Below are 107,773 nucleotides of genomic sequence, written 5' to 3'. Positions count from 1 at the left end.
GAAAAATTTTGAACAGATTATAGTTGAAAATTTCCCCAACATGGAGAAGGAAATAGTCAATCAAGTCCAAGAGGCACAAAGAGTCCCATATAGGATAAACCCAAGGAGAAACACACCAAGACATATACTAATCAAACTAGCAAAGACTAATCACAAAGAAAGAATATTAAAAGCAGCAAGGGAGAAGCAACAAGTAACATACAAGGGAAACCCCATACACTTAACAGCTGATCTTCCAGCAGAAACTCTGCAGACCAGAAGGAAATGGCAAGTCTACAACCAAGGTTACTGTACCTGGCAAGGATCTCATTCAAAATTGATGAAGAAATAAAAAGCTTTTCAGGCAAGCAAAAGTTAAGAGAATTCAGTACCACCAAACCAACTCTACAGCAAATGTTAAAGGGACTTATATTGTCAAGAAATACAAGAGAAGAAAAAAGATCTATAAAATCAACCCCAAACAATTCAGAAAATGGCAATAGGAATATATATATATATCACTAATTATTTTAAATGTAAATGGATTAAATGCTCCAACCAAAAAAACACAGAATGGCTGAATGGATACAAAAATAAGACCCATATATATGCTGTCTACAAGAAACACACTTCAGACCTCAAGACACATATAGACTGAAAGTGAGAGGATGGAAAAATATATTCCATGCAAATTGGAAGCAAAAGAAAGCTGGAGTAGCAATCCTCATATCAGACAAAATAGACCTTAAAATAAAGAAGATTGCAAGAGATAAGGAAGGACACTACATGATAATCAAGGGATCAATCCAATAGGAAGAGATAACAATTGTAAATATCTATGCACCCAATATAGGAGCACCTCAATACATAAGAGAAACACTAACAGACATAAAAGGAGAAATTGACATTAACACAATAATAGTAGGAGACTTTAACACCCCACTCACACTAATGGCCAGATCATCAAAACAGAAAATTAATAAGGAAACACAAGTCTTAAATGGTACATTAGGGGAGATGGATCTCATTGATATCTTCAGGACATTCCATCCAAATGCAGAAGAATACACCTTCTTCTCGAGTGCACATGGAACATTCTCCAGGATAGACCACATCTTGGGTCACAAATCAAACCTCAGTAAATTGAAGAAACTTGAAATCGTATCAAGCTGCTTCTCCAACCACAACCCTGTGAGACTAGATATCAATTACAAGAAAAAAACTGTAAGAAACACAAACACATGGAGGTTAAACAATACTTTTCTAAATAACCAACAGGTGACTGAAGAAACCAAAAGGAAAGTAAAAATATTTCTAGAAACAAATGACAATGAAAATATGACAACTCAAAACCTGTGGGATGCAGCAAAAGCAGTCCTAAGAGGGAAGTTTATAACAATACAAAGAAACAAGAAAAACACCGAATAGACAACCTAACTTTACACCTAAAACAATTGGAAAAAGAAGAACAAAAGATCCCGAAATTAGTAGAAAGAAAGAAATCATAAAGATCCGAGCAGAAATAAAAAGAAATGAAAGAAACAATAGTAAAGATGAGAAAACTAAAAACTGGTTCTTTGAGAAGATAAACAAATTTGACAAACCTTTAGCCAGACTCATCAAGAAAAAAAGAGAAGAATCAACAAAATTAGAAATGAAAAAGTAGAGGTTACAACAGACAATGCAGAAATACAAAGGATTATAAGAGACTATTATGAGCAACTATGTGTCAATAAAATGGATAACCTGGGAGAAATGGACAGATTCTTAGAAAAGTTCAATCTTCCAAGACTAAACCAGGAAGAAACAGAAATTATGAACAATTGAAATTTAAGCTGTGATCAAAAATCTCCCCAAAAACAAAAGCCCAGGACCAGATGGCTTCACGGGAGAATTCTGTCAAACATTTAGAGAAGAATTAATGCCTCTCCTTCTAAAACTCTTTCAAACAAATGGCAGAGGAAGGAACACTTCCAAACTCATTCTATGAGGCCACCATCACCCTGATACCAAAACCAAAGACAACACACAAAAAAGAAAACTACAGGTCAATATCACTGATGAACATAGATGCAAAAATCCTCAAGAAAATTTTAGCAAACAGAATTCAGCAACACATGAAAAAGCTCATACACCATGATCAAGTTGGGTTTATTCCAGGAATGCAAGGATTCTTCAATATATGCAAATCAATCAATGTGATAGACCATATTAAAAAATTGAAAGATAAAAACCATATGACAGCTCAATAGATGCAGAAAAAGCCTTGACAAAATTCAGCACCCATTTATGATTAAAACTCTTCAAAAAATGGGCATAGAAGGAATCTTCCTCAACATAGTAAACATCATATAAAATAAGCCTACAGCAAACATTATTCTCAATGGTGAAAAACTGAAAGCATCCCCCCTAAGATCAGGAACAAGACAAGGGTGTCCACTTTCACCACTATTATTCAACAGTTTTGGAAGTCCTAGCTAGAGCAATCAGAAAAGAAAAAGAAGTAAAAGGAATCCAGATGGAAAAAGAAGTAAAGCTCTTACTGCTTGCGGTTGACATGATACTCTAAATAGAAAACCCTAAAGATAGTATCAGAAAATTACTAGATAGAGCTAATCAGTGAATTTAGCAAAGTCACAGGATACAAAATCAATACACAGAAATCACTTGCATTTCTATACACTAACAATGAAAAATCAGAAAGAGAAATTAAGGAACCAATCCCATTCACCATTGCAACAAAAAGAATTAAATATCTAGGAATAAACCTACCTATGGGGACAAAAGAGCCATACACAGAAAATTATAAGACAATAATGGAAGAAATCAAAGACGACATAAACAGATGGAGAGATATTCCATGTTCCTGGGTAGGAAGAATCAATATTATGAAAATGAGTATACTACCAAATGCAATCTACAGATTCAATATGCTCTCTGTCAAATTACCAATGGCATTTTTCAAAGAACTAGAACAAAAACTTTCACAATTCATATGGAAACACAAAAGACACCGAATAGCCAAAGCAGTCTTGAGAAAGAAGAATGGAGCTGGAAGAATCAACCTTCCTGACTTCAGGTTATACTACAAAGCTACAGTCGTCAAGTCGTCAAGACAGTATGGTACTGGCACAGAAACAGAAATATAGACCAATAGAACAAGATAGAAAGCCCAGAAATAAACCCATGCACCTATGGGTACCTTATTTTTGACAAAGGAGGCAAGAATATACAATGGGGCAAAGACAGCCTCTTCAATAAATGGTGCTGGGAAAACTGGACAGCTACATGTAAAAGAATGAAATTAGAACACTTCCTAACACCATACACAGAAATAAACTCAAAATAGATTAAAGATCTAAATGTAAGACCAGAAACGATAAAACTCTTAAGAAGAAAACACAGGCAGGACACTTGATGACATAAAGCAAGATCCTCTATGACCCACCTTCTAGAGTAACAGAAATAAAAACAAAAGTAAACAAATGGGACCTGATTAAACTTAAAAGCTTTTGCACAGCAAAGGAAACTATAAGCAAGGTGAAAAGACAACCCTCAGAATTGGAGAAAATAATAGCAAATGAAACAACTGGCAAAGGATTAATCTCCAAAACATACAAGCAGCTCATACAACTCAATGCCAGAAAAACAACCCAATCAAAAAGTGGGGGAAAAAAAAATCAGACATTTCTCCAAAGAAGATATACAGATGACTAACAAACACATGAAGAGATGCTCAACATTGCTCATTATTAGAGAAATGCATATCAAAACTACAGTGAGATACCACCTCACACCAGTCAGACTGGCCCTCATCAAAAAGTCTACAAACAAAAAATGCTGGAGAGGGTGTGGAGAAAAGGGAACACTCTTGCACTGTTGGTGGGAATGTAAATTGATAAAGCCACTATGGAAGGTGGTATGGAGATTCCTTAAAAAACTAGGAATAAAACCACCATAGGAGCCAGCAATTCCACTCGTAGGCATATACCCTGAGGAAACCAAAATTGAAAAAGACACAGGTATCCCATTGTTCATTGCAGCACTACTTATAATAGCTAGAACATGGAAGCAAGCTAGATGTCCATCAACAGATGAATGGATAAAGAAGTTGTGGTACATATACATAATGGAATATTACTCACCCATACAAGTGAATGCATTTGAGTCAGTTCTGATGAGGTGGATGAATCTAGAACCTATTTTACAGAGTGAAGTGAGTTCATAAAGAGAAAGATAAATATTGTATTTTAACACATATATACGGAATCTAGAAGAATGGTACTGAAAAACTTATTTACAGGGCAGCAAAGGAGAAACAGATAATTTTTTTTTAAAAGCCTCATCAGAGCTGAATCACTTTGCTGTACACTTGAAACTAACACAACATTGTAAATCAATTGTATCTCAATAAAATTTAGATATACATACATACACACATAACCTCATCACTACAACACTAACATGAACATGCATGAAATTATCAAAGTACCAACTACATCAGTCTGACACTTTGCACCTAAGCCAAGCCACCAGCATCTCTGGACCAGTGCCATAGGCTCCTGACAGGTCACTTATGTTCTTGCTCCTCTGTAATCTACTCTCCACAGAGCAGTCTGAGTAAGCTTTTGCAATTATTAATGTACATCAGATCACATCACTGTCCTGCTCAAATCATTCAGTGCCCATCACACTCAGGAGAGAATCCTGAGTGTTGTCTTGCTCACTTTGCTGCAGCCACACTAGCCTCCTTGCTTTTCCTCCTCACACTTGCTACTTCCCCAGCTGGGAAAGCCTTTTACATCGATCTCACCTCCTCACTTATCTGGGACCCATCTTAAGTAGCTCCTCAGAGCTCACGCCTCACCACCTTACACAGCATGGCCTTCTCCCTTCCCATCACTTTCTTTCCCTTGTCCCGCTTTACTTTTCTCATGACACGTCAATGCTCCTGATATTATGGGTTTTTGTTTTGTTTTTGCTATACCACATGGCATGTGGGATCTTAATTCCCTGATCAGGGATGGAACCTGGGTCCCCTGCAGTGCAAGCATGAAGTCTTAACCACCAGACTTGCAGGGAAGTTTCCAGACGTTATGTACATATCTGTTTATTTTTTATTTACTACTCCCATTAGCCGTGAGGTTTTAAACTACACATTTTCTTTACTGCTGGATTCCTAGTTCTTTAAACATTGCATGCATGTGAGCTGAGTTGCTTCAGTCGTGATGGACTCTTTCCTACACCAAGGACTGTAGCCTGCCAGGCTCCTCTCTCCATGGGATTCTCCAGGCAAGAATACTGGAGTGGGTTGCCATGCCCTCCTCCAGGGGATCTTCCTGACCCAGGGATTGAACCCACATCTCCTGCATCTCCCGCATTGCAGGCCGATTGTTTCCCGCTGAGCCACCAGGGAAGCCCCTTTCAACATTAAGATCTCCACATTTTTATGCATTGATTGAGTGAAGTTACTTAACCTCTCTAATCCCCAGTTTTCTAATCTGAAAAATGGGGACAATATTTACCACAGTTATTATAGATGTTAAAAACAGATGAAATAATGTATTTGAACAATAGAGCATAATAAATGCTCACTAAGCATAGTCTTTGTTTCTCACTTTTTAAAAATTTTGCCACTAATTAATTTGCGACATATTGTTATGCTTAAAATAAAGGAAATAATCTGCTTATTATATTTCCAAAAGTCATGCAGTTTTAATGAGACTGTCCTTACTTTTAAAAGTTAGTTAGCATTATACATTTTTTAATGTGCACGTGCTGTATTTTAAAATATTTAGGGAATTCCCTGGAGGTCCAGTGGTTAGGACAGTGCTTTCACTGCCGTGGCCTGGGTTCAATCCCTAGTCAGGGAACTGAGATCCCACAAGTCTCACAGCATAGTCAAAAAAAAAAATTTAGCATCTGTGTCAGAGAATAGATTTTGGCCTGTGTGTTCTTAATGCATTGAAATAAACAGTGTCATATCAGTTTCATACTGAATCTTAATTATAATGTTCTGTTTATGGCAGATAAGCCTCTCATAATTACATAAAATGCCAGAAACAACAGGAGGCAGAACAAAATACATTATAGGAACTAGAAAAGCTAAGAAATAGGGATGAAAAGTTGGGGGAAAAGTTATGTGACAGAAGCATGTAATGATATAGAATTTAATTTTAATATTTATCAAATTGTGAATACAAAATTTCCAAAAATCTAAATAGTGCAGAAATATATATGAAATAGAAAGTGAAAATCCACTGAAATACACTCTTTCCAAAAATAATCATTATTTGCAACCTGTTTTATATTCTTCTTTTCTCTGTCCTGACATGCATATGTGTATATCTCTTTTATCAAAAATGGTATTGGATTATATATACTCTTCTGCACTTAGCAGTATATCCTGCCATGTCCGTGTACACGACTTCTTCCAGTTCCTCAAAGATGCCAAACTTTGCTTAGCTCACAACCTTCCATACAATCCTGGAATGTTCTTTCCCATACTTTGCAAAGCTAATTCCTTGTTTCTCTTTAATTCTCTGCATAAATGTCATTTCCTTGGATAGATTTTTCTAGATCAATTTATAGAGTCCTTCCCACTACACAATATTTATTTTCCTTGGAGCAGTTACCACAGTTTGTATGTTTGTTTACTTTTTTTTTTTTTGGCCTACTTTTTTTCTCTAAATTGAGTCTTACAAGGACAGGGAATAAACCTGTTTTGTTCATTACTATATATTCAGTGCCTTGCACAATGCCAGGCATGTAGTGAGCTCTCAATAAATATATTGAAATAAACATGTAAGTAACACACTGAAAAAAAAAGTGTATTTGTTCTTTCATTTCCTATTCATGATGGATAGAGCATTGTTTTCTCTTTTTCTTCACTTCTTTATTTATTCTTAGTTAAGAAACAATACCATACAGTTGGCCTTTGAACATCATGAGCTTGAACTGTGCAGGTCCACTTATAAATGGATTCTTTTTTTCAGTAAAGGCATACTACAGTTCTTGCATGGTATACAGTTGGCTAAATCTGTGGATGTGGATGCAGAAGCCAACTGTAAAGTTATACACAGATTTTCAATAGCCCAAGAGTTAGTGCCCCTAGCTCCCTACATTTTTCAATTGTACTTGTCTGGATTCCCACCTAGGATTTGTTTTAATCAGATATGGTAAGGTGACAGACACAAGGACAACTGCTTTTGAAAGACAAGTTTATGATTTACAGTTTTCAAGAGAAGGCAGCATGCCACACCATGCAGGGCCACATGGGGAAGCACCAGAGTCAGTCTGGGGGCAGAAGGAGTGAAAGAGAAAGCGTAGCCCAGAGACTTTATTCTGGTTTCTGCAGGAACAAATGGGTGAGACAGTGTACAAAAGTCTGAGTAAATTTGGGATTTGATAGAATAGTTTTGGCAGGCTCTGCTCTATAGGGGTGGTCTCTAACTTTCCAGTACCTAGCCTGGGGGTGATTTGGAGCAGGGGAAATCTTGGCTTCATATATGAGAAATAAAGGAGGATTTGGAGGATATAGGTTTTGGATTGGATGGTTTCCAGAGGAAAGGCACATTCACAAGGGAAGTTGTTTGCTAGCTCTAGGATAATTTCTAGAGATCAAAGCCCTGGGAAGGAAATCCTCCCCTCCATCAGTAAGGCCACCAAGATAGCAAAGCATCATAAAATATGCACAATAAAAACCATGATTAATACATTTCTAACCTAATTTAGATATTATGACTGTTCATTTCCCAATTAAAATTTCCAGATGAAAGATATAAACCACATCTGTGTGTGTGAATTTTTGTAAAGTTTAATGCAAGAAGATGGGCAGAGCCTGAAATTTGGAGTTAAGAAGCTGAGTTTATGCACTGACTCTTCCCGTTTCCAGTTGGATGCTCTTAGCCAATTCATTTAACCTCCCTGAACACCAAGTTCATCATCACTAAAGCAGGGATGACAGTAATATTTACCAGATGAGTTTATTGGGAGAAATAGCTTAATCTAAAAGTGATTATATTCGTCAAAGTGTTTTATAACTGCAAGGCACCACATAATGTTTAAGTTTCACTCTTAATGCCTTATACTGCAGGGACATTTTTCAGAATAAGAATTAAGGTTTTTTGTTGCTGTTGTAGTTGTAGAAATGTTCAAAGGTGTGATTAGAGAGGAAACACTAAAAATTCATTAAGGAAAAGAATAAAAATTCACTGTCTAGTTATTACACAGAATGAAATTTTGGATTTAAAGGATACTTTCCACTGATGTACTTCAAACAGCTTTGAAACGTTTATTTATTTTCATAATATTTTTTTTTAATTTTCATAATATTTTGAAGTCAGTTAGGTTAAAGTTGTCATCATTTACTCTCTGAAAGGGAAATAAACACAGAACAAGTTATATAACGGCTGTCAATTTTGCCATTTATTGCTTAGACTAGTGTGGCACTGCTCCCTACAGAAAACAAGCACCTTCTTTTGCTGGAATCAGCTAAGGTTTGGTTCTGGTGGCGGTTTAGTCGCTAAGTCATGTCTGATTCTTTGCAACCCCATGGACTGTAGCCTGCCAGGCTCCTCTGTCCATGGGATTCTCCAGGCAGGAATACTGAAGTGGGTTGCCATTTCCTTCTCCAGGGGATCTTCCCAATCCAGGGATTGAACCCGGGTCCCTCTGGCAGGCAGATTCTTTACTGACTGAGCCACCAGGGAAGCATTGAAGGTTTGGTTTTATCAAAATGCTTGCTGAATCAAGCAACTGAAAGAGAAAGTCATTGAATAATCGCTAGAAAATCATTTCTGGCAAATATACCACATCAAGTGCCTCTAAGATAGAGACATTGGTTTCACTTAAGGACATTAAAAATCTGTGCCCTTTCCTGAGGTCCCAGAGGTACCATTTTTGTCTCTTCTGGGCCATTCTTCCCTCTGCTTCCATCTTGTCTTCACCTTCCTTTTCTCCCTAAAATTTCAGGTGATTTAAGACTAAATCCCAGGACTAAATCCAAAGCACCTTTCTTGGCTTGCAGGATCTTTATTTTTGGACTCTGAAACACCTTCCCCTGCTGCCAACTGCCTTTACATTTAAGCCTCATTAAATTTTCTGACAGTCAGACTCAAGCTAGGCCTTTTCACTGCCCTACCATGACACTCAACATTAATCCACCTAAAAAAAAAATATGGGGAGGTTGAAGAAAGAAAGAGAAGGCTCCACTTGTGTTTTGGAGGATTTTTTGTTTGGTTGGTTGGTTGGGTCTTTGTTTTTGGGGTTTTTTTTTTTTGCCACAATGCATGGCTCCTGGGATTTTAGCTTCCCAGCCAGGAATTGAACCTGGGTCCTCCATAATAGGTGTGTGGATTCCTAACCACTGGACCACTAGGGAATTCTCTACATGTATTAATACAGTTGTTGCTCAGAATCCACGGGGTTCCAGCACCCTCTTGAATACCAAAACCTGTGGATTCTCACCTCTCTTCTATAAAATGGTGTAATATTTCCATATAACCTATGTGCATCCTTCTGTATACTTTAAATCATGTCTAGATTACTTATAATACCTAATGCAATGTAAATGCTATGTAAATAGTTGTAAAGACAGTGTAAATGCTATGAAATAGCTACTAGAGCACAGCAAACTCAAGTTTTGCTTTTTAAAACTTTATATATATATATAAAATCTATAGTTGGTTGAATCTGTGGATGCAGAACCTGAAGATATGGAGGTTCAACTGTCTCTACTAAGAGCTTACATACAGCAAGCACTGTATATATGGGTTTGCTGTACATACCCAATTTGTACAACAAACCCATGAAGTAGGTATTATTATACTCCATTTTGCTGATGAGGATACACATTTTAGTAGGATTAAGTACCTGTCTAAGGTCATACTGCTAGTAAGTGGCAGGATTAGCTTTGGAACTGAAGTCCACCTGTGAGATACTTACTCTGGCCTCTTCCGTGCTGACCCTCTCCACCCACTATTGTCATCAGTGTTCTTCTTCAGATTCTGCTCAGCCTCTTCTTCCTTTGGGCTTCACAGCCTCCCCCGGACTCTCACAGTAGTCTGTTTATCATCCTCTAATTATACTTCTGTGTGCTGTGCTCAGTCACTTCAGTTGTGTCCAACTCTTTGCAGCACCATGGACTGCAGCCTGCCGAGTTCCTCCGTCCCTGGGATTTTCCTGGTAAGAATACTGGAGCGGGTTGCCGTGCCTTCCTCCAGGGCATCTTCCTGGCCCAGGGATCAAATCCGTGTCTCCTGCAATGCAGGTGGATTCTTTACCTGCTGAGCCATTGGGAAAGCCCCTCTAATAATACTTAGCAGGTATTTGCTTTTAATTAATATATAATTCACACAAAATTCATCTGTTTAAAGCATATAACAAAGTGTATGTTCACAATGTCATGTAATCATCACTACTCTTTAATTCCAGGACATTTTCATCACCCCAGAAGAAATTTCAAGACCATTAAGCAATCATTCCCCAACCCCCATTTCCTCCAACTTCTGGCAACCATTAATCTGCTTTCTGTCTGTATAGATTGGTCTATTCTGGACATTTAACATAAATGGAATCATAGAACATGTAGCCTTTTGTGTCTGACCTCATTTTTCTTAGCTTAATGTTTTCAAGGTTTATCCGCATTGTCAGGTGTTTCAGTATTTCATTCCTTTTTATTGTTGTTGTTTAATTGTAAATTACGTCAGACTCTTTTGCAACTATTTTAGGGAAGTACCACATTTTGTTTATCCGTTCTTCAACTATAATGGACATTTGGCCTGGTTTCACTATTTAGCTACTATGAATAACGCTTATATGAACATTTGTGAACTAGTTTTTGTGTAGACATATGTTTTCATGGTTATAATCAAGTTCTCTTGGTTATATAACTAGCCAAGGACTTGCCGGATCTTATGGTAACTTTATGTTTAACATCTTGAGAAAATGTCAAGCTGTTTTCCAAAGTAGTTGCACTTCTTTGCATTCCCACCAGCAATGTATGAGGGTGCCAATTTCTGCACATTCTCTCCAACACTTGTTATCGTCTGTCTTTTGATTACCATCAACCTAGTAAGTATGAGGTGATTGAGCTGCATTTCCTAATGACTAATAGTAAATATTTTTCATGGTTTTATGGCCATTTTTATGTCTTCTTTGCAGAAATGTCTATTTAAATTCTTTGCTCACAAAGAGAAACTGAGTTGTCTTTTTTAGTTGTAAGAGTTACTTACATACCTGAACGTGTGTGTGGTCGTATCTGACTCTTTGCAACGCGATGGACCACCAGGCTCCTCTGTTCATGGAATTTTCCAGGCAAGAATACTGGAGCGGGTTGTTATTTCCTACTCCAGGAGATCTTCCCCAGCCAGGGGTCAAACCCACATCTCTTGAGTCTCCTGCATTAGCAGGCAGATTCTTTACCACTGCACCACTTTATCAGACATCTGATTTGCAAATATCTCCCATTCTGTGGGAAGACTTTTCACTTTCTGGATGTATCCTTAGAAATACCAGCATTTTAAATTTTGATGAAGTTCAATTTACCTTTTCTTTTGCTAGTTGTAGTTTTGGTGACAATCTAAGAATCCATTACCTAATCTTAAGTCACAAAGATTTACTACTGTGTTTCTTTCTAAGAGTTTTATAATTTTAGTTCTTATACTTAAATCTTTGATCTCTTTTGAGCTAAGTTTTCAAAATGGTTTAGATACTTCGTTCTTTCATGTACGGATATTCAATTTTTTCAGCATCATCTGTTAAAACAAATTAACTCCAACCCCCTGCCCCCCAAAACTATTATTTTCCCCACTGAGTTGTCTTGGTCCTTAACATGTGTGGGGTTTTGTTTGGTTTTTGGTTTACACTTTCTAAATTTTTATTTTGAAATAAAATAGATTCACAGGAAGTCGAAGAGATGACAGAGAATGTGTGTTTTTAAGTAAATATTGACACATATTTGTTAAGGTGAGCTCCTTGAGGGCTAGATTTTTTGCATTCCTACCTGCATGTCTCAGAGGGGACCATGACATAGTAAACCCTCAACAAACATGTTCAATGAATGAAAAGCTGATTTGAGAATCCTACTGTCAACTTCCAAATACCAAGCGCCATAGACTTTGTTAGGTGCTGGGAAAGTTTTATATCAATTCATGATGTCACAGTCTAGTAAGTTTTTCAGGGGTCCCAGAAGTTTCCTAGAGGTCCTAGAATCTTACAGTCCTAGCCTGGAATGGGACTCGGAGATCATGAAGTGAAGTGAAAGTCGCTCAGTCATGTCGACTCTTTGCGATCCCATGGACTATACAGTCCATGGAATTCTGTATAGAGATCATGAATGCTCTCATTTTCCGTTTTCCACGAAATGCAGAGCTTAAAAGACTACAAGGCCTGTGGCCTATCTCATGTTAATTTTCCAGAGGATCCCAGGTCTCTTTGAAATTACATTATGACTTTACAACTTAACAAAGGATTTTTTTCAGTTAGTCCTCGATAAAGCATTTTTTCAGTTAGGCCTTGATAAAGTCCTCTCCCAATGAAAGACAACGACTTCTGTTTCATACCACTCTTATCTTCTCAGATAACTGCTATCAGAGATTTAAAAAAAATTTTTTTTCCACCCTAGCTGGGCATAATCACTCCTTTCTCTGAATTCTATAGCTATTATTTGCTCTTCCACAAATTAGCAATTTGTTTTGTACTGCCCTATTGCTTTGGATTTTTATGTAATCTTGAATTGTTATTTGTCACAGGTTTACGTGTGAACTTCCTAAGGAGAGTACCCTAGCTAGAGCCAGGGGCAAAATTTTCATTTACATTTATTATATGATATTTAGAGCTTTGTACCTAGTGGACATGCATGCAATGGATGTTTCCTGATATGATTTGTGTTTTTATATAATTCATTTTTAAAATAAGAAGCTATTAGGTTTAAAATTTCATTCTGTTTTTCCCTAGAGGCTCAGGGTGAGAGGCTCAAAGTGGTAAGTACCCTCTCTCCTTTGGACAATTGCTAGTGACCCTCTATTTGTTTTTATAAAGGAATGGAGATATCAGAGAACTAATAATTAGTACACATACATATTTCAGGGCTTCCCTGGTGGCTCAGACAGTAAAGAATCTGCCTGCAACAAAGGAGACCTGGGTTCAATCCCTGGGTCAGGAAGATTCTATGGAGAAAGGAATGGCTACCCACTCCAATATCCTTGCCTGGAGAATTCTATGGACAGATGAGCCTGGCAGGCTACAGTCCATGGGATCACAAAGAGTTGGACATGCCTGAGTGACTAGCTTTCACTTTCAAGGTACATATTTAACTATTTTTTAATATTACTATTGAAAGTTTTAAAATCCTGCTAAAAGGATAAAGAAGATTTGTAGATTTCTTCTGAGAACCCAGTAAATTAAGCTATCCCTCAAGGGAACTTTGAGTTGTAGTTTTTAAATCACTGAGTCAGCAAGTAGAGAAAGAGGGACTTCGCTGGAGCTCCAGTGGTTAAGGCTTCCACTGCCGGGGGCACAGGCTTCAATCCTTGGTGGGCGGACTAAAATCCTGTGCCTCATGCAGCATGGCCAAAAATAAAAGGAGGAAGAAAAAGAAAAAAAAAAAAAGAGAGAGTAGAGAAAGAGATCCTGTTTATTTTATCACAAGCTTGCTTTCCAGTTACTAGGTAGAGGAAGAAGATGCAATAATCTAGCCTCATGTTGAACAGTGTTGCAGAACATAACCATCTCACCTGGAATTGTTTAACAGAGGTAAAACAGAAAAGGTGGCTGAACAGAAGAGTTAGTATGTCTTGATAGGATATTCAGTGCATGGTCTTGCACCTACTAGAAGGCAGTGAGCCTGTTAATGGATTCTAATAAGAACAGATTATGTGTAGATTATAGTGATTCTCTAATAACAATGAATCCAGAAAGCATTTTAGCATGTGATTAGATCATGGAAAACAAAGAGAAAAGAAATCAAAACTAAGAATTTTGTGAAGTTAATTTTCTTTTCCTCCTGGGCCAGAAACCAATCCTTGTTTCAAATTCATGGTATGCTAAAGAATGGAAAGCATTGAAACAATGATACAAATCATTGCCATTTCAGTACTTTGGACTTCATTTGTAAAATGAGGCTTAAATTTTTCCCCGCTCTTCAAGCTGCCCTCAGGGGGACCAGCAGCATCAGACATTTTAAATCAGAATCTGCATTTTAACAAAACCCCTGGCCTAATTTTTATGTTTATCAGAGTTTGAGAAGCCAAAGTAACTCCCAGTTAGTTAATTCTACCATCCCATGATTCTTGTTGGGAGTTTCCACGTTGGTAAAAGGCAACTCACTTTCTTAGGAGTCCTTTTTGACTTGAGTAAACAGATTGCTCAGCAAGTTGAACTAACTTTTCAGGTCATAGCTTTAACAAGGCGAAGCTGAAATAAAGACTTGCTCTGCTTGTTTGGTGTCATCAGCTTCCTTCCTCTGACACTAAGGTTAATCTTAGTATCTAAGTGGACATAAATCAACAGAAAATTATTTCAGTATAATTTAATATTTGTGGAATACCAACAATTTTCTCAGTGCCAAAAAGAACTTAGGTAAGATTCCTGCTCTTGAGGCACCTAGGCAAGATGGTCACTTTGTTTCAAAAGTCTGTGATCTTATTTTCTTGGGCTTAAAAATCACTGTGGATGGTGATTGCAGCCATGAAATTAAAGCTCCTTGGAAGAAAAGCTATGACAAACCTAGACAGCATATTAAAAAGCAGAGACATCGCTTTGCCAACAAAGGTCTATCTAGTCAAAGCTATGGTTTTTTCAGTAGTGATGTACGGATGTGAGAGTTGGACCATAAAAAAGGCTGAGTGCTGAAGAACTGATGCTTTCAAACTGTGGTGCTGGAGAAGACTCTAGAGAATCCCTTGGACAGCGTGGAGATAAAACCAGTCAATCCTAAAGGAAATCAACTCTGAATATTCACTGAAAGGACTGATGCTGAAGCTGAAGCTTGAAGCTCTGATACTTTGTCCACCTGATGTGAAGAGCCAGCTCATTGGAAAAGACCCTGATGCTGGGAAAGATTGAGAGCAGGAGGAGATGAGGTTGACAGAGGATGAGATGGTTTGAATGCATCACTGACTCAATGGACATGAGTCTGAGCAAACTGCAGGAGATAGTAAAGGACAGAGAAGCCTGGAGTGCTGCAGTCCTTGGGGTCACAAAGAATCGGATACGACTGACTGACTGAAGAATAACATGGGTTGATTCATAATTTGTTATTATCCAGGACGGGAAGCCATACCAATTCAGTAAAATACCTCATGCCTAAGTCTCAGGGTGATAAGCACAGTGTGAAGGTAAGCTACCAGGCAGCTTTATCCTGAAGTGCTGTTCCCTTTGATGTTGTGCATGTGATTAAGCAGCCCAAAATCATTACAGGCTATGAGTTCTGCTTTTTCCCTTGATTTCTCTGTGGCCCAAAATAGGATGTGGTTTAATTCAAGGTCAGCAGAAATTCGATATGAAAAGATTTGAGTCCAGTGGGAAATAGGTGGAGGTGGTAGAGAAAATGAGCTAGTCCTCCATGAGAGGGGAGAGGGGTTGGCAGCCTTGTAGGGGAGAGGAATTTACTCCTGAGACTGTGAGACAGAACTCGGTTATTGAAGGAAGCCAGTGTTGGGGTGCTGAGCTGCTGGAGTGGGAAGAATTTATTAGATAAATTTACATTTTCAATTGGAAATGCCATCCACAAAAACAGGTTTGCCTTTTCAAATTGGAGGGTAGCTTACATGTAATGGTTTGTTATTGTTAGGGACAGCATACTTGGTATGCCAACATCATTAAACTGATACTTCTAAAAGAAGGCTGTATGTTTTTGCTGTTGTTAAAGTTTTTTTTCCAGTGTTTATTTGATTGCGCCAAGTCTTAGTCGCAGCATGTGGGATCTAGTTCCCTGACCAGGGATTGAACCTGGATCCCCTGCATTCGAAGCACAGAACTCTAGCCACTGAACCACCAGAGAAGTCCCAAAAGTTTGTGTTTATTTTTTGGGATGGAGGCTCTTTCAGCCTGTCACTTACTAGTCAACTTTGTGCTGTTCAGTCAAGCCAGACAGAAGTGGATTCTTCTGGTTCCTGAAGAAGACGAGGGAGAACTCAAGAGCTGTTACAATCATTCTTTGTCATTTACTGGTGCAGTTTCCCATTTTGCGTTGTTCTTCTCTTCATTGGTACATGTCCTGATATCCTATCTGGATTGTAACTTTCTTAAAAAGAAGGAGAGAGCATAGTGCCTGCACCAGTAAACCCATGGGAGTTAATTGTGTTGAGATTTCTCAGACCTCTTTGGCTATTCAGTAACTTTCATTAAGTACATGTTTGGTTTTATCTCATTTATTCATTTATTTTGCTGACTCCTCTGCTTCATGGGACTCTCCATTGATAGTTCATTAAAGCAAAGCCATTTTATTTCAGGCAAAACAAATTAAGGCTCAGATTGTTATATGTCATTATCTGTAGTGTGGGAGTGAAACTGGGGAAGTGCAGTGGAAATAAGTGTATGTGGCTGGAGTGAAGGGAGTACCTAGATAAAGCAGGCGATGTCAATGGGGCAGTGAGAGGGCATAAGAGAAAGAAAGGCGAAGGGAGTCATGGGGGTATTGTTTGCTGTCTATGCTAACTCAATAAAGTTAATTAACAGAATACAAACTAAACTCTCTCACTAACTTCAGCTGTCAGGACTCCAGTCAGGAGTTTGGGTCATGACTTCTGCTCTTCAAGGTTAAGTAAAAAAAATTTTTTTTCATTTATTTTTATTAGTTGGAGGCTAATTACTTTACAATATTATAGTGGTTTTTGCCATACATTGACATGAATCAGCCACGGATTTACATGTGTTCCCCATCCTGATCCCCCCTCCCACCTCCCTCCCCATCTGATCCCTCTGGGTCTTCCCAGTGCACTAGCCCTGAGCACTTGTCTCATGCATCCAACCTGGGCTGGTGATCTGTTTCACCCTTGATAGTATACTTGTTTCAATGCTATTCTCTCAGAATATCCCACCCTTGCCTTCTCCCACAGAGTCCAAAAGCCTGTTCTGTACATCTGTGTCTCTTTCAGTAAAACAATTAATGTGATACTATTAGGACACAATTACATAGGACCTGTGTCTGTCATTTATTCCTTCAGCAGGTTATTTCTGCACATATGGACAAGCATTCTGATAATGACAAAATGAGAGAATGTTGGACAAAAATATTTTAAATCCCTTAAGCTGATGGATTTGAGCATTAATTTTTTTTCAATTAAAGTAATTGTAGTAAGCCAAAAGTAGGTATCATTCAGCTCATTCAGCCCAATATTTATCTCCACAGGTCATAAAGTCTGTCCAAATGGTCAGGACTTGCAGTTTAAACACTTTTCTCTCCTTTTAGTGACATTATCACATACTTAGTAAAACCACTAAAGAATGGTAAGTTAAGGGAGGCAGGTTTTCAAAACTGCAAGTGTTAATAAGCACCATTTTAAGTGCTGGGTTGGCCAAAAAGTTCGTTCCCAACAAACTTTTTGGCCGACTCAATACAACAGAAAGAAAAAGGACTGTCAGAGGCTTTTTCAGAACGTCTACCACTGACTTTCCATTTTGGATCGTATGATTCTCAGTTCAGAAACAGAAATCAAAGATCCAGCAGCAGGATTTATCACCTGACATAAAGAACATGGCAAACAAATTTTCATAGTTGATTTTGGCTTCAGAGCACACTGGTGGGGCTGGTTGAGATTGAATAGGAGTCTGTTCTCTGTGTCTGCATCTCCACTGCTGCCTTTCAAATAGGCTCATCAGTACCATCTTTCTAGATTCCACATGCCTGCGTTAATATACAATATTTGTCTTTCTCTTTCTGACTTACTTCAACCTGTATAGAATAATTGAATAGGATAGAGAATAATGTAATATGGAAGCATATACATTACCATATTTAAATAGATGTCAAGTGGGAACTTGCTGTGACGCAGGGAGCTGAACCCAGGGCTCTGTGACAACCTAGAGGGTGGGAGGGGGTTCAGGAGGGAGGGGGCATATGTATACCTGTGTTTGATTCATGTTGCTACATGGCAGAGGCCAACACAATATTGTAAAACGATTATCCTCCAATTAAAAAAAAAGATTGAATATAAAGGTCTACCTATTCTAATTAGACATTTTCTTACTAGCTCAATCTAGTAGATTGGAAGCCAAATTTTCCTAAAGATATGATTAATGTGATGCTAGGTTCCTTTTAAACCCTTTTACAGAGTCCCATTTTCTTTAAACTAAAGAGATAGTGTCTCATATTCTGTTACTAAAAATGACATAATCTCTACACCCTGATCATCCCATATGTTTAACTGTGTGCGCTTTATCTAATTTTAATTACATCAAATTGACTTTAAAAGTTAACGTCAGAGCACTTCCAGAATGGACCCATGAGTAGCTAGCTCTCTTATATTCTCTCCAATGAAACAACCCTAACTGGTAGAATTATAAATAAAAAAACAACCATTGGATCAGACTGTGAAACAATTTTTTGCCCCAAGGCATTGTCAAAAACACAGGAGTAATCAGTTGCCAATTAGTGGAGGCTAACATCTGTGAGATAAACCCCAGCCAAAAGCTTGATAAGGAGTTGAGGAGAAGAGACAGTCAAAGAGAATCAGACTGAAATCACTGTCATCCCCCAGGGGAAGGACCAGGAGTCGGGGTAACAGTGTGCATGCCAAAGCTACACCCTCTGAGGAGAGACACTGGAGGCTGCCCACTGTGGAGGAAGCAGACTCTAGTGACCTAGTCTGGCCAACTCAAAAATAAACAAGCAAGCCATCACAGCCAGCCAAGGAGCCGGTTTGGATCAGTCTTCAGAGTTGCCACAGTGGAAAGGTACAGTTTGCAACAGCAACAAAAAGAACATGAGACATACAAGAAACAGGCAATGGGACCCATACACACTGAAACAGTCTTTGAAAGGACATGGATATAAGACATAGCAGACAAGGACTTCAAAGCAGCAGTTATAAATACATTTGAAAAACTAAAAGGGGTCTTCCTTGGTGGCTCGGTTGTAAAGAATCCACCTGCCAAGACAGGGGACACAGGTTTGATCCCTGGTCTGGGAAGATCCCACAGGTCTCAGGACAACTAAGCCCATGAACCACAACTAGTAAGCCTGCACTCTAGAGCCCACGAGTCTACTTGACTGCTGAGCTCAGGCACCACAACTACTGAAGACCATGCGCTTAGAGCCTGTGCTTCGCAACAAGAGAAGCCACTGCAATGTGAAGCCCGAACACTGCAACTAGAGAAAGCCTGCATACAGTAATAAACACCCAACACAGCCAGAAAAAAATAAAAAAAAAAAACTGAAGGAAACCATGCTTACGAGTAGATTCAAAATTCTTCAACAAAATATTAGCAAACTGAATCTAGCAACATAGAATATAAAAAGGATATGTCATAACCAAGAGGGATTTTTCCCAGGAATGCAAGATTGACTTACATCCAAAAATTAGTGTAACGTATCACATCAATAGAATAAAGCACAAAACTACATGGTAATCTCAATAGACACAGAATAAGCACTAAATAAAACCCAACACCTTCATAATAAAAATAGGCAAAAAACTAAGAATAGAGTGAAACTTCCTTAACCTGATACAGGGCATCTACAAAAAAATCCAGAGCAATAATCACATCTAATGGTGAAAGACTGAAAACTATCCACAGAAGACTGAGAATAAGACAAGAATGTTCACATACTTCTCTTTATTCAACATAATACAATAGCTTCTAGCTAATGCAATCAGACATGAAAAATAAAAGATATACAGATTGGAAAGGAAGACATAAGTCTATTTGTATTCTAAAATAGCATAATCTTGTACAAGGGAAATTCTAGGGAAGTCATCAAAATACTATTAGAACTAATGAATGAATGCAGCAATCCAACCCAGGATTCAGATATATACTAAATCGATTGTATTTCTATACACTAGCAATGAATAATAAAAATAGTATTAGGATGGGAATGTAAGTTGGCAAAGCTACTATGAACAACAGTCGATGTTAACAATGTTTTAATGATGTTAAAAAATGCTGATGTAGGCTTCCCTGGTGGTTGGTCTAGTGGTTAAGAATCTGCCTACCAATGCAGAGCACACGGTTTAATCCCTGGTCCAGGAAGATCCCACATACAGAGGGAGCAACTAAGAGCCAGAGCCACTCCTCTGCACCCAGAGCCACTGCTCTGAAGCAAGAGAAGCCACAGCAGTGAAAAGCCATCACACCTCAGCGAGGAGTAGCCCCTGCTTGCTGCAAGTAGAGAAAGCCCCCATGCAGCAACAAAGACCCAGTGCAGCCATAAATAAATAAATGATGATGCATGGCTAGTTGGATGGCTTGACTGATTGGCTAAATATTCATTGTGCACCTGTTCCATGCAAGGGCAATATACAAGGGCCAAGATATGCGGGCAGCAGAAGGAAGAAAAGTCAAGTCTTCCATCATACCTTCTTACTGAGTTTCTTCATTACATTTATTATTACATTTGTTACATATATTATACTACATTCTTTCCATAAAAGACGCTATACTGAGCCCTTAATCAAATTCTTTCCCCAAAAAGTACTGTATAATTGAGATGATTTATGCAATTGGAAGGAGAATTCAGCAGAGAAGAAAGTCTAGACTGTGACGAATCCCAATCATTTCCAATGTCCTCGGATGCCCAAGGTGGATTCAGGATTTGCACGCCAAAGTCTCCTGGGGCACCAGCGGGAGACAGACAGCGAGAAGGCGGGGCTCTATACATGTAAGGAACCTCAAGTCCCAGAATTCCACGGGGACTCCAAATCCCAGAAACCCGCACTCCAAATCTTCTCCGCGTCCCCAGTCGGCTGACCGCGGACGCGACCAAGTTAGGAAACTGGGGTGAGATGCCGCAGCACTTGTCTTCAACCATGTTCGTAGGGAGGGCTTTTTACAGAAGTATAGTAATTTGAACCTTCACGTTCTCTCAGTTACAGCTCCCACAAAAGGCCCCCTGCCAGGGAATCTGATATGATGTTCAGCACCACCATCCCCCATCCTCCCTCCCCTTTGCCTTGCTCCCGTAAGAATGGTTCAGCCGGACACTGAGGCTCCTTGATTTGGATCGATGGTTGCACCCGCCCTCCCCCGGAATGTGGGCCTTTAGAGCGAGCGAGGTGGGAGGGGCGGAGGCGGGAGGCGTGCAGGGCCCGGGCGGCTGTAGAGGCAGAGTCGGCCGCCGGCGGTGGGAGGAGCCGTGCGGTTCCGGCTGCCCAGGCGAGGCGACCCTTGGGTCCGCGCCGCGGGCGGGGACGACAGGTAGGCGAAAGGGCAGCCACGGCTCCGCGAGAGGCTCCAGCTGCGGAGTCCCCTGCGGCGCCCGGCGCGCCCCCCGCACCCTCGGCCTCCTGCGAGGCGGGGGAGTAAGGAGATGCCGACCCAGAGAGACAGCAGTACCATGTCTCACCCGACCGCAGGCGGCGGCATTGGGGACCATTCTCACCAGGTCCGGGTGAAAGCCTACTACCGCGGGTGAGTGCCCTGCGGTGGGGGTGGCAGGGGTGGGGAAAGACCAGCTCGGCTTGGCCTGGAGGAGGGGCGAATGTGGGGCTGGAGATGTGGGAGGAATGGTTTGGGCGGGCTAGTCGGGGGGACTCGGGATGAATGACCGAGTGGTCGGGGGAGGAACATCGAGCACCCCCATCCAGGGGTGGTGCAGGGCGCCCTGGAACCGCACGGCTGAGAATCCTGAGTAGGGTCCAGGGGAGGAGCCTTGGAGTAAGTAGGTCCCCCTGGTGGGTTTGAGAGACTTGCCTACTAAGATTTACAAAGAGCTGTACGTCTTTTAAGTCTCGATAGTATTAGGGGTTGAGAGTTGATTCTGAGCGATGCCTTAGTTAACTAAGTTTACTATTAGGTTTAAAAGACAGGATTGCTTCCGTTATGCTGACCCTTTTGATTACCAGCAGGCCTATAGCCTCTGGTTTTCTAAGTCAGATTTGTCTTGATGGTATAGAAGAGTTCCCGACATGTATCAGGAATATGATCAGGCTGCCAATATGTTAGAGGTAGAGGTTATATTTGAGTAAAGTTGATGTGTTTTCAGGGATATGCATTAGGTACTTAGGTCTCGCCTGGGTTAGGTTGTATATGTGTAAATTAAAATTCGTGAACTCTTCTTTGTCAGGGTTGCTTTAAGTCTTGTCCGATAGGGTGAGATACTGCAAGAAGAGAAGAGGGTGTGCGTAGGCAGTTTTAAAATCTGTGCTCTTTACTCATGTTATCACCTAAGTTACAACTACTGTGGTTACCAAAAATAACCCAGTCCTAAAATCACAGTATTAAATCATATTCCGCAATCAGTAATCTGAAGTGTCCCCCTTCCCTTGAATTCAGTTGCGGTGTGAATTTTTTTTGAGATAATTACATTTGGGAACATTAGAAAGGTGAACTGTTAGTGTGAGCATAAAGGTTTGAAACTGAGGGCTAACAGAAAACCCAACCTCTGTGGCCTGTCTTACTGCTTGTTCAAGCAGAAGTAGATTGCTTTTAAAAAAAACTCAAGCACTAGGAGGTTTGAAACTGCAGTGCATACTTTTACATTCCTGAGAGGATCAGTGAAGATAGCAAACTTTCAAAATGCCTCCCTTGTTTTGATTTCAAAGAAAATATAAGCTCCTATGTGTCTTACTGATTTAACAAAAGGATTCATTATTTTATTTGCTGCAGTGAAGCCTTGGACTCTCTGTTTATTAGCTTGACTGTATTCAGGAGTAGTTAAAGGAGTTATTTTGGACAGTAACAGTGGTTTTGCTTAAATTGATCAAGGAAGTCTTGATTTGAAAACAATAGCTCTGTACTTTGCACTGGAAAAAAAATGCTTTGTTTCCTTTATCTTATCTTTAATTTAACAGATGAGATATTTCACTTTAGAATCTGCTCTCTTTTATAAAGTTGACAGCCTGTGAGTTGTTAGGTACAGAGAATAAAGTATAGTACATTTTCTTTTTTTATAGTGTCTGATTACTGACAGTTTTAAAAAGCTAGATTTACACACACACACAGTAGGAACGGGCAAATTGTTCAAAAATATAAAATGAAAAGTGTTCCCCATCCAGTCCTCCCAACCTCAAGAGTTAACTACTATTGATAGTTCATTTCTTGTTCTTCTGGAGATTGTCTTTATTTCTTACTTTAAAATTTCATACTTCTGTTTTGTGATTTATCAACTTTAGATGGTATCTAGTGATTCCTTCCTCTGAAAGATGAGAAACTGGGTGCACCCTGTACTTTGCTTCCTTGCTCCCCTATGCCTCTCAATTTTTTATTGTTAAACTGTTATTTTTAGTTCACCAGTTTACTTTTCTGACTCTCGACTTAGCAAATTTAGGTAGTTTTCAATGATTCCAACTATGAAACATGAAAATAGTGCTTCTTCCTTTTTTCTCCCATTTTTATTAGTTTGACAATTGCAAGTAGGCCTCGTGCTTAATTACTCAGTTGTGTTGGACTCTGCGACCTCGTGGATAGTAGCGCACCAGACTCTTCTGTCCATGGAATTTTCCAGGCAAGAATACTGGTTGCCATTTCCCTCTCCAGGGGATCTTTCCTACCCAGGGATCGAACCAGTGACTCCTGCCTTGATAGGCTGATGTTTTACCACTGATACCATACAGACCCAAATAGGCCTCACAAGTATATAAATTAAAAATGTTGTAAGCTTCTCCTTTGCAAAGAAATCTAAGTCTGCTATACTTTAGAATGTAGGTACTGCTCCAATTATTTTTTAAAAAAGGAGGATAAGGACTTATAACACTACTAATGCTTGACTGAAATGTCTCCAAGACATTCAGTTTAACTTTTTTTTTGCTTATTTTTAAAAACCTATGAATTTTGATTAGTAGTGAATCAACCTCTTGCCATTTAGTACCTTTATTCAATGAAAGCTTTCTAATAGTGCCTTCATTTCAAGCCTCATTTGAAGACAACATCAGTGTTCCAAATTGTTCCAATTTCTGACCTCTGAAATTAGATCTGTTAAGATTATATGTTTATTAACAATAGCCCAAACTGATGGTTATGATATTGTGTAGTCAGCTGCTCATTACTACAGATGAAACTAAAATGAGTCACCAATGAGGATAGTTAATAAACAGGTTGGCCGTCTAGAACACCTGCCTAATTTTTAAATAGAAAATTCTTCCCTTACTATCAAGAAATGTGAGGACAATCTGCATTTGAAAAAGTTTCTTTTCTTTCACATCATCAGAACGGCTGTTATGGGAGAGTTTTTCCCTTATCCCCTTCTAACAATATTTCTTTCCAGTGAACGTTGAAATCTTGGAATAGCCAGAATTTTTTAGTGAATGAATTGCTGCCCCTTTCAACGATGTTGAGTGTTCTAATGTTGTTAAATTTGTTCTTTGTGCAACTGTGCTGTCTCCCTAGATATAAAAGATATTTAATTAGCCCTTTTCTAGTTTTTAAGCAGAAGACTAATAGCCCTGAGAATGTGAGTTTATTGGATACCACCTAAGAGTGCCTGTCCCCTGGCCTGTACTCCTCTTTACTTACGACATGAGCTTGTCACTGAGTAGCCTGCCTTTCTTCAATCATTACCTACTCGTGTTAGTTTGGAGGAGGAGAAACAGGTTTTGTGGGTTAGTGGTTGAGTGCCATTGTGTGTGCTATCCTTATATAAAGTTACTGGATATTACGGGGTAGAATTTAACAAGGAAATATCTGGACTACTCATTTCCTTCCATAATAAACATAAGAGAAATTTTGCAAAAAGCTTTGTAAACCACCGCTGTTGAGCAGTTATGAATCCAGAGGATCCTTTCATTACACGGCTACAAACAAAATGGGATGAGCTCCTTACATATTTGGAAAGTATAGCTGGTTCAGTGACGAAGTATGCAGGATTTTCTCACTGTGGACAAGTCTTGGCAAGACGTGTTTTTAAAAGTATTACAAAACAATTTTAGAGATATACTTCCAGTATGGGTTCTAAGGAAATAAGAATGATATCTTGAGTTGAAAGTTAGGGGAAGGTCGGTTATTGGTCCTAGACTGTCTGGCCCAGCACCTAAGCAGAGGCAGCAGATCCATAGCTTCACCAGAGAGAGAGAAAGGACATGGTGGCCTGTTGCCAAACCCAAAACAACCCTCTCAGAAATTTGGATTGGATGATGTGGAGATAAATTGCTTGTCAGCAGCGAGGACTGAAGCGGAAGAGTTACCAGGGAGGCTGGTGGGGCCAGGATCGCCATGTGCAAGCTGAAGGGCTGAGGAAACGAGAAAAAAAAAAGCAATGTTTCTTGATAGCTTTCTAATATAGCTCCTCGACCTCTTTCTAAGATTACTTGAGTGTTTGTTTCTTTCATGGTTCAAATGAGCCTAATTAAAACAATGATTTTAGAAAACCCAATCTGGTTTAGGATTTCACATTTTACCAAAGTGTTTCAACTCAGTTTAATAAATACTGTTGAACAAGCACTCTAAGCCAGGTACGTGGTACCAGGGTGGTCACAGAGGATGTTGAGGTGGGTATAAGGCTCTGCCCTTGAGGAACCAAGAGACTTGTAGGAGGAAAGACTTTATAAAGTTCATAAAGTGGGTGTGTGTGTGTGTGTGTGTGGGTGTGTGTGTGTACACGGATGGCTCTTGGGGAGGAGTTTGGGTTGCGGGAAGCCCTCCTAGAGGATGCAGTGTTTGAGGCTATTAAAGGGTAATTTGTTTGTCTGCTGGACCACAGTGTTGGGTGGGAGGTCATTCCAGGCATTGCACAGCTGCATGATATGCTCGGGGAGTTAAGATGGGTTTAGTTGTTAGTCCCATAGTCATTCCTCATTAGGACATAAAGTGTATAGTCGGCACTGATAAGAAGTGAGCTAGTAAGAAGGTTACAGGCACTGGATAAGGAAGACTCAAATATCATACTTTGGACTCCAGACTGTTTCTCATTGGTGAAGATTTTAAGTAAGGGATGTACGATTTAGATTTTTATTTTAGAAAGATCACTCTTGGAACCAGTATTGTAGATGAATGAGCAATGGATGACTTTATCTGGAGGCTTTGGAAGGAGTCCAGGTGAGAGATTCTGAGATGGAAAAGAGGATGTGGATTCAGGGGTGATTTCAGGGGGTAGAATCATTATGAATTAGAGAGTGATTGCTTGTGGAGAAGAGAGAGGGTCTGAGTCTGACTTGGATTTCTCATTTGGAGAGACTAGGGAATAGGGAAAGAAGAGATTTATTAGGGAAGGTAATTAATCCCCTGAAACAAGTAATCAAAATTTGCTTTGGGGGCATCCAGGTGGAAATGTCCAGAAGCAACTGAACAGCTGTTTCTGTGTCCCCAGCACTGTTCTTGACGGACAGCTAACCTAGGTAGGAACACGGCCGAGAACAATGATAGGAACAAAAATGCCACCACCAGCCTAATACAGATCATAAAAACAAGGCATCAAAGTTAATTTTTAAAATACAGAAATATATAAAGTAGAAAGAAAGTGAAGTCGCTCAGTCGTGTCTGACTCTTTGCGACCCCATGGACTGCAGCCTGCCAGGCTCCTATGTCCATGGGATTTTCCAGGCAAGAGTACTGGAGTGGGCTGCCATTCCCTTCTCCGGGGGATCTTCCCGACCCAGGGATTGAACCCGGGTCTCCCGCGTTGCAGGCAGCAGACGCTTTACCATCTGAGCCACCAGGGAAGTAGAAAGTAGAAAGTTCCCCCATAACCTCTCACCCATACTTCCTAGGCGGGGCATTGTTAACAGTTGGGGATGTTCTACGTATCAATATATTATATATATACATATACACACACGTTTATTTTTCCCTATAAATGTATTCGTATGTTTACATGTGTTTCTTTGAGTTTTTTTCATTCATGATCATTTTTCCATGTCAGGATAGACAGATAAACAGGTAGATACATATAGATAGAGCAATCTGCCTCTTTCTGTATAATTGGCACATAGTGTTGCATACTATTGTTATACCATAATTTATATAATCTTTTTTCTGGTTGATGAATTTTCATTAAATTGCTCTGTCAAGTCATGTTGAAGGAATATCCTAATATTTAATGTATATTCTTGCATGGTCGAAGATATGCCTATTTTAAAACTTGATATTGTCCTCCAAAAATATATCAATTGACATTCCCAATAACAGTGTACAGATAAAATGATTTTCCTTATGATTCCATTACATCTTATCAGTCTTTTAAATTCTTGCAAATGCAATTGGCAAAAAATGCTAACTTTTTTTTTAAACAATGTTGAGAGGTAGATATCATTTCTATTTTACGGATGATAATACTGAGGCTTAGTAAACCACAATACAAAGTCTAGTCTTACCCTTCAGAGAAGTTTCCCTTTGCCCTGTTAGTATATTGATGGGCCTTTTGGAGATTACTTTTTCTTTATTGTCAAATTCATATTTCATAGTTCTTTTTGAGTCAGTTTTCTATCTCCTTGACTGTTAAAATATAGATGTTACCTTATGGATTTTTATATTAATGATTAATTTGAGGGATGATACTTTGAGATTATACAGATATTTCCTCACCACCTTTCACCCAGTGGTGTTACATCCATGGATAATTGTGCCTAAATCTGTTATATTGGTGAACACAAGTAAAAATTTTTTTCTGATTCTGCTATATTTAGGAAAAAAGCTTATGTTGAAATAGCAAAAGGATTGAATATGGTTCTTTTTCAGGTTTTTTTTTTGTGTTTTTTTTTTTAAGCAGTTAGTCCTAAGTAAAAGCTTTAGATTCTTTGTTTTAGAACATAGGAACATAATGAATGCTTAAAACTGTTTGACTGGTGAAGCACAGTTAAAAATGCTTTTTTTTTTTCTTTTTTAAATTCAGCTAAAACTATATCTAAATTTACCATTTTGGGCATCTTTGTGGTAAAGCAGACTGTATTGTTGAAGACCAGTGGTAAGCTATTTTATGCCAACACTGAAGTTAAAACCAGGAAAAAAAGTCTTCCATGGATAATTTGTTTTGTACCTTAGAAGTAATATCTTTATTTTGCAGTTTATTTTCAGTTTGGTACTATAATAAGGATCTGGTGATTGTGGGATATATGAACCTGGTGCTTACCCAATTACTTAGAGGGGTATTTATAAAAAAAAGTCCCTTAAAGGTTTTAGTTCCTGGAACTTAAGGAGTGGCAGTTGATAAAGCCTGACTGCTTCACTGAGTCTCTTTAGGATGTATCTACTTATGATTTCTAAAGGATTTTTAAAGCATGTTTTAAAAATATTTGCACATTCTGGTCAATATTTTACAGCTCTTGAAAAATCAAGTTTCTGAAAAATCTCTATTTACAAATATGCTTCCATAGTGTTAATTTTAACTATGAGTGGACCTTAATAAGAAACTCATATTTTGATGACATCTGATCATACTAATTTCTTCTCCTTGCTTTCAAAGAGATAACGTCACACTTGTTCATTGCCAGAGAAGTTCAGCGGAAGCCTTCTCTTCTGATTTAGTTCTAGAATATATTCTCCCAATCCTCACCCCCTCATACTAGTAACCTTGGGGGGTAATTTGAAAGAAAGATTGCTTTAAGGTAAGCAAGTTGCCTTTTAATGTCACTAGAGGAAGGAACTATTTTCTGCTTTAATTTTCTTTTTAAAATACAAATTTTAAAAATAATTAGAACAATAATTTTATTTATGTATAACAATAATTTAAAATTTGTTTTATATTTTATTTATATTTATTTTATTATAAAGTAACATGTCATAAAATCATACCTTTACATGGTAGAAAAATTAATAATAATCTATGCCATTCAGAAGGGTTTCAATATTTACAAAGTACCTCTTCTTTCTATCTCTTGTCTCCTCCTAATCCCCCGTTCCACCACCAAGATTTAACTACTATTAAAATTTTGCTTTCTTTTTATTATATCTGTTGACCAGTATGTAAGATAAGGAATTTAGCACTTCTTCATTGCCTCCTCTCCTCACAATTTTTAGTTTTTCTTGTGGTTACATTTAAAACTTAAATAATATGCCTGCTTCTGCTTTTTCTTTTATGTATAATTATAGTAAAACGTTTTAAATTGATTTTAAATTGACTATCTTAACCATTTTTAAGTGTACAGTTGAGTAGTGTTAACTATATTCACATTGTTATGTGACCAATCTCCAGAACTTTTTCATTTTGCAAAACTGAAGTTACATATTAACAACTCTTCCATCCTCCTGCAACCCCCAACTCCTGGCAACTACTATTCTATTTTCTGTTTCTATGAATTTGACTCCTCTAGATACTTCATACACATGGAGTCATGCAGTATTTGTCTTTTGGCGACTGGCTTATTTCACCTTCAAGATTCATTCATATTGTAGCATGTATGAGAATTTACTTTCTTCTTAAGGCTGAATAATACTTCTCTGTGTTTGTATATCACATTTAGTTTATGTATTCATCTGTCAGTGAACATTTGGGTTGCCTCCACCTTTTGGCCATTGTGAATAATGCTGCTATGAATGTGGGTCTACAAATATGTATTGGATTCCCTGCTTTCAGTTCTTTTGGATAGTGGAATTGCTGGATCATATGGAAATACTTTTTTAAATTTTTTGAGGAACATCCATACTGGTTTCTATAGCTGCTGCACCGTTTTACATTCCCACCAATAGTACACAGGGCAACAGCTTCTCCACATCTTTGATTACACTTGTTATTCTAGGTTTTTGATAGTAGCCATCCTGATGGATGTGAGGTGACATTTTATTGTGTTTTTTTTCTATTGGTGTGTAGTTGATTTACAATGTAGTTTGTTGTGTTAATTTCTGCCCTATCGTTATGGTTTTGATTTGCATTTTTCTGATAATTAGTGATGATAAACATTTTTCTTAAGCTTGTTAGCCACTTCTATATACTTTTTGGAGAAGTGTCTGTTCAAATCGTTTGACTATTTTTAAATTCAGTTGTTGTTTTTTTTCTCTTGTTCTCTGCTTTTATATTTAATTATTAGTTTTAGATAAGAGTGTTGACTTCCTATTAGGAAAGACGTTTCTGAATTTATACTTCCTCTTGTCTTGATTGTTTTTGTTAATTTTTACATTGTAAAGGTTTATAACATTATTCTGTTCTTTAACTCATATTTTTTAAAGCAGTTTTTAAAAAGCACTTATAATGAATGCTTATGTAAGTGTGATGCACTTGAAAAACAAAGAAGTGTGGTTAGATGTTTAGAGAAGGAAAAGTAATTTTGTGTCAGTAAAACTTCTCTCTTTAAAGGGTTCCAGTTAACTTTAATTTTGGGGGCTGGTATGTTTTCTCCATCAATTTTGTCTCATCTGTTTTCAATCATCTAGGATTTTTTCATGCTTTCTGGTCTGCTGTTGATGCCGTTTTTTGTTTTCTAAGACTTTGATAAACTTGTCATATTCAATTTTCTGTCATTTCAGTGGGCCCTTAGAATGAAAGGGGCTTCCCTGGTAGCTCAGACAGTAAATAATCTGCCTACACTGCGGAAGACCTGGGTTCAGTCCCTGGGTCGAGAAGATCCCCTGGAAAAGGGAATGGCAAACCATTCCTATGTTCTTGCCTGGAGCATTCCATGAAGAGAGAAGCCTGGTGGGCCACAGTCCATGGGGTCACAAACAGTTGGACACGACTGAGAAACTTAACTCTTTCACTCAGAAAGGATATAGATGCTTGTTCCCTCCACCGTATTAAACAATCTGTGTGTTGTCTTTAGAAAGCTGGATTATTTTCATCTAATAAGGTTCCACTTTTATTTAAAGTGTTACGTGAATACACAAAGTTTTAAAAGCTGTTGAACACATTAAGGGTATGCTATGTGCTAGGTTGGTCTTCCCTGGTGTGTCAGTGGTAAATAATCCGCCTGCCAGTGCAGGAGATGCAAATTCGACCCCTGGGTTGGGAGGATCCCTTGGAGAAGGAAATGGCAACCAGTCCAGTATTTTTCCCTGGGAAATCCCAGGACTTGTAGGCTGCAGTCCATGGGATCACAAAAGAGCCAGACACAGCTTAGCGACTAAACAACAAACAATATGCTAGGCACTATTCTAAGTATTACAAGTGTGAATTCACTTGACACATTAAATCCTTAAAATACCATAGGAGATAATATTATTCTCATTTTATAGGTGAGGAAATTGAACCAATAGAGAAGTCAAATAATTCACTTAAGACCATACAGCTGGTAAGTGATAGAGCCTGGATTCAAAACCAAACATACTGGCTTTAGCTCTCATGTCTTAACCATTATACTATGGCTACCTCGAATATGTCATCCCTCCTTTGTGGAATGCTTTTTATTTTACATTTCCTCGTGTTTTTTTTTAGAGTCCAACATATGACACCTCCGTTCACTCAACATGTATTAATTGAGCATCCATTCTTGGCCAGATGTTGTTTTAGATATTGGTGATACAGTGATGAGCAAAACAAAATGCTTGCTCTCATGGATTTTACATTTAGTTGGGGGAATATGTATAATTTTTATGTGCTGGCAATGTATTTTCTCTGAAAAATAAAAAAAAAATTAGTTTCACGTACTAAATTGTACAGGCTCCTCTGTCTATGGGGATTTTCCCCTCAAGAATACTAGAGTGGGTTACTGTTTCCTCCTCCAGGGGATCTTCCCAACCTAGGGATCAAACCCAGGTCTCCCACATTGCAGGTGACTTCTTTACCATCTGAGCCACCTGGGAAGCCCATGTACTAAATTAGCCTCATTAAATCTCTGAAACAAGGATTATAGTCTCTATTAGCCAGTCTCTTAGAAGTGAGATTGACTTATTGTACCCATTATGCTTTTGTCACAACATAACATCTAATGGTAGCTATGCCTTGGATGGATCCTGTTGTGAGAGGTGGTATCGCAGATGAGCATTCAGGTGGTTTTTTTCAGGAGTACTTTTGGGGTTGATAGCTATGGAAGATAAAGGGAGGGAAGGAAGCAAGCTTAGGTAGGAAAATATCAAGATGCTGTGACGTCTCAACAGAAACCTTAGCTCACCCTCCGGGGAGTTCTAAAGATGAATTGGCACTTCATAGCTTTTGCAAGTCACATGTAGGACCTTTATACTGAATTGGCCATTGGTTGTGGGCTGGCCAGGAAGGGGCTTTGACTATAGATGAGGAGTCGAATCTCTGAAAGAGGTTGAAGATTGGGGATGTCTGCTGGTAGCATCGGAGAAGGCAATGGCACCCCACTCCAGTACCCTTGCCTGGAAAATCCCATGGATGGAGGAGCCTGGTGGGCTGCAGTCCATGGGGTCGCACAGAGTCGAACGCGACTGAAGCGACTTAGCAGCAGCAGCTGGTAGCGTTCCCGGCAGCTGGTATGACAGGTGCTCTATTGCTAATGGGGAATTCTGAAGGTGGGGTGGAGAGGGGAATGGTCAGATCACAGTATCCAAAAGTGTTATTAGGAGATGTGGATTTGAATTAATTTTCTGTTTCCTAACTGTGAAACTCTGGCAAATATTCCTTTGTGCTTTGCTTTTTAAATGTGTAAAATAAGATTAGTTTGACAGTTATTATGAAAATCATATAACCTGTTTGTTCAAACACCTGAAACATACTAAAGAATCTGTATATGTTTATAGGCTAAGGAAACATAAACACTGGTATTTCCTTGTCAGTTCAGTTCAGTTCAGTTCAGTCGCTCAGTCGTGTCCGACTCTGTGACTCCATGGACTGCAGCCCGCCAGGCCTCCCTGTCCATCGCCAACTCCCAGAGTTTACTCAAACTCATGTCCATTGAGTCGGTGATGCCATCCAACCATCTTGTCCTCTGTCATCCCCTTCTCCTCCTGCCTTCAATCTTTCCCAGCATCAGGGTCTTTTCAAATGAGTCAGTTCTTCGCATCAGGTGGCCAAAGTATTGGAGTTTTCAGCTTCAGCATCATACTTCCAATCAGTATTCAGGACTGATTTCCTTTAGGATGGACTGATTGGATCTCCTTGCAGTCCGAGGCACTCTGAAGAGTCTTCTCCAACACCACAGTTCAAAAGCATCAATTCTTCAGTGCTCAGCCTTCTTTATAGTCTAATTCTCACATCCATACGTGACCACTGGAAAAACCATAGCTTTGACTAGGTGGACCTTTGTTGTCAAAGTAATGTCTCTGCTTTTTAATACACTGTCTAGGTTGGTCATAACTTTTCTTCCAAGGAGCAAGCATCTTTTAATTTCATGGGTGCAGTCACCATCTGCAGTGATTTTAGAGCCCAAGAAAATAAAGTCTGTCACTCTTTCCACTGTTTCCCCATCTATTTGCCATGAAGTGATGGGACCAGATGCCATGATCTTAGTTTTCTGAATGTTGAGCTTTAAGCCAACTTTTTCACTCTCCTCTTTCACTTTCATCAAGTGGCTCTTTAGTTCTTCTTTGCTGTCGAGAGTACACTTTTTAGATGATGGATGTCTCCTAGAAAATACTGCTTCTACATTCAGTTGAGAAATATTTGAGTCCCTATTGTGTATATAAAATAGTTATGTGAATATATTAAAGAGTCAAGAATTTTTTATCTTCCAGTTTATAATTTAGCTAAGGATATGTGTATATAATTAATTGAATAACAAAAAATGGAGCATAAGATACAGCTTGGGCAGGTTTAGAAGTATAGACCATTGGGCTTATGAGGTTGAAAAAGATTTAATGGAAGTTGATGTTGAAGAAAAAAGGTAGTGTTGAAGAAAAATTTCCACCTCCCTCCTTAAACTGAGGAAGTGACAGGATTAAAACTTGGATCATCAAAGTCTTATATATGGGGGTTGTGAGTACAGATGTCTATAATAGAGTGTTTGTGCTGGAAATGGTGGGATCACGTTGAGAATAGAAATTGGAACCAGCCTATCGAGAGTATTAAATACCACAAAGAGAACTGAAATTACAGATTTAGGAGATACTTACATAGAGTTAATAGATAAAACACTAAAAGTGAATTAGGTTTCAGAAAGAGAAAGAGAAGGAATATGAGAGAAGGTGTGAAGAATGTCTTATGATTGAAGACAGAGGAGACTTAATAAGTGTTCAGAATGGTAGAAAGGGAGACAGGGAAGCAGACTGTTACGAAGGCCAAGGCAAGCGAGTTCTAAGAGGCAGGGGCATGAAACCATGATATGCTTAGGAAGAGAATCATTTTCAAGAAAAGGCCATTCACTTTCCATGTGTGGCTCTCTGCTAAGCTTCTGTAGAGCCTCTGAAGACTGGAGTTTTAACTTTTTTTTGCAGATGACTGACAATTTTAATACCTACCTTCTTACTCCACACTCTGTGTTTCAACTACCCGTGGCAGTTCACACAGTCCCTAACACATTTCCTTCCTTTCTTCAACAGCTACTTATCGAATACCCATTCTGTGCTAGACATTGTATCGGCCACTAGGAATAGAATGAACAAAATTCCTGCTTTCATCAAGCTTACATCTTAGCTGGGGCAGATGGTGGACTCTAAACTTTGGTTTATCTGTCCAGTGGTAGGTCAGAGGGGCAGCAAGGGCCAGTTCCTACAGGGCCTTGTGGACCCTGCTGGGGACTTTGGGTTTCCCTTTCCTTTTGGGAAAGGCATTTGGAGAGTTTAAAGCAAAGGAAAGACATGAACGACATTAATTTTGTAAAACCCTTGTGACAGAGCCTGGTACATGGAGATCGCTGTGTATTTGTTGAATTAGTCACTGGGTCTATTTGACTTTCCTTGGAAGGGATGACTGTGGCTGGCTACTCCGTGGGGATTAGATCACAGTGAGTCTTCTCATGGTTCCTTGGAGGAAAACCCAGTCTTTTGTTCTAAAACATTTTGTTGTGTTTTTGAGGCTTGTAGTAAATAGCTGCTCGGTGGATTTATTTAGATGTTATGACTTATAGTAATATGAAAATAAATGCACATTTATGTCTATTCCTTTGTTTTGGGGGTGTCTACCTTATAATATGAATTATATTTTAAAGCCAGCTTTGAGGATTGGGTTGCTAATCTGGGTGGTTAGTCTGTGGAAGTTAAGGCTGAGGACGAGGACGTGACAGATCCTTATTAAATTTTTGAAGGGCCATCTCTTTGATGAAGATAGACTTCTAGGGGAGGGGAGATTAGCGATTAGAGACTGTAAGTTATTTCAGTTAAGTATAATCCAGAAGCTGACCAATAATAGAGCTACTTGTCTGTGGAGTATAGTTCTCACAAGAGAGTGATCTGATAACTAGCATTAAAGCAAAAGTGGACCTCCTATTTGTTAAAGCAGGTAGGATGGGCTTCTTGAATGAGGAGGGGAGATTAAATTACGGTTTCTCACAAAACCACTGTGTTTATTTTTAAGCATTATTAAGTATTGGTGTTTTATTTTTTTACAGAGATAGTTTACTGGAAGTGACACGTGTTGATGCCCACACAGAATCTCTGAAGTCCATCAACTCATCAGGCATTATTAGTCACTCTCTAACTTAAAACTCCTTTTTCTTTTTCAGGGATATCATGATAACACATTTTGAACCTTCAATATCCTTCGAGGGTCTTTGTAATGAGGTTCGAGACATGTGTTCTTTTGACAACGAACAACTGTTCACCATGAAATGGATAGATGAGGAAGGTGAGTGGCAAAGAGGGGGCTGCCTGTGTGAGCGTTTGATTTCAGATGCCATTCTGTCAATGGTTTTTAAAGTGTAGTAAACATTCTAATTAATATAAGGAGGGAAAGGTATGTTAGAAATTTGATGCCATTCTTATTTTCCCTCAAGCATTTTAGAGTATCAGAGAGGCGCTTCCCTGGCAGCTCAGTAATAAAGAATCCAAGTGCCAAGTGTTCCTCATCCTGGAAGACCCCCCATGCCACTGAGCAACTAAGCCTGTTCACCCCAACTGTTTGAGCCTGTGTTCTAGTGCCCATGAGCTGCAATTGCTGAAGCCCACACACCCTAGAGCCCGTGCTCCGCAACAGGAGAAGCCACCGCAAAGAGAAGCCATCACTCCACAACTAGAGAGTGTAGCCCCTACTTGCTGCAACTAAAGAAAAGCTGGCACAGTAACATGGACTCAGCACAGCCAAAATTAATTAGTTAATTAATTAATTAAATAAAAAAGTGATTTTGACAACCATTATTTCAAAGGTGGTGGCAGAAAATTTTTTTTTTTTTATGTTATTTGGGTGTACAGAGTCTTAGTTGAGGCATGTGGCATCTTTAGTTGCTGCTTGCGATCTCTTGGGTGCAGCATGTGGGATGTAGTTCCCTGAGCAGGGGTCGAACTTGGGCCCCCTGCATTGGGAGCTGAGTCTTAACCACAGGACCACCAGGGAAGTCCTGGAAACTTTAGTGACTTGTACACAGAAAGCATTTATTTTATATCTGCGTGCTGAGAAGGGATACTGTTTATCCTCAAACTCCACAGGGAGATGAACTTACGAAAAACAAGTGTGACAGTCAAACCTGAATGCATAGGAGTCTCAGAATAAGAAAGAAACAGCATTCACATATACCTGAAATATCTGCAAAGTTTGAACTAAACCTCTAACAGAGTAAAAGCTTTTGAAGGGGAGTAGGTGAGGGGAGAACCAGAAAGAAATAGAGAAAAAAGGAAATATAAGATATAAAAAGGCATGAAGGTATGAAGAACATGGTGTGTGGGGAAGGGCAATAATTCACTAAGTTGAAAGAATGGGGAGGCCTCCTCCTCTTGGTCCCATTATTGAACTTGAGTTGGAAGAGGCAAGTCTGGTTTCCAAGTGAAAGTGAAAGCATTAGTCACACTCAGTCATGTCTGACTCTTTGCGACCTCATGGACTGTAGCCTGCCAGGCTCCTCTGTCTGTGGGATTCTCCAGGCAAGAATACTGGAGTGAGTTGCCATTCCCTTCTCCAGGGGATCTTCCCGACCCAGGGCTCGAACCTGGGTCTCCTGCATTGCAGGTGGATTCTTTACCGTTTGAGCCACCAGGGAACAGAGGTAAAACCACCACCAGGTCACCCCCAGCTGGCCACCACCAGAAGGAGGGGGGCTGTGATCCAGAGGAACCAGCACAGCGGAGAACTCTGCACTGAAACTACAGATGATAGTTTATGAGAACATTTTGAGAAATGGGGCACACTGACAGATCGAGCAGTGATGAGAAACGCCCAAACAAAACATTCTAGGACGTTTAGCCTTACGACTTAAGTCGTAATACATTCCATTCAATACATTCCATTGAAGAGGTGGATGTGGCAATGAGTGCAGAACCACATGAAGTTGCTGGGTGTTTGGTGAAACCAGAGAGCTGTTTCTGGAGGATTCTGTAAAGCCTAATGCCCTTTTAAAAGCAAAGAAAATTTTTGTTGGTAGTATTAAAGAAGATACAGAAGAATATGAGCGACTGCTTTGAAAAATATGGCATGATTGAAACTATAGAAGTTATGGAAGACAGGTAGAGTGGAGAAAAGAGAGGATTTGCTTTTGTCACTTTTAAAAAATATGTATTTACTTATTTATTTGACTGCATCGGGCCTTAGTTGCGGCATGGGGGATCTTTCACTGCGGTGCACAGACTCTAGTTGAGGCGTGTGAGCTCGGTAGTTGGAGTGTGCAGGCTTAGCTGCTTCCTGGCATGTGGGATCTTAGTTCCTGACCAGGGATCAAACCTGTGTGTCCTGTATTGCAAGGTGGATCCTTAACCACGGGACCAGCAGGGAAGTCCCTGCTTTTGTAACTTTTGACGATCATGATACAGTTGATAAAATTGGTGTTCAGAAATACCACACTATTAATGGGTGAACTGTGACATGAAAAAGGCCCTTCCTAAACAAGAAAAGCAACCTGTGGATCACAGAGGTCGTGGAGGTGGATCTGGCAACTTTGTGGGTTGTGATGGAAACTTTGGAGGTGGTGGAGAGTTTTTGTATTTAATGTGTTGACCAGAAGCCATGGAGGCCTAGTTATACTAATACTCCTTTTTAAAATATAGCTCCCCCTGCCAGCAAATAATTAAAATACTACTCAATTGCTATTCAGATCAAATGCTGATTATTCATAAGGGCTATTATTGCTGCCCCAAAAGGGCTTTTTTAAAAGTTGAGATTTTATGTTAATTCACTTAAAAAAAATAACTTCTGAGGGAGAGATGCTTAAGATAAAGCTAGTTTCTAAATTATTTTTTAAATCAGTTAATTTTCAAAGTTAAGGATGGGGAGTGCTAAGGAACTTGGGCTAGATCCTTGCTACTTGAAGTACAGTCTGTGGTACTTAATAGAAAAGGGGGCTCTCCAGCCCTATCACTGAATCAGAATCTACATTTTAACGGGATCTACAGGTGAGCTGCATGAATGTTACAGTTTGAGAAGCGTAGGACTAGATTCCAGAAGGCTTTGCAGACCACATTAGCCTTTATTTTACATAATGGAATGTCACTAAAGTATAGTTGAAAGATGCCTGAATATGCTAGTTTTGTGTAATGGTTCTCAATTAATTGTAATACCCATGGAATTTGATCTTAAGGAATGTCATTTTAATATTTAATTCAATATTTGGGGCTGGCTATTTCTGTATTCACTGATATGAAGAGCCCTGAAAAGATATTTTTCTAGCTTCAAGCTATGGATAAACTGAAGCCCATTCTCACTTTTTAAGACATTTTTTTAAAGTTTCTCTGAAGTAATCCATGTTTACTGTTTGGGGGCGGGGGGGAAGTAGTAGAGATGATTATGAAATTTAAAAAAATCTTCTGTTTGCCCTTTATCCTCTCTCTTCCCTCACCAGTCCTGGTCCTAAGGGAGGAAACCACAGCCTAGTGCATATCATTCTAGATATATCCTATGCATATGTAAATATTCTTATTTCTATACATCACTAATAAACAGCTTATTTCACACAAAAAGAAATATATGCAAGCCAGTGAACTTTTATAATGAGTAGTGGACATTGTTTCATTTCAGTATGCATCTATTTGTGTCATTATCTTTTTTATAACCCTGTAAAATATTCCATATTGTAGATATTTCATGATTTATTTAATCTTTGATTGATGGACATTGGACTGTTTCGAGATTTTGGCTACTATATAATGAACATTTTTATATGTAAATCTCTTCTGTTGTATGGGACTCTCTCAGTAGCAAATGCACACAGTATGCACATTGTAAATTTTGGTAGCTAGTGACAGTTTGCTCTCAGAAAGTTAAACCAGTTTATGGCACAGCTACATTGAATGAAAACATCCCTTCACTGTTGCCTTCACCAGCCTCAGATATTATGTCTTTAACATTTGGGCTTCAAAATCACTGCAGATGGTGACTGCAGCCATGAAATTAAAAGACACTTGCTCCTTGGAAGAAAAGTATGACCAACCTAGATAACATATTAAAAAGCAGAGATAGTACTGTGCCAGCAAAGGTCTAGTCAAGGCTATGGTTTTTCCAGTAGTCACGTATGGATGTGAGAGTTGGACTATTAAGAAAACTGAGTGCCTAAGAATTGATGCTTTTGAACTGTGGTGTTGGAGAAGACTCTTGAGAGTCCCTTGGACTGCAAAGAGATCCAACCAGTCTACCCTAAAGGAAATCAGTCCTGAATATTGATTGGAAGGACTGATGCTGAAGCTGAAACTCCAGTATTTTGGCCACCTGATGTGAAGAAGTGATTCATTTAAAAAGACCCTGATGCTGGGAAAGATTGAAGGAGGGAGGAGAAGGGGACGACAGAGGATGAGATGGTTGGATGGCATCACTGACTCAATGGACATGAGTTTGAGCAAGCTCCGGGAGTTGGCGATCGACAGGGAAGCCTGGCATGCTGCAGTCCATGGGGTCGCAAAGAGTCGGACATAACCGAGCGACTGAACTGCATGTTTTTTTAAATCTAATAAGTGAAATGCTAGCTTTGTATTTTATATTTTGTACTATTTAAGAGTAAGACTGAGTTTTCTCATCTATTCAACTACTTTTTGACCTTCTCTATCTAAAGGTTTGTTTAAATATTGTTAATTATAAATGATGTGGATATTTCATAATATGTCTTCAGCCTGAAAGTGAGACTATATAATTTAGCACAGTGCATAGAATATAGCTAGCATAGAGAATTCCCGGGGGTCCAGTGGTTAGGACTTGGCGCTTTCATTGCATGGCCTGGATTCGATTGCTGGTCAGGGAACTGTGATCCCCTAAGCCATACAGCGTGGCCAAGAGAAAAGGAAAAACAAAAGAAAAATATAGTTAGCGTCAATATACTGTTTCGTACCCAAGTCAGTGTTATTTTTAATCCTGTTTTGATCATGTCTTTTTATTTATTCGCCATGTAGTGCTTTTGCATCCAGGGATTTTCAAACTGTAGTGCATATAGAAGTCACTATATAATGTGGGTTTTTTTTAAAGAAGTATATTTATTTTATCTATTTATTTTGGCCAAGCTGTACAGCTTGTGGGATCTTAATTACCCAACCAGGGATTGAACTAGGGCCCTCAGCAATGAACTTAGGGAGTCCTAACCACCAGACCACTGAGGAATTCCCTAGATAATGTGTTTTATTTAAAAGAAATTGGTTTTAGGACTTCCCTGGCAGTCCAGTGGTTAAGAATCCAAGCTTCCACTGCAGGGGCACAGGTTTGATCCCTGGTCAGAGAACTAGGATCCAGCATGCCGTGTGATGTGCCTCAAAAAATAAATAAAAATATAAATAGATGAATGAAATTGATTTAGCACCATTCCATTTTAAATTCTTAGTACCTTTATACTTTGTATCATCTTTGCCTGGAGAGTTCTCTTCCAAGATTGTCACATGGTTATCTCTTTCTTGTCATTCAGGTCTTAATTCAGATGTCATGTTCTTCAAGAACCCCTATTCTTCTTCTGAACCCCTGTTCACTTTGTATCTTGTTTGTGTAGACTATAAGCTCCATGAAAGCAGAGATCTTGGTTTTTCTGTGGAGTTCCAGTGTCTAGAGCAGTACTCAATAATCAGTTCAGTTTAGTTCAGTTGCTTATTTGTGTCCGACTCTGCAACCCCATGGACTACAGCACGCCAGGCCTCCCTGTCTATCGCCAACTCCCGGAGTTTACTCAAACTCATGTCCATTGAGTCAGTGATGCCATCCAGCCATCTCATCCTCATCCTCTGTCACTCCCTTCTTCTCTGGCTCTCAATCTTTCCCAGCATCAGGGTCTTTTCCAGTGAGTCTGCTCTTTGTACCAGGTGGCCAAAGTATTGGAGGTTCAGCTTCAGCATCAGTCCTTCCAGTGAATATTCAGGACTGATCTCCTTTAGGATGGACTGGTTGGATCTCCTTGCAGTCCAAGGGACTCTCAAGAGTCTTCTCCAACACCACAGTTCAAAAGCATCAATTCTTCAACACTCAGCTTTCTTTATAGTCCAACTCTCACATCCATACATGACCACTGGAAAAAGCATATCCTTGACTAGGTGGACCTTTGTTGGCAAAGTAATGTCTCTGCTTTTTAATATGCTATCTAGGTTGGTCATAGCCTTTCTTCCAAGGAGCAAGCGTCTTTTAATTTCATGGCTGCAGTCACCATCTGCAGTGATTTTGGAGCCCCCAAAATTAAAGTCTCTCACTGTTTATAGCATGCTGAAAAAATATTTGTAAATTGTACAAAGGGTGGTAGCAAGCCTTTCCCTAAGCCCAGGGTTAGTTTTATATCACTTGTTAGAGATTTAAGCATTGGGAGTTGCATATTCTGCTTTTTATTAACCTAATAGTGTATTTTAATTAAAGGAGTCACATAGTAAATTAAATTAGTTCTTTGATGAAACAGCCTTATCTTTTTATATTATAACTCATAGTTCTTTCTCCCTAAATAGTTATTAAGTGCCCTGATTTTCCAGGGAAACCTATAAAACTGTAGCCTTTGCCTCATGCAAATAAAAGTTTAAACTTTTCATTAAGTTCTGTTGATTCCCCTGTGATCCTTGTTACCCTGGTTAATTCTGATACCAGTCTTTTCTTAATTTAGGCCTACAGAGCCAGTAGTAATTATTCTTAAGTTCCTTGCAATTATTTTTCAGTTGTAATTTTTCCCCTTTATTTTTAATCATGTAGGCATTGGGGCATTCTTACATGGAGAAAAAATTTTCTCTAGGATCAGTGGAAGACAGGATTATAATTTTATTTCTCTGGTTTATGAGAGACATTGTTCTAGAAACTAAACGTTTAATTGTGGGATTTTATATCAGAGCAAATAAGGATCACATGCTTACTTCATTTCTTTAAACAGACTTATGACAGCTGCTCTTTTTCTTTGTGTTCAAAGCCAGTTTTACTGATTTGTTTTGATGTGCATGTAGAAAAGCTGGTTTGCTTGATCTAACTAAACATTTCGAATGAATAGTAGTTTTGTAATAGTCATATCCTGGTTCTCATATGCAGTGAGAGTGTGGGACAGGAAGTAATAAATGTGGCTTTTAGTTCCTTGTATGTGTGACTGTTTTTCCTTAAGGATGTGCTTTATTGCCTTCTTTTGTTTTTTTGGTGGCACGGCCCAGCTTGCAGATGGGTTCCCTGACCAGAAACTGAACCCGGATCCATGGCAGTGAAAGCCCAGGCCTTTACCACTGGACTGCTAGGGGATTCCCAAGGATGTTCTTTAAAAATATTACAACCTAATATTAAGTATTTTCTAAATTTCTAGTTCTATAAATTCTAATTTCTTCAGGGTCTGATTCCCTGATTTAAATTTAACAGTGTCACTGCTCTTTTACTAGAAACTAGTTAACTTCTGTCAGTAGCTTTTGGGTATTCTGTTTCTTGTTAAAGTCTTTATTGAGAATAATGCATGCTTTTTTAACAAAAATATTGACTTATTTGAAGAAAAAAGTATCTCTGGGGATTTTCAAATTTCCAAAAATAGCTGCTATGAACAAATCAATGTCTCTTTTTCTGAGAATATACAACTCGAATGATAGGGTACCAATTTTTTTTCTATCTTATAAATAGACTAATATTAAACAAACTGTTATTTCTTTTTAAAAAAATATTTATTTAATTATTTGGCTGTGCCAAGTCTTACTTGTGGTTCTCGGGATCTTTGATCTTCATTGTAGCATGTGGGATTTTTAGTTGCAGCATGTGAACTGTTAATTATGGCATATGGGATCTAGTTGCCTGACCAGGGATTGAACCCAGGCACCTGGCATTGCAAGGACAGAGTCTTAGCCACTGGACCACCAGGGAAGTTCCCTACAAGCTGTTATTTAACCTGCTTCTCACTTACCATCTTATAAGTGTACCATCTCTTTTCATATAAGTGCATGTCTGCACTTAAGATGTTTTAGATATATCTTATTCCTCTTAAAGCCTATCTATATATATAGTATTATATAATAATCCCCTTTTGATGGATATTTGGATTGTTTGCAGTTTAATTGTCAAAAATATTGGTGCAGTAAATACCTCTGTGCCTGTATTTTGGGAACACTTGTACTATATTATCTGTAAAGTCCCTAAAATGAAATGTGTCCTTGACGATAAATTGACCTCCAAAGGGGTAAATATTGTACTCCTTTTTATACTTTCACCAGTAGCATTTGTGAACTTCTTTTCCTCACACCCTGTAAAAGACTATGTGAGGGAAAAAGCTGAAATGTAGTTGATTTGCAAAGAGTGGGAGAAGGTGTTTTTTGGATGTAGTTCTTTGATTCACGTCCTGTTGGCTTCAATAGGTGAGATTCACGGAAACTTAAAATGAGAATAAATGTTCTTTGACACAAAGAGTATGGAGTATTTCTGAATTCTAGATTAAACATCTTGGATTATAAAATCTGATGTATTCACAGAGAGAAAATAGAGTGCCAGAGTTTAACAGAACCACACTGAGTATGGGAGGAAACATATTTCTCCTATGTGGTATTTTCCAAACATCTCTAGTCTGGTGTAATTTTAGCTGATATGTTAAGAACTAAAACAGTAAATCATTCTTCATACTTTTTCTTTATCCCTAACACTAGGTACTGATGATGGTAAATCATATCAGAAAAAAACAGTGAGTGAAACTTTTTGACTGAGTGTATATTCAGTGTAACTTCAGTTATTTAGATAGCAGTATTGCAATTCCAAACCTGAAAATTAAAAAATGAAAATCAGTATAAATAAGTAAAAATATCCAAGTACCTCTGAGCAGACCTTGTTTTGTAACTGGTATTTTTCCTTCTGCTTGGAGGACTTCCTGTATTGGAGAACATTTCTGTATTGGAGGTTTACTGGTAATGAATTCTTTTAGCTTTTCCATACCTTTGTTTCTTCTTTAAAAATTTCTTTATTGAGGTATAATTAAAATACAATAAACTGTATGCATTATAAGCATACTGTTTGATGAATTGTGTCACCATCGAAACCATCACCCGAAGCCAGGTAGAGAACATGTCTGTTATCTCCAAATGTTCCTTGTGCTCTGCAATTCCTCACTCCTACTCCTCCATTCCAGGCAACTAATAATACCAATGATCTGCTTTTTGTTCCTGTAGATTAGTTTCCATTTTCTAGGGTTTTATAGGGATGGAATCATACATGTGCCTTTTTTTTTTTGAGAGCAGGTGTCTGGCTTCTTTCACTCAGCATAATTAATGATTCATGTGTTGTATATGTCAGTAATTCATTTCTTTTTATTGCCGAGTGGTATTCCAACACGTGGATGTACCACAATTTGTTTTTCTATTCATCTATTGATGGACATTGAGGTTGTCTCTAGTTTGGGGCTATTATAAATAATAGTTTATAATAGAAAAAAAAGGCAGTCACATACAAGTCTTTGAATGGATATATGTTTCCTTTTCTCTTGGTTAAACACTTAGGAGTGGCATGGCTAGATCATATGGTAGTTATATATGCTTTTGTAAAAATAAAATAGGAAAAGAAAAATTTGAAAAGGAGGTGAGGTGAGGTACTACATTCCAGGCATGTTCTCAGGCAGATGGTTTCTGGAAAGGGGTTTATATGGAAGTTGAGGAAGTGGATACCTTTAATAAACTGTCTATGCATGGTAGTCCCTGGGAAGTCTTCCTGTAGGATAGACAGGGGTGGAGAGGTAGAGGGGGTAGAGGATCCCATGAGAAGATAGCTAACTTTAAGAAATCCTGAGCAATTCTCTCAGCTCTGACCTCTGCCCCAGCTCCATGCTCCAGACATTGTGCCCGGTAAATTCTGGCTGCTACTGTTTATATACCGGGCTGTGGTGCTGCCTGAGAGGCAAAAGGATCAGGCTGGGACCCACCTCAGAGAAACGCCTTGGAGTGGTGGAGTGGAGATGTGTTGAGAGGTGAACAAGACAGGACGTAGGAGCCCAGTAAGGCACCAGGGCTCCCAGACATGCTCTGGGCTCTGGGAGCGTGTGTCCTTCTTGTTGGCATCCCCATCTCCGATTGCATTGTCTTCCTTCCCTCTGTAGGAGTCAGCTACTCTCATAGCATAAGTTTGTAGTCTAAACTGTTTTCTTACTCCTATCCAGCCATCTCAGAGCAACCACTAATCTGTCATTATTCTATATATATGTATATATATATGACAAAGTATAGTGCTTTTATGTGCTTTTGTTTTTTTTTTTTTTTTAGTTCTACCACTTTATTGCTACCAACCCATTTCCCTCCACCCTTGTGCACACATGCTCAGTCATGTAATCCCATGGACTTCAGCCCGCCAGGCTCCTCTGTCCATGGACTTTTCCAGGCAAGAATACTGGAGTGGGTTGCCATTTCCTTCTCCGTGCTTTTGTTTTTTAATTTAATTTTTCTTGACCAGGCTGCACACTTTGATCTTGGTTTCCTGACCAAGCGTTGAACCTGGCCCCCACCCTCTCAACCCCCCACCCCCGGCAGTGAAAGTTCTGAGCCTTAACTACTGGACTGCCAGGGAATTCCCTTCATAGGCTTTTAAATTCGTTTCAGTGGTATTATTCAGCATGTATTTTGAAACTCTCCTCCCCCACTTTTTTCCTAGGCCTTATGGCTTGAGGTCTATTCTAGTATATTCCTTTTTTTTTTTAATTGTGCCAAACTGTATATAATATAAAATTTTGCCATTTGACCTTTTTAAAGTGTACGGTTCAGTGACATTCAAGCACATTCAGAATGTCATGCAACCATCCTCACTACTCACTTCCAGAACCTTTTAATCATCTCAAACAAAAACTCTATACCCATCAAGCAATAACTCTCCTCCAGTTCCTGGTAATAACTTCTCTTATACTTCCTCTCTCTATGAATTTGCCTTTCTGTCTCAATAAAGTTCTGTATGAATTTGCCTCTAGGTCACCTTTGTTTTTGAAAGATAATTTTGCTGGGTAAACTGTAGGTTGATAATTTTTTTTTCCGCTCAGTACATTGTTTTGTACTGCTTGCATTTCTGATGCAGAATCTGCTGTTATCTTTACCTATGTTTCTCTGTATGTAATGTGTCTCTTTGACTGCTTTTAAGATTTTTCTCTTTATTGCTGAATGAAGCAATTTGATAATTATAGGCCTTAGTTTAGTTTCCTTCATGTTTCTTGTCTTGTATACATTTTGTCTAGTTATCTACTTGGATCCATGGATTTATAGTTTTCATCAAATTTGGAAAAATTTTGGCCAGATTCCTCTTTGAGGGACTCCAGTTACATATATAGTAGGCTTTTTCAACTTGTCATAAAGCTCAGTGATGCTCTGTTCTTTTTTTTTTCCTTTTTCAATCTTTTTTTCTGCATTTCATTTTGTATAGTTCTATTGCTGTGTTTTCAAATTATTAGTCTTTTCTCCTGTGACACCTAATCTGCCACTTATTCCCTCTAGAGCATATTTCATTTCAGACATTGTAGCATTATTTCTAGACCTTAAATTTGGGTTTTTTAAAAATATCTTCCATGTGTACTTATCATGCTCCCTACCCTTTGCTTCAGAACCTTTTAAATATAATAAGTTTTAATGTCCTTGTCTTCAAATTCTTTTATTGGTGTCAGTTGGGGGTCACTTTCAATTGATCTTTCTCCTGTTATGGGTCATATTTTCCTGCTTCTTCACATGTGTGGTTTTAGTTTATCAGATTCTGGACATTGTGACTTTGCCTTATGGGATGTTGAATATGTTTGTGTTTGTATGAAAGTTTCTGATCTTTGTTCTGGGCTGCATTTAAGTTACTTGGAGATAGCTGATCCTTCATTGCTTGATTTCCAATATCTTGAACCACTTTTTTTGTCATTAATTTTGTCTAATTTTTCTTTTGTTTTAGGTGGAGAGCTAAATCCAGTTCTTGTTAGTTTATCTTCTCCAGAAGTGGAAGTTGAGGGTGTGTAGCTTGATAGAATAGTATATACTTCTGGAACCACTGATTTCCACCTCCCAGAAAAAGGAAGCAAGAAACCAGAAATCTATTAATATCTGTGACTGGGCCTAGTAGTGAAAGGATGACCACCTAAATACCATAATGTTCTTGGAAAATTTTTGCAAGTCTATATTTTATGCAGTGTAGCCATTTAGAGTAGGGAGTGCCGTGACTTTCATAAGTGGCATACAGTGTCTTGAACCCAGTATTCAGAAGTGAGGGGTGAAGGGGAGAGCAGTAACCTCTTGGTGGGAACAGAAAGGGAATTTGTAAATCTATGGCAGGCTCCAAGATCAAGGAAAGTATGGTGGTGCTATCTCAGGCAAATATTAAAGGTTGCCAACTTTGGTTTTAGGCTGTGTTGGTTCTTTCAGATGTGTGGCACTGAATTCAGCCATATGGTAAAATATCTAATATAGCTGGTGTTATATCCCTGTGTTGTGTTATATACCACATGAAGTTATCTCATAAATAATTGAATCTTGCATATTTACCAAACAGTTTGATAAACTGTCTCTCATGTCTTTGTTTTTATAGGTGAAAAGGAAATGTAGATGCACTGATAAAAGAGCAGGCCTGCTGACTAAATATAGATTTTATTACACTGAAATTCATTAAGTTGAGCTGATCTCACTCTAGGTGTTTGCCTGTTTTAGGATATGAATTTGGACTTTAGTAACTGAGTGGGCCTTGGAAAACAGCTTTCTGTCTCATCTTTGTTTCCTGATGACTACACATGGAATGTTTTACTTCTGAGTAAATGCTTTACATGTCCTGCTTTATCAGGCATTAAGCAACTGGCCTGAAAAGGTAATACTTGAACCAACAACATTCAATCCAATAAAAACAAAATAGATTTGAGTATACACAGTGTCAGTGATTAACTCTTACTTTCACACTTCCTTGTGGTTATTAAAAAGCATCCATCCCTCTGTACATACTGAAAACAGGTACTTGATCTGGCTTAGGTTTCAACCAACAGCAAGCAGATACTGGCGTAGCAAGAAAACTGTCTAGCAGAAGGGAAAGACTGGCTTTTAAAAATATGATTATTTTACCTTTAAAAATGATTAATTCCACTCATGGCTTTTAATCAAGGTGCATTAATAAAAGCCACACCTATAATGAACTAAGCATTCTATGAGTCACTTGTAATATAAGATCCTTAGTTTTCCCATTATCCTTGCAGTACAGGTAATAGCCTTTGTTTTAACATAGGAGAAAATGAAAGCTCAAAGAAGTTAACTTTGCTGAAATCACATAAGAGTGATGGGATTTGGAGCCTGGGAGAGAACCTGTGTGTGAAGCACTGTAGGACATCTCTTTGGGAGATTTTTGATGCTTTTTAAAGGCCTTTCATAAGAACTCAGGCATTTCCTAAGAACATAATTTATTGTGTATGATTTATCTGTATTATATATAGATATGTATATCTATATATTTATCTCAGTTCCCTTACCTGGAAAATTAGAAATGAAGCATTAATTGTGTTTCAGATTCATTCTGTTTCTAGAATTCTTTGACTATTTCATTATTTGGAATTAATTTAGTCAACTGGTTTGTTTTTCATTTTTTTAAAACTGGCTTATTTGTCTAACTGGAAGAATAATTTGCATGCTTACTGAAATGTGAAATTTTCTTTCTTTTATGTTGCTTTTCTATTTTTTAAACTTTGACCTGCACTTAAATATACTTTTGTTGAAGCAAGTTATTTTTTTTAAACCTATATCTAAAAATGGAATATAATTATGACTTTCACTTTCATGTGTACGGCAAATTAGGAGAAATTTGAATAACTGAGAAAGTGAGTCTGTATAAAAGAATTACTTTAGCTCTTTGAGACAAGTGAAAACAAACTTTGTTTTTGGACTGGAATATTAACTTGTTATTGGACTCACTTTTATTAAAATGCTACACTAAATTTTTTAAAACAGCTTTATTGAGAAATAATTTATCACTTAAAATGTACAATTCAGTGTTTTTTACTATATTTGTGCAAAAACTTGCGCAGCCATCACCACAGTCAATTTTATAACATTTTCATCACTCAAATAAGAAACTCCATGCTCATGAGCAGTTACTATCTTCCCCAACCTCCTTCCTCTAGAGTTCCCAGACCTAGATAACCACTAATCTACTTCTTGTTTCTACAGATTTGCCTAATCTAGACATGATATATAAAGTATCAATACTTTATCCTTTTTTAATGACTGATTAATAGTTCATTGTATGGATACCACATTTTATTTATCTATTCATCAGTTGGTCGACATTTGGGTTATTTCCATCCTTTGGCTATTATGAGTAATGCTGCTATTAATATTTGGTTACAACTTTTTGTGTGGACATATGTTTTCATATCTCTTGCATACATATCTAGGAGTGGAATTTCTGTGTCATATGGTAACTGTGTTCAAGTTTTTGAGGAACTATCAGACTATTTTCCAAAGCAGCCGTACCATTTTACATTCCTACCAGCAGTGGATGAGGATTCCAGTTTCTCTGCATCCTCACCAGCACAGATGAACCTTGAAAACATTCTAAGCAAACATATCTAGACATAAAAGACCACATATTTTGTGATTCCACTGATATGAAATGTCCAGAGAAGGCAAAACTATAGAGACTGAAAGTAATCAATCACTGGTTGCCTAGGTCTGACAGTTAGAGGAGAGACTGGGGGGAAATGGGCAGTGATTACTATTTAATTGGAAGTGGGTTTTTTTGAGGTGAGGTTAGGGTTAGTGTTATGATTATTTGGATATTTTATAGTGAGTTTTTGTCAGTTTTTATGGGTTTATAATGGTATTATGAATATATTAAGAAAATTTTATCTAGAATTGTAGAGATTTGCTCAGAATGATATGGTGGAGGAGAATAAGTTAGTGAGTATTGTAGGTGGAACAGGATTTTGTAGTATGTTTGAAAATTTCCAAACTAAAAAGTTAAAAGAAGAGTTGGTAAGCCAGGAGAATGGTGTTTTAGAAACCCAGACACAGAGTTTCTATAATAATCAGTGAATAACTTCGTTAGATGGTATAGAGAGGTCAACAAGAGTAAAGACAAAACATGCCATTGATTTCTGCAGCTGCTTTAATGACCTTAGATATAGCTGTTTTAGTAGTGTTTGGACTAAAACCCGATGGCAAAATTGGGAGAAATGCTTGGAAGATAGGAACATAGAGAAAGCAGGGTGGGTCATTCTTGATCATAAGAAAAGTTATTACTACTAAATCTAAAAGATTATAAACCTATAATTAAAAAAAAATAAGAGTATGAAGTCAAAATTCAAAGGCCCTGCCCCCCTTCTGCTGCTTCTCACTCACCGCTTCGAGCTTAGCTTGCAGTTTTCTCTGGAAACTACACTGTGGCTACAGAATGAATGGCAGCCTGGGCGGGAGAGAGATTTTTGAGGGGGAGACTCAAACTTGCCCTTGGCTGAGAAGAGCTAGTGGAAGGAAAGAAAAAATAACAGTGAAACTGGGGACGACTAGTGGAATAACTCCTAGAAAAGATAAAAGGAAGGAGGGATTCAGTGGCCAAGTTGGAGAAAAGAACAGGGGCACTTGTTTCTTTGAGTCAGAAGGAAAGGAGATCACTTCACTTTTGTCTTTCAAGTAGTAGACCGGTCCCTGCTGTGAGTGACTGAGGTTTGGACAGGGTTGATGGCATCTCTTGGTGTAACCACAGGAATGAGCAAAAGAATGGCAGCATGCAGGACTCAGGTCAGGCCCCACCTATATTCAAAATGACTTTTTCATTGAGGAATGCCATGATGCAGGGGATGTGCCATCTCATGGATTCCCAAGGATGACTCAGTTCATTGGCTGGTTGACTAAGGGAGCTGTTTCTTCCTTCCCCTCTGTGTCTTAAGTTTACTAAACTGTGCATTTACATTTAAAAGCCAGCTTTTTCACTCTTCTCTTTCACTTTTATTAAGAGGCTCTTTAGTTCCTCTTCCCTTTCTGCCATAAGGGTGGTGTCATCTGCATATCTGAGGTTATTGATATTACTCCCAGCAGTCTTGATTCCAGCTTGTAATTCATTATGAATGATGATTCAGCATTATGCGTGATGTACTCTGCATATAAGTTAAATAAGCAGAGTGACCATATAAGCCTTGACATACTCCTTTCCCAATCCGGAACTAGTCCGTTGTTCCATGTTCGGTTCTAACTGTTGCTTCTTGACCTGCCTACAGATTCCTCAGGAGGCAGGTAAGGTGGTCTTGTATTACCATCTCTTTCAGAATTTTCCGCAGTTTGCTGTGACCCACACAGTCAGAGGCTTTGGCGTAGTCAATAAAGCAGAGGTAGATGTTTTTCTGGAACTCTCTTGCTTTTTCGATGATCCAACAGATGTTGGCAATTTGATCTCTGGTTCCTCTGCCTTTTCTAAATCCAGCTTGAGCATCTGGAAGTTCATGGTTCATGTACTGTTGAAGCCTGGCTTGGAGAATTTTCAGCATTACTCTGCTAGCGTGTGAGATGAGTGCAATTGTGTGGTAGTTTGAACATTAAATGGCACTGCCTTTCTTTGGGATTGGAATGAAAACTGACTTTTTCCAGTCCTGTGGCCACTGCTGAGTTTTCCAAATTTGCTGGCATATTGAGTGCAGCACTTTTAACAGCATTATCTTTTAGGATTTGAAATAGCTCAGCTGGAATTCCATCACTTCCACTAGCTTTGTTTGTGGTGATGCTCCTTAAGGCCCACTTGACTTCACATTCCAGGATGTCTGGCTGTAGGTGATTGATAACACCAGTGAAAAAACTGGCTTAAAACTCAGCATTCAGAAAACAAAGATCATGGCATCCAGTCCCATCACTTCATGGCAAATAGATGGGGAAACAATGGAAACAGTGACAGACTATTTTTTTTTGGTTCCCAAAATCACTGCAGATGGTGACTGCAGCCATGAAATTAAAAGACGCTTGCTCCTTGGAAGAAAAGCTATGACAAACCTAGACAGTATATTAAACAGAGACATTACTTTGCTGACAAATGTCCATCTAGTCAAACCTGTGGTTTTTCCAGTAGTCATATATGGATGTGAGAGTTAGACCATAAAGAAAGCTGAGCGCCGAAGAATTGATGCTTTTCAACTGTGGTGTTGGGGAAGACTCTTGAGAGTCCCTTGGACCTCAAGAAGATGAAACCAGTCAATCCTGAAGGATATCAGTCCTGAATATTCACTGGAAGGACTGATGTTAAAGCTGAAACTCCAGTACTTTGGCCACCTTATGCGAAGAACTGACTCATTGGAAAAAAAAAAAAATAGTGCTAGAAAAGATTGAAAGCAGGAGGAGAAGGGGACGACAGAGGATGAGATGTTGGATGGCATCATCAACTCAATGGACATAAGTTTGAGCAAGCTCCGGGAGTTGGTGAATGACAGAGAAGCCTGGCGTGCTGCAGTCCATGAGATCACAAAGAGTTGGACACACCTGAGCGACTGAACTGAACTGACATTTAAAAGCAATCAAGCAGGAACGCTCTTCAGTCCAGAGTGCTTTAGTAGCTGTTCTTCCTTTCTGTGAGCCTCTTGAGAAGGCTCTCAGGTGAACGATAAATTTGACAAAATGATTACAGACCTCATGCGTTGATAAAGTCATTTTCACTTCCTCTTTTAAAGAAACAAGTAAATTATCCCTGGCCATTAATCATACTGCAGTGACAATCTAAAATGTGGTCAGGGTAGATTCGATTTGCTATATTTTGAATATAAACATCATTAAGAATTAAATGGTTATATATATATAAAGTTTGTATCTATGAACCTCATTTAATATTTTGTAGAAATAGGAATGGAAGTTACATTACCTGCTTCAGAGAATAGAATTGTCTAAATAAATATCTAAACAGTTGTCCTTGTTAAATATTTCTCTGTGTGTATGTAATTGTTTCTCCTCAAGATTTTATATAGTGGAAATTATTTACTAATCACATTTAGAGAATTTAAAATATGAGCTTTACTTTTCCTTTTTATATTTTTTTAGGAGACCCATGTACAGTATCATCTCAGTTGGAGTTAGAAGAAGCCTTTAGGCTTTATGAGCTAAACAAGGATTCTGAACTGTTGATTCATGGTAAGGAGTAGTCATTTCTTACTCTTCCTATAATCTTGGGAAATTTCTTATTTGTGTGTGTCTTCCTGGATATTAAACTGTGATCATATCAGTGTTTCACAGCAAAGTTTTGGCATACAATTTAAGAATCGAGCGCCCAGCAAAACCTAAGTCGTCATCTTGCAGTTTTGTAATGTATTCAAGTAATGATTTCCAGAAGTAAGATATCTTAAATGTTCTTTCTTTTGTTTAAGGATTAACCGTGAAACTATTTACGTAGTTATCATAAGCTTTAATGTGTTAAAGGTCAACAAGCCTCAGAGGTGGGCAGTGGTATAGAAAGAGAGACTGAAACTCAGCCACCACGTAACTGGTACACTGTAGAGCTGGGTTGTATATCCAGATATTTTCATCCCAAACCTGTTCTTTTCATTCTGCCATCCTGCCCCTCAAATTTTTTATGTCATGTAGAACCCACTTAATGTGATTAATATAACTGTAATACATTAGCAGTATTTCATGTAACATTTTTGGGAGCCTTAGGAGACCAAACCTAGGGAACTCTTTAAAACTTGAAACAAATACACATCTCCCTTCAGTGTAATGACTCATCTCGTTACCTTGTTGTTATTCCCTTGAACTTTCCTTTGCAGTGTGTTTTCTTAAAAAACAATGGTTTGATTTTTGTCTCCGTTTGGAATTTGACATAGTGACTCCCAAGGTTTCATGCTGTAATTTATTGAGATCCTGGAAGAACTTTAGAAGTCATTCTTTGGTCGTCTCTTTCTAGAATAAAACTACAGTGGATGTGTAAAGAAATTATGGATCCATAGTCATGAACAGTTTAAGTGTTGTTGCTTTTTATGCTGTATCACAGATCTGTTTTCAGAAGTTAGCTTATATTTCAACTTTTAAAAATATTTCAGGAACTGTGCTTCCCATACTCTGTGCTTTAAACCATGTCCTTTTTGTAAGTCACAAAGAGTTGACAAGCTGTTCATAAATGTGCTGTTTCATTATATTCTCTTCATAAGAATGTTTTGAATTAGCATGTTTATGAATGTGTAGTTCCTTTGACAAAGCTTATGTTTTTGTATTTGGGTATAGTTTTCAAGTTTAGTATATCCATCTTTTAAAAACTATCATGGCTTATGTTTATATTTGAATACATCTTGTAATTTTAATTCTTCATCCTAGAAGATTTGTCACTACAATAAAGATTTAAGGAAATAGTTAATGATTTCTCTTATGACAAAAAAGTCAGTTGGTGATGTAATAGGGACAGGAATGAGTAATTTGAGCTTCTAATACATTGTTTATGGATGTTGCTTTCATATGAACTTCTTTCATTATAGCCTTGCTAAAATGGATCCCTTCCAAAAATCATACTGACCATATACTGAAATACCTTATGTCAAGAGAGGGTCAGGTTGACATTTCTATCAACTTATATGATTTTTTGATTTAAAATTCTGTATAATTTGTATGTTTTAAATGTGCTGTATTAATTTTAATTTGTGGTCTTTCAGTATTCCCTTGTGTACCAGAACGTCCTGGAATGCCCTGTCCAGGGGAAGATAGTAAGTGTTTATATACATCATACCTTTGAGTAGAATTATTTATAATAAAATGGCACAAGTGAATGAAATCAGGACTAGAACTTTTAATTCATTTGTTTTCTTCTTTTCCATTCTTAAGTCTAATTTAGATAGATTAGCACACTGCCTAAATTCTCTAATTTTGCTAGGTCAAAATCAGGCAGTTAAAAAAAAAAGCAGATAGTTTTTAATTACAACTTACTGACAATTGTCTATTGTGCATTTGAAAGGAAAATTAAGTTCAGTATAAGTCATTTCTTTTTTTTTAATTTTGGAAATTTTCAAACCTTAGGAGAAGTTTAAAAAACATAAAAACATTGAAAACAAAGTTACCCATATATCCTTTACCTAGATTCACCAGTTATTAACAATTTCTATGTTTCCTTTATCTCTGTATCTGTGCACACATATACATACATGTATATACACGGCAAACACTTATTATTTTTTTGCTGTATCATTTTAGAGGAAGTAGTTGACATGGCACTTTACCTCTAAATACTCTATCATGAATCCTCAGGGACTATTATGGGACTTTCTTTTGGATGTCTAATCCACTGGTTAACATTAATGAGATGAGCTGAAAGAGTCAGACAACTATTCAGTCTGATGGAATTTGAAAATGCAAACTCATGTATCAGTTCAGTTCAGTTCAGTTGCTCATTCGTGTCCGACTCTTTGCGACCCCATGAACTGCAGCACACTAGGCCTCCCTGTCCATCACCAACTCCTGGAGTCTACCCAAACTCATGTCCATTGAGTCAGTGATGCCATCCAACCATCTCATCCTCTGTCGTCCCCTTCTCCTCCTGCCTTCAATCTTTCCCAACATCAGGGTCTTTTCAAATGAGTCAGCTCTTCACATCAGATGGCCAAAATACTGGAGTTTCAGCTTCAACATCAGTCCTTCCAATGAACACCCAGGACCGATTTCCCTTAGGATGGACTGGTTGGATCTCCTCGCAGTCCAAGGATAGTCAAGAGTCTTCTCCAACACCACAGTTCAAAAGCTTCAATTCTTTGGCACTCAGTTCTTAATAGTACAACTCTCACATCCATACATGACCACTGGAAAAACCATAGCTTTGACTAGACGGACCTTTGTTGACAAAGTAATGTCTCTGCTTTTTAATATGCTGTCTAGATTGGTCATAACTTTCCTTCCAAGGAGTTAAGTGTCTTTTAATTTCATGGCTGCAGTCACCATCTGCAGTGATTTTAATCACAAGTTATTATTTTTGATATATGGTATAATTTATAGGTTATAGATATTAAGGAACTCATATTTATTTGTGGTTTCTGCAAATATCCATGACTTTAGAAGGAATAGTGGTATATGTTTTGTTTTCTGTTAAGTGAAATAGCTCTAAACTGTTAATTGTAACTCTTCATACAACTTGGTAAAAAGGAAAAATGAAAGAACTAGGTGTTTCTATATAGAGTTGGGGCTGTGTACTTTATAGACTGGAGAAGGAAATGGCAACCCATTCCAGCATTCTTGCCTGGAAAACCCCATGGACAGAGGAGCCTGGTGGGCTACAGTCCATGGGGTCGCAGAGTCGCACACGACGTAGTGACTGAATGACAATAACAACTTTATAGGAAGGTGGGGAAATATAAGGAGTAGGTAGGGCTCTGAAGGAATAGTGAAACATTTAGGTTTGGATTCAGCTAGGAGTATTTCACTGGATTTCCAGTGGCAGAAGGGTTACAGCCAACATGGGCTGCCTTCACAGAGGTGTTGGAAAAGCAGCTCTCCTCTCTTTGTCCAGGTGAGAGTTTTGAAAGTCTTGTCATTGTAGCAAGTCTTGCTTGCACGACCCCATGTCCAAATCTATTATGAGTCTGTAGTACACTTCCCAGATAAAATGTCATTTCCTAACTTTTCATTGTATTTCATGCTCACATTCCCACTTTAAAATTTGCTGGTGGAGATTTTGATATACTCCTCCTTGGTATAATTAATATTACTAAATTTGAGCATGAAGGAAAATTGATTACCATTAAGGTGATCTCCTGGCTCTTTTAATTCCTAGACAACATTAACATGTTTAAACTTGAGATATATCAAGTTGTAGTTCATGAAAGTTTCTTAAACTAAGAGTATCTTATTTAACAAACTATCTGTTTTGGTTATTCCTAACGAAATAAATAATTAAAAATAAAAGCATACATGTTTGAGGTTCTATATTAGGGTTTCCCTGGTGGCTCAGATGGTAGAGAATCTGCTTAGAATGTGGGAGACCCAGGTTTGATCCCTGGGTTGGGACGATCTACTGGAGAAGGAAATGGCAACCCACTCCAGTATTCTTGCCTGGAGAAATTCCATGGACAAAGGAGCCTGGCAGGCTACAGTCCTTGGGGTCCCAAAGAGTCGGACATGACTAAGCATGACTAACACACACACACATTAGTGGCTCAGAGGTAAAGAATTTGCCTGCCAGTCCAGGAGACACAGGCAGTGCGGGTTCAATCCCTGGGTGGGGAAGATCCCCTGGAGGAGGATATGGCAGCCCGTCCAGTATTCTTACCTGGAATAAGAATACCCAATCCAGTATTCTTGCCCGGAAAGTCCCACAGACAGAAGAGCTTGGTGGACAGCACACACGTTATGCTGTCTCATGATTTCTATTTCAGAGCATTTTACCTGTTTTATTCTATATTAATTTTAAATAATAGACCCAGTGCTATATTTGCTTTAAAATGAGTTTAGAAAGCTAATGGACTCTCCACAGTATTTTCTACTACTGTGGAATGACTAAATAGGAAATACATGTAATAGTGATTGATTTAACCAAAATTACACTGGTGGAGTTGATTTGATCTCATGGAACCTCTTAGTTTGTTTAGGGAAAGTATTTAGAGGTACTATACTTTAAAATGAAGAAAACTAGCCATCACTGTCTTTAACAGAGTGATTGAATACCTAGTAGGAGTCAACAATCTCACATTTGTATATTTCTTGATGTGATACAGTAAGAAATACACATCGCCTCTGTGTTATTTTTGCCAAAACTATTTAATATCTGGGAAGTGTTACAAATCCGTATTAGATTTGAGTCGTTAGGAAACAGACAAATCCAGAGTGTAGGACTTAAGATAAAACAGCTGCCTAAACTTTTTCAACATCATAAAAAACAAACAACAATGAATGAGACAGAGTGACTATTTTAGGATATATTAAAGAGACAGAAAAGGTATAGTAACAAAATACAATGCCTAAATCTTGACTGGATCCTGGAGAGAAAAAGAAAACTGTGAAAGATACTTTTCAGACAAATGGGAAATTTGCATATGAACTGTATATTAGATGTTACTGAATTAATGTTAACTTTCTAAGACACCATAATGGTATTGTGGTCAAATAGAATTAGGGGGAGTGTCTTTAATCTCAGGCAATGGATAGTTGGATATTTAAAGGTGAACTGTTATGATGTCTGCAATTTATTTTTAAATGATTCAGAAAAAAAGTGTGAAAAAAAAAAGAAAAAAGTGTGGGTGTAAATAGAGAAGAAAGCAAATGTGGCAAAGTGATTGTAATTGGTAAATGCAGTTGAAGATGGAGGCATTTATTGTTCTATTCTTTCAACTTCTCTGTGGGCTTACAATTTTTTCAAAATTAAAAGTTAGGGAAAAAATAAAAAACAGAAAAGCAGTAATAGTTTTTAAAAACATTTATACTCCATGGGCTTTATTTTCATCTAATCTCTTGATGAATCTATTTTATTTTTTCACTTTCAGGTTTTTAATCAATATTTTTTTTGTAGTGATATCATAAAAAAATCATAGACTTTATTATAAAATGACTTATAATCACACTTGCTCTTTTTTAAAAACTTTTAATCTCTGTTTAGAATCCATTTACCGACGGGGTGCACGCCGCTGGAGAAAGCTTTACTGTGCAAATGGACACACTTTTCAAGCCAAGCGTTTCAACAGGGTAAACCTTAATTTGCTGAATGTTGATAATTTGAGAAATCTGTTTTTTTCCTCTCTACTGTTATTCCCTTCTAAAGGAGTAAGTAAAGAGTTAGTTGCTCAGTCATGTCCGATTCTTTGCAACTCCATGGACTGTTGCCCACCAGGGTCCTCTGTCCATGGAATTCTCCAGGCAAGAACACTGGAGTGGGTTGCCATTCCCTTCTCCAGGGGATCTTCCCGACCCAGGAATCGGACCTGAGTCTCCTGTACCGCAGGCAGATTCTTTCCTGTCTGAGTCACCAGTAGGGTGACTGTAATTCCTGTAATTCCTATAATTCCCAGTTTGCCTGGTGTAGTACATTTGCTATCTTGAAGTAATTTTTAATAGCATCTCTTGACTCTTAAAAATGTTCCAGATTGAATGGTTATATGATTACCATAGCTATAAGAAAACTGGATATTTTGAATATAATTCAAGATAGCTATAAAATAAGCAAGGTTTAGTTTGCAAACCATTTACTATTGGGTTTTTTCCTTTTGTTTTCTCTGTTTTATAGAATGATCATTGCAGACACTTACCTAGTTTATACTCTGTACCATGCACTCTTCTGAATGCTTGACATGTGCTACTCCGCTCCGCTTAAGGGATCTTAAGTTCTGCAACACCCGTGCCCCCTGCAGTGGAAGCACAGAGTCTTAACCACTGGACCACCAGGGGAGTCCCTATTTTCCATTTTAGAGATGAAGAAACTGAGGTGCAAAATAGTCAAATAACTTGCCCAAGATAACCCAGTTAGTAAGTGACAGAGCCAAGGTTTAAAAGCAGTCTCTCTCCAGAAGTCCATGTTTTTAACTACTCTTGACAACTACAAATATATGGATTCCATTTCCATTCTAACTGTGCTGAGTTCTCAGTTCATTAATGTAATAGAAGCCACCACCTGAGGTTCCCAAATTGCTATTCCCAGTCGCGCTGATATTTTAAAAGTTTTGAAGTGAAAAGTCACTTTAGATGTTGCTGCAGAAGACATGTTTGACCTCTGAACAGTCCGGAAGGCCTATGTTTGCTTGAGAGTCCTTGCACAGGTTTTCTGCCATGTTTTTCAAGTTTAATTCAGTTTTCCTATTTTCACTACTCTGAGCTTAATTATGTGAAGACTGAAAATCCGTGAACTTAGGAAACGTCATGGTTAGAAATTTCACTGTCTCTTTAAAGCAAGTTCTGTTTTCTGTTTATTTCCCGTGACCATCACAGCTTTAAGTTGTGTATGATGAAGGAATTTGAGTTAGAGAAGAAGACTACTTATTTCACTGTTCTATGAGCAAACTGTTGGGAAAGTTTATGATGTGCTTTTTGTTAATTAAAAAAAAATACTGTTGAATTACTCTCTCCAGCGTGCGCACTGCGCCATCTGCACTGACCGGATTTGGGGACTTGGACGTCAAGGATATAAGTGCATCAACTGCAAGCTCCTGGTGCATAAGAAGTGCCACAAGCTTGTCACCATTGAATGTGGGCGGCATTCTTTGCCACCGGTAAGACACCGTTGTCTAATTTTTCTTTCATAGAGCATTTTTGATAACTCTGTTAGCACAGAAGACTAAAACAGGGCAATGTTAAGGAATCAAAGCTCAACAGTGTTGTTACAGAATGTGACTAGGAGCACTTTAGGAGTCCAGTTAACATATTGTGAATTTGGAATTAGATTACGACAAATTTGTTTGTAGGATGTGGTTAACTTCTTTGTTTGACCTGCTGTAAAATCCTTTAGTCTAAATTAGAAGAATGTAAGGAGAATCATTTAAAAAGCTATATTTCTCTTCTTTTAGCTACTCTTCAGTCTAAGCTCCCGTTATTGTAGCATCTGTACTAAGCAGAGATCAGGTGAGAAAAGTCAGAGGCTTCCTGTTTGCTATGTGAAGTGTGAGATAATGGGGAAGCGTTTGCACTTAAAACTTTTATTTTTCACTTTCTATTTTAAATGTGAAATTAAAACATGTTCGTCATAGAGAAAAAGAGAATAAAAATGAATAAAAAAAATTAAATAAATATCCTCCATTAAATCTACTATGTAAAGGTAATGGTCATTTGGTGTATATTCTTCCAGAACTATGCAAATTTATATGCATAAAGATTTAAAATCCTTCTATATTAAAAAATTTGTAAACATACATAAACCCTGATGGAGCAGTATAATGAACTTTCATATACCGATCATCCAGCTCCAGCAGTTACCACCTCATGACCAATCTCTGCCCCTACCCATTTAGCCTGCCCTCATCCTATAGTATTTTGAAACAAATTCCTCTTTTTGCTCTGCATGTGCACTTCCTAGACTACTGGATTCTTCAGCCTGGATCTACCAGGGGGGTGTCAGCAGGCAGTGAAGTTGTCAAATATCCATCCAGCCAATATTCAAAATTTTGGTTGTCACATAAATGTTGTAATTTTGTTTTCATAATTTTCATTATGAGTCAGGATCTAAATTAAATTCATATTTACAATTAATTGATACATCTAAGATATTTTTAAATTTACTGATTCTTCCCTCTCTTTTTTCCTTACAGTTTAATTGTAGAAGAAATTGTGTTATCATTTAAAGTGTTTCAGAATCTTTCTCTTGCTTCTTCATGGTTATATTTAAAATGTTCTCCTGTCCTCTTTATTTTCTGTCTGTTACAGTTGAATATAAGAGGTTTGATTAGATTCTGATTTTTGGGTTTTTTGTGAGTTGTTTTGAGATTACTTCATAGAAGGTGGTGTGTTTATCCATCAGAAAGCATATAATGCTTTTATGTCTTGTTCTTTTACACACTTTTTAACAAAAATAAGACTTTATGTTTACTGTTTTCTAACCCATTTTTCTTGCTGAACAATATATTTTGTTCGTATTTCTATACCTATATCTTCATCATTTTCTGGCATAATTTTTTTTGTGTCTTTACCATAATTTATTCAACCTGTTCCCCATGATTGAACATTTGAGTTGTTTTCTAAATTTTCCTATAAGGAAAATCATAGTGAACTTCCTGGTAAATAAATCTTATTATTTCCTTAAGGATGCAGAAGTAGAATTACTGGATTAAAAGATGAGCATTTTTAAAAAGATCTGCATTTGTCTAAGTTATCTTTTAAACAGGGTTCCCCAGGCTCCTAATGCCTGACCTAATGCCTAATGATCTGAGGTGGAGCTGATGTAATATTAATAGAAATAAAGTGCACAATAAATGTAATGAGCTTGAATCATCCTGAAACCCTCACACGCTGGGCCTGTGAAAAAATTGTATTCCACAAAATCAGTCCCTGGTGCCAAAAAGGTTGGGGACCACTGTTTTAAAATGATTATAACATATTTATTCTTAGTACCTACTCTGGACATTGTGAAAGTAGGTTTTAACTTGTAGTTCATTGGTATTAGCATTATTTAGCAATTTCATGTAAGTTTACAAATGGGTTTACGGTTAGAGAGGTTGAAAGCCAATCTTAACAAGCAGCAGAAGGCCAGAAATTGTGAAAATAATTTATCCAGATTACTGATATATTCTTGAGTATTCTTAGTCAATGGAATGACTTGTGTAAGTTCATAAATGCAGAAGGCTTTAAAAGGGACAGGGTTAGTGATTATATTGATATTTTAGGATGTGTGCTAAACACATTGAAAATCCAATGGGCTTATTTTTAAGGCAACCTTAAAATTATAACTCTGTAACTAATGCTGCTTCTCAAGTTTACCCTCTCTTGCTCTTATTCATTCAATTTGGGTCCAGAATTGAATAAGTAACATTTTGGTTTGAATTAGCATTCACTCAATATGACAGCAAATTTGGAAAACTCAGCAGTGACCACAGGACTGGAAAAGGTCAGTTTTCATTCCAATCCCTAAGAAAGGCAATCCCAAAGAATGCTCAAACTACCACACAATTGGACTCATCTCACACACTATTACAGTAATGCTCAAAATTCTCCAAGTCAGGCTTCAGCAATACGTGAACCGTGAACTTCCAGATGTTCAAGCTGGTTTTAGAAAAGGCAGAGGAACCAGAGATCAAATTGCCAACAACCACTGGATCATCGAAAAAGCAAGAGAGTTCCAGGAAAACATCTATTTCTGCTTTATTGACTATGCCAAAGCCTTTGACTGTATGGATCACAATAAACAGTGGAAAATTTTTCAAGAGATGGGAATACCAGACCACCTGACCTGCCTCTTGAGAAACCTGTATGCAGGTCAGGAAGCAACAGTTAGAAGTGGGCATGCAACAACAGACTGGTTCCAAATAGGAAAAGGAGTACGTCAAGGCTGTATATTGTCACCCTGCTTATTTAACTTATGTGCAGAGTACATCATGAGAAACGCTGGGCTGGAAGAAGCACAAGTTGGAATCAAGATTGCTGGGAGAAATATCAATAACCTCAGATATGCAGATGACACCACTCTTATGGCAGAAAGTGAAGAGGAACTAAAAAGCCTCTTGATGAAAGTGAAAGAGGAGAGTGAAAAAGTTGGCTTAAAGCTCAACATTCAGAAAACATCTGGTCCCATCATTCATGGGAAATAGATGGGGAGACAGTGGAAACAGTGTCGACTTTATTTTTGGGGCTGCAAAATCACTGCAGATGGTGATGCAGCCATTGAAATTAAAAGACGCTTATCCTTGGAAGGAAAGTTATGACCAACCTAGGTAGCATATTAAAAAGCAGAGACATTACTTTCCCAACAGAGGTCCATCTGGTCAAGGCTGTGGTTTTTCCAGTGGTCATGTATGGATGTGAGAGTTGGACTGTGAAGAAAGCTGAGTGCCGAAAAATTGATGGTTTTGAACTGTGGTGTTGGAGAAGACTCTTGAGAGTCCCTTGGACTGCAAGGAGATCCAACCAGTCCATCCTAAAGGACATCAGTCCTGGGTATTCATTGGAAGGAGTGATGCTGAAGCTGAAACTCCAATTCTTTGGCCACCTCATGTGAAGAGTTGACTCATTGGAAAAGACCCTTATGCTGGGAGGGATTGGGGGCAGGAGGAGAAGGGGATGACAGAGGATGAGATGGCTAGATGGCATCACCGACTCGATGGACATGGGTTTGAGTAAACTCCGGGAGCTGGTGATGGACAGGGAGGCCTGAGGTGCTGCGATTCATAGGGTTGCAAAGAGTCGGACACGACTGAGCAACTGAACTGAACCGAACTGAGCATTGTTCCTGAGGTGGTTGGCAGTTAGTTTCTTGACGGTGTTTCTTTTCCTTTTGTGGGTCACTAGACTCCTTTGAAAATCTTCAGGAAAAAATGGGAAATGAATCTTTACATGAATCTTTACATATAATTTCAAGAGGTTCATTGACAGCGAAATAACTTTATATTAAGACTCCTTTTGCCAGACTTAAAGTGAGTATATGAAGCTCAAAGGAGGAATAGATGGTGTAGAAGAGAAATAAATCAGAGTATATAGCAGTTTAGTTGGATGTCTAATTGATGGTCTGAAATTAATTTTGTTTTTTCTGCGATCTGTAAAATGTGACTAGCTTTACCTCATTCATAGGAATGTTGTATTGTTTCATGTAATAAAATTAAAAATAAATTGTATATAGTAATATAATCCTTACTAAGTTACATTTCAAATTTAAATTTTAATATGCTATGTCTCATCAAAATCATATTGTTTCTGGATTTATGGAAGTATTGATATTTAAAAAGAGTCCACTAAGGTACTGTGTCTTTGGAAATGATCATAGGAACCAATGATGCCCATGGACCAGTCATCCATGCACTCGGACCATGCACAGACAGGTAAGAAGGATACTGGCACAAACCATTGCTCACTACTAAGTGTCACTTAAAGACTTCTTCATGTGAATCTTTCACCTCAATGTAAAGACATTTGTACTCTTCCCAAATAAAAGCTCAGTAACCATATTTTGGGGATTTAACATCAATCACAGTATTTAACATATATGTTTGGCATTTTAAAAAGACAGCTATGTAAACTGCAACAAATGACTGTTTTCTTTAATTCAGATAAATTTCTTTTGAGACCTCTTTATATACCAAATCTTTTTTTCAATAATGAAGACATATTGATTTTGTGGACTGTTGACTCTATTCAAGTGACATTTTTAAATAAAACTCTGAGATGAAGAAATGATGTAAAAGATACAGAGATGCTGTATAGAAAATTCAAAAAAGATCATGTGAGTTCAAATGTCTAGTAGATACAAAACCTTCAGTATGTCTCTGAGAAATTTGGAGAGCAATTACATGGGACATGGCAGCCTGATCTGGGGTGAATCAAGAAAAAGGGGCTTTTTCTAGAAGGACAGAATGTGGCATCTTCTTCATGGAAGAAGCTAGTTACATGAAATGTGGGCTTTTTTGGCCCCAGCTGCTTTAAGGAATAGAAACCTAGACTCCAATCTAGTCCAAACTAGAGACCCTCCATCTCTTATGTCTCAGTCATACTAATATAATTCAATAGGGTTTATAAGGTTACCCTTTTAGAAGGAATTTGTAAAGAAGAAAAATATATTTTAAAATAGCAAAAGTGTTTGCTCAAATCAGTAGTGGCTATTGATTGGTTCGTTCTCTTTACCCTCGTTAGAGATTAGAATTTAACTGATATTTATGTATCATTTGTTATTAATAGGACAGATACTCAGTTTTAAATGATGGACAATTATTTTTTTTATGAACAATTATTGAAAAATAAAAACTAAGAAAAATTAAATGAGAAAATTTTGTGTAACTTAGTTAATGTGTACTATGTTTTTCTTCTTTTTTTTTTTTAAATGTTTGGGATTGGGTTTTTAGTAATTCCATATAATCCTGCAAGTCATGAGAGTTTGGACCAAGTTGGTGAAGAAAAGGAGGTAAGATAATTAGTCTTATGGTACATTATGGCATCAGCTTTTTAACAACACGTGACAGTTTAAAAACGTGACAGATTGACTTGCTTAAATTTTAGGTCATACTGGAAAAATACAGGGATGATTTTTAGTGATTCTAGAGTTTTATTCTGATTTAATTTGTTAATTAAATTACTAAAATCATTTAAATTAAATAGTCTGATGTGGTGGGATAACTTATTTCATTTTAAGGTAGCATAATGTAAAAATTACAATGTGCTTAAGAATGGTGTTTGAAAATACTTGGTAGTATTGTCTAAAATCTCGATCCTTCCATTTTACGGACTAATGGTTTATTTAAAGTATAAATAATTAAACATCTTAACTGCCCATCTTTTTTCTGACTGTTAAACAGTTTATCAGTTTTTTTAAACAGTTTAAAATGTTGAATTAAAATGATAACCAATTTTTTAAAAAAAGCTTATGGTAAGATTTAGCATGCCTCACATGGTTTACTCCCACTTTGACTTCTGAGAAACAGCCTTTTTTAATCCTTTCTAGTTGTGTCCACAATGTGTTTATCGCTCTCTTTTTCAGGTTTTTCAGCCTTATATACTTCTGGCCGTGACAGGTTTAAACTAGTGCACTGTGTTGTGCTGTGCCGAGTCGCATCAGTTGTGTCCTGTCTTTGCGACCCTGTGAACTGTAGCCCACCTGGCTCCTCTGTCCTTGAGAGTCTCCAGGCAAGAATCCTGGAGTGGGGCGCCATGCCCCTCCTCCAGAGGATCTTCCCCAGCTAGGGATCAAACCCACATCTCTTACATCTCCTGCATTGGCAGGCAAGTTCTTTACCACTAGCGCCCGGACTAGTATACTACCTCCTCCTTTTCTCTTTCCATTGTTTGATAAGTGTATTATGTTTTACTCTGGGTTACCCTTTTATTATGGAAAATGTCAAATATCAATAAAAGTAAACAATACTATAACAACCCCCTGTGTCCATTACCCAGTTAAAACAATTGTCTGTACATGTTTTGTCTACCAGCTTCTCTCACTCCCTTTGGCTTAGATGGTAAAGAATCTGCCTGAAATTCAGGAGACCTACGTTCAATCCTGGGTCAGAAAGAGCCCCTGAAGAAGGGAATGGCAACCCACTCCAGTATTCTTGGGCTTCTCTGATGGCTCAGACAGTAAAGAATCTGTCTGCAATGGGGGAAACCTGGGTTCAATCCCTGGGTTGGGAAGATCCCCTGGAGAAGGGAATGGCTACCCACTCCAATATTCTGGCCTGGAGAATTTCATGGACAGAGGTGCCTGGTAGGCTATAGTCCATGGGATCCCAAAGAGCTGGACACGGCTAAGCGACTTCACTTCCCTCACTCCTGTACTGTTTTGAAGCACATCTGTTGGTTACCTATTTAATCTCCTATCTCAGTTTCTTGTATCTCTTTTAGTTTGTTTGACATTCTTTTGCTATTTTATTATTGGTTGTTCTAGGGATTGCAGCTTACACCCATAACTTACTTAAATTCAGTACAAATTGTTAATATGTTTACCATTTTCCAGGATATGCAAGGACCTTAGGGCACTTTAAATTCACTCATGGTCACTTCTTGCCTTTAGTGCTTTTCTGTCCTATTTTAAAATTCTGCATGTGTGTGTTAGTGTTTTTGAACAGTCAGTCCTTACTTTGGTTTATCCACATCTTATTCTTTTTGTTCTGTGCCCTTCCTGTGTGTCTGCTTCCATGTGAGATCATCTTTCTTCCTGAAAAACTCAGTGTTTCCTTTAGTGAGAACAACTAATGATGGATTTCGTTAGTTTTTGTTTGTCTGAAAATGTGTTTATTTCACTTTCATTTTGAAGGCTATTTTTACAGGCTTTAGAATTGTAGATCATCGGGAGTGAGGGGGGTTTTGGCCCTTTAAAAGGTGGCATTCCATTGTTTTCTGGCTTTTGTCATTTCATTCAGACTTATTATTGTTTATGTGAAGAAACTGTTACCTTCACTCCATTTGATTCTCTTTTATGGTTTCCTATTAACCATATTTAGTCTATACATTGCTTTATCTTTTTTACCATTTTCTGCATTCTTAATCTGCCCTAATCTGGTTTCTTTCACTCCTTTTTATTTATCCTTGTTTCCCAAGTCAGATTATTATTTCTACATTTTCTTTTGAATCATCATTCTCCTTCAGTTTTCATAACACTCCCCCCGCCACCCCCATTGGTGCTTACTAGTTTATCTTTCTGAAAAGTTGCTCCTTGCTTTTGTTTATACTCTTCACTTCAGAGAATTCACACTTAATTCTCATGGGTACATCTATTAGTTGTATGCTGAGAATTTTGCAGGCATCTAATAAAAGATTATCTTTAGTCTTCTCTGTGAAGTATCAGAAGCCTAAGTTTCTGGTTGTGAATGAATTACAGGGCTGACTGTCATTCCAAAGGAGCCTTGATATTGTGTAAATAAGAATGTTTTACATTAGCTGAGCTGCCTCATGCTTGCTTTCTGCCTGTAGTTTTAACTCAGCTTTCATACATTAAGCTCCTGGCAGACTCATCTTGATGACTCACTGTAACTTCTAACTTTGGTATGAAAAACTGAACTCATATCTCATCATCTCTGCCAATCTTATCCTGTGCTCACACTTTCTTTTTCTATCAGTGATACTTCCAATCTCCTGGTCACCAAAGTTAGTGTCATTTTTTTTTTTTTTTCTGCTTGTATCTTCATTGCCTCCGTACCCCAAAGTTATCAGATTCTTTTAAAGACATCTTTTAAAGATTCTCAGGTTTCAGCTTCTTCTTCATTCCAAACACCACCCCTCTGACCTCAACTCATGAATTTATCCTATCTCTTAAGGAGTGTGATTGTATCATTTGGGTTGATGTAAGAAAATAATTAAGAATTTAAATCAGAAAATATTTTAAAATCTTACAGGTGTAACTAGGTGTTAGAAGTATATTGTGTTATGCAAAATACTTCAGGTATGGCTCTTTGATATAAATGTTCTCAACAGGCAATGAACACCAGGGAAAGTGGCAAGGCTTCTTCCAGTTTAGGTCTTCAGGATTTTGATTTGCTCCGAGTAATAGGAAGAGGAAGTTATGCTAAAGTACTGTTGGTGCGATTGAAAAAAACAGATCGTATTTATGCAATGAAAGTTGTGAAAAAAGAGCTTGTCAATGATGATGAGGTAAGCACAATATGATGTTTTATTACCTCTAAACTATTACATTGGCTTAAGTGTATGATATCAGAAAACATGTCAATGTTTGTGCCTTATTGTTTCTGTCTGCTTTTCTAAATACATGCTTCAGACTGCTTAATATATAAGGTATATTTAAAGTTGTCTGATGATTATTAGATTTTTAAAAAATAAACATCAAACCATATTATTATCAAGGGAAACTACTTGAGCTTTGTAAAAGTTTGCTAGACTCTAATAATATTGACAGATTTGCTGGGTAGTAGTTTCTCTTTGTATATAAATTATTATTTCATGATTATCAATGCTTTTGATGTTTAGCCTAGTTAGTCAATAATTGCATTTATGGTAATGGAATTACTAAGAACAAATTTGTCATAGTTTTGATACTGTCATTCTAGTTTGACATAAATTTCTTTCATATTTTAAAATAGGATATTGACTGGGTACAGACAGAGAAACATGTTTTTGAACAGGCGTCCAATCATCCATTTCTAGTTGGACTGCATTCTTGCTTTCAGACAGAAAGCAGGTAAGATTGAAAGATAATGGAATGATTCCTGGGTTTGACACAATAACATTTTGGTATATTATACAATAAGAACCTTTTTATAGTAATTCCTGAAGTGGAAATCCCATGGAGACACAACAGTACTGTGCTTCTAATTGCCTGCTACTCCTGTTGGATCAGCATTAGGAAATTACCTGCTTTACACCAAAAAAAAAAAAGTCATAATTATGGCAGGAGAAAGTAGAAATCCAACCTTTTAAATATCAGCAAAATTCTAGTTTTAGGACTTAAAACTTCCTAGAGTTTAATTAGGTGGTAAATCCTAACTTCTTTCACCTTAAGTGACAATTGGAAATGACTTTATATTGCACATTCTAAAATTGGGGCGGGAGTGAGAGTTCTGGATTGCAAGTGGTACTACTTGAGAATGAAAGTAGCAAGTTACAGAATTATTCTCTTTCTGGCTTACTTTCTTGTCTCTTCTGTGGTTAAACAGCTTTCTAATGCAGTCACCCTTTGTCTCCACCAAATTCCTGGAGTGTTTGTTAAGGGTGAATCTTGTAGAATGTTCTCTGTCCTCTGGCTGGTCTCCGTAGTGTTTAAACTGCAGAAGTGACACAGCCTTATTTTGGATTCTTGGTCTCTTGTGTTCTCTCCTATGTTTTAGATTGTTCTTTGTTATAGAGTATGTTAATGGAGGAGATTTAATGTTTCATATGCAACGGCAAAGGAAACTTCCTGAAGAGCATGCCAGGTAAGTTTTGTTTTTATCATTTGTTTGTGTTGGATTTTGGTAGAAGGAGTTCTGGGACTTTTTGTATGCCAGTGGTTGAAAACAGTAGATAGATCATTTATTTTGATTCCAACTAATTCTTTGTAAATCATGTAGAGCCTGAGCTAAAAGTGAATTTATATTGTAATATTACATATATACATTATATATTACATATATAATAATACAATTATAGGCAGTTGAGAAGTATAAACAGTATTCAAGGGGAAACCTTTAGTCTACTAAGCTCAGTTATTTTCAAATATTTTGTCTATTCAGTATCAGCCACTGAAATAATTAATGGATTTATAAACACATATTAATCTTATTATGTATGCAGTGATCTCTGACAGTTTTTCGTTAGCAGATGATTGTTGGGACTTCCCTGGTGGTCCAGTGGTTAAGACTCTGCACCCTCAATGCAGGGGACATTGGGTTCAATCCCTGTCAGGGAACTAAGATCCCTCTGGCATGCCTCACAGCACAGCCAATAAGATGAAATAAAATAGAATAAAGGTTATTGTTCATATATCCTTGAGAGTAATGAAACAATTCCTCTTAACCTATGATGTAAATCTGACTATTCTTCCATAGTTATAGTTTCTGAATTATTCTGCCTTTGGCATCCCCCACTCTGATTCCATATATGTTGATTAATAAGGGAAAAGAGTATTAAATATCATTTGTATAGTGCCCTTAATTTGATATTATTATACAAGATAGTAAATAGTTTTTCGAGGACTTTGGTGGGGAAGGATCATGACCTTGGATGAGAAGTTTAAGCCATCAGTGCCATATTTTGTTTTGTTTTTTTAACTCATAATTAGAAATAATTCTACCCTTCTGCACTTCACAAGAGTAATGCCAAAAGGAAGCATGTGAGTTTGTATGTGTATTTAACAAAGGTTAGAGACTCATTTTAAAAAAATAACTTATTTAGTGGAAATCTTGCTATTCATTGATATTTCTTATCAAAAAAAGTTAGTAGCCTTCAATTTTATAGGAAGGTATAAAGTGTATTAATCTATCTTGTTGTTGTTTAATTTACTGTATGTTCATTATTTATTTCAGCTTTAACAAATGGTCACCCTTCATAGCAAAGCCACAGATGATATTTTGAATTGTGGATATAGCCAGTAATTGTTCCTTGTTTGTTCAGTTGGACTAAGGGAAAGTAGCCTAGTTTTTATTTTATTAAAGTACCCATTCTGGTTTTATACCATCTTTGCTTTTGTAGGAACCAGATACAGGATAAGGGCTCAAGTTCCTTGTTTTTAGAATTGAGTAGCTAGAAGGTGTGTTTTACACATCTCCAAACATGATCACGATAATACTCACCAAAGCAGCTTTATTCAGGTCAAAAATTTTCCTGTCACCAACGAGTTGGTGGCAGTTCTGAAAATGTCTTCCTGTTGTAGAATAATTTAACTCCTTTTTTAGAATTTTGGTGTGAGTTTTATTGTTTGAGTGGTCAGCTTTCAGTATTCTTTCCATTTTTAACCAGTCAGTGGTTCTTGGCCTTTTGGAAGGTCATTTGTCCCTTAGAGAAGTGATGAAAACTATGGAAACTATAGAAGATGTCCATGCGACTTTGTATCCAATTGTGGGAGTGTGGACATTCTGAAGTCCATCCAAGGACCCAGATTAGGAATCCCTGCTTGAGACTTTCAAATTAAACTTTATGAAAAGTATGGGTTTAATTTAGACTGGAACTTTTATAATTGTGTTTGGGGCTCAGCTCTTTTACAGTGTCACCTCAATTTGTGTTTTGGTATTATTTCTAAAAACATTGAGAGGAAAAAAATCTTTTGACATGATTTTGATGTTCCGGTTTGCAGATGGAAGTAGGATTTAAATACCTTCCTCTAGAAACTTAACATGATTTAAAAAACTTGAATCAAATGAGTTAATTTCTCATTTTATTTTAGATTTTACTCTGCAGAAATCAGTCTAGCATTAAATTATCTTCATGAACGAGGGATAATTTATAGAGATTTGAAATTGGACAACGTGTTGCTGGACTCTGAAGGACACATTAAACTCACTGACTATGGCATGTGTAAGGTGAGGGAAGTTTCTTATTGAGATCAGCAGCTCAGGAAATTGTTTTGGTCAAATAACTTTATATTCAAAACTGGGGAAATAGTTGCTACTTTGTGCTAGAATGACAAAAAGTATCCTAAACAGAGACAGCTGTACTGATCTCCTATCCGTTTATGAAATTCCACATTTTCTATGAAGTTACATGTGCTATAAAAGTTCATTTCTTTTCATTGTCTATATTTTTTTATCTTGAAAGTTGTGCTACTATTAAATAAAATTTGTAGGTAAAAACTGTCTACAATCCCAAACTTTAGCACAACAGCTTGCATATCATCTTCCAAGTTTTTGCCTGTTGATTGTGACTCTTTATAGTGCACTCAAGATTTTCCCAGGGAATCTAACATTTTTTCATATTTAAATATCTGACGTAAAGTACAATAGAGCAAACTTAAGAATTTTAATTATTCTCAGGACACTTCCTTTGTTTCTGAGTGTTTTATTCATTTTGTAACAGTGTTTCATTTAAAAGTCCAGTTGTTTTTCAGAAAATGTGTAGGGGACTACTCTCATCAAAATAACTGAGACAGAATTTTCTTTACACAGTAAATGTGGTAGCAAGCCTGTGAATGTGTTAACTGCCTTTCCCCATTCACCTGAAGGAAGTGCCTCTAGGGCCTGCCTCTTTTTTTTTTTTTTAATAAATTTTTTAAAATTTATTTTTGACTGCACTGGGTCTTTGTTGCTGCACACAGGCTTACTCTAGTTGCAGCGAGCGGGAGCTGCTCTCTAGTTGCAGTGCACGGGCTTCTCATTGCAGCGGCTTCTCTTCTTATGGCGCACAGGCTGTAGGCTCGTGGGCTCGGTAATTGTATTGCAGGGGCTCAGATGCCCCGTGGCATATAGAATCCTCCCAGACCAGGGATCGAACCTGTGTGCCCTACATTGGCAGGTGGATTCTTAACCATTGGACTACCAGGGAAATCCCAGCCTGGCTCTTTTTCTTCAAAGAAATTTGGGCATCCTATTTTGCCCAGAGGATATTACTAAAGAAAACTTACTTGATCTTTTGTTACTCTTAATGAAAAATAATACTGGTTTGTTACATACTCTTATTCTTTCCAGAGATCCTCAATCAATTTAATCAAGATCTTTGATAAATCTCTTAGAGGTTTTTTTTTCAGTAGTTCTTTAAATTGGTTGTTCCACTTACCTCCTTTTCTGCCGCCTCCTCCAGGAGTTGTTTAATGTTATTAGTAGGAAATAATCCCAGGATTTGAGCTTATGTTCAGAGACCTTACCAACAGTACTTTGTCTCTTTTCCAACCTATCACATTTACACCCAAAGTTAAAGCTTATGGGAAATAAGTCCCCTGGAAATTGCAATGTTCCTATCTTATGACTTAAAGAGTCAGTATTTAAACTTGACTAAAGCCTGACCTTAGGCAAATATTAGATGAATTTCTCTTCCTTATAATTATTCTTTGGGAAATCTAAAACACTAAGATTTTTTCCATAGTTTTTCCAGAAATGCTTTCTTTAGGTTTATTTAATTTAATTTCTTCAGTTTCTCACTAGATGCTTTTACATAAAGAATGCAGAGAATAGTGATGACTGGAGACATATGAAAACTGCAATTAACATCTTCAGAGTTATGTTTGAAATATTTTATGAATATTGATTTTTTTATTGACTGAAAACTTTAGCTGTTTTATAAATTGATATGCCTCCAGCTATTTTTTATCCACAGGGGGATTTCATAATAATGTGTATTTTATGCTATAAGTAATTTAGCTGATGGACCTACATTCAGATATCCAGTCCAAAGCTGAATGATTTAGTACAGCTCTTTTACAGGTTAACAAACAGACTGCATCCCTTGCCTCTGACTCTTACCCTACAAGTGCATGTCATAAACCATCACTGTATGGCAGGCCATCGCCATTAATACAAAACAGCGTAAATCCCATTCATGTTTCTTCGTGCAGGCAGGCCTTGTTTTACTGTGCTTCGTTTCCCTGTGCTGCACAGATACTGTGTTTTTTACAAATTGAAGGTTGTGGCAACCCTGTGTTATCAGATGATGGTTAACATTTTTTAGCGATAAAGTTTTAAAAAGAAATTTTATTGAAATATATTTGATTTACAATATTGTGTTTAAAGTATCTTTTAGTTAAGGTATGCATTTCATTTTTAGACATGATGCTGTTGCACATTTAATGGATTACAGTGTAGTGTACACATAATTTTTACGTGTACTGGAAAGTCAAAAATATTCATGTGACTCAATTTATTGTGATATCTACTTTATTGTTGGGATCTGAAACCAAGCTGCAGTATCTCCATGGTATGCCTAGACACATATACCCCTGTTAGGGATCTTAAAAAATCCTTGAAGTCACAATATATACTACTAAGTATTTCTTATAGATATTTATATTAGTATTATATATAATAGTATAAAATCTGAAGAAAAATACATACCCCATGCCAGGAATATCTCTTCAGGAATTCATAAGAACCTCATATAACAGTGGTTGTCCCTAAGAAGCTGAAACTGGGTATGTCAGACAACAATGGGAAGAAGACTTGATTTTTAGTCTGTATTTTCTCCCTCTTTTTGTTTGGAATTTTGTACCATGTAATTTAACAATAGGGAAATGGTTAAATTCTAGGTACATATATTGGAGTTGAATTTTGTAGTCATTAATAATAGGAAATCTGTAATTACATGGGAAATTACATGCTTACAAAGTAAAAAAGAGCAGATGTTTAATTGTATATTTAGTAGTATTCAGTTTCTATTTAGACTTTTATTGTTTTTCATTTTAATTGAGATGTGGTTGATTTACAGTATTGTATGTTTCAACTGTACATCCTGATTCACAGTTTTTAAAGATTGTACTCCATTTATAGTTATAAAACAACAATGACTATATCCTTGTAGTTTATTTATTTTATACATGGTAGTTTGTACCCCTTAATCCCCCACCTCTACTTTGCAACTTCACTCACACCACTGGTAGCCACTCGCTTATTCTCTATATCTGTGAGTCTGTTTTGTTGTTTTATTATATTCATTAGTTTGTTTTATTTTTAAAATTCCACATATAAGTGATAGCATACAGTATTTGTTTCTCTGTCTGACTTATTTCACTAAACATAGAACCCTCCAAGTCCATACATGTTGTTGTTTATGGCAAAATCGCATTCATTTTTGTGGCTGAGTAGTATTCTAGTAGTATTTTATAAATGGTTTCCTTTGTTGTGCAAAAACTTTAAGTTTGATTAGGTCCCATTTGTTTATTTTTGCTTTTCTTTGGCTTAGGAGACATAAAAAATATACATATTGGTACAGTATATAGCAAAACGTGTTCTGCCTGTGTTTTCTTTTAGGAGTTTTGTGGTTTCTAGTCTGAACATTTAGGTCTTTAATCTGTTTTTATTTTATTTTTGTGTATGGTAGGAAAAAATGTTCTAGTTTTATTCTTTTACATATAGCTGTCCAGTTTTCCCAAAACCACTAATTGAAGAAGCTATCTTTTCTCCATTGCCTATTCTTGCCTCCTTTGTCATAGAATAGTTAACCATAAATGCTTGGTTTATTTCTGGACTTTCTGTTCCATTGATTTATATGCCTGTTTTTGTCCCAGTACCACACTGTTCAGTACTTTAGCTTTGTAGTGTAATCTAAAGTCAGGTAACATGTTTCCCCCAGCTCTGTTCTTCTTTCTCAAAATTGTTTTGGCTATTTTGGTAGACTACCTTCCTATCGTTGATTTCTTATTTAATTTCCTTTTGATCAGAGAATAGTCTGAATGATAGTAGTGCTTTGAAATATGTTGAAATTTCCTTTATGCCTTGTATTTGGTCAGTATCCCACATGTACTTTAAAAAGGATATATAATCTCTATTTTGCATGCAAGAAGTCTCTGTCTCCCTCCTTTTCCCTTTTCCCACACATACACACACATATATGTATTTTATGTGTATATATTATACATATTTTAAACTTTAGCATTTGTTCAAATCTCTGTCTGCTTACTAATTTTTTGTCTGTATGATCTTTCTTTCTTTTTTTTTTTTTAAGTATATACAGATGTTTTAAAAATCACCTGTCATGATTGGGGATTGTACTATCACTCTCGGCTGCTATAACAGGGTACCATAGGTTCAGTTCAGTTCAGTCACTCAGTCTTGTCCGACTCTTTGCGACCCCATGAACCGCAGCACGCCAGGCCTCCCTGTCCGTCACCAACTCCTGGAGTCCACCCAAACCCATTTCCATTGAGTCAGTGATGCCATCCAACGACTTATCCTCTGTCATCCCCTTCTCCTGCCCTCAATCTTTCCCAGCATCAGGGTCTTTTCAAATTAGTCAGCTCTTTGCATCAGGTGGCCAAAGTATTGGAGTTTCAGCTTCAGCATCAGTCCTTCTAATGAGCACCCAGGACTGATCTCCTTTAGGATGGACTGGTTGTATCTCCTTGCAGTCCAAGACTCTCAAGAGTCTTCTCCAACACCACAGTTCAAAAGCATCAATTTTTTGGCGCTCCGCTTTCTTCACAGTCCAACTGTCACATCCATTCATGACTGCTGGAAAAACCATAGGCTTGACTAGATGGACCTTTGTTGACAAAGTAATGTCTCTGCTTTTTAATATGCTGTCTAGGTTGGTCATAACTTTTCTTCCAAGGAGTAAGCGTCTTTTAATTTCATGGCTGCAATCACCATCTGCAGTGATTTTGGAGCCCCCCAAAATAAAGCCTGACACTGTTTCCACTGTCTCCCCATCTGTTTGCCATGAAGTAATGCGACCGGATGCCATGATCTTAGTTTTCTGAATGTTGAGCTTTCAGCCAACTTTTTCAGTCCTCTTTCACTTTCATCAAGAGGCTCTTTAGTTCTTCTCCACTTTCTGCCATAAGGGTGGTGTCCTCTGCATATCTGAGGTTATTGATATTTCTCCCGGCAATCTTGATTCCAGCTTGTGCTTCATCCAGCCCAGCGTTTCTCATGATGTACTCTGCACATAAGTTAAATAAGCAGGGTCACAATATACAGCCTTGACGTACTCCTTTTCCTATTTGGAACCAGTCTGTTGTTCCATGTCCACTTCTAACTGTTGCTTCCTGACCTGCATATAGATTTCTTAAGAGGCAGATCAGGTGGTCTGGTATTCCCATCTCTTGAAGAATTTTCCACAGTTTATTGTGATCCACACAGTCAAAGGCTTTGGCATAGTCAGTAAAGCAGAAATAGATGTTTTTCTGGAACTCTCTTGCTTTTTCGATGATCCAGCGGTTGTTGGTAATTTGATCTCTGGTTCCTCTGCCTTTTCTAAAACCAGCTTGAACATCTGGAAGTTCACGGTTCACGTATTGCTGAAGCCTGACTTGGAGAATTTTAAGCATCACTTTACTAGCGTGTGAGATGAGTTCAATTGTGCGGTAGTTTGAGCCTTCTTTGGGATTGCCTTTCTTTGGGATTGGAATGAAAACTGACCTTTTCCAGTCCTGTGGCCACTGCTGAGTTTTCCAAATTTGAGTGCAGCATATTGAGTGCAGCACTTTCACAGCATCATCTTTCAGGATTTGAAATAGCTTGGCTGGAATTCCATCACCTCCACTAGCTTTGTTTGTAGTGAGGCTTCCTAAAGGCCCACTTGACTTCACATTCCAGGATGTCTGGCTCTAGATGAGTGATCACACCATCGTGATTATCTGGGTTGTGAAGATCTTTTTTGTACAGTTCTTCTGTGTATTCTTGCCACCTCTTCTTAATGTCTTCTGCTTCTGTTAGGTCCCTATCATTTCTGTCTTTTATTGAGCCCATCTTTGCATGAAATGTTCCCTTGGTATCTCTAATTTTCTTGAGGAGATCTCTAGTCTTTCCCATTCTGTTGTTTTCCTCTATCTCTTTGCATTGATCGCTGAGGAAGGCTTTCTTATCTCTCCTTGCTATTCTTTGGAACTCTGCATTCAAATGGGGTTAGGTGGCTTAAACAACAAACATTTATTTCTTATGGCTCTGGAGACTGAGAAGTCCACGATCAAGGTTCTGGAAGATTTGGTGTCTGAAAGTACCCTTCCTGGGTTGCAGACGACTGTCTTCCCATTGTATCCTCACATGGTGAGGAGACAGACAGAGAGCTAGCTGTCTTTCTCTTATAAGAACATGAATCCCACCATGGGGCTCCAACCTCATGACCTAATTACCTCCCCAGAGGCCCCACCTCCCAGTGCTGTCACATTAGGTTGGCAGCATGTGAGTGTCAGGGGCACGTAAACATTCAGACAACAGCAGGGATTCTGAAGTCCTCCTGATGATTTTGTCCGTTTTTACTGGTTGGATTTTGAGGCTGTGTCGTTAGCTGCCCACCAGTTCGTTTTAGCTTCTTGGTCGTTGTTCCATTTGTTGTGCAGTTTCTCTATTTGTGCCTGTTAGTGTGTTCTACCGTAATTTTCTCTACCCTGTAGCTATTAAAATACAAAACCAATACATGTGTGACTTAGGAGCAATGACCAGAAGGGAAACAGCACAATGCCAGGAGTGGTTGTGTTAGGAAGTGGGATTTAAAAGCTTTTCTTCATAAAATATGCTTCCTTTGATTCCTATAAATTAAATTTTTATATTATAATTTTACTTGAATATAAATTATTTTAAATGCAGTTTTTATCTGAGTTGAATTCTACCGTATCTAATGAGGTCAAGTTTTCTTTAAGGTATTTAGTAGCAGCCTGTGATTTTAATAATAAAGGTAGCTGTGCTAGTAATATTTTATTTAACCTCAATACACTACCTAGAGATGCTAACCTTATATGAAAATGAAATAAAAAAGATAAATTTAAAACAAATTTTACATCTTATTATTTTCTTCCCCCCCTTTTTTTTTTCTAAATAAAAGGAAGGATTACGGCCAGGAGATACAACTAGCACTTTCTGTGGTACTCCTAATTACATCGCTCCTGAAATCTTAAGAGGAGAAGATTATGGTAATAATTTGGTGGTATTTTGGCCATGTGACGGAAGGGTGGTTAGATGTGACGCCAATTTATAGTACACTGTAGTATTTCAATACTAAGCTTATTAACATAAACTTTCTTAATCTTCTTAAAACCTATTAAAAACTCCAAATTCTGAAATCAGAGACAGTGGGACTTTGATAGTATTTGGGGATGCCAATTTGAATAATATTTTATTAGTGGCAAGCACTTAAGAGTACTGGCACTATGCTAAGCAGTTTGCATATATTAACTAAATTAATCTAATCCTCTTAATAATCCTATGAGATAAGCACAATTAACTGACATTTTACAAACAAGGAAACTGGTAGACAAAAAGTTAAATAACTTGCCCAAGGTCATGTTGCAGGAAGGTGGCAGAGTTGGGATTTAATCAACCATGTAATTTCAGAATCATAAACTTCTATAAGATTGTTCAGATTTCCTGGGCTATTTCCCCTAGGAAATCTGAAAGATGGGGGAAAGATTCCCTGCTTGTCAGAAACCAGAGGTTGTGTTTATCTTAAGAAAACATTTGGCCCTTTGGGTTCTGGCCCTTTGATTTCAGCAGTTGTAAAGGAGGATGGCTATTTCTGATAGCTGCTTGTAATCTGGTTCCAAAGTCCTTTCAGGATCTTTAATCAGGTAGCAGAAGATCAAGTTTCACACCAAGCAAGGTTATTTCAAATACAATTTAATTATGTCTTCAAAACAAAGTATTAGAGGCAGGCTCTTGAGTCTGGAATTACAAACATATTTGGTGGGACAAAGTGTACAGGATAATTGTATAATTTGGCATAGAAATACTGGTCTCTGCAGCTTAGTGTAACCAACAAACATATTTGGGAAGAGAAACTCGTGTTTCATTTTCTATATTTTATTTTTAAACTTATCATTTAGTTACCTCCCTTCTTTAATAAGTGAAATGTTCTTGTAATCCTTGATGCCTGCCATGATCGTTATAATGCATTTCAAGTTTAGTTTTTCATTATGTTTATTTTTTTAATTATGCAATAAAATTAATCTCAAATTACTGACATTTTAGAATGTGGAATGGATAATTTATTGCTTTAAAATTTCATTTTGAAGGTTTCAGTGTCGACTGGTGGGCTCTTGGAGTACTAATGTTTGAGATGATGGCAGGAAGGTCTCCATTTGATATTGTTGGGAGCTCCGATAACCCTGATCAAAACACAGAGGATTATCTTTTTCAAGGTAATTTGCAGTATTTTACAGAGCCTCTGTGAATAACCCATCCTAAAGCATGAATGAAGACAGCTCTAGTTATTACTTTTGAGTAAGAAAGAGGAAGAATAACCTGGACAATATACTCCTGAACACAAGGGGCTTTGAGTTTGTTTTTGTTGTCTTGATCTATCCTTCCTACTGCTTAGTTTCTGGTCCCGTTTGCCGGTTACCTTCTCATACTCAGAAATGTAACAAAAAGGTGACTTCAGATTGTACATCACAGAGATTGGAAGAAGGATTTGTGTGGCTGGAGAGGGCAGTCTTTTCACCTGGACCACAATGCTGAATGCATAAATCCAAGGGCGATAATGGGAAAAAGCAGAGTACTAAGGAGATAAAAAGGATCACAAGGTGAAGGAAAAAGCTCCACAACTGGAAACACAAAGAACTGAACAGAACAGAAACAAGCAGACAAGCACAAGGACCCCGAGCACACAGTCCAGAGAAGTGCAAAAATTGCCACAAAATTCTGCATTTAATGATTAAGGCCATCACAGAAAATGAATAGATACTTCATGTAATAGGAAATCTAGCTTGCTGTGGAAAACCTGGAAAGGCTTTTAACCTCCTTAATTAGGGGTGTGCACATTAAAAATTAATGGGCTTCCATCTCATACCTACACATTTGGCAAAAATTTTAAAGTCTGACAACACCAGTGCTGGTAAGGGTTAATAACAGTGCTGGTGAGGATATGAAGCAACTGGAACTCTGTGGATGGAGTGAAAACTGACATGCCAGCTTTGGAAAATAACTTGGCAAAGTCTAATCCAATCAAATATAGTAATACATGCCACACATTTTACAGATACTAACCTGTTTAAACCTTATAACACTCCATGAGGGCTTCCTTGGTGGCTCAGTGGTAAAGAATCTGCCTGCTGATGCAGAAGATGCAGGTTCCATCCCTGGGTCATGAAGATCCCCTGGAAGAGGGCATGGCAACCCACTCCAGTATTCTTGCCTGAATAATCCCGTGGATAGAGGAGCCTGGCTGCAGTCTATGGGGTCTCAAAAAAGTCGGACACGAGTTAGCAACAAAATAGAAAACAACAGCAACACCCATATGAATCAGGTATTCTTTTTATTCCAGTTTTACAGATAAGGCAACTGAGACACAGTAAGGTAGTCAAAGAATAAAACATACACATGTAGTGATTAAAACTGTTCAGAGTAGAGGCCTTCTCTGAGTAGGAAGGAAAGGACTAGGACTGGGAAGGTACACAAGATGCTTAGATAGTGTTTGTAATGTCTGTTTTTTTCTGCTAGAATGCCTTAAATATCTTATAATAAAAATATAAGGATGAAAACCCTGTAAAAGTTAATTATAATAATGCTGTAAATTTTATCTTTCTAGTTATTTTGGAAAAACAAATTCGCATACCACGTTCTTTATCTGTAAAAGCTGCAAGTGTCCTGAAGAGCTTCCTCAACAAGGTATAAATTGTATATAAAATTGTTAGTGATTTACCTCTATACAAATGGCACTGGTAAGGAGAGTTTCAGGCAACATAAAATTCCAAAACATAAAAGTGTATAGTTTTCCCATTAGATCTGGAACGTGTCTCTTCACCAAAGGGTACCTGGACAGAATGAGATCCTGAGATGTGTCGTCCTTTCCATTCTGCCAGTTTAGTTTACCCCTAGCTCTATATTACCCATGGTGTTTGTTTTGTTTGTTTTTTGGCTGCGCTGGGTCTTCACTCTGCTGCATGGACTCTTGTTTGACTGTGGCACTCAGGGGCTTCTCTTATTAGGAGCATAGGCTCCAGAGTGTGTGGGCTCATACGTGTGGTGTTTTTAATGTAAACAAAAAATACCATGTGCTCAATTAGAGAAAAACTGCATCTTTGGGGATAGCCTCAATTGTACTTCCATCTCTGTTTTCTCAGTTTCCTTTAGATTATTATTATAGAATGTTTTAACTTACTGAGTACTTGGTGCAGTAGTGTTCCCTGCAGATTCTCTTATCACCATCCTATAATTAGATAATCTTCAAAAAAAATGCTGAAATGTTGTCTCTTTAAAAAATCTGAACACCTTTCTGTCATTGTTTGTCACAGTTGATAGGCTAGAAGATTTTTTTTTTTTTAATATCTTTATTTATTTTATTTGCTTGCATGGGGTCTTAGTTACAGCATGTAGGCTCTTAGTTCCCTGACCAGGGATTGAACCCAGGACCCCTCCATTGGGAGCACAGAATATTAGCCACTGGACCACCAGGGAAGTCCTTAGAAAAGTTTTAGGATCTAAAATTATGACTCTGAATTATTTTTATTCATAACACTCTAACACCAAATGTGTAGGTTTTTTCCACACCACCAACCAGTTTTCCATCCTCTTACTTTTAAAAACTTGTTTAAAAATAAATGGTAGGTTAGAAAGTAGGTTGATGTGTGTTTATTTTCTGAGATAAATAAGATAATGAGTTTTAATAAAATAAGAAATTCAAGCTTGGTTTAAATGAGTATTTTATGTGAGGAAAGATTTAAACTGGAAACCTTAGCTTTAACACAGTGAACAATGAAGGTGAGAAGTGTCAGTATGCAAAGCAGAATGCCTTTTGCCACAGAGGAAAATGAGAACTTGTTCTCATTCACGATAGTCGTATAATTTGCAGGCTGCTGCTCAGTCCAGTGATTCAGATAATGGTTGTATCGTTGTTGCACACAAATTACAGTTGTTGCTATAATTGGACACAGGGCTTTTAAATTGAGCTAAAACCAAACTGGTGAAGTTCGGGGGTTTGTGTGTTTTGAGTATCACTCCAGCCCGTGTCAAAGAAAGAGTTGGATGCTGCCCAAATAATTCTGCTGCTCTCTTTGTCTTCCCATTTTTCTTTAGCAAGGTGTGGTGACATCTCTCCACTTGAGTTGCAAGGATAGCTGGAGACGAGCTGTGAGGAAACCTTGCTTGTCACAAGCGTCAGATACTCCTTTTGAGTATCTAGTGTTATATTTTCTAGAAATGAAAGGTAGACCATTCTGATTTGAGACATAAAGGTATCATATAACAGACACAAAACACAGGTCACAAAGGTGATTTATTCTGATGCAGAGTATTCACCCAGCTCTTGAAACATTTCCACCATAGGACCCAAAGGAACGATTGGGTTGTCATCCACAAACAGGATTTGCTGATATTCAGGGACACCCATTCTTCCGAAATGTTGATTGGGATATGGTATGTAAATTTTGATTGTTTTATATATTGTTGTTGTTGTTGTTCAGTTGCTAAGTCCTGTCCGACCCTTTGTGACTCCATGGAATGCAACCCACCAGTCTTCCCTGTTCTTCATTGTCTCCCAGAGTTTGCTCAAACTCAGGTCCATTGAGTTGGTGATGCCACCCAATCATCTCATCCTGTGTTGTCCCCTTCTCTCAATCTCCTCAATCTTTCTCAATCTTTCCCAGCATCAGAGTCTTTTGCAATGACTCAGCTCTTGGCATCAGGTGGCCAAAGTATTGGAGCTTCAGCATCAGTCCTTCCAATATTAGTTTTCATTATTTTCTTGGGCCAAAATTTATTAATGTAAAACAATATTGAAAAACCAGTGTATCACAGCTTAAATAACTTAAAACCACTCTCTAAAGTGCTTTTTTAAAATATTTATTTTTTAATTGAAGGATAATTGCTTTATAGAATTTTGTTGTTTTAAAAGCACTGTAAAAAAAATAAAAGCACTTTAAATGACAGAAAACAACAAAATTCTAAGTGCTTTTAAAAAAGCGTTTAAAACTGTGAAAGCTTAGAATATTAGTTTAATGGAGCAGGTTGTAGTAGTATTGGGCCCTGCATCAGTGTTTAGATTTGTAAATTATTTCCATAGTATGAATATTGTAGAACCAGGCCCAGGGACTCAGTTTAATAAGACTGGGAAATACCTGAGGACAGAGGAGAAACCCAGAGGTGGAATTTTTAAGAATGTGGGCTTGAGCTGTCATCCGTTATGTCTCTTCTAGATGGAGCAAAAGCAGGTGGTACCTCCGTTTAAACCAAATATTTCTGGGGAATTTGGTTTGGACAACTTTGATTCTCAGTTTACTAATGAACCTGTCCAGCTCACTCCTGATGATGAGTAAGTATTTCTGAAGACTGAAATATTTTTAAAGTACTTTGATAGTCCCATTTTTTAATGGCTACACAGTGTTCTATGATCAGATCATCTTATTTTATCTAATCATCCAGTTACAGGACATTTGAATTATACAGTTATAAAAACAGTACTTGTCATTTTCTACTTTGCTGACACGCATTGTGTCTAATTCTCACAGCAGTCTTGCAAACCTCGTTGTCGTCCTCTTCATTTTACAGACAAGGAAGCCGCAGCTCAGAGAGGTTAAGCGAGGTTATGCAGCTGTGAGTCGACAGAGCCAGGATTCAGACCCAAGTCTGACTGAGGCCCATGCTCTCTGCACTGCACTGCACTGGTTCCCATTGTGATAGTGACCATCTTGGTCTGAGTTCCTGAGTATTACCTTTAGACAGATTCCTAGAAGGGGAGTTAGGTCAAAGGGTATGAAATTTCTAAAGCTCTTGATGTGTATTGCCAGATTACTTTTTAAAAAGATTACATTAGTGTGTCAGATCCAGGCAGCCGTGATCTGACTACTTTTGGTGTTTATATCTCTTAAAGATATGGCTTAGAATAACTTGGGGATATTTGATCCTTCAGCTGTCCTTACCGATTCATTCTCTCATGTCATGGAAGCCCTTCCTGCTTGGCAGTCATTTTACTTTAACATCTGGTTAGTTCTTATCACATTCCTCACCACAGCTGTTCCAAACTCTCCCTACATTTTAGAAGCCTTCAGTCATCCCCCTGCCTCCTTCACTCTAAGTGGATTAACCTTGCCTTGAGTGGACTGCCAGGGTTGAGACCTCCCTGCTGTGAGCTTGCTCCCTTTCCAGCCGTCACCAGACCACCTTGCATCTCAGAATTGCTCTCTAACTCTTTGCAAACTTTTGCTGCTTCCTGCTTCTTGGAAGGCTGTCCCTCTTATGCATGGGGTACCTTTCCACTTTCCTCAATCTTTCCTTTATTTCCTCTAGGATTCATCGTGTCAGTTATCCCCATTACTTCACCTTCCTTAATTTCTCTTTTCCAACTTCTTCTCTCTGCTTATAAATATGCTCAAATACGGTAATTTTCCCCACTTCTTTGAGCCACCACATTTTTCTCTCATCTTCTTTTCATCTTCAAGCTTTTTCAAATATAGTTAATAGATGCTTATGGTAAAAGAAAAATGAATAAGCACTGTCTCTATTAAATTCCTTCAAAGTAGTCAACATTGATTGTCTTACTTTCTTGCTGCCAACACTTTAACCTCTTAGAATTGAACCTGGTCTTTAAGCTTTTGAAGGTTGAATTGGCTTCTTAATGTCTAGATTTTAAAGCATTTTTTGATCTGTCCCGTCTCCTCCAATGTCTGTAAAGCATCTGACACTGATGGCCTGCTTTAGTTGGTGCTCTCCATCCTGGTTCTGCATTATCTCTTTAACCACTTGTCATCTTATTTACCCTGTCCCCCTGAGACTAGGATGCTCCATGATTCTGTTCCTGACTGCCTTCTCTGTGCTACATGCAGTTTATACCTTGGAGATTTCAGCCAGCCCCGTAGCATGGATACCAGCTATTAACTGCCTCCCAGCTAAATTGGCAAATAATTGTTGAACTAAAGGCACTAGTAGACAGCAAGCCTTGATCATCTTTGAATGTGTAATACTTAGCATAGTGCCTCTTGTCATTATTTCTCACAGCAGTGTGTATTAGAAGGAGCACTGGACTTAATCAAAAGATGGGAATTTAAATCCCCTCACCACCTCTTAGCAACAGGGTACCCTGGGTCTGAGTTATATAACTTCTCTGAGCCTGTGTCTACGCATATTGCCTACTTCCCAAGGTTGCTGTGAAGAATAAATGAACGATGGTTTCTACAGCTCTGAGCCACTGCCCTGTTATCTCCCCTGAGTTTCATTTCCCCTTAGTAGTTCCTAGTTTGTCAGACAAGCACCTCAAACATCTGAAGTGTAAATTGTTCTCAATCAGGTCCTTGTTTTTATTTACCCTTTTCTGCTCATTGTACCACCATGTATTCCTTTATTCAGATTCAGTTATCTGAGTCAGTGGTTGTTGATGCCAGCTTTTCCTTACCAAACTGTGTAATACCTTCAGCTGCCAAGTTCTTGTCTCTTCTTCCTTTACTTCATCAATTGTGTCATTTCTAATTGGCTTCTTCTTTACTTTGCAACCCGTTCGGTACATACAAAGTACCAACTCCTTTAATCAGAACCCTTCAGTAAACTCCTACCTTGCCTAGCAGGTAAAATCTGCCCCCTTGGTGAGTAATTACAGTCTCCCATCATCTGCTCGTGCATGACTTTTAGCCATCTCTCTCACTATAACACAAGCGCCGTGTTCTCATCAGGCTCAGTGACCCACCATCCCCTGATAGCATGCTGTTAACACTTCCTCTCTATTCCTCCTTCCTTTTCACCTGTTGAAATCTTCCCCATCTCTCAGAGCTCCCTCAGAGGTAATCAGACCTTTGATAGATCAAGATGGACCTCTTTAGTGTTAACATCACTGGCTTCTTTGAGCTGGCCATTACCTTCCTTCCAGCATCCTCTGCCACTCAACACCCTTCTATCCCTGTGCTCCAACTCTAGTAAATTACTGACATTTCACAGACTTACCACAGTCTTTCATAATTCCATTCAGTTAGTGTTTGTGGAATGATGCTGCCTTTCTTGATTTTGCCAAGTAGAAGTCACCCTTTTCTTTGGAACTGTGGTTAGAGCAGGGCTTAGCCTGTCGTGTAGGAGACTTGCAGGTTCTGTTTTGTTATACGAAGTACCTTCCCTCTTGAAGGAAGGGGCCATATCCTGTGTAACTTTGTTCTCTGCAGTATGATGGGTACATTTAAGTACTAAAATATTTGATGGGAATACTCTTGTATACCTAACTAGAAGCCCAGTGTAGCAGAATGCCAGCCTCTCTGCTCCCTGTCATGGTCCCTCTGGATCTTTCAGAGTACTTCCTCCGGTGTTTTCACTTTGGTTAACTTCTGGGCTTTCTCTTCACCATCTTCCATCTGGTTGTTGAAAGTCGCTCAGTCGTGTCTGACTCTTTGCGACCCCATGGCCTATACAGTCCACTAAATTGTATGCTGATTCAGACCTGGGTGTTCACCTATAATTATGAATGTTGTTTAGGTCAGAAGTTAAGATTACCTAAGATTGTGACTATTTCTGCCTTTTTTATTCCCAGTCTTCAGTTTTGGACTACCTTTTGGTTCCAAACTTGCTCGTGGGATTATAAGTCTTTTCTGATTTTCAGTACTGCTGATTCTTTTAGAAAATGGGGGTTAATCTAAAAACTTGTAGATTTTCCCCCCATAACCTGTAAATAAGCCTTATTTTTAATTTTTAATCTCATTTTACCATTTAAGTAAAAAAAAAATTGAAGAAATCTTGATGGTGAACATTATTTTTCTTTCAACAGTGACATTGTGAGGAAGATCGATCAGTCTGAATTTGAAGGTTTTGAGTATATTAATCCTCTCTTGATGTCTGCAGAAGAATGCGTCTGATCCTCCCTGCTCAACTGTGCATTTTGCTTGTGTTGCCATTTAATGCATGGATAAACTTGTTACCCGTCTGGATGCAACGAACCATTTTATATTTTTCACCTACAGAAAAAACACTCAGTACCTTCTGTTGTTGGCTGTAAGAGTCAATGATTACATCTCAGTTTAACTACGAAAAAAATGAAACTACTTTCCAGACAATCATGTCAAAATTTAGTTACACTGGTAATCCAGCAACCTACTGATGAATAATAAAGTTGTCTTTTTTGTTCAAAGGAAATAGTCACTAAAAAGAGTGTCTGTTGCATTAAGGGACATGGTGGGGTTATATCAATAAACCTCCTATGATTTTTGTCATATTCATGAGGTCATTTAAATATTTAATTTTGGAATAAAAGTAATTCAAAATATAACTTGTTATATTACCTGTTACTTTTTTTTACTTTTGTTACTGAGTTCTTGATGTTTAAAAATTCAGCTATAAATTCTGTCATTGCCTTAGAAGATTAACTTATTGATTTTTAAGGCAACAATTATTAATAATACAAGTTGTTGCTTGCTTAGAATTGAGGAATACAGATTCTTCGAGGAAAAGAATGGGCACATTTTATTAAGAACCAGATTCCAAATTGGAATTTGAAATTAGCTAGCTGGCTTTGAAAAACTGATTCAAGTGATTTCTTTTATAGTCAGGGGTTAGCTTCTCAGTTTATCCCTGCAGTGGGAACTGTAACTGGAATGTTAATAAATGTAGTTCAGAGAACCCAGGCTTCTGTTCAGTGGAACACTTCTCAGTATATAAAAAGAAAAAAAAAAAACCTTAAAACAGACACACAGAAGTGCAATGGTAATATTTATTTTTTATTGGCAAGTAAATCCCGCAGTCTCTTTTTGTGATTTGACCTAAATAATAAGGAAGCACTAGCTTGTTACCAAAAACTTGTAAGAGCACTCCATTATCCAGTGGACACAGAATGTGTACTATTTTTTCCTTGTAATTCAGTATACAGGAAAATAATTTATCTTCCAAATTGTGTCTTAACCATGCTTACTTTTTCCCCAAACCATACTTTCATATCCTGTTTTGGAGCCTTCAATGAAATTCAAGAAAAAAGAATAAACATGAATAAATGTTCAGGATATGCACACATACTCACACTCATCACAGTTCCAACTGCTTAAGTGAGTTTTAGTGAAGTAGCTAATACATGTAATCGGAGTAGAATACATTTCAGGGGCAGAGTTCTTCAGATTATTTTTAATATTAGTGCTTAACAATTATTATTTAAAGTGATGCCAATGATAGTGTCCTGTTGTTTATTTTTAAATATTTTTTTATGAAAAGGGACTTAAAAAATAAGCATGATCATTTAAATTACTTATAAATGTCCAATCTTAGTAAAATGTTACTTTTAGAAAAGAGATCTAGTCTTAAATTTAAAATGACTTAGTATATGTAGGCATTTAATAAATTGTGTCTTTTTGACGGGGTTGCTGCATTTCATTTGAAATGTAATTTTTCCAAAGTTTCTGTCCATGTACTACTCTCTTTTCTTTGAATAAGCAGTGAAACCTCGAAATGTTTATATAGTTCACATGTTTATTTAAGAAGTATATATGTTTCTCTTAAGACCTGAGACTTCTTTTAGGACAAAAAACAGTATTTACTTCAAATCATAAATTTATAAAAATTTTTGACATATCAGAAAATACTTTATGATCTTGCTTTTAAATGGTACTATTTTCCTTAGGACATTTGTTCTCAAATTTTAGAATGTGGAATAATCACCTAGTAAGTTTGTTATAAAAAGCACATTGTTGGACCCACCTTAGAATTCTGTTGGGTCTTGGGACCTCAGTTTGAGAAGCAGTTTTTTTTTTTTTAGTTACTTTTATTTTGTTCTTAGTTACATATTAGAAAGAGTCCTCATGATAAAACATTTTGAGAAGGGTTAGATAGTTACTGTCTTATCTACAATTTCAAATAAATTTTGAATAATTGACTTCAAGTTAGATATCTCCTAAAAAAATTCATCCGTTTTCTATCAATGTTATAAATGATGAGACATTTTTCTGTGATGAGGTTTTAACCGTTATTCAGGGTGGCCTTTTTTTTTTTCAATTTTTTTTTTAAACTAGGATTTACTGTGTATATTTTATACAGAATTGCATTACAAATATGTTTTTAACTGTATTTTGTTTTTTTGTAGTCCTTATGTGCCATGACAGTTCTTTTTATATTACATAGAAGTTGTCTCAAATACCCACTCACCAGAGGACTAAGACAGTTGACAGAATGGTTGGAATTTTGGTGTTCTAAGAAAAAATTTATTTTACATAAGCATGTATGTGGTCAAATCATTTTCTGTGTATGCAGCCTGAAAAGGATTTCAGGTATTATGCTTGTTTAGTACCTGTACATTTACTTAAAATAATTTTTTTTGTTTTGATTTTTGTCATGTAGAATACTGCCTTGGTATAATGTAATCTGTATTTGTGTACCTTTTTTTAAATTTTACTTTAAAATCTTTAAATAAAATGTTTAATACTCATCAGGATTGGAGCATGTTTACTATGTAGTGTTTCAGAGTTTTGTGTAAGATCAAAGGTGTATTCAAAATTGGTTCAAGAAGAAAAATGAAAATTTTTAGAGTTTGGAATTTTGCTGTACTTAGAGCAGCATTCTGGTAGTTCTCATGCCATATTGTAGACATTTACTCATAAAATATTGTTCAGTGTATTTTTAAACTCGCCCGTCTATGCATCTCTTATGTTGGAAAACAAATTAGTAAAAAATCAGCTGAAGAGAGAGCATTTTAACTAGTTTTAAAACTGAATTGAAAACTAAATTTAAACAGAACAGTATGTTCTACAGTGATCTATTCTAGAGTTCCAGAACTTCTCCTTTCTCAGTTGTAGCTAGTGTTCTTATATAAACAAGCATGAGCCTGGCGTCTCACACTTCCAAACCTCTTCAACATTACTTAACCTTTCTTTTCTTTTACAAGGAGAATGAAATTCGAAGTGCTTTTCTTTTTATTAATTGACTTGTGAGATAGCTAGAGCTGGTATAATAAAGCCACCAAAGACTGATCTCTGGTGTCTTCTCTATTATTTTATCCTAATATCCCCTATGCATGCATGCGTGTTCAGTTGCTCAGTTGTGTCTGACTCTTTGTGACCCCTTGGACTAGCCCACCAGGCTCCTCTGTCCATGGGATTCTCCATGCAAGAAAACTGGAGCGGGTTGCCATGCCTTCTTCCAGGAGATCTTCCCAACCAAGGAATTGAACCCTGCTCTTGGGCATTGCAGGCAGATTCTTTACCATCTGAGCCACCTGGGAAGCCCCAAATATCCCCTATACCAAACCATAAATTTGGTTGTTTTCTTTGTGTTAGTAAAATACCAAACAAAACAGAGTCCAAAGAGGAGTTGGAAGCTTTCGGGAAATTTTGCATTTGAGCAAATAATCAATAGGGCAGCCGGTTTCTCCGTGAAAGGTAAAATCAGTCTCCAGTCTTCAACAGGTTGTTTTCTGGACAGCACCCAACAGGGAGTCATTTGGTATAATTGGTGGTCTCCCTTCATAGATTTACCTTCCTCTCCTCTAGGACCTAAGGAATCAGCTAAGATGCATATAGTCTGAGTAGTTTGTATCCAAAGTTCATTGTTCCAGAATGTTCTGGAATTTACTATGTAAAAAAAGTGTTAGTTGCTCAGTCATGTCTGACTCTTTGTGACCCCTTGGACTGTAACCCACTAGGCTCCTCTGTCCATGAAATTCTCCAGACATTAGTGCAGTGGGTTGCCTATGCATTATAGTGGGTTGTCCCTATGCATGGTGCTAAATAAGGCTAATAAACAGAATTTCTGCCCTTGACATTTGAGATAGGGACCAGACATACTGAGAAAGACGGTTGTCATCACAAAAATAGTACAGTAATAAAAGCCAAATAAATGCAGTAAAGTATTATATGGCCATGATAGGTTATCAGCTTTACCAGTAAAACTTATGAATTTTACTTGATATTTATTTTAGGTTTATGGTAGATTCCAAAAAGTTTTATCAGTTCAAATATACATAATCTTAGATATTTATCTCTAATAGGTCTATATATGCACACACAATATATACATAAATACCATATATATATATATACACACACACAGTATTCATATATAAGATGATTTTTGGCTTTTGTGCTCAGAAATATGAACTGAATGTTACATGAAAATGGGAGAGAAAATTGTCAGATGCTTCTGCTTAGATTAGATTTTTTAACAGTTCGTCTCTGAAATTTATAATTAAGATGAATCTAGCTCAGAATTTGAGATGATTTTTTGCTTGAAATGTGGCGATGCAGTTCACCTTTACATAGCAATCTGTGCCTTACTGGTATTAGCATATATTTTTACTCCAATTACTATTTTTACTGAAGAAAATGGAATTCTACAGTTTTTCTAAGAATAAAGCAGCTGTTTCATGTGATCTTTTACGGGCTACCTGAAAGTTACACCCCGTGCTAGATGTATTCACTAGACTTGAGAGAGATTTAGCTCAAGTTTTCATTGACAGTTTAGCAAGTCCGAAGCATATTCTAATTGTCTAAGAAAGAACCCTGTGGGGGAGGGGAAAAAAGAGCCCATTGAAAGACTCTAGCAAAATCCTTAAAAAAATTGATGCTTTGATTTTCCTGCAAAAGTGAAGGTGCTCCTGGGTTTCTAGAAGTAGTGCCATGTAACCAGGTTTAAACCTTCCATCATGTAAACTATCTGCAATGTGGGTGGTTTTATTTGATGACTTTTTATGTTATTTATGATATATTTAAGAGGAAAAATAATGTAAAGACAGGTACAGAAACCTAATTCTAACTCACATTTTATGATCTTTTTTACAGAAAAAATACTTTCTTGGCCTTTGATTTTTACTTAAAAATCAGATATTTAAATTTAAGAAAATGTTTGCACTTGTGAATCACTTGAAAGTTTACTCAATTTGAAATAATATTTTAAAGAAGAAATCTGAATCTGTTAAAGAAGATATTTTACTACATTATTCTTACCGTCTTTAGGTTTAAAATTTTATTTCATATGTTTATTGAAGGTTATGTAATGTGTCTAGCACTACGTTGATTCTACAGGATTTGGAGAAGTTTTTTTTTTTTAATTTTTATTTTTGATTACAGAGTAATTACAATATTGTGATGGATAAGTTTTATTGTAAGGAATAAATGAATTCATTCATCCCAGAAAAATTGGCTTAGGTTTAAAAAGAAAAAAAAATGTTGATGTGTATGCTACCTTTTTAGGTAGGGGATATTTCCTATGATTAAAATAAAAATTAACGTTCTCTCTCAAGTAGTGAGGTCTGACATGGAAAGGGGAGGTAGTAGCGTTCTGTCGCAGACTGGTGATTCCATCTGCTTCACCACCACCAGAGGCCAGTCTCTTGCTGTAACGAAGGTCAAAGTTGCCAGCACTTTCACCCTCTGAAGGAGGCAGTGTGTTCACTACAAGCCAGTTACCAAGAGGTTCCAGGTGCTCATAATGTGTGTGTTGATTTTACAGAACTATTCAAATTCAGCATTTGAATTGCTCTTTTGAAGGAAATCTCACATAGTTGTCTGGGAGTCTGGCAAGCTGTCATAGAACTACTTTGCCTTCTTTAGAAACTCTTTAGGGTGTTAGATCTTCCATATTTAGTCAACACAAATTAGGACCCACTATGTGCTGGGGATTGGGGATATAACCAGCAAATGGCCAGTCATGTCATATTTCATGCTGTCTAGGCAGTTTTCCATCTCTGCATGATACCTTTAGCTGAAAATAAAACCAGGGCTGATTTTTAATCACTTAAATACAGTTTCAATTAAAACAAAATGCAAGAAATTGTCTTAAGTTGTGGAAATTTCTATATCAACAATTACGTGTCATCCCAGATTTAAGCCATGGGTGTTTGTAGACACCCAGATTACCCACGAAAGACATGATTTCAAGAAACTTTTTTAACTGTGTTGCTATTTCACAAATACTAAACACTTTTGTATTGGAAGTAAATAGTTGAAAGAATCAGTTTGCCAAGGAAAGACATTTTCCTGCTAATTCCATTGAAAATTAATTTTGGAGCATGCTTCAGTTCCAGGCAGTTATTTACTTCACTGCTGAAAATAACTCTACAGTGTGCCGTGAGTTGTGCTAAACAACCTCACACCTTCTCCTTCACAGGTTTTTCATCAACAACTTTTTTTAGATTTGTTGTGATGTTGACACCAGTTTATAATCTGCACTTGTAACTTGATAGTAAGAACAACTAGGAAGTATGAAATCTGTCCACTTACAAAGTATTCTTAAAAGTATAAGAATTCCTTTTTGTGAGTCTGCTTTTTTTTTTTCTTTTTTGTTATATTCGCTAGTTTGTCGTACTTCTTAGATTCTAAATATAAATGATATCATGCAGTGTATCTAGAACAAGCTAGTGACTACCAGTGGGAGAGGGAAAGGGGAAGGGGTAATAATAGGGTAGGAGACTCAGAGGTACAAACTATTAGGTACAAAATAAGCTATAAGGATGTAGGGTGCAACATAGGAATATAGCCAATATTTTATATTAACTATAAGTGGACTATAACCTTTAAAATTGTGAATCACTAGACTTTATAGCTTGTAATCTACCACAACTATACTTCGATAAAGATTTAAAGGCATATATTTTACCAAAAAATGGGGAATAGGTAAACATATTTTTACAAATTTCTGTAGTGATAGAAATAAAGGAAAGAGGGGAAAAAAAAGAATTCCTTTATGTGTTTCAAAATATAAAAGGAAAGCTTGTACTTATAATGAGGACTGGTGATTTTTACTTCTGTTTAATTTTCAGTGATGCCAAAGGAAGTTAAGTTTTCCAAAGAAAGTTGCTCCTTGCTGTTGGTTCCATCCAAATAGAAATACTATTTATGGATTTTAATAGCTGACATGGGCCAGGCATGTGCTAAACATTTCACGCACATCTCATTCAATCCTAACAATCCAGTGACTGTTTCGTATCCCAGAACTACTGAACTGAAGCCTGTGTAGGCAGAAACTGAGGCCAGCACCTCAGGTGGTCTCAAGTTCAATTCAGAGAACCGCTAGCCTGTATTATGTCCTATTATCACCATTCAACTGACAGTGGGGGGAAAAATGAAGTTTTAGGGAGCTTAAGTAACTTGTCCAAGGTCCATATGATTCCAGTGCCTATGGCCTCTCAAGACAGTTATGTAACATTTGCTCCAAATTCTGTCTCCTGAGAAATTACAACTAATCAACGCCCTATTCTCCAAACTCTGTCTAGCTAACTCCTCGATGGTCATCTCTGTGGGTCTCGTCTTGGCCCCCTTCTCTGCAACCATCCATGTTGGCTCAACCCTGCCAGTCTTTTCCTGAGATAGTGTGTTCCATCTTTCCTCGTGCTGCGCCTCCCAGTTCATAAATAAATGAAATACACTTTTTAAAAAATTGGGGTATAGTTGCTTTTGGAGAAGGAAATGGCAACCCACTCCAGTATTCTTGCCTGAAGAATTCCAAGGACAGAGGATCCAGGTGGGCTGCAGTCTATGGGGTCACAAAGAGTCGGACAGGACTGAGTGACTAACGCAACAATGTAGTTGCTTTACAATGCTGTGTTAGTTTCTGCTACATAACAAGGTGAATCAACTGTATGTATACATATATCCTTCCCCTCTTGGACCTCCCTCCCTCCCTACCCCCTGCCCCATCCCATCCATCTAGGTCACCACGGAACGCTGAGCTGAGCTCCCTGCACTATACTGTGGCTTCCCACTAGCTACCTGTTTTACCCTTTCTTAAGCAGCCCAGGACTCTTTTCTTTCAAGCATTCAGAGCTATGTGGTAGCCCGTCAGAAACTGTTCTTTCTGTCCAATATTTGGTGTGAACCTGACCAGTGAAATAATCCTGTGGCTGGCCTCACCCAACCACGACTTCCTCTGATCAAGAAGTTTAGGATTAGAGAAGGAAATGGCAACCCACTCCAGTATTCTTGCCTGGGAAATCTCATGGACAGAGGAGCCTGGCAGGCTACAGTCCATGGGGTTGCAAAGAGTTGGACACAAGTGAGCAACTGAACTACAATCAAAAAGTGGGTAGTAGACCTAAACAGACATTTCTCCAAAGAAGACTTGCAAATGGCTAATAGACACATGAAAAGATGCTCAACATTGCTCATTATTAGAGAAACACAAATCAAAACTACAATGAGATACCACCTCACACCAGTCAGAATGGTCATCATCAAAAAGTAAAATAAACAATAAAACAATAAATCCTGGAGAGGGTCTGGAGAAAAGGGAACCCTCTTGCATTGCTGGTGGGAATGTAGATTGATACAGCCACTATGGAAGACAGTTTGGAGAGTCCTTTAAAAACTAGGAAAAAAACCACTATACAACCCAGCAATCCCACTCCTAGGCATATACCCTGAGGAAACCAAACTTGAAAATGGCACATGTATCCCAATGCTCATTGCAGCACTATTTGCAATAGCCAGAGCATGGAAGCAACCTAGATGTCCATTGACAGATGAATGGATAAAGAAGCTGTGGTACATATACAATGGAATTAACTACTCAACCATAGAAAGGAACACATTTGAGTCAGTTCTAATAGGGTGGATGAGCCTAGAGCCTGTTATACAGAGTGAAGTAATTCAGAAAGAAAAAAACCAATATTGTATATTAATGCATATATATGGAATCTAGAAAGATGGTACTGATGAACCTATTTGCAGAGAAGCAATGAAGAGGCAGACATAGAGAAAAGGCTTGTGGACACAGGTTGGGGAAGAAGAGTGTGGGACAAATGGAGAGAGCAGTGTGGGAACCATATACACTATCGTATGTAACATAGATAGCCAGTGGGAATTTGTTGTATGACTTAGGGAACTCAAACCGGGGTTCTGTGACAACTTAGGGGGCTGGCATGGAGTGGGAGGTGGGAGGAAGGTTCAAGAGGGAGGGGGCATATGTGTACCTTTGGCTGATTCTTGTCAATGTATGACAGAAACCACCATAATATTGTGAAGCAATTATCCTTCAATTAAAAATAAATAAATTTTTTTAAAAAGAAAAAAGAAGACATTCAGGTTGCTGCTGATCCCTGGGAAGCCAGGGTGCCCCCCGAAACGCACACACCTCCAATCCACTAGGCGACTATGGAGTTTTGTTCCTTTAGACATCTGGGAGTTAGTTATACCTGTATGCTTATTTGTGGCGACACTCCAATATGTGACTCCAACAAGACAGCCTGCCCTGTCCCCTCATCTCCATTCTCTGTTCTTGCCCTTCCCAAATTCAACCTTCCTTCTTCCTTTCCTTCCTAACAATTCTCTGGGCCCGCTGGGACCCTCCTTTCTGGATAAACTGACAGCGAGGTCCTTAGCCCATTCGCTGCATTCTCTTTCCCCTTCCCCTTTCCTGCCACCCTTTCAAGTGGAGGCTGCTCATTCTGATGGCTCCCAGATTGAGCATTCTGCTGCTCCCTGAACACTACTGCCCACTATTATTCCTCCGCCTTTGTGTAAAAACCTGTCTCCTTCAGGGCCTGTGCTATGTGGCTCTGCCTTTATGTCACACGGCATCCTCCTGCTCATTCCATTTCCTCTGAGGAAGATGTGGTTCCTGGCTCAACCAGCTGAGATGCATTGAGATCACATCTCAATGGACCAGGAATCAAAGATCCAATCAAACACCAAAATCCCTTCCTTTCTTTCATCCTTTCTTTCTTTGCGAAGAAAACAAAATGCAGTGATAGAGGACAGTGCGTGTGAGCGTGCTAAGTCGCTTTAGTCATGTCCGACACTTTGCAACTCAGTTTTTTCCTTTTTAAAACATATTTATTTATTTGGCTGCACCAGGTCTTAGTTGCGGCACACAGGATTTTCTATCTGCATTGCAGCATGCAGGATTTTTGGTTGTGGCATGTGAACTCTGAGTTGCAGCATGTGGGATCTAGCTCCCTGACCAGGGATTGAACCTGGGTCCCCCTGCATTTTGAGTGCAGAATCTTAGACACTGGACCATCAGGGAAGTCCCTCTAATCAATCTTTTTCCTACCACACTTGTTTCTACCTAAGGGTCTTAACACGTGTTGTCCCAATGTCTCCTCTCCTCTTCCCCTTGCTCAGGTGGGCACTCTATATCCTTCAGGCGTGTGTGTCTTTTCCCCAGGGAGGACAACCTAGGGCCCCCTTATCTAGCCCTCTCCACTGTCCTCTGGGCTTCCCAGGTGGTGGTAGTGGTAAAGAACCTGTCTGTCAATGCAGGAGACATAAGAGACATGAATTTGATCCCTGGGTCGAGAATATCTCCTGGAAAAGGACATTGCAACCCACTCCAGTATTCTTGCCTGGAAAATTCCATGGACAGAGGAGCCTGGGGGGCCACAGTCCACATGGTCACAAAGAGTCAGACACGACTGCAGTGATGTAGCATGCTCACACGCACTGTCCTCTATTACTACATTTTGTTTTCTTTGCAGCATCTCTCTCACAATGTATAATGGTATATTGCTGATTTATTTTACCATCATCTATCAACTCCACCCATCTGTATCTTCCATGAGGACACAGGCCATGTCCATTTCATTTACTATTGAAGCCCCAGCACCTAGAACAATGCTTGGCACAAAGACCTTCCAGAAACATTTATTAAATGAATAAATAAATGAGTGAGTGAGCAAATGTTAGCCCTGTACTTTGGAAAAAGCCCTGTACTCCCACTGGCTTGTGGTTTCACTGTGAGTAGAGGTTGGCAGGGAAACTTTCATTGCTCCAGCAGAGCTGGGACTAGAGAACCAGAATTTTTTATAGATCACGCAGATCCTTTTTATGCTTTAATAAAGTTTGGAAAACAGAACCAGGGAAGGGCCTTCACCCACACACCAAATGCTGACCTAGGCTAGAGAACTTTGTGCTGTAGTCGGGAAGGTGAATCATTCTGGGGTTTTGTGGATTCCCCAGCACTGATGTAAACAGAAGCATTTAGAGAAAGCCCTAAGTTACTCAGGCAATAAATGGAAATCAAGGGGAGAGGGATCCCCGAAAGTTTGGAGAGACTGAAAAGTGTAGACTAATTTTAGCTTGTTATTAGTTTTCTGTTTTGCATGAGGAATTTTGGAGAGAATTCCAGTGTATATATTTCCCCTGTCTCCTTAATGAGGTGAATAATCCTATCGTCACTGTAAGCACTGAAAATCCTCTGTGGCAGCACATTTCATGCCCTGAAGAGAGATTTGGTTCTCAGAATTACTCAAAAGCCGCTTCATCGTAGGTGGCAAAACTGGGAAATATTGTTCTGGAAATCTGAACCATAATCCTTCCTCACTTCACCCACCCCCTTGCCAAAGAGTCTCTGATGGGATGATGCCTTGAGATGACTTCTAGAGGTAAACAGGACATTTTGCGCCCTGTGCTTTGGCCACAGAGGAACTTCAGCTCTTCTCAGGGGCAAAGAAATGATGACCCAGAGAAATTTTTTCCAACATGATTCCCCAAAGCCATGCCCTTTGTCTCTACATTAAGCCCCCTCAAGGTATCTTGGGAGCTTGCTCTGGGCTAGGGGAGCGGAGGATCTAGCTCAGAAGCTCTTCTATCAAAATCAGTGTTCACAGACCCAGAAGAGTATTTGATTAGCTCTGTACTCCAGACTCCTTGTGATGGGATTTCGTGGGGGTTGGAGGGGGGATGAGGTTGAAAACAGAGATTTTGCACCTCTCGTTTAGAATCCTTAGAAGCTCACAAAACTGCAGGGTCTCACCCATAGGCCGTGGGAGTCCTCATGCGGGAGCCCTCGAAAGAGAGCAACGAATGTCCCACCCAGAATCCCCCTTCCTCTCCCACCCTCTCCCACCCACCTCCTTTACCACAAGAGTAACTGCTGTTCTTACCCCACGCCCTTCTCTGCTGCTAAAATGGGTTGGGGAAACACAGGGAGGCGGGGAGGAAAGAACTGCAATCACCTTACTTTTGTTTTCGGTTTGTTTGTTTTTAACTTGGTCACTTTAAATTTCTTCTAAAAAACTCAGACATCTTGCATTGTGAAGATGAATACCCTACGACTACATCTCCAGGTCTACATTTAAGATTCATAACTCTCGGCTAGCATGGTTCTTGGGCCCTTGGGATTTAAAAGAGCATTTGTCTCCTTTTAAAACCTGGAGTAACCTTACAAAGTCCCTTTCTATTAATGTTGACTTGACGCAAAGCATGTCTGATTTCCCCTTTTCAATTTTCTATTCCCTTTACCCTCTGCTTTCAGGCAAAGAGATGTGATAAATGACAGTGGACTGTACTCAGCTACTGCTTTTGGTATTATAGGTTCAACAAGTGTCGGGGTGAGGATCTTCATGCCATTTCTAACACCATCTATGTGGGGAAACATCTATGTTCCAAACAAAGAACAGACAAGCAAACTAGTGGACCTAGTGTTACTATGGAAACAGTCCCTCAGTGTATGCATGGGCAGCCATACATGTAACCCACACAAAGGTGGCGCCCTGGAGCAGTCTCTCCATGGCAATTCTTTTGGGACCTTGGGCAACCCCTGGCCTCACTGAGTGTTACCCAGGGTAAGCTACGGGGCTTCCCATGTGGCTCAGTGGTAAAGAAGCTGCTTGCCAATGCAGGAAATGCAAGAGACTTGGGTTAGATCACTGCGTAGGGAAGATCCCCTGGAGAAGGAAACGGCAACCCACTCCAGTGTTCTTGCCTGGGAAATCCCATGGACAGAGGAACCTGGTGGACTACAGTCCATGGGCTCGCAGAGAGTCCAACACGACTGAGTGAAAGATTATGCACACATGCAAGCTACCCTGCTCTAACACATAGACCAGACCCATAAGGTGATGGAAGTTCATTTCTTCCTCTCCTGATAGCCCAGGACAGATGCTCTGGCTCTGGAGGTGGGAGGATGAAGTTGTTTCCCATTGACATTCAGGGCACCAGGTCTTAGGTGACTTAGGAAAGGAAAAAGCTAAGAGGCATGTTCATGGGAAGTGCTAAGGCCCTGGCTTAGAAAGACTTGTCTCATGTAGGCTTGCATGGCTTTGGCTGGAGCTCAGTCCTCTGGCTTTTCCTAAAGCAGGAGAAGCTAAGGAATGTCAGGGAGCTGTGAGTCCAGGAAGACGAGGTGGGTGGATATAGATGGCCTGCTAGTTGCCTCCACCATGCTGAGGCAGAGTTTCTTTCGGGTTGAATTGAATCAGATGAGACACCATGAATTGGCCCTTGGAGGGGCATCAGCACAGGTTTGAGACCAAAAAGGAAAGGGTGGGAAGTCCTGAAATGATGCTCACGGGGTCACCAGCACAGCCCCTCTTGTTTCTGGCAGCTGCAACTGCTGTATCCTGCTTCCACTTCCCTCTTCAGTCCCTGGCTCAGCTAAACTTCCAGCTCCTAAACTGCTCCCAGGAGGCCTCAGGCTCACAGTCTCTCCTAGCTCCTGGGATCCAATAATTGAGTTTCCTGGTCTCTTATTCAGCCGTCCACTGGCATCCCTGGCCTTGAGGCTTGCACATCCTGTAAGTCCCTTTCTGTTCCTCCCAATGTGAACAAGAGCACCGGGGCTCTGATCCTTATCCTGATGCCCCACCCCAGGCCACTGTCGTTTATGGTCATGTTGGCCTCCTCTTTCATTTCCCTCACCTCCTCTAGGCCCCCCATCCTGGCTGACTGCTGGTTTGGCCTTCCTGAAGCTGTCCCTTTCACACTGGAAGACACTCAGCTTTTTGCACCCCCCCACCCCACTCCAAACTCCAGACAGCCTCTGTGTTAGGGGCTTTCTCCTGCCTGTGAGATGTTCCCTAGCCAGAAATCATCTGTGATCCAGGCAATTCAGAAGATGTAGAGACATAAAATACAGTCAGTAAGAATCTTTCACTTGTCACTTTGCAGACGTCAACACCTTTGCAGTGGTGGCATTTTATTTTATTTTATTTTATTTTATTTTAGTGGTGGCATTTTAAATGCAGGTGATCTGCCATGTCCTTCCCATCTAAGTTAAAAACCCTTGGTTTATATTTAATTAATTTCTTTTTATGTCCTAAGTATCGTGATACATATATACTTCTTTGTTTACTCCATAGCACCTAGCCCACACTAAGAACTCACTAAATACTACTAGTATCAGCATTTCCCCCATCCATTTACTATTTAAAGGAAAATTATTTTTATAGTGAAGATTTAGAGGATTTTAAATGCTGCTGCTTAGCTCTCAAAATAAGTATTACAAATGAAGCAATCATAGAAGAGGCTGAACATATACCTCTAATGAGGAAAATTATATTAAAAAACTAAAAAGCCATTTAAGGACTACATACAAGAAAGAAGTAAAGCTAGATATGTACTATATCATTCTGAAGCTTGCTTTCTCATTGTACTCATAGTGTTGTCTGGCTGTGTTTGTAACAGTTTTATAACTACATTTTGAAATGAGGATCTGTCTTGATAAAAATACAGAAGCCATAAAGAGAAATGCATTTGCAGCCTATAAGTTGGCCTGACCAAAAAATTCATTAGAATTTCATTTATATCTTTTTACACAGTGGACCTTGAGAAGGAGTTGAAGTTATGGAATGATAGTCCAGGTTTGAAAAGGGAGGTGAGGTCTGTTAGGTCGAATTCTTCTTTCTAGAATCCAACTCATCTGAAATGAGGCTGAAAACTGATAGATGGTTTAAAAGGAAATGTTTGCCTGAAGACTGCCTTCTGTACCCATAGCTACCTGCCCACCACGGCTCCCTGCTGACAGCTGCACTAATTATAGAAAAAACAAGTTGAGTGGAAGAAGATGAATTATGTAAATTTACATTGACTGAGGATCCTGTTGGAGCCTTTAGGAATTTTGATTAATAAAAATAAACCTAGGATTTTCTTACATTGAAAAGCTATTAAAAGATGAAATATAATTTGCTGTAGTCTTAGAACAAAATCTGAATCAGCCAAAACAACACTTATTAGCACATTTTTTTATTTCTTACGGATTATTCATTATATTACATGTGATTACATGTCATCATATGTGTATCATTTATTACTCTGAATCACTTGCTGGTAAAAGCCATTTTGTGGATTGGAGAGGAAGTATAAAGTGTGTTTAAAAAAAAAAAAGTGTGTTTTAGGCTACATGTTTATGTTTTCACTCATGAAAAATAATGAAAGGTGCCCCAAAGATCATGTTTTTCATAAACCCATGCTATTAAAAGAGAATCCTGCAAATTTTTCTCTGCTCCATTTCAACAATTTTCTTATTATAAAATATTTTTTAAAATTTCTTATTTTGAAATATTTTAAAATATAAACCTAGCTTAAAAGCTGAGGATTAGAAAATATTTTAAATATTTTATTTAAAAAATAATATTTTACAGTATTTTTTCCTTATTTTAAAATATTTTAAAATATAAACCTAGCTTAATAGCTGAGGATTAGAAAACAATCAAAAATGGTAAACCACTCAATCTGCTGAAAGAAAACATTTTTGTTTGCATTCATAGATGAGCCATTGAAACAATACCTTAAAAAAATTGCTTAACTTGGTTCTTTACACATTTAGAAATTTGATAAACTCAGACTTAGAGAATATGTTAACCAAAGTAAATGAAACTGGTATTTAAACATTTTTATTAGTGAAACATTACTCAACACAATTTAACACGCTGTAATTTTAAATGAATCTTTTTTCCAACTCAGAGACATTGGAAATGCTGCTAAATTGTTTCAGTCGCCCACTCACTGAACCAAAAAAAAAAATGACATTACTTGCTACATATCAGGAAGGTGAAAGGTCTGCCACTAAAGTTGCACAATTCACAGGGAAGCTCTGTTCTCAGTCCCCATCATCATAGCGCTTTGACTAAGAGGGGAAAGCACCGTTATCTCAGGATCAGAAAACCGTGTGAACGCAAAACACTCTACGTTTCTTGCCACTCTTCATTGCCAAGTATGTGTATTTTAATAGAGTAGTTCAGGGGAGAATACCCAAGCCTTTTCCAAAGGCAGATAGATCTCTCACCATTTGTGTTACACCAAAAACCTCTGTATAGACAGAGGACAGCTCGAGGATACCTGAGAGTTCATATTTAGCACTGACACAGCACTTTCATCTGTAACGTGCTTTACAAACATTAGCTAATTAAGAGGAACAACACCCCTGCAAGGTATTTAACAGGATGCAAAAATGAAAAGCTACAAGAAAGCCAGAATGAATAAATCATGAGTTGTTAAATCAACATGACCTGAAAACCAGCAAGACCCCTTTCCCCATTTCTTGCCCTGACAGTCTTTTGGGAAAGGCAAAGTCAGATTTTATGCCAGGTGTTGGGGGCAGAGGGGTGATGTCTGGATGGGAGGATGGTGATAAAGTTCCATGTATCACGTTTGCAAAGGGAAATGTTCTACTAGCTCAGAGAGGGGGTTTCAAGAATATAACCTTTTTAGAAGTACCTGGGAGAATAGGAAATCAATACAGTATTCAATTAATCTACTGCAGATTGACTTCACATAAAGGAGCCCCAACCAGGAATGTACCCTGCTAGGAAATCCAACCGTGCACAGTTGGAGAGTCTAAGAGGGCAGGAACATGGCCTGGGGTATAGTCTGCATTTTTCATTCTTTCAGGAGGTGGGAGACGGCATCATGACGGCCCTGGGGTCTGACAGCAGACTTCCCTCACCTATCCTGAGACATGAAAGCAGTCTCAATAGGTAACAGTGTTACACAGTGGTAAGTGGAATCAGTTCCAGTAACTTTTGGAAGACAGAATGGACTGTCATTCAGAGGAATCCGAAGTTATTTAGGGCTTTGGCTGAAGAAGACTGAGGTTCTAAATAACCTGAGTCTTTGTTTCTCCTCTTTTTTTCCCTTTGCCCCACCACCCAACATGTGGGATCATAGTTCCCCCACCAGGGACCAAACCCACATATCCTGCCGTGGAAGCATGGAGTCTTAACCATTGGGAATTCCTCTTCATCTATTTATGGTTTAATAATCTCTCTTTCTCTCAAAGAGGTGCTGGAAAATGAAAGGAAATGGATGTGAGAATTTAAAAGCAGAGTAGATGCTCAATGAACTGCGGTTCTCTTTACTGCCTTGGGTGAGCTTGGCTATGAGGCAGGTACATAGATAGGGGCTTTCAAGAATATAATTTTTTTAGAAGTACCCAAGAGAATAGGAAATCAATACAGTATTTAATTAATCTACTGCAGATTGACTTCATATAAAGGAGCCCCAGCCTGTCTTAGACTTAGGAGGTATGCCATTGGGAGGAAGCAGTTCTAGAGTTAGGGCACATCCCTCTAGTATCCCCAAGAGGCCATGTCTAACAGGAGTCCTACAAGTTACTGAGCACTTTCCATGTGGCTCGTCCAAGAGATGAGCTGTCACTGTAGTCCACGCCAGATTTCAAAACTTAGTAAAAGAAAAGGAATGTAAAGTATTTTGTTCATAATTTTAATATTTATTACATGTTGAAATGGGAATATTTGGGGCATATTGGGTTAAAGAAAATATATGAAAATTAATTCGACCTCTTTTCACTTTTAAAAATTGTGGCTGGGGAAAACAAAGTTGCATATGGAGCTCACATTTGTGGTTCACATTATGTTTCTATCAGGCAATGTTGCCTTGGAACATAACTCTCGAATATCTTAGATCATGCGCTTCATCAGTGAAAAAGGATATGAGAATGCATCCCCAAATATAAAATTTTTAATTTATAAGTATACTTTATAAACGGAATTCCCAGGTGGCTCAGTGGTGAAGAATCCACCTGCCAATGTCACTCAGGTGACATTGATTCAATCGCTGGGTCGGGAAGATGCCCTGGAGAAAGAAATGGCAACCCACTCCAGTATTCTTGCCTGGGAAATTCCATGGACAGAGTCTGGTGGGCTACAGTTCATGGAGTTGCAAAGAATCAGACACGACTGAGCACACACATACATATTTTATAAACATTGGAGACATACAACAGCAGAAAACAAACAAGTGGATAGAAGTCTTGGTATCTTCTTCTCACCCTGGATGATCACACGTATCCCATAAAGTGCACCAGCCCTTTGGAAATTGCTGCCTTAGATGAGGCAAAGGACTCCCAGGCTCCTTTGGAGAGTAGGGGAAGTGGGTGATTATAATTGGAAGGAAACAAAATTACAATAAAAATTGTAACAAAACAGAGATTGCACAAATACAACCAAAGTAAAATATTAACATTGTAATAACATGGGTAAAGGAGAAAAAAAACCCCAAAAACCACCTGAACAGTAGGCTTCCCTCAGTTGTAGCTGCAGAATTGTTGGTTGGGGCATGGCCAAGTGAGGAGGGCCAAGTGAGAGGTCATGAGATCTAGCCAGAAGCTCTCTCTGAGTTTCCCTGGTGGCTTAGATGGTAAAGAACCTACCTGCAGTGCAGGAGACCCGGGTTCGATCCCTGGGTGGGGAAGAGACCCTGGAGAAGGAAATGGCTACCCACTCCAGTATTCTTGCCTGGAGAATCCCATGGACAGAGGAGCCTGATGGGCTACAGTCCATGAGGTCACAAAGAGTCATGTAGAACTTTACAAGATTATGGAGGAGGGACTAAGGCATATCCTAGGTGCTGTCTGGTAACTTCTCTCACTACTTCCTTACAGCAAAGAGGAGCAGATCCTGGGTTTCCTCTTCATTAAGAAGAGGGGAAAGGAAAGTGCTGGGGAGGAAGAGAGTGTAGAGCCAATGCCTATGATTTCAGGTCCTATGAGCAGAGGCATTGATCCCACTCCACATAAGGCCCCCATGACGTGGCAAGACCTTTCTGATGAGAAGCGTTGGGAGATGGTAAGATCTGCGAGCAGCAAAGAAAAACTCCTGTACCCAAGCAGGGCCCAAGAACCAACAAGATTATGGGCTTGGGTGAGGCATGGGGCTCTATGTGCGCTAGAGACCAGACGACCTGCCCCATACGTTCTACAGTACACGAGACCATCAGGGACTCCTGGAGGATCTTAGGGGTGGGAGGAATCCCAAATCATGACTGAGATTAATTTCCTGGCAGCAGCATTATCCGAACTAAAGATACATAGAAATGTGACACATTTTTAATGAAAAATACCATAATCAGTAATTACACAAATTTAAATAAAGAGTGTATATATGTGTGTGTTTGTGTGTGTGTGTGTATACATATATGCCTGATTCATTTTGCTGTATACCTTAAACTAATACAACATTGTAAACAAACTATACTCCAATAAAAATATTTTTTAAATGTTTTAAAATAAAATGTGGAATAGAAATGAAATTAAAATTCCCTGCCCCACCTCCACAGCCCAGACTCCCACTTCCTAGGAACAACCTCCTTCAGCTTTTTTAGCTGTTTCTTCTCAGGCTTACCTCCATAATTCGAAATAAGGTGTTCTTACTATTCCTATAGTTTTTGAGTTTTATATTGTCTAAGAACTTCTCATATAGAAGATGAAAGTTCATACACACATGCACACTCACACATTTTGTCTCCCTTTTCTCCTCTAAATATATTAATAGTTATATTGCAATTTCATCATTTTGGTTATTAATAGAGCATTTACATTATCATGACTATGCCAATTTTATTCATAGCTGAGCCAAGTAATGTATTGTAATTTCCTTTCTTGAATAA

At 38.1% G+C, this 107,773-nt stretch overlaps 1 protein-coding gene and 2 non-coding genes across 4 annotated transcripts; 1 reads left to right on the top strand and 2 right to left on the bottom strand.

Moving 5' to 3' along the window:
- Nucleotides 1-15,909: 15,909 nt before the first annotated feature.
- Nucleotides 15,910-15,982, bottom strand: TRNAR-UCG. Its single transcript has one exon. It is a non-coding gene; the product is annotated as a tRNA-Arg (tRNA).
- Nucleotides 15,983-21,395: 5,413 nt separating this feature from the next.
- PRKCI (protein kinase C iota) lies at nt 21,396-90,651 on the top strand. Of its 2 annotated transcripts, none has more exons than XM_043473757.1 (18): nt 21,396-21,552; nt 35,502-35,623; nt 53,296-53,385; nt 54,894-54,944; nt 58,817-58,902; nt 60,279-60,419; nt 64,613-64,667; nt 65,685-65,743; nt 68,743-68,919; nt 69,366-69,463; nt 70,110-70,196; nt 72,143-72,278; nt 79,162-79,249; nt 80,348-80,473; nt 81,862-81,941; nt 83,598-83,687; nt 84,467-84,582; nt 88,009-90,651. In XM_043473757.1, the coding sequence occupies exons 1-18, from the start codon at nt 21,452-21,454 to the stop codon at nt 88,094-88,096; spliced, it is 1,791 nt and encodes a 596-aa protein (XP_043329692.1). In that variant the 5' UTR covers nt 21,396-21,451; the 3' UTR covers nt 88,097-90,651. The 2 variants fall into 2 exon arrangements, with proteins under 2 accessions (XP_043329692.1, XP_043329693.1); XM_043473758.1 differs by lacking the exon at nt 21,396-21,552 and adding an exon at nt 21,666-21,798.
- Nucleotides 90,652-98,100: 7,449 nt separating this feature from the next.
- On the bottom strand, nt 98,101-98,174 carry TRNAL-CAA. Its single transcript has one exon. It is a non-coding gene; the product is annotated as a tRNA-Leu (tRNA).
- Nucleotides 98,175-107,773: the final 9,599 nt, after the last annotated feature.

Source organism: Cervus canadensis, chromosome 7 (genome assembly GCF_019320065.1).
Source record: "Cervus canadensis isolate Bull #8, Minnesota chromosome 7, ASM1932006v1, whole genome shotgun sequence".
In the NCBI taxonomy this organism is placed as follows: domain Eukaryota; kingdom Metazoa; phylum Chordata; class Mammalia; order Artiodactyla; family Cervidae; genus Cervus; species Cervus canadensis.
This window is presented reverse-complemented; position numbering and strand designations above follow the sequence as displayed.

Bases quoted from the DNA above. Each gene is read 5' to 3' on its own strand.
- PRKCI (XM_043473757.1), top strand. From the start codon at position 21,452: ATGCCGACCCAGAGAGACAGCAGTACCATGTCTCACCCGACCGCAGGC. The intron at 80,474-81,861 runs GTAATTTGCAGT...TTATCTTTCTAG, and splicing joins AGAGGATTATCTTTTTCAAG to TTATTTTGGAAAAACAAATT. The intron at 81,942-83,597 runs GTATAAATTGTA...TTTCCACCATAG, and splicing joins TGAAGAGCTTCCTCAACAAG to GACCCAAAGGAACGATTGGG.